At 47.3% G+C, this 103,014-nt stretch overlaps 7 protein-coding genes across 13 annotated transcripts; 1 reads left to right on the forward strand and 6 right to left on the reverse strand.

The window, feature by feature from the left end:
* Window positions 1-4,574: 4,574 nt before the first annotated feature.
* On the reverse strand, window positions 4,575-5,900 carry LOC136771393 (radiation-inducible immediate-early gene IEX-1). Its single transcript, XM_066723681.1, has 2 exons — window positions 5,639-5,900; window positions 4,575-5,407 (listed from the first exon to the last, which is right to left on the reverse strand). Exons 1-2 carry the CDS (start codon window positions 5,843-5,845, stop codon window positions 5,087-5,089), a joined length of 528 nt encoding a protein of 175 aa, XP_066579778.1. The 5' UTR covers window positions 5,846-5,900; the 3' UTR covers window positions 4,575-5,086.
* A 5,852-nt stretch (window positions 5,901-11,752) lies between these two features.
* Window positions 11,753-54,007, reverse strand: ddr1 (discoidin domain receptor tyrosine kinase 1). 5 transcript variants are annotated; one of them, XM_066687182.1, is made up of 19 exons: window positions 53,914-54,007; window positions 24,823-24,948; window positions 24,207-24,309; window positions 23,589-23,817; window positions 23,097-23,244; window positions 22,871-22,973; window positions 22,207-22,393; window positions 21,709-21,958; window positions 21,454-21,582; window positions 21,259-21,312; window positions 20,340-20,506; window positions 19,950-20,178; window positions 18,562-18,651; window positions 16,755-17,026; window positions 16,421-16,548; window positions 15,891-16,088; window positions 15,421-15,655; window positions 15,091-15,240; window positions 11,753-14,902 (listed from the first exon to the last, which is right to left on the reverse strand). In XM_066687182.1, the coding sequence occupies exons 2-19, from the start codon at window positions 24,896-24,898 to the stop codon at window positions 14,762-14,764; spliced, it is 2,889 nt and encodes a 962-aa protein (XP_066543279.1). In that variant the 5' UTR covers window positions 24,899-24,948; window positions 53,914-54,007; the 3' UTR covers window positions 11,753-14,761. The 5 variants fall into 5 exon arrangements, with proteins under 5 accessions (XP_066543279.1, XP_066543280.1, XP_066543278.1 ...); XM_066687183.1 differs by lacking the exon at window positions 53,914-54,007 and adding an exon at window positions 53,556-53,575; XM_066687181.1 differs by lacking the exon at window positions 53,914-54,007 and adding an exon at window positions 42,797-43,035.
* Window positions 54,008-55,720: 1,713 nt separating this feature from the next.
* gnl1 (guanine nucleotide binding protein-like 1) lies at window positions 55,721-66,245 on the reverse strand. The gene is made up of 12 exons (XM_066723620.1): window positions 66,044-66,245; window positions 63,994-64,153; window positions 62,716-62,852; window positions 61,646-61,797; window positions 61,001-61,072; window positions 60,529-60,736; window positions 60,336-60,434; window positions 60,029-60,232; window positions 59,570-59,748; window positions 59,294-59,462; window positions 59,013-59,153; window positions 55,721-58,894 (listed from the first exon to the last, which is right to left on the reverse strand). The coding sequence occupies exons 1-12, from the start codon at window positions 66,114-66,116 to the stop codon at window positions 58,629-58,631; spliced, it is 1,860 nt and encodes a 619-aa protein (XP_066579717.1). The 5' UTR covers window positions 66,117-66,245; the 3' UTR covers window positions 55,721-58,628.
* Window positions 66,246-68,569: 2,324 nt separating this feature from the next.
* LOC136711059 (nuclear factor 7, ovary) lies at window positions 68,570-71,535 on the reverse strand. Its single transcript, XM_066687031.1, has 6 exons — window positions 71,434-71,535; window positions 71,025-71,111; window positions 70,417-70,638; window positions 69,619-69,641; window positions 69,353-69,468; window positions 68,570-69,111 (listed from the first exon to the last, which is right to left on the reverse strand). Exons 1-6 carry the CDS (start codon window positions 71,533-71,535, stop codon window positions 68,570-68,572), a joined length of 1,092 nt encoding a protein of 363 aa, XP_066543128.1.
* Window positions 71,536-74,463: 2,928 nt separating this feature from the next.
* On the reverse strand, window positions 74,464-78,133 carry LOC136771578 (nuclease-like). The gene is made up of 3 exons (XM_066723974.1): window positions 78,052-78,133; window positions 76,070-76,920; window positions 74,464-75,324 (listed from the first exon to the last, which is right to left on the reverse strand). The coding sequence occupies exons 2-3, from the start codon at window positions 76,259-76,261 to the stop codon at window positions 74,701-74,703; spliced, it is 816 nt and encodes a 271-aa protein (XP_066580071.1). The 5' UTR covers window positions 76,262-76,920; window positions 78,052-78,133; the 3' UTR covers window positions 74,464-74,700.
* On the forward strand, window positions 78,122-86,028 carry sypl1 (synaptophysin-like 1). Of its 3 annotated transcripts, none has more exons than XM_066723976.1 (6): window positions 78,122-78,285; window positions 78,678-78,749; window positions 81,495-81,613; window positions 83,420-83,624; window positions 84,151-84,339; window positions 84,912-86,028. In XM_066723976.1, the coding sequence occupies exons 2-6, from the start codon at window positions 78,681-78,683 to the stop codon at window positions 85,047-85,049; spliced, it is 720 nt and encodes a 239-aa protein (XP_066580073.1). In that variant the 5' UTR covers window positions 78,122-78,285; window positions 78,678-78,680; the 3' UTR covers window positions 85,050-86,028. The 3 variants fall into 3 exon arrangements, with proteins under 3 accessions (XP_066580073.1, XP_066580075.1, XP_066580074.1); XM_066723978.1 differs by lacking the exon at window positions 78,122-78,285 and adding an exon at window positions 78,434-78,583; XM_066723977.1 differs by lacking the exon at window positions 78,122-78,285 and adding an exon at window positions 78,450-78,587.
* A 3,178-nt stretch (window positions 86,029-89,206) lies between these two features.
* On the reverse strand, window positions 89,207-91,327 carry LOC136711060 (cadherin-related family member 3-like). The gene is made up of 4 exons (XM_066687032.1): window positions 91,310-91,327; window positions 90,848-91,019; window positions 90,492-90,739; window positions 89,207-89,479 (listed from the first exon to the last, which is right to left on the reverse strand). Exons 1-4 carry the CDS (start codon window positions 91,325-91,327, stop codon window positions 89,207-89,209), a joined length of 711 nt encoding a protein of 236 aa, XP_066543129.1.
* Window positions 91,328-103,014: the final 11,687 nt, after the last annotated feature.

Here is a 103,014-nt window from a genome sequence, read left to right on the forward strand (position 1 = left end):
TTCTACCCAGTTCAGTCAACAGGAATCAGTTTTTCTACCAGGCTGGACCATTATTTTACAATCCTGATATGTCCAGTTTAATCACCAACATTCGACTATAGCAAGTCTGTAACTGACGTTGTTTTTATGCAGTGTGAGGAGCTTTGATAATCAGAAAGAACCATTTTAAACTTGAAATAAGCTAATGCGGATAGCTGCTGTGGTTTCCTCTAATATTTCAGGAATTATATCATTTTTAACAAAGTAAAGCCGCCTGAAACCGGCTTCATCACAAGGCAAATAGGGTAACTCAAGCCAAGCTGTTAGCTGTTAGTCACTACAAAACAAGTAGGAAATCAATGCAATAGAGAGAAATTGACTGCGAAAGAATTAGCCAAAGGCTCTGGGGTTTCTCCCTTCTGCTATTCAAAACCTCAGAGATACCCAGCCTTTGAACTGAAAAGCAGCAATGTCTCCCTAGGTGCTGGAAAGGAGGCAGAAGGTGCTGTGCAACTTCTAACGTTGGAGGGGAAACATGGAAAGAAAGCAAAGAAACAGAAAAAAAGGTAGTGGGGGAATAAAAGAGAGGAATATTAGAGGAAAGACAGGAGGAAAGCTTTGGGAAGGCAGGGGGTGGAAGGTTGAAGAGCAGGAAAAAAGAAAAGGTAGATAAAATAAATGAAAGGAAAAATGCAGGAACAAAATAAATTCCCCTTCTACCTCCCTGCCTCCACTCTTTCCCTTCATCCCTCTGTATCTCTATCTCTCTCTGCTTCCACACTTCCTCCTGCCAGCTTGTATGCAAACCCCTGCAGGCCGCAAACAGGACCCCCTGTCAGTGGGTCCGTGACACCTGAACCACTGAGCTGGTTTTGGCGCTGGAAAACGCTTCTCCTGTTGGGAATGCAAATATCCCTCGGTGAACGTGTTCCCTGTTTTGCCTGCCAGTGTTTCCCTGCTCGGCTGCATCTGTGTAGCTGGGAGGATTATTTCTGCTGTTGTTTGTTTGTTGTTTTTGCTGCTTTGCAACTGAACACTTTCGCCCTGATTATTTTTTGATCATGTTTCAATAAAGAGATTCATAATTTATGTATATGGTTACATCATATTCAGTGGCTATTTATTCCATGAACATATATATAAAGCACTACCAATTAAACAATACACTTAAAATGTTCAATTGAGATCAAGGAAAATTTCAATCACTAAGGACTATTGCTGCTATAATGATAACAGACGCAGAGGAACATGTTTAGAACTTGATCTCAGTAAGGATGTTACTAGTTAAATATTTAAACGTTTAAACTTAAAAACATTAACAAAGTGATACACATTTTGTTCTTAGAGTAGAAATAAAGAAAAATGTCAAGTAACGTTATTAGGGGGATGGTTGTATGACAGTTTAAATACTTTAGCTCTTATTTTAAATGTTTTACTGAACCAAATGCGTTTATTACATTTAACTTCCCTCGAGCAATACTAACCATTTGGTTTTGTTTTTACGCCTCTTCGTTCATAGCTGGGTGGATTCCTACCAGGGGGGAAGATTACCTCAGCTTCCCTAGAAACCCAGCCCATGTCAGTCGTTTTGTCACGACAGGGAGAGAGAGAGAGAGAGAGGGAGAGAGAGAGAGAGGGAGAGGGAGGGAGAGAGAGAGAGGGAGGGAGAGAGAGAGGGAGAGGGAGGGAGAGAGGCATGTGTGTATGAGGTCCAGTGGCAGTGTGTGCTGATGTTAAAAGCTGTTTTACAGTAAAATGTGAGCACTGTTTTTGAAAAAAAAAGTAATTCAAAAACAAACAAAGACTATTTTTTTTCCTTAGAGTTTCCTCTGGATCAGGGTGGCAAACCACTGCTGTACCCAGTTATAGGTTAAATCTACACGCAATATTCATAATGAGGTCTCATATTTATCAATTTAAGAATACATACATACATACATACATACATATGTGTTTCGTAGTAGCTATAGTCTTGTCCTAGGAGAAAATACTGAATACACAATCCGCTGTTTTATAGTATCATAGTAAATGCAGCACTGTCAGAGTAGCTGCGATTTCAAACACTATGGTCAATATACTTTTTATTTAGTGTAGCACTGTCAAGACAAATACTGAATATGCAAGGTAACAGGTAGGGAAAATACACACTTGCCCTAATTGTACTTATTGGACACAAATGGTAGCCTACATAATAGTATTTGTATGTAGTATTATATAGTGTTTTGATACATTTATTATTTTCACGATGACGTTTTTTTTTTTAAATACTGTTAACCAGGTATAAAGAAATGGTAAATCAAGTGCCTCTTTGTTAAGAAAAATAAAACATTATCTTTTCAAAGGCCAGGCGGCTTTGGCATGACTTTCCTGAACACATGGACGTGATCAGACGCTGACCAATCGCATCGGAATCCACACAGACGAGCAGAGACACTGTCCAATCAGCCCCGAGGAGAGGCGGGCTCTTACTGTGAGGATGGTTCAAGCAAGGTGTCCGTTGTGCTTGACTTGACAAGAGCCAGCAACAGTAACAATAATATCAATAAGAGCATCTTGAAAACATTGTATAATATTCTACAGTCTATTTAAAAATGTATATATAATTATTATATTTGTATTATTAGTGATTATGTCAATTCAAGGACTACATATACCTTGAAGGCCTGTTTAGTTTACATAAAAAGAAGTCTGCCGAGAATCCATGCAATCCAGACATTAGGACTTAGCCTGAGCAATAAACACATTACATTGCTTTGTTCTGTTCAACACGCTAATCTACAGCGTCGATCATCCGGGTTTAGCACCTTGCAATATGACTGTGCATAGCGGTGTAAGCAAGCAACTAGCAAAACACTGACAGTAAACCCAACTTAGAAACACACAACCCACGTAATTACCCAAGGAACCCATGAAATGCACCTTCAAAATGAGCTCGAACAAAAACCAAATGACAAGCATCCTGCAGTTTGAAAGTGGGGCTGTTGATTTTTATGTCTTCTGGCCAGGTTATTGGAACTGTAGAGACACCATTCCTTTTCTTCATTTTTTTCTTTCTTTACTGTTTTTTTAATGTACTACCTTTATGGTTATATTGCTTCATCCCTCCTTCCCTTTCTTTTTCTTCGCACACTCCAAAAAATAACATTTTTGTGATTCTGCTGCTGTGCAGGGGACTCTCCTAATCTTTCCAACACCGCGCCAAAAACACAAAACCTGCTTTCTATAATTGCAACATGTAAAAGAAGGACTCATGATGAGGCTGTATTTAATACCCTTGTTTTAAGAAAGTACTTAGTCTTTCCTTCAGCACCCCCACGTCTCTCTCTCACGCGTCATGACCGTATCATTTATCTGCTGCATCTCCACCGTCAGTGCACTGCGCTGTGGGGCCGATCAGATAGCGGGGATTCACCTCAGGCAGCGAGTCACTGAGACTCGGTATTTAACTGTCCGTATTTCTGTTCCTTTACAGTCAGTGCTGTGACACAGATTCCCAGTGCGATAAGCAATGAGCCCTGGCAGCAGTGAACTCCAGCCTGGGTCCCGGAGAGCTTTCCAGTCCAGTTGGTTTTCCTCACCCCTCAGTGCCCGAGATGGGACAGACCCGTTAGCTGCTGATCTGACAGACACCTCTTCAGCTGGGAGGAACTCTGCTCCTCGCTGAGGGGGTTTTCACACGTTGGTTTCGAATGATCTAGAAAAATGACTGACTGTACCGAAACACTTCACTGCTCGGAAAGACACGTTTCCTGGGGTTTTGGAATGAATGACTTGGAGGGATCAGCAATAAGAAGGGCTTTACTTTTCACACGAGCGAAGGACAGTTTAGAAATCCCAGAAATGCCACACAGGACCCCAGGCCCAGGGCTGGATTCTCCCACCCTAATGAACCTAAAGTCCCTGAACTCGTAATATGTTTAATTTGACTTGCTTAAAATGTCTGGCTTACAAAAAAGTTTGATAATTCAAGTGCCAGTTGAGTTGAACCAGTTAGATTCCCTCAACATAATTAGGCCCATCGTTTATATTTTTATATTTACTATTATAACCGATGGGCCCAATTAGCACTGTTGTTTAGGGTTCAGTGAAGAGCTTGAGAGTCGATCATCACCGCCATGTGCTCACAGAAATTAACTGAAGGCACACAGCGGTCCGAGACTTGCCGAGGGTTTGCTGGGCTTCCTCAGCCCATCACACACACAGGACAGCGCAGTCTCCCCAGCCCCAACACCCACGGCCTCCAGAGTCCAGAGCCTCCAAGCCTTGATGTAAAAATACCAACCCGTCCGCATTCCCATGGCAGCCCGCGATTACTTTTTGGCCGGTCAGAGTCGATGGTTTAAATGATTATTTTGCCTTGGGTTCCACAGCCCATGAAATAAAACACACACCCTTGGGAGAAGGATGAAATGGAAGGCAATTCGTGGTGCAGACCCATTCGGTGACTGGGTGCCCGAGTACAAGAAGTGTACAGCTGTCTGCCATTCGCATACCCGTCTCAACACTGTAAGGAGCTAAATAACTTCATTACATTTATGCAATGTACTTTCATTAAAACAAACTAGAGAAGGAAGCAATCCGCAAACATATTAAAATCAATTTTTAAAATGCTTTATTTGTTCACAGAACATACCAAACAGCCGTTTCACCTACAGGAAATATCATGCGCCCAGAAACCCAGGCGAGCTTTACTGTGGCCTACTTAGTAAGCGCAGTCTACTTATCACCACTGATAACTAAACAGGTACAATACAGGAACAGATTAAACACATACAGTCTGTTAAATGACGCCACTGATGCAACATTTAAAACATCTCCTAAAAATTAAAGAAATGCCCGCCAGCCTTCACAAAGACCGACAAGGACACTCAAACAAACAAACAGACCATCCAAGCACAACTCATTTAAATAAATAAATTAATTCAATAAATAAATACAGTTTGCACACGAATATAAATACAACAGTAGTTCATCAAAAGTGTCAGTTATTCGCGTGGAATAATGGTTTTCTTGATTAGGTTTCACTCCAGCACCACCAGCGCTCCTCGTTGCGGCGACTCCGGCTCTCTGTGCGGGCGAAGCCGCTCCAGTCCCGCCTGGCAGACGCTCACAGGTCGGCGTTGCTGTTCTTGATGTACTGAGAGACCCCGACCAGGAACAAGATCCCCCCTCTGCGCTCACTCTGCGCCGGGAAGGTCCCCACCACCTCCCCCGTCCGCGGGCTCTCGGGCAGAGGCTCCCCCGCCGCCTCGGCGACACCGACAGGGCGCTGCAGCTCGGCCGCCTCTGCGGGGAACCCGGCGCCCTGGCCCGGGTCGCGGCGCGGCTCCTCGGCGGCGTAGATCTGACAGCACAGCACGGCCAGCAGGAGCCAGAGGAGCTTCTCCGCCGGGCTGCGGGCCTCGGGCCCCGGGAGGCGCTTCTTCACCTGCACCGGGAGAGAAGGGAGAGACGCGTTAACACTCACGCTTCCCGGGAAAAGACGCTTTATTTCACAGGTTAAAGAACCATGACATCTAGTGACTTCTGTGACAAACTAAATAACCTGTTGATTTAATTCTGCATTCTGACAATTATATTATTGTTAATTATCAAGAATAATGATATTAATAATAAAAAGATCATCATCATCATCATAATAGCAGCAGCAGATCCTCACCATAGCGGGGTACATGACTCGCTTAGCGGGCTTGCGGGCTCTCCACGCCCGCAGGGACAGCGGCCGCTCGCCGGGCTCCGGGATGGGCTCGAAGGTGAAGACCTGCGGGGCTCGGGGGCTGTGCAGGCTCTTGTAGGGGCCGGCGGCGGCTCTGGAGGCGCAGTACACGGCTGTTGAGGGCATCCTTCTCTGGCAGCTGTGACACATTGCGCCGGTGTCGTGTGCGGGGCGCTGCTCTGAATGCGCTGCCGTCTGCGCTGCGCTTTATACGGCGCGCCGGGAGGAGGAGAGCTGACGGCCGCTAATAACTTTCCGAAACCCGCCCATTGGCGCAGCGCCTGGCGTGGGCTGATGCCGGAGAAAGTGTTTTCTGTGAACTGAGACTCTGTAACAGCAGTAATACCCCCCGCCGCTTTGCGCCAGGCTGTGCAGCGCAACACACGCACAAGTGTCTCCTTGTCTCACCATTGCGAAAGACTGGAAAAGCTGCGGAAGACGAGGCTCTTCGGGCCGCATGAATCGTCCCTGTGCGGGGGGGAATGACGGGCACATCTCTGAACACAAAAGTGCGAATCCTGCGTTGTGTCAAATGCCCTTTCCCCTATTCTGTCTCGATAATGACACGACAATGTCTCTCTTTAACAAGTCTCTGTGGGGAACACACATTATTGTGTTATAAAATATACATGATTGTGTTAAAAATACACATTGTAGTGTTACAAATATACATTATTGTGTTGTAATTTGGTAAATGTTAACACCAAGTTGTGTATATATGTAACAGGGTTATAATTAAGAGTTGTTGTGTTTTATGTGTCACTGGCTGAATTCCCCTCCCAACCTGCTCTAACTAGCAAACCTTTTATTTGATTGTTAATTGGATAATTGGAATCAGCTTTTTGCTCTGGTATAAAAGTCCTGTTTTTGTTTGTTGCGGGATGGCCATCCTGGAGCGACTGTGTGAGTGAGTGAGTGAGAAACTAAAATGAAGAAACTAGGACTAGGGAGATATTTAAATAGAAAAATAATATATTTCACTGGTAGTGTTATGGAGAAATGGGGTATTTTAAAGAAACGCACAAAAGAAAGCCTTTTACTCTAGAGTTGCTAGTAATGTATTGTCCTGCTCTGTCCTGCACTCCACTTGTGTGTGACTGTGAGTATAAAACTGTTTTAATTGTCAGGCTCTTCTCTGTATTTTATTGATTGTATCTACACGAATGTGATAATTGTTGCCCCTTTTAAATCTATTGTTTTATTTAAAAATAAAGGCTTAAATATTACATTTCTGTGCCTGCTTAACTGGTTAAAAGATCCCATGGAAGGTGTTACAGAAGTGAATTTAGGGGACCCTGACCCCTGAAGCAAATCAACAGGGTGGCGTAGTCGGACAGCGCCCTCGTCGTGTTACATTTAACACATTAGTTCTAAGAGTGTGGGCCGACGCATTGCAAGAATAAAAGATCAAAGATGGACAAAGGAAGTTATTTAATGGAGCCCTTGTGATAAGTAAAGAGCTTCATGAATTCAGCAATTTTTTTACTCTCAGCGCAGATGAGATGAAAAATATCAGGATCATTGCCAACCTTGGATGACTACCAGGTTTCTGAAGGAGCTAGGTGGGTCAAGGAGTCATGGACAAATATGTTGCCCTCTCGCACGAACAGTAGGGAATATTTCCTGCTAAAGCTGTACAGAAATAACTGCTGCGGAGATGATGTCACCCCCCTGCTTGTTGTCTTTCTTCCCTCTCACCCGCAGCGGAACTGTGTGGCGCTGAGCTCGCGATCATGGGCAGGAGCACGTACCGCACTCTGGCGGTTCATGAACTGTGCGCAACCGGCTGTGTTTGATTTGTGTGAGCTGGGCAGCTGTTTCATTCAGCAGAGAATGACAGATGTAAAACCGTGTTAACCGCACTGTTGTGTTTCCTTAGTAGAGAAAACAGATTTTCTGGACCAAATATAATCAAATACATGAATCTCCCTATATCAAACACACCCGTCTTTTCTGTCAGGACATGAACAGTCAGGTTAGGAATCCGGGTCTGGGATTCCTGTGCATTGACAGGGCTTTACAGGATGCCATGCTATAATGGTAAATTGACACTAGTCCTTTAAACTCAGAGGCAGGATCCAAAGCCACAGTTCCAAGGTGTGCAATCGAAGCGCATCCTGTCCGAATTTTTCACCGTTCACTTGAGGATGTTAGGAGTCCTCGGCCGCGGTCCTAGAGAGCTGCCAGGTCCGTTTACTTTACTATATAAGTATGTTAAGTATGTGGAGGTGTGATTCTGCCGCCTGCCTGGTGCCCCCTCTCTGTTTTTAACCCCACACTGGGCATCGCATGTTAAACACAGCCAGGTCAATTCTGAAAACCTGCCGAAATGCTGCTTGCTGCATCCATCATAGAAATGCTGGAGAAATAGACAATCGGGCACAGAACGGCCCTTCGCAGCTGAAGGATAGTAGGGGATCGACGAAGACCTCGGCTGTCCCGGTACTGGTATTGCGATGGTGCCCTCAGGTGGGAATTAGCCACACCAAGTCACACCTACAGTGGATTTGCAGGGAGAGAATACAATACGATGCTCGAAGGGTTAAACCAGGCAGAGGGAACAAGAGCTGAGCAAGTGAGCAGCAGCGAAGCACAGAGTGCAGAAATGGAAAGAAAACAGAGCTGATATAAACTGAGTTATTTTATTCTGCACAAAAACAAGAACATGCTCGCTCGCTCTCTCTCTCTCTCTCTCTCTCTCTCTCTCTCTCTCTCTCTCTCTCTCTCTCCTCCAGCTGGGTTGGCAGTCTTTCACATTCCTGAATGTTTTCTTGGTGTTTCGGCTTTCCCCGAGTTAGTATCCTATTATTCATCTGTTAATGATACGAGATGGGGGAGGTTGAGTGTATGCTTGCGTGCGCGTTTGTGAGTCTGTGAGTGAGGATGTTATGTGGTCTTTGTTGATATTTGCGCAATAAGGAAATTGCTTAGATTGAAAATCTGCCTCCCTGCATGATGTCTGCAGCTGTTGCACTGAGCTGCGCTGCCATAAGCCGGGTGGAGAGCCATGCAGGCCATGTAGGGGGCAGTCTGGCTCTTTCTGGGAACTGATCTGGCTGCAGATTTACCCCGATCCATCAAATAAAGGAGGACATGGCGATGACAGCCGAACATAAACCCTGGGCCCCGGACTATAGGAGACAGACCGGTGAGGCTCCAATCCGGGCCCTACAGTGCAGAGTGTTTGTGCGTTTTAGCTTCAGAGAGGCCCCTCTCTGTGTGTTTAAACTGCAGGACAACTCCAGTCTGAAACCCTGTTCCCGTAACCCGTATCCCATAGAGAGACTGTTTGTGTTGGTTTTCCAGTTTCGAGAGCCAGCTGGCCTTGTTTATATATATATATGATTTAATCCAGCAGGAAAGAGTGATTGGGTCTGTGAAGGGGCAGTGAGTTAGCGCTGACTGCATGTTTGACGTCAGCGTTGGAGAGGCCCATAGCTCCAGTCAGCTCCAGACAGAGAAACCCTGGAATGGGCTTTCGGCAAACGTAAACTCCACTTAGTCATTAGAGGAGACCTGACACAATAATACTTTTCCTTGTGTTTATATAATGTGCCGATGATGACACTGATTATTTGGGTTTGATTTTATTTGCAGGGCCCAGACTGGAGCAGCGCTGTGTGGACTATAGGGCCAAGACTGGAGCAGCGCTGTGTGGACTATAGGACCCAGACTGGAGCAGCGCTGTGTGGACTATAGGACCCAGACTGGAGCAGTGCTGTGTGGACTATAGGATAGGGCCCAGACTGGAGCAGTGCTGTGTGGACTATAGGGCCCAGACTGGAGCAGCGCTGTGTGGACTATAGGATAGGACCCAGACTGGAGCAGTGCTGTGTGGACTATAGGACCCAGACTGGAGCAGCGCTGTGTGGACTATAGGACCCAGACTGGAGCAGCGCTGTGTGGACTATAGGACCCAGACTGGAGCAGCGCTGTGTGGACTATAGGACCCAGACTGGAGCAGCGCTGTGTGGACTATAGGATAGGGCCCAGACTGGAGCAGCGCTGTGTGGACTATAGGGCCCAGACTGGAGCAGCGCTGTGTGGACTATAGGGCCCAGACTGGAGCAGCGCTGTGTGGACTATAGGATAGGACCCAGACTGGAGCAGTGCTGTGTGGACTATAGGACCCAGACTGGAGCAGCGCTGTGTGGACTATAGGGCCAAGACTGGAGCAGTGCTGTGTGGACTATAGGGCCCAGACTGGAGCGGCGCTGTGTGGACTATAGGACCCAGACTGGAGCAGCGCTGTGTGGACTATAGGACCCAGACTGGAGCAGCGCTGTGTGGACTATAGGATTCTTTCCAACAGAAACGTCCGGCAGCTCTCTCCCACCCTGCAAACAGCGGCAGTATAAAACCAGCTCTCAAAAGTATTTTTAGCATTGTTGTATTAAATATTATACTAAGTATGCAATTATGCATCACAAGGACTTCTGTTTTTATTGCCGACAGCAGTCCGAGCCTGAACTCGCCAAGAGACGTGCTGCCGAACCCAGAGACAGTGAGATCAGTTGAAAGATTGTGATGAAACTGGTAGCAAATATTATGGTTTGGCACCGCGCTCTAGAGAATGGCAGATAGAGAAAGCGTGCGTGCATGGTTACTGTGGCTCGCTGTACAGTGTCGAGTGTGTGTGCCTGTTATAAAGCTGCCACTTGTCTGTATTACACACATTACACACTTGTTTTAATGTCGTGAAGATGTGTTCCTATTCAACACACCACACTACACGGTTTCAGCATCTTTTCCCAACGCCGTCTCTGCTACTGCCGCCCGAAGCGCCACAGACACCATCTGAAACGGGCTGACAGGCAGTGAAAAGAGAGGAGAGGGGAAGGGGGATTGGCAATGATGAACATAAGAATAAAGGAGGAAGAACGAAACCCCCACAATAATTGATGAAGAAAAATATATCGCTTAGGCCAGAACGTTCAGATCCAAGAGGAATCAAAGAAATGGATCACTGCAAAATCAATTGAACAAAACAATGGAAAGGCAGCCTTTGAAAGCCATGTCAAAATCACCAGAGTTCATACTCTTGCCGCTGCTCTTTGCGGTTGAATCAGCATCCAGCGAACTCTGGGGAAAAATAAACTCTCTGACAAATAAGTGCAGTATTAACGACGACACTTAACGGGTTTGTTGCGCTGCTGGCTGGCCAGTTCTCTCCACTACGACTGCAGTTGTGCGTTTCTTCCTCATTCTCGCTGAATCACTCCCCCCCTCCTGCCCCATTTCCTCTGTGATTCAGTGCAGTTTTATCTGACCTGAGCAGGAATGCAATCTCAGGCCACCCATCGGCTCAGGAAGGCGCTCCTCAGATCAGACAAGCAGAACCTCACTGCGCTGGGGCTGGATCAGAACCCACAGGGCCGCCATCGAGTGGCATTAATGAAACCATATTTATTGGGCAGTGGCGATGGGAGCCACTCGGCACAGACTCGGCCCTCAGAGAGAAAACTGGAGATACGTCAGGGGTGTGAACTGGATTTCCACTCCACAGAACTCAAAACAAAGGAAGACATCACTGACCCTCACCACTTGTTGCGTAAAGCGGCGTCTCCTGCTTTTCACTCGTGAAAGAACTTGCAAAACCCAAGGCCAGTGTAAATAAACACGAGCCCCCTCTCCTGGCAGACATGGACAGCGACTCCCGTTCAAATCTACAGGCAACAAGCCGATTGGCTGGCTGTCTAGGCTCGGTTTCTTGGCAATACCTCAATGAATCAGTCAGGATTTCATCAGCAGAGTGAGAGATTAAAAAGGGTCAGGCTTAGTTATTGTGACCTTTAACTGTACAGATTCTGCTTGTTTTATTATCCACAGAATCATTCAAAAACAAAGAGAAAAGGGTTGAGGGTGCCACCATTCTCTTTAGTTTTTTGGTATAGTTATAAACTCAACTACAATAAATACATACACAAATAAAACTCATTACTATTACACACCAGTCACGATCCTAACATTGTTGTGTTATTTTCCAAGAAGAAAGTACTGTTCAGCCTTAGAAAAAAATTAATGTCAGCTAAGCAATGACCACAATCGACACCTGTGTATTCGAAAATGTTACTTTATTAAAATATCTACAAAAAAAACGAAACAAGATAAACAACATGAGAACAAAGGAACTCCAGCTTCTGACAGATCAGGACAAAGAAGAGGGGAACAAGGGAGGAGACACAAGTAATGAAATCCCAGAAAAAAAAGACGGGAAACGAAACAAAAAGCGACAATTCCATATATTAGTGTAAAAATCTGTCCCTTGCAATATGTACACATCATTAGTTCAGGAAAATAAAAAACAAAAACGACGTTTAAGCAGGAGCACGTACAGTGTATCAAAAGAGACCAGACGAACAGCAGTACAGACGACAACACATCGCCCCTGTAGACCACTCTCTCATCTTGGCACTAATATTTACTCTCGTTTGATAGAAAAAACAAATACAACACATCGAGTTCTTTTGTGTGTGTGTGCGTGTGCGTGTGCTGCACCACTAAGCTATCAATCTGTACACAAGAAATCCTAGCTTACACCCAGCAGAAATCTCCAGTCTTCAATAAAAGGCAGAGAAAAAGCACACTTGTACTGTATTGGTTCCAGTCACAAACAGACATGACATTCAAAGTACAAACCCTGCAACCCAACGACTGCACAGACTTGAGCTCCCAAACGCGAAGCTTATAAACCCTGCCACACAACCACTCTGCGCTCCGGTTTCAGCTAATACAGTCACTACAGCCAAAAACCCATCAATCCATCAATAAGAACATAGCAGTAGATATACTGGGGTTTGACTGGCAAGATTTGCAAAGGAAAGCTTGTTTAATTAGTCTGTCTTTGGACAGCTGATGAAATTGAGTGTGGACCCGCAACGCAACGTAACAACAACCGCTACACAAGTCCGGCTGCACACGGGGGCGTCCGTTTCAAGATTAACTAAACGTGTAAATGTCCGGACCCAGACTGATAGTTTTCTGAGCAACAGCGATTGATTAATAAGAGATGTAGACCGAATGATCGTGATAGCTCTTTTCACTTTTTTCTATTCTTTAAACTCGTAGCCATCAACGCTCTCCCACACACTTCCTGCTCCTTATCTCCCACCGTGAGATCGAGGGCACTGGCTGGTCTCAGCAGCGTAGTTTAAACCGCTCTGAATAATGCAGCCGATTTCCCCAGCATGGGGTGTGATCCATCCTTCGCACATAGAGCGAAAAGATCAACAACGATGAAAACAAACGAACAAACAACACATTGCGTTAAAAAAAGGCTTAGCTTATTAATGATTGTTATTTTTCTTTTCTGATCAGCAGTAAGTAGTAAGTGAAGTCACGGATGGATCAGCGAGCTGTATCCCAGATGAGAAGGGGTGTGGATACTGATGTGGACCGAGCCACGTTGTGTGTGTGTGTGTGTGTGTGAGTGAGTGTGTGTACAGTCCAGTGGATTGCGACTCGCTATGCAGAGTCGAATGGGGCTCTAGAACTCTAGTTCCACCTCTCTGTGACACTGCCAGGGCCGGGCCACCACTGAGGCACTGTGACTGATCACAATCGGCACTTCTGCTTTCTCAATTCCTGTTATTCGATGGCCGGCACATCGCACTAAGCTGCGGTTAAGACCGGCTGCTTCCTACTGGCGACACGATCTTGTGACAGTCAATGCCACCACCCGACACCCGGTCACTTCCAACGAAGCGCCTCTGCTTGGGCCCACACCACTACGGATAACCCATTGCACAAGATGTATGGATTCTCTAGAAGGCGGCTTCCATAGACGGGCTTTATTTAGACATTTCTCAGAGCTCCTTCCAATGACATAATTTCTCTCCAGCAGTCAAGCTCAGTTTTGATTTGAAGCTGTAGAGTACGCAGTATCAGCATCATTAGCAAACGATTCAGATTCACAGGAATCAGAGGGGGCTGTTACAAACCCACTTATTTCTCCATCGTTAACAGGCCCGAAACATGTCTCTCAATAGACTATCTGATACAGAACGGCAGTATTGCTCTTTCCTGGCTGTTAAACATGTTGTTTGTAGGGGCCTTGTTTTATTTATAGCTTGAAACGTCTCCTGGCCTCTAACGGTGGTTCACCGCTCGTTCGGTTGACAGTGTGTTTACTCTTGCTGTGTTCCCGGGAAGATTTTTGCTTAAAGGAAAGTAAACAAATGCCTGACTGACTTGACCGATTCTCTGTGCTCTGAATAGATTGGCCTTTTCCTGCTCGGTGCCCTAGAAATGGCAAGCCTGGTTATCTCAATCTGGGCTGATGAAACGGAAAAAGAAAAAAAATCCCCAAAAGGTCAAAGCAAAATCCCTTCACCAGCAGCCCACGGCGCGCCCCTCTGCCCAGCCCTCTACCAGCACAGCGTTAAAGTGACTCCTGGGGAGGGATTCTGAGGAGGGGGTCAACTTAAAAAAACAAACAAAAGAATCTAAACCGAGCCAGCGGTCACTGGACCCCCCCGACCCCCCCTCCCCAACAACAACAAAAAATAATAATGAAAATGAAAATATAAAAGAACCCCCCCCTCGATACACATTTTGTCCTTCGATAACCCTCCCACCCCCCCGACACGTTCACCAAGTCTGTTCCCAGTCACAGCTTGGGGGCATATCTGATAATGGCAGAGAAACCAAATTCCTCCCTCCCTCCCTCTCTCTCTCGCCACTTAAGTGTCTTTGCTCCTCACCTCATTTGCCTTTGTGAAAACAATCACTTAGGTTTACATATAGTTGTTTTTTGGTGGCACGAAACTGGTTCTGTTTGATCTGACACATTAGATGCATCTGCTCATCGGTGCGTGATACTACACTACACTATTTAAACGGCGTTAAACAGCACTGAGACTCCTCCCACAAGACACCAGGCCTCTCGACGAACAGCCTGTCCGTCTGAGCCCGGGGTATCGGGAGCAAGAGAGCGAGGGAGACGGGTTTGGGAGATCGTGTGGCAGTTCAGTGTGTGTGTTTCAGTGAAAATGTGGGTGGGGGGGGGGGGGGAGCGGTCATCTAATTACACTGGCAGTTTACCCCACCCCACCACCCCCGCTCTCTCTACACCATGTTCATGGCGTCCTCCAGCAGGAAGCGGTGGATGTTGGGGAAGGAGGGCCGCTCCTTGAAGTCTCGCCCCCAGCAGCTCAGCATCAGCTCGTACAGACCCTGGGGGCACACGTCGGGCCGGGACAGGTACACCTGAGAGGGAGGGGGAGAGAGAGAGAGAGAGAGAGAGAGAGAGAGAGAGAGAGAGAGAGGTCAATACAACCACTACATACGCCTGTACATCCAGACCAAATCATATTTGATTTGAAACGGATGTCTCTTAGATCAACGACCACTCCTGTGCGGGGCGGCTTCCCTTCAGGCAGCGCGGTGCCCTGTACCTGCTTGCTCTGGTCTCTGAAGAACTCCCCGGCGTTCTCGATGACCAGCTCGTCCGTCAGCGTGGCGTAGGGCTGCTCCTTGCACAGCATCAGCATCTCCCACAGCGTCACCCCGAACGCCCACACGTCACTGGCAGTGGTGAACTTCCCCTGCAGGCCAGAGACGCACGGATCGGTAAGACACACAGACGCACGGCGGTACACACTGCGCGATTTTTTCTGCTTGCCCAGACTGGAGCGGTGCTGTGTGGACTATAGGGCCCAGATAATAATACAAATAATAATCATTATCATAATGAAGAGGAGGATGAGGAGGTGGAGGCTCTGTACCATGAGGATGCATTCCCAGGCCATCCAGCGGATGGGCAGCACGGCGCGGCCCTGGATGCGGTAGTAGTCCCCAGCGTACAGGTTGCGGCTCATGCCGAAGTCGGCGATCTTGATGTTGCCCCCCTCGCCCACCAGGCAGTTGCGCGTGGCCAGGTCCCGGTGCACGAAGTTCAGGGAGGCCAGGAAGGACATCCCCGAGGAGATCTGGGAGGCCATGGAGATCAGGGTGGCATAGCTACAGGGGGGGGGAGAAAAGGGCTGTTTTTTCTCTCAAGGTTTTCACCAAATTTGAATCCTGTATTGGTGAGATTGTTTAGCGAGAGACAGAGAGAGAGAGGGACAGAGAGAGAGAGAGAGAGAGAGAGAGAGAGGAGGAACAGAGAGGGACAGAGAGAGAGGGACAGAGAGAGAGAGAGAGAGAGAGAGAGAGAGAGAGAGAGAGAGAGAGAGAGAGAGGGAGAGCTCCGGACCTGATGGTGGGCAGGCTGTGGGCCGGGCTGGCCTTGTCCTCCAGCATTCGGTGGCACAGGAACTGGTTGAGGTCTCCGCTCTCCATGTACTCGGTGACCATGCACAATGGGTCATCCCGCACGCACACCCCCAGCAGGCGGATGATGTTGGGGTCCTTGAGCCGAGACAGAATCTTCACCTCCTTCAGAAAGTCATTCCTGTGCGAGAGAGAGAGAGAAAGAGAGACAGTTACCGTTACAGCACTGAGTTCCGAGTCTCTGCTGAATGTCCACAGGAATCCTACACTCAGTATTTACAATAGGCTGGAGGTTCTGTGAGAGGAACTCTCCGGGCTGGCGGGAGGCCTCCCCTTGCAGTGCAACTACAATACACGATCTTCACACAGAGACTGACAAGTCCCCGGGTATTCTGGATATATGAAGAACAGCAAAGCGGCCGAGTTACAGAAACAGAACCGCAGACACGGGCCGGGTACTGGCGCAGAACCCAGCGCTGCTGTGCAAGTGCGGTCGGGCGGGCGGGCGCTTGCCTGGCGTTCTTGGTGGCGTCGGAGCGCAGGATCTTGACGGCAACCAGCAGGGGGCGACCCTTGCGGATGTTGAAGGGGAACTCCAGGCTAAGCAGCTCCTGGGGGTTGTCGATCTCACACAGGTGAACCTGGACACACACACACACGTTAGTATCTACATGTATACAGCGGCTGGCCTATCGTCAGGTTGCACAGAACAACTGTGAGGTTTTCCCTCAAGCTTGACTTGCCTTTTATAAGCCTTTACTTCAGTCATGCAAAACTCAGGCCCCGAAATGTAACTAGATACCTCTACTGTGGTGTCCTCTAGCGTACCGCACTGCCCTGCACTCACCTCCCCAAACTGGCCCTCTCCCAGCTTCTCCTTGAAGATCAGGCAGTGTCGGGGCAGCTCCCCGGGTCCCCCCTCCTTGGCGGCCAGCGCGTCGGCGGTGAGGGCAGGGACGGCGTAGGTGTTGTTGCCGCTGACGCCCTGCAGGCTCACGATGTCGGCCTCCGCGTAGTGGGGCACACTGGGTGGGGGAGGGGCCCCAGGATACGGGGGTGGGGCTTCCTGCAGGGGTGGGGCCTTCCCCAGACCCGCTTCGCTGTAGCCATGACCACATGCTACCATGGCGAGAAGGAGCGGGAGCGAGAGAGAGAGAGAGAGGGGGGTAAGAAAGTGATTTTGTTAATGGATTTTCCAGATTCGGATCAGTTCCAGAACCTTTTACCCTCTGGTCTGTTGAGACAGAGGGAGGAGTCAGACGGTCCAGATGTTTAACCCTGTGAGGTCTGCTCTTTCGATTGACTGAATCTGCTACCTAGAGAGAGACCAGCAGCATGACTTCGTTACCACAGAGGCAGAGAGAGAGAGAGAGAAAGATAATTATTTTGTTTAAGATTGTCCAGTGCTCTCTGAAGGATTTAATCTGCAAATCTAAAAGTGCTAGAATGCCCTGAGGAACAGGGGGAGGGAGAGAGAAAGACAGATGAATCTACCACCTAATATTGTCTAGACTCTAGAGAGATGGACGAGAGCGAGAGAGAGAGAGAGAGAGACTTTAACTATAGTTATAAAAAATCTAAATGTAAAATAACTGAGCAAGAGGATTAAAATACAGTAATCAGGTAATAATTCTGTTGACTAGTTTACTATAAACCAGTTGATACACTCTGACCATAAGATACTCAGCACCGATAAACCCGATTATAAAGCCACACTCTCTGCTTCACAGTACGGGGTTGGTGCCAGCGTCCTTTCCCAACCCTCAATTGTTTATCGACAAGAACCCGAGCCTGCCAGATTATAGGAACCACTGCCTATTTCCAGCTGAGATAGAAGTGTATGAATCGTTTATCGCCCAGAGAGTATCGGTATCAAAATGCCGTGTCAATGCAGATGTAAGGGAGGTGGCCAACATGTTTGGTAAGCTGTCCGAACACCGTGCTGGTGGACTCCTCTATACCATCCCGCCATCTTCGGGCTTTGTGCTTGAGCATCCCGTGAGACACAAAGCAGGCACAGGAAGAAGAATGTTTACAAAGCCCTTATTTTAATTATTTTTTTAACTAGTGCTCAACAGAACACATGCAAACGGTTTCTGTATCCACCCTGATGAACAGACTGAGCTGGATGTCCGAGTGTGCTCAACACCTGGACAGCAACACACCTAAAAGGCAATCGTAAATCCAAGGATTGGGGATACAACTATTAAATACATAAACCAATAAATAAATGGCAAAACTGCTCCACCGACAGGCTCAGAGTTAGAGTTTTATTGCACTGAGAACCTGAAGACATCCATGGGACCACCACTGGGAAAGACATCAGCTATACTCTGTGCGCCCTCTAGTGGCGGCTACACACCACATTCCTTCATGGGTCTGGTGTGAGACGGTGCTTCAGTTTGGGCTTCTGGAGACGGCTGAGTACGACTCCTGAGATCGGTGACATAAACTGGAATGACCGACCGTGGTCTGAGGCCTCAGGCAGGTCAAATCACACTGTATGCCAGAGATGAGCCTCTACATTCTGGTCCAGTCTGACCCAGTGTGTGTATTTGACTGAGAGATAGAAATACAGTGTGTGTGTGTGTGTATGTGTGTGAGAGAGAGAGAGAGAGAGAGAGAGACACAGCATACAGCATGTCCAGTCTTACCCTGTGTGTTGAGAGGCTTGCCCTGGTCTCCAGGCTTAGGGCAGTGGGCCGAGAGCATGAGATGGTAGGCTGGGTTGCTTAGTGGGAGGGCTGTGGGACAGCAGAGCACACAGACACAGACACAGTGAGAACACACGGGCACAGACAGACACAGTGAGAACACACGGGCACACGGACACACAGGCACAGTGAGAACACATAGGAATACGGACACACACGCACACACACAGGGAGAACACACATGTAAACACACATTCCCAGAGATCGTAATGGAAATCAGGTAGACAGTATACCAGAGGGAGACTGAAGGGAGTCATGGCATGCTAGCAAAGGCACAGGGCAAGGGTAGGAGACAGAGGCAACCCAGCAGACATGTCTGGACTAGAGCCCTTACATTCGAGCCTCTACTATAGGGCTGACCATTGTAAATCTCCTTCAATACAGGCCTGTGCCAAATGAAGTCATAATTATTAAAAATGGTCCAGTCAATTCTGCTTCTCTCTTCAGACATGCTGGCTCTCGTTTAATAGAGAAATGTGAGTGACAGACAGCAGGGACACACACAGTGGGGGGCGGAGGGGGTTACTGCTGCAGGACACACACACAGACAATGGGACATCCACAGCCCTGATCCCACAACACTAAACCACTTGCCGTAGGATATAGCCTGTACACCACTTTTTTACTGCCACGGGCAAAAGGAACAGCCGGACAGTGTTTCTTAAAAATGAATCAATGACAATGCTGTGCTGTGCTGTGAAAAGAAAGCAAGAGCTCAGCATGCAGGGAGAGAAAGAGGGGTGAAGGTGGCAGTGTGGCGAGAGATGGTGAATAAGCAACAGATGTCGGGAGAATGAAGGAAATCCAAAGTGGACATTGTACGGATTCTTTGAATGCATCCTGAAAGGGGAAATAGCATCGCGTCACGTCACCGGTGAGAGGATCTCGTCTCCAGAACTCTATATGTCCCACAATTCCCCACACAACCGAAGAGGGAGGAAATCCCCGAACACTGTCTGTGCGTCAGCTTTTGTGAACCCTCAATTCAGTAACAAACTGTTACATTGGTGGCAGCAGTGGGATAACATGGTAGACCTGAAGAAATCTGCAAAGCGGCACCGAGAAGATGACGCATAACAGGGTTTCCCACAGGGCTATTCAGGCCACGCCCCACTCGACAATCCAGGATGGTGTGCAGACAATTTCCCCCCCCCTCTCTCTCTCTCTCTCTCTCTCTCTCTCTCTCTCTCTCTCTCTCTCTCTCTCTCTCCTCTCTCCTCTCTCCTCTCTCTCTCTCTCTCTCTCTCTCTCTCTCTCTCTCTCTCTCTCTCTCTCTAACCCTCCCTCCCCCTCCCCATATAGCTCTTCTAACACACACTCTCGCTCACCAGAGCCATCAGCATCGTCCCTGGGCCTCAGCAGGGCGCTGGGCTCCTGGTACTCGCCCTGGCAGTGCCCATCCCTGTCCCCCTCACCGCCCGAGCAGGACTGGATGCGCTGGTAGCGGCTGGCGTAGCGGGAGGAGGTCAGGGGGTTGTGGGTGTTGTTGATGACCACTGTGTCGCTGGGCACTGAGAGATGCACGCGCAGATCGTCGTCAGAAATGCGTCCCTGGGCCTACGAGAATAAGGGCTATCGTTATTGCCTACTTTAAAGTAATTGGGAGCAATCGGTCAGCTGTCTCGTTTTCTAGTTTCTGACTGAACGAAACTGGGTATGGCACTCGAGTCTGAGAGTGTGCTTCCCTGAGATTGTCTTATCCCCTCTGCCCCTCTTACCTTCCCCAGCAGTTTCTTCCAGTACTGCCGCCACAGTATGATGGCGATCACGACCAGCAGCAGCAGGATGATGGCCACCAGGCAGCCAACCAGGATGGAGGTGTTGCTGCTGTCATCCTTAGCCACGGGAAGTCCTGCCTTGGGGGTCAGCATGGCCCATTCTGCTCCTAAACAGGCACACAGATGTCAGCCAAGTCTCTGGCTACCCCTGGGTAACCCCCATAATGACAGGAGGAGAGGAGTTTATAACACCTGGACTGAGTGTTCAAATCCCTTGCGAAAACTGAAGTCTTTGGATAATTACTATAGACAGAAAAAGTCTAGCATGGATAAATATCAGCCAAGACTTCTGCCCAATTAACGCAGATGCCTGATTGCACTCGGGAAAGACACAATCAAGCAACTAATGTGACCAGAAGCCGGAAGAGGCAGTGCCCTGCTGTAAAGCACCACCAGGGGGCGCTCCAGCTACACAGATAGGGCTGCTGAAGAGAGTTAGCTGGCCTACTCTAAGGTGCGTTATGAACAGGCTTCTTCCCCGACTCCCCTGAGCTGCCCTTTGTGTAACAGACACACAACATGCATTCCTGTTAGTTCCTCTACCGGGTCCGGGTTAGTAACGCCATTCCAGATCGACCCCTCTGCTCGAATGCTGGACCTTTTCACCCTCCTGGTTAGCCGGCTTGGGTTCGAATGCATGGGCCTGGGGGTTCCCAATTTGGCTACGTTCCCAAGCGGGGGCTGAAAAGCGTTTGCCAATGCATCCTATAGAACCCAAGTCCGGCGGTCAGGTCCCACTGTTAGGCTGCTCATGCTGGGGTTTAGTTCGGAAGGCTTTTTAGACCACAGGAAGGCATGCGATTCGGAGGGGGCGGGGGGCGGGGGGCGTGTGGGGTCGGACCAGACTCCCACTTCTCACCTGACTCTGTGTCGTTGGCGGTGCCGTTGGAGGTTGGGTAGAAAGTACTGGGGTCTGGGGAGGGAAGGGGCGGGGATTCGGGGAGAGACAGTGATCAGAACATCCACAGGACTTGACCCGTCACACACTGGGGCCAAACTGCGACCGTGTCAACACTGCTACGGGTCAGAGATCTCTCTCGTCCCCTCGGCTCACCTTGCAGTACAGTGGTGTTGGGCACAGTGCCCTCTGGAGTTGTAGCGGTGGGAGTGAATACAGGGGTGGAGGGGGCGATGGAGGTGCTGGGGATGGGCTCCTCGGGCAGCGGGGGCTCCTCAGTCTCCTCTGGGGGAGAGACAGGCAGAGAGACAGACCGAGTAAAGATCAATGAGATTTTAACCTTGTCCTCCTTCCTCCCCCCAATCTCCCCTACTCTTCCCTCTCTCCCTCCCTCCTTCCCCAACCCCGTACCAGAGGAGAAGGAGATCTCGCTGATGAGCAGCCAGGTGTCGGCGAAGGTGAACTGGCAGCGGATGATGGCGGCGGGGCGCCCCCCCAGGGGCACGGTGACGGGCCTGGCGCTGGGGTCGCGCAGGTCGCCCAGGGGCACCGCCAGGCTCAGGGGTCCCTCCGCCCACGGCTGCAGCAGCCCCGGCTTAAACAGGCACTCCACCCGACTGAACACCCGCACGCCCTGGGCATAGCGGTGATTACAGTGCACCTGAGAGGAGGAGGGAGGGAGCGAGCGAGAGAGAGAGAGAGAGAGAGAGGGAAGGAGGGAGAAATAAAAGAGTGGGATGGTTAAGACTACATTATAGCGGTAATTACAGTGTAATTATGGGGGAGAGGAGAGAGAAAGAGAGGGATGGAGATTGTAGCAGCCGTATAACGTCTGTCTGTGTGTGTGTGTGTGTGTGTGTGTCCCTGTGTCTCTGTCTGCCCGTGTCTCTGTCTGTCCATGTGTCAGACCTGCATGCTGTGGAAGATCCTGGTCCTCTGGAAGTGGAATTCGATCTCCACATAGCTCTTCTCGCTGGCCTCCCGCTTCCAGCCCAGGTAGTCGTACCCGGGCGACACCCTGAGCTCCTGGCTCTCCATGAAGTCATCCTTCCCCAGGACGCCGTCGCACAGCTGCCCCAAGCCGCCGTACTGCATCCTGGGAGAGAGGGGGAGCGGGGACAGAGAGGGTGAGATCACACTGGCTCCACATCAAGTGTGAGCTCATCTTCCCTCCCTGCCAACCCAGTCAAACCCCCCTCAAAGTTTAGGAACTGAAATGGGCAATAACAGGCTGATAATGGATCCAAATTTCACTTTTTATATATAAATAACATCTGAATAAATAGTAATCTTTTAATGTGGCCATTTTTGTGGGTGGGAGGGGTGTTAATGCTTGGCACCAACTGCAGCAACTGCAGTTTAAGAGAGTGCCGTGTGTGATAAAATCTGCTTGATCGAGCTGGTTAAAATACCTATCCTGCCATGGCTTTAACACGCTATCCTCCACACATCTGGAAGGATCTACCTCTTGGCACGGTGTTCGCTTCCCGGGCCCCTGAAGTCACAGCCCCTTTATATACCTCCTGACTCGAATTAGCATCAATGCTGCTCATGAAACAACGCAAGAACTGACCCCATTTCCGTCTTGCCATCGTAGGTGGAGTCGTTGAAGTAGATCGGAGCCCCGGAGAAGCGCATCACGTTCCCCACGGGTGCGGTGTAGGCGACCAGGCCATCTGAGAGAGAGAGATGCACATTTCAGCAGGAGAAATGTAAGCGATGCATCAGCTGATACCACTGACCAAACCCTGGCCTGAATCACGTTGCTCAGAGCCAGGTCTCGAACCAGGCCGGCTCACCGTTCCAGAGGCAGCCATACAGCTCAACCCGCAGGCACACGCTCATGACCCGGTCGGCCATGGGGTAGAAGCGGACCAGCCGGGCGATGATTGGTGGGCCCAGGTCCTTCAGAACCACGTCGTAGGTGTTCTGGTTCCCCGACACCACCTGCAGGGGAGCCAGAGAGAGAGGAGCCTGTCAGCAGGGGCAGCATCAGAGTCACGAGGGCCACAGAGGACAGCGCGGCAATAATGCCACAAAAAATATTGGAGTGTAGTACAGAGCAGTGCAGTATACTACAGTAAAGAACAAAACTCTCTTGTTTCGTGAAAACCAGAATACAGCTCACATAAGGGTTCAGGTCATCCAGAAAACAAAGAGAAGCACAGTGTGTTTTTAGTATTTTGTTTAGGCCCACTATTTCAACAGAGAATGAGAACTAGCGCTCTTTTGGCACTGAATTTGTGTGTGAGAAAGAGAGAGAGAGAGAGAGAACCACGGGGAAACCTGACCTCCTGACCCCAGCGGTCCTTCCAGGTCAGCCAGTTGCGGCCGTCGCGGCTGTAGCGCAGGCGGTAGGAGCGGGCAAACTCCTTGCCGTGGCCGCCGGCGTGTCGCCCCTGCGTGCCCACCAGCGTGACGAAGTGCAGCCGCCGCAGGTCCACCTGCAGAAACTCGGCGCTGTGCGGGAATACTGTACTCGCCGGGCACCACGCCCCGTCGCCCTCCCCCGAGGACAGCCTGGGGACCGAGAGAGAGAGAGGGGGTCAGAGTCGGGGAACATCGTGGTTCACCCGAGAGAGGGAGAAGGAGACGTATTGGCTGGACACTGCAGTGCAATGCCATAAAAAGGGGGGAGAGAGAGAGAACCTGAGGGAGGATAGGAGAATAGGTTAACACAGACGGGGCGAAAACATTAACACCGCACTGTGGGGTTTACACCCGGCCGTGCTGACAGCTGACACTGCGGTGACACAGGTTAGAGCAGAGACAGGCTGACTCCCTGGACAACACAGTTAATTAACACTCCCCCGAGAAACAGAGAGAGACTGAAACACTGCAGAGTGCACTGCAGAGGGATAGACGGAAATCCAGAAGATCAGGATGTTGAGAGAGAGGGAGAGACTGACCTGCCGTGTTTGGCCTCGGTGGACTCGGACCAGGCGCTGGATGCCGAGATGTCACGGTCAGGAATGGTACCGTCCTGCATTCCCAGAGCATAACGGCACATAGCTGAGAGAGAGGGAGAGGGGGAGAGAGGGAAGAGAAGAGAGAAGGAGGGAGAGAAACTGAGATTACTACACTGTTCAGCCTGTGAAAATAATACTAATTCATTGTGACTGTGCCAAGGAAAAGTCCCCACAAAGTGGAAGAAGGTCTGGGCCAAATCAAAACTGCAGCCCTCCCCACGAACCGCAAATTACAAACTCGAGCCCGATCGCATTTTCACTCGTTAGGAGTAGCAAGAGGCTTCTGCCAATCAGCTAAACCATGTAATGCAGCACACAATTCGTGGGAAGGTCAAGGTTTGTTTTGGTCTCTGCCAAGGTACTGCCATTTGTCTGAACATCAATATTAGTAAACAAGCTTCTAACAAGTCCCTCCGGTTACTGGATAACTTTTATAGTCGTCTCTGTCCCACAGAAGGGCCTGTAAAAGGGGCAGGGACGTCTCAGATCAGCTCAAGCCGCCCTTTCGGAGGAGAAGCCGGGACCCGACAGTCATGTGACCGGGCAGCGCTCTCACCCGGGTTGAACTGCCAGTCGGGCTCCACCGCGGTCGTCACGGCGACCAGTACAGAGATGGCCAGCAGGGTTGCCATGGCAGCAGTTGGTTACCTCCTGAGGCCCGGCCAGGCGGCACTCACCATATCTGTTTTTGGGAGAGAGAGAGAGAGAGAGAGAACCAGGGGGTTAAAGGCCATAGGTGGGAAAGTGGAGGTTTAAATCAAACAGCAAGTCAGGCGAAGACAACAAAAATCTCTCACGCGAAAGGTCGATTGAGTAATATTCCTTGGAAGAATAATTAACAGAGCCGTCTACTTCCTTATTAGTTTTAAGATGATGTCACGTTTGTTTGCCTTATTGCATTCTGGAGCTCCGCTGTTAATGATTAATACAAACATATAAATATTGGTGGTGAGAATTGGCCAAGACAAGGACTGGCTGGACTCTATTTGTGTTGTTATTGCCAAAAAGGAGATTGTGCTTTTTGTGTAGATCATTCTGTTAAAGCAATGCTATTCAGTAGTCCAGCAACGTTCTTGAGTTATTGAGCTGATGTTTTTCATCCTCTGTGACATCCAAATGATAACATCTAACACCACAGCGAGGGTGACATCACGGGCAATACAAAAACCAACAAGAGTCAATCCACGCTTATAGCGAGTCACATCTGGGCAGAACAGCGGATGGGAGATGGATTCTAAACCGAAGAGACGGAACACTATAATAAACCCTAGACCGGAGCCATGCCGACTCCCAGACAAGAGCAGGGTTTGAGTGGGGGGGGTGTGGCTCAGCCGGGGGGGAGGGCTGGGAGCAGCTGCAGCAGTGGGGCGTAGCTTGGGCACCCCGCACTGTAACTGTGCCACCGCAGTGAGGAGACCGGGCAGCTGGACTCCCACTCGTAAAGAAGAAGGAAAAAAACACAAGAAAGAAAACAAGGAAGCGCTAGCAGACATCGCTGGGAATGATTAACGATCAGTAACTCCCGACACATACAGTTGTGGTTCAAAGCCTTGCCCACCCCCCACCGCTGTCAAGAATCTGCTTTGGGGCGACTCTTTCACTCTCTCTCTCTCGCTCTCTGAGGTCCCAGTGACATATCTTCCTGTGCTTTCTGATCAACATTGATTCAGCCCTGGGGTAAAATAAACTGTCATTGATCCTGGGCGATTGAACTTGAGTTAAGACCGAGGTCAGGGCAGAGACAGAGACAGGGTGTAGACTTTTGACTGCCACTGCATTCATTTCTATGTCCCTGTGTTAAATCAATCAACTGGGATCCGGAGTCAGGGCTCTGTATTCAACTTTGATAAGACACCGGCGATTAAAACGTTGAGTTTCACACACTTTATTAAATAAAATAAAAATCGAAGACAGGGAAAACTTTCAACCGTAATGATGTCACTCCAACACCTCTAATTTTCTTTTCAGATTCTTCTTGAGTCCCCCTGGGCAAAGATGACCACAATCAATTCATCAAGCGTCGGCAAATCAATGAGCAACACAGGCAGTATAGTGTGAACAGAACTTCTTACAGGGCCGAAGCCAGGGGGCTCTGCTGCTGTAGGGGAGGGGCAGTGTCTTTGGGGGGGCACAGGGGAATGCGTGTCTGTTCAGCTCTGTAGTGCGGCAGAGCAGCAGCCAGGCCGGACAGCTGTCACACTCACCGAGACACATGCTTTTGCTTCCAACACACACACACACACACACACACAGAGAAGGACTGGGCAACTGTAGTGTGTTGAAACTGTCAGAGTGAAGGAAGGAGGGAGAGAGAGAGAGAGAGAGAGTATATACGTGTGTGTGTTTGAAAATTGTACATGGATTAGGAGCTCCTAGGATTCCATTTGATCGGACTGTGTGTGTGTGTCAGCTTTGCACTGCCCCCCCACCCTCGTTCTTCACTAGGAATTGCTATTTCTATTTGAAAAACACGGCCGGACTGAAACGCCATTATGCAGGGCTGAGTGGCTGAGCTGTTCGAGTGGTCGAGAGCAAGCCAGACTCAGACAGCCACTTAAGGTGCGGTTGCTAAAAGCTCCCTAGGGTGTGGAGCCTGTGTCTCACAATAAAAGATAGGCTTGTGTGTGAGAGAGAGAGAGGGGAGAGAAAGAGAGCGAGAGAGTGTCTCTGTGCTGTAAACACAGTCCTATGTGCCAGTGGATAGGGTTACACTGGCTGCCATTCAAAAGCTTACATGTATGGATATCTGCCTGCGTGAGTGTGAGTGTGTGTGTGTGCATGTGTGTCTATCTCTAAATGTGAGTGGATCTGTAACCATGGCCAAGAACGGACCCTGATCTGGTTGTCAGTCCCAAACCAATAAACCTGTGTAAACACAATTTCCCTCAGTAATGCGGAACTGTAATCCTGAAATGTAAAGAAGATGATAACATGTCAACTAATCAATATCGGGCGGGAGGATCGTGAGACAAATCCCAAAAAGACAGCTGCTGAGCTTGTGTATTGTCTTCATCATAGCATCTTCAGGTCCACTTCACTGGAACTGCTTAGTCAAACTGGAAACCTTGATCGCTGGGTCAAGACACATTTTCAGGACATTATTGGAGATGTAATCGAAATTTCTAGAGAGGGTTCGGACCCTAATGTGTGTGTGTGTGCGTGTGTGTGTGTTAGTGTGTGTGTGTGTGATGGAAACACTGAAGCCTTGCTACAAAGGCTGGCTATTGAGGTGGAGCTGCAGCCCTCCTCCCTGCCTGCTCTGTAATCCCTTGGTTTCTCTAGAGCCAGAAAGCAATGGAGATAAACCCTTACCGGGGAAAATACACAGGAGCGTCCAGGCAAGAAGGAACAGAGCTGGGATTTAAGCTCATTAAACCAAGGGAGACAGATTCCTTTGGGATCGCAGAAGACAGACAATCACACGGTGAGTCATATTGTCAGGTGCGAAGGGATGGGATTGCTCACTTTGTTCTCTTTGTTTCGCAGCCAGCAGGTGATCAGAGAAAAGAGAAGGTGAATAGGAGCTGAAGAGCAGTAACAGTCCAGTCCAGCCTCCTCAACAGCTCTCGGTTTCCCCAGAATAACAGCACGTCACGTCGCAGTTAGCCCGGACACACAGACACTCCTGCTCAGAGGTACAGACCAGTCAAGAGCTGTTTACACTTCAGACACATTATCAGTCACTGTGTAATTTTAGCTTTGGTGGAGACCAGGCATATTGTGAATCCTGGACAATGGGGACGGAGACAGAGGGCATTTTCAGCCTCAGCGCTGGGGACCAGTGAGTAACTGAACACAACAACACTCTGCAAGAGGGTTTCCTTGTGGTGCTCTAAAGTCAATTCAAATTCAAGCTCTATGATTGAGTTCAGAATTACTTTTGGGCTCCCATAGTGCCTGACTGACTGTCTCACAAACAGCCCCCCACACACACCCTGTCGGACTGCCTTGCGGTGGAGACTCACACCGAGTGGGCAGACGTCAGTGCGGAACACAGATTGATTTGTGCGCGCTGGTGTTTACCCAGCCCGGCTCGGGCACTACTTTCCAAGTGCAGATACAGAGCTGATAGCGCAGCCAGAGTGTTTACTGAACTAAATATAGCCGAGTGACAGCACAGAGCAACCCTTTTCTATTCACTGTAAACACTGGGCATGAGAGAGAGAGAGAGAGAGCGGTGCATTACTGGAACCAAGGTGATACTAAATCAAGGGCCCTTGTCAGCATTGTGGCCGCCAGCCAATCCGAGAGGGCCAAGAGGGACGCCAGCGGGCACTGAGTGACGGGGAAGAAACCGGAGCTGAAAAACGGGCACTTCTTACATTGCAGAGGACTGTGGTTTCTCCCCTAAAGACCAATTGACAAAGGTGCAGTACACATAACACATGATTTTTCTGCCACAATCATGTTAAGAATTCAGAAAAAACAAAAACAAAAATACCACCTGAACCACATCAACAACAAAACCGACATTTAGGCAACCTGACGCTTATGTTGTCCAATGACAGCATAGGGCAGGAGCAGCGTAGTGTCATCGTGGAGAGACGTACGTGTGGGAAGCCAGGACACAAACTATGGAAGCGCAACAGCACCACTACAGTAAACAGAGCGCTGGGGCCAACTGCCACGCTCTCGAGGCCGGGTGCAGCGCAGGGCTCTCAGGTAGGTGGGCAGGGGCCCCGACAGTCCGGTGCGGAGCCAGGCCCTATGCAGTTGAGCGAGAGGGGGCCGGCCACCGCAGGCTATTTCCGACAGCGCCGGGCCTGTGATCAGGGCAGGCGACGTCAGGCTCTTCCCCGAGGTCTGTCACCTCTGTGCTGGGATGGCAGGCAGCCCAAACACCCCTTCCCCGACTCAAATTAGGCCCCCCTCCCCTTAGTGTGGAGCTCCTCATTTTTTCACGCAGGGCTGGCTGTTGAGAGGGAGCCAGGACAAAACCAGAGGAGCGTTTTTAGACAACTACATCATCCACTCAACAGAGGGGGACATGGACTCTCCAGGAACACAGACTTCTCTCTCCTTTGCTTTTCCCCCAGGTGTCAGCTCTCGGTCAAGCCGTACTGTTTCAATAACAGATTTGTTTTAAAAGGACAATGAAGAATAAAAGAATAAAAGCACTTGAACTTGGCCAGAGAGCCTCTAGTCACGCAACCTTGTGTCCTGTGGAAAAACCCAGTGGGCAACTTACTCATCACAGGGAACGGGATTATTTCTAGGAATTGCAATGTAAAAAATAAAATAAAAAATGCTGATTCACTTCCTCAATCATGGTGTGTTGATGATTTTCTTTGGCTTTTTTTATTCTTGGTTTCCCCAGCTGGGTTTGAGGTGCTTTGTTAGCTTTGCTGATGGGCCAGAAGCTCGAAGGGGAAGGACGAGCTCAACACGACAGTGAACTCCTCAGAAAGAAAGCACTACTTACAGTTTACCCCCCACCACCCTCCCTCCTGCCCATGATCTCATGGCCTGTAACCTTATCCTTCTAGGTTATCAAGTGCAGTACGAGTTGAAAGGGGCTATTGTAAGAGGCCAGAGGCAAACTGCAGAGAATACGGCTCAATTCAGAGACAAGCACTTACCCAAACTCTGATCAAGGTTATCACGGCGATTCCTTCTTTCTGGACACCAGCTACGAGAATTGATAAGGACTGTTTGGCAAGGACACCTGCAGCGAGCAAATCAATCCTGAGCCCCCACCCCTTCTCTCTGTCTCTCTCAGGAACTGGGAACCGAGCCATAAGCCCAGGGGCAATAGCAACCACAGCTCACCTCCACTTTCTCACACTGGCACACCCACAGTCGTCATCGTAAAACAACCCCCATTTCCAAGCACATCGCATGAAGCCCTGGGGTTACCCAGGCCTTGTCATCTTCGCCTACGCACACTGGGTCTCACCCCCACTCCCGGAGTCACACCTGCAAGGTTTCTGACATTGGCTCCCTCTGGAGGGTGACCTCAAGAACTGATGCACTGGAGGGGAATTCTGGCTACTTCCTCTAGAAGAAAACTGCAGGGGCCGACAACGGTGGCCAAGACACTAGGTCAAGTCGTGTCCGAGTGAGAGAGAGGCTGCTTTCAGGGTCGGCTCAGTATAGGACAGCACAGGTTCAAACAAGACTGGGCAAACCATTACAGGAGAGGAGCACAGGGTCACGAGCCCCATGCAGGGCAGGTCTTCAGTTCAATGCATGTCCCTTTTTACCGAGCGTTTCACAGGAAAGTAGCAACAGGATCAAGTTGCAATTCCTGCACAATATATATTTGATTTTGAAACACCTAGGGAGTAGAAACAGCCTGCCCTGCTTAATACTGGAGTCCAGTGCACAGAGGATCTTTTAGACCAATCACACACACTAAGATACTGTTTTCACTCATTTAACTGTAACCAATCTGCAAAAAGGTAGCTTTTAAAGGAGGAACAAAAAAACAAATTGAATCAGCTGGGCAGTATAGCTCAGAATGTGCAAATATACTTTCCATAACTTGCCACTGAATCGGTGTTCGTGGCCCAGATAAGCAAAGACCTGTGGAAAGGTCACTTTTCACACTAGTAAATGCAAATAAATATGCCTCCCGTCAAAACCATACCTGTGATTAAATCCTGCAGTTTGAATTTGAATTGTATAAATCTGCTCCTTTCGTTAACAATGTTAATAGTTTATAATTCAAGTCCATTTGTGTTGCGCAGTGAACAAGTACAAGGGTGATTTCTCCCCCTTAACTCTAGTCTTGTTAATAAACAAAGCTCTGTTAAATTCCCAGTCTGCTGAGCTAGGGCTATAGTGAGCTCATTAGCGTGGTTTGCGGGCAGTGAATTGGAGACCATGGCCGAGTGGATGCCTGTGATTAATAATGCAACAGCCTTAATGCAGTAAGACTATGTGTGAATGGGTTAATGGTTCTAATGCATCTCCAATTGTAAGTTAAGTGACGCAATCCCCCCCAGGACAGCCCGATAATAATAATAATAATCTAAAAAAACACACGCAATGACTGAGGCAGCACATTGCAGTGACTCAGGAGCAGCGACTCCGGCTCACCGCCGCCAGGCGCTCACATTAACCCCGGGCCTGCAGGTCAACTCGTTTCCGGCTGACTGACTATCAGTCAAATAAACACACACACGTTGCTTACAGTTATAGTATACTGTGACGGAATAAAGCTGTGGTCAGCGCCATTGGTTCAATTCCCATTTCAGCTGAATTCAGTCTGGTCAATGCCAATCAAATGTGTGCAACGCTGATATTTTTCAATCCCAAATTCAGCTGCAATTCCTGAATCCATAACAGATCCTGAATAGAACAATTCTCACGAAAATACACACACACAGTATCACAGATACGGAGACATACTACTACTAATTTTCTGCGTTTATATCCTGTTGGTCTCCTGTGGCAGAAACACATTGCAAATATACTCCCAGTTGCAAGCTGCAGGAAATGGATATTTGATTATGTGGATTGTGCTTTCCAGGAGTGGGATCAAATGACATCAGCTGCAGTGAAGACCACTGAAACTGGACGCGCAGCAGCAGAGAAGGTGTGTATTGATCGGGCGGTACTAATCAGGTTTTCAGGTTTTATTTACTGATCCCAATCCTTCCCCCAACTATTTCATTAATATACTAACTCTGACTATTGTTTTTCTCAAGCGTGGATCTCAACAGCAAACTAAAACTAAGTCTGAATCAGATCTCCTGATGTGAACAGCACTACACCTGGCTCCAGTATCTGTTCTTACTTCCATCTTTCTATATATATATATATATATATATATATAATATGTATGATTATTATTATGGCATGCAGGCCAGAGCCAAATGGGGAGCGGAGTGTGAGAGCACAAGAACGGGCCCAGAGGCAGCGGCTCAGCCCGGCAGAATACCTGACAGCCCGGTGTGATCATACTTCGGTGAAGAGGCCACAGACATGTCTGAGCAGCACAAGCCTGGGAACTGGGGGAGGCACTGAGGGGAAATGGAGATCTGATTTTTCACAGGACCCCCCCACGCTGTATCTCAACCGTCATAAATTCCATTACAGTGAGAGAGATAGAGGGTGGGGAGAGAGAGAGTGCTGAAGGGGATGGAAATGTATCTATATCGTTGCCAGAGAGATTAAAGCAGCTCAGAGCTAAAAGGAATCCAAAGAGATGTTAGAGATCAATGACTGCATACCTTCGAGTCCCTGTCTCTGACAAGAAGTGGGGTGAAACCTGTTACACTGCTATATTGAAACTGCCATCTGGAGCTATGTGTGTGGACTATAGGATAGGACCCAGACTGGAGCGGTGCTGTGTGGACTATAGGGCCCAGACTGGAGCAGCGCTGTGTGGACTATAGGACCCAGACTGGAGCAGCGCTGTGTGGACTATAGGATAAGGCCCAGACTGGAGCAGCGCTGTGTGGACTATAGGGCCCAGACTGGAGCAGCGCTGTGTGGACTATAGGGCCCAGACTGGAGCAGTGCTGTGTGGACTATAGGGCCCAGACTGGAGCAGCGCTGTGTGGACTATAGGATAGGGCCCAGACTGGAGCAGCGCTGTGTGGACTATAGGGCCCAGACTGGAGCAGCGCTGTGTGGACTATAGGATAGGGCCCAGCCTGGAGCAGTGCTGTGTGGACTATAGGATAGGGCCCAGACTGGAGCAGCGCTGTGTGGACTATAGGGCCCAGACTGGAGCTGCGCTGTGTGGACTATAGGGCCCAGACTGGAGCTGCGCTGTGTGGACTATAGGACCCAGACTGGACTGCAGGCCTCAGGCTGAAGCTTGAGTCTCTTTTAGCAGTTTAGGTGCTCAGGAGTCCCAGCGTCAGGCTTTCTACCTGAAACTGCCTTCAAAAAGATAACAAGGCTGGTGATGCATCTTTGCACGTCAAGAGGGCTAAAGCATTTAAAAAGCAAACAGAAAATAGGAACAGCAGGATTTCTCGGGGGGTTTGAGTTTATGAAGCATGTGAAAGTGCTTCTCGACATTATCCTCAGATGAAGGGTCTGCAGGGTCTCCCTCCTGTTAAACACCGTTATTAATGTTATTGTTATTAAGCCAGGCAGTCTGCAGGGGATATTAAACTGCAATCCAGCCCGAGACGTGGTGTACTGCAGCATACCTGTCAAAACACCCGCAGTGCCTTTCAACCCGAGTTCCCTGTCAGCCTCCCTGATCCCCCGAAAATGCCCCCGTTTATTAAAAGGCGTTTTACAGTTCGGCAGGAGGATGGCACGCCTCCCTAGGCCCCGCCCCCTGCAGCAGCTCCTTGGCCCCGCCCACTATGTATGAGGATCCTATTGGCCAGACCGCCATTCCCTCAGACAAACAGGTTAAGGCCAAATAAACTCCAAGACTCCAAACCACCGCTATAGTCCACCTACTTGTATTGGGGGTTGTTGTCGCATCGCCAGAAGCATTTTTCAGGGGAACATCTTCGTTTAGGGTTCGAAGGGGGGGTGTTTTGCTCTGTGGAATGCAGAGCTGGATTTGCGAAGCCAGCAAAACACACAAAAAAAACAACCCTATAAGAGTCTAGACCCCTGGGAGATGTTGTGTTAACTGGAACAGCAGACGCTTCAAATTCTAAAAACGTTCTCTCTCTCTCTCTCTCTGCACTATTTATTCTCCCCCCCGCACACACACATGCACAAAACCCTGAAACAACAACAATAACACGAAAACCATTCTGGTCAGAACTGTTTGTGCACGCTGCATTTACAATCCCTCAGTTTCGCAAAAAGCCATCTGAAGCGAAGACTCAGCCCAGTAATTAATACTTACTATACTCGTTAATCCTTTGAAGATTTCTTTAAATTACAGGGAGACATAAAGAGAAGGGAACTGGTTTTGATTCTAAAGAACGCCTTTCTTTGTTTCTCCGTGGAAGAATAAAACATTAAAAAAAATGTTTGTGCCGATTGAGAAGGCAGCCCCCCCAAACAATACCAGCCAATACGAGAGGCCTGAACTCTTGCAGAAGAGCCGTTAGTGTACAGGGAGGAAACGTGTTGTGCCAGGAGTGTGGGCTGGTCAACAACAGACACAAAACCACAGGCTGCTCCACGAAAAACAAAGATCTTTTTTTGTTTTGTTTTATTTCATTTTCTAAACACAATACACACAGATCACCCACAAGGAGGCTCTTGGAGATTACTTGCGAAAGGGGAATTTCAGGGTCTGGCAAACAGGCAGATTTGTCCCAGCTTTAATCTGCCAAATAAAGGCACAGCTGCAGCCTAAAAGTGTTCACATCCTCCATTGGGACAGAATTATCCAGTGATTGGTTTAGCGGAATAAAAAAACTAAAAGCACATAAGACACATACTGTTCATTAAATTACTTATTTACCAACGCTATATTTGTGCGAGTCTGCTGGACACAGATTCGGTGCAGAGAAGAATGTCATGACTCCAGCTGAGTGAACTGGACACACAATCCAGGCCAAACAAAGCGAAACACAGTGCTTATCTTCAGGGTCCGAGCGTCAGTGTCCTTGAAGCTTTTGTCAGCGAGATAGAAGCAATCTAGGCCCCGGCCAGCGTGTTTCAATTGAGACGCAGTGTTAACAAACCGCCAGCAGCCAACAAGGACACGATGGCAGCTGTGTGTGATAGTTGGAGGGGCGGTGTGAGCAGCGAAAGTAAAGAGCCGGACCTAGCAAACAAACCAATGCTGAGCTGAAATGCTCTGCAGACGTCAGCTAGACTGTGCATCCGTGATTCATAAAAACGACACGTAAAATGGGCTGATTAGCAATTTAAGTCATGCAAATGGGGGGGGGCTTTGCCACAATAGTGCGACCTCTATAATCACTCAGGTGTAAACTCAGGCTTTGGGAATTCCTCAGCAGTGTGTTAAGGCCCTAATTTGGTGCCTGAGAGAGTGATGTCAGAGAGGGCTACTTTAGTTCTACTGTCTATTTATATATTGACTTAATTTTACATAGGTGAGCACAATAGCTCCCCTTCATATTAGTTTCCAGCGCTGAGATTCACCGTCGTATCCTCCATGACTCACTCACAAATATTTGAGCCTCTCTCAGAGCCGCCCGCAGGGCTTCAGCGTGTGAATCCTGCAGGGTTTGGAAGCTGCAGAAAATGTGCTGGTTATTAATGTGCGATAGAGCACATCAATCACACGGGCAACAGAGAGAGAGAGAGGGCTGAGAGAGCTCCACGTCTCCCTGAGGAGCAGAGAGGGAGAGAGAGGAAGTGTGGGAGAGAAGGAGAGGATGTGAGGAAAAGAGGGATATAGGAGAGTGGAAGAGAAGGAGTGGAGAGAAAGAGGAAAAGGATAGAAGGAGTGAGAAAGAGAGAGGGAAATGAGAGTGAAGGAGAAAGGAAGAGAGTGAGGGGGAGGGGAGACTGAGATAGAGAGAGGGTGGGGTGTTATACCTGGCCAGTACTGTCCTTAATTACATCACTAATAGCAGTACTGGGGGGAGGGAGTCGGTCTGACAGACTAGCTGAGCTCAGCAGCGGAGACGCTGTGGGAAAACAAACCTCCCTGTAGGAACTTGCCAGAGCAACTGACAAGACAGCACTGTGCGCATCAGACATAATGACACCCATCACTAACCGCACGCTTAGCAGACACTTTCATCCACGGTGACCCACTGACAACCAAAACACTGTCGTATCCATTAAAACAATAATCACAATAATTACAACAGCGATGATGATAGTACTCTGTCATTAAGCCCTTTCCCAAAGTTATTCACTGGCAACACTAGTAAATTCATAAGAGATTATGACACAACCACCCCTCGAGACCACAGTCAATGACCGGATGAAAAAAGTCACTTGGCCGACACTTCAATCCAAAGTGATTTGCTGACAACTAAACAATACTGAATCCATCAGAAATGTGATTAATAACAATATAATGACAACAACAACATTGAGATTAACAGTGACTTTCAGTGAGTGTGTGTGTCGGGGGGCTATGCATCATCAGTTGCTGCACAGTCACTGGCATCAGGAGCTCTGTGTGACACCTCTCCTGCAGGACACAGTGTGTGTGTGGGGGGTGCAGTGACTCGCTCAGGGTGACACACAGTGAGTCAAGAGGGAAGGGGGTGAGCCAGGGCTGGACCGGACCCTGCCGGTGATCACATGACAGTATTCAATTAGGCTAACTAAGATAGCAGTGCCAGTGAAAACACTGCAGCACTGACAAGACTGACAGCCCAGCCCTGCTGTGGACTCATTGCAAAAAATATATATATCTATAAAAGATCTGTGGGAACACACCCTGTTTCCAGAGACAGGTAACACAGGGCAAATTCTCCTGACAGAATCCACAGTCACATAGCTTTAACTTTCCCACGTTTGTTTGTAGTTTGTCAAAGTAAAGAAAGAAAAAAAAATCTTGTACAGGAAAAACTGCTTATTATGGTCGAAGTGTCTAGGTTTCTAATAAACAGAAAAACTGCAAGAAACAAAACTAGAAATAGACAGAAACCCAAACATTTTGCGAGTCTTAAAACTGGGCACGTATGTATTCATTTTAATTGCAAATGTGTGGTTTCAGTAATAAAAAAATATAATTATTATTAAGTCAAAGTCTGGAAAACAAGCCTGGAGGCAGAGGGAAACCCATCCAACCACACTGCAATTAAAGCAAGCATCACGACAAATTTGTACGGCACAGATTTACGGCTCCTCACCACCGAATCCAACTTCACGCCAAAATGAGGCCTTTCTGGCACTTCCCCCCCCCACATCAACAGGATACTGCACACACCACTGAACACCATCACCGGGTCGCCTTAACATCTTGCTATGAAATTAAAAACCTGCACATATTCCACTGGCTGCTTCAACAGAAAATGTAAGTGTTTTAAGTCGGTTACTCCCCTAAAAAAAGGCGCATCCCTCAGAAGTGTGGGCCCTGTGTCTAAAAGACCAGTTGGACAAACAGGACGTTGTGCAGTGTATCTCCAGCAACTGCAATCAACAGGGACTACCAAACAGCTCTCTGCCATCTGTGGGATGTATTTTAACTATATAGTATATATGTACATAAGCCAATTTTGGTATAGAAAAAATAAACAGCTCCCACATCATATATTAAATCTATTTGTTCTGTATTGGTTGAGCGCTAGGTTTGACAACTGCTCAGCCAGGCAGGGCGCCCCCAGCGAGCAGCAGTGAGAGGATGACCTCACCAGCCCGGGAGAGGAGTCACAGGGGGACGCGGGGGTGAGGGGGGCTCACAGGGCCGCCCTGTCGAACTCAATCGGCATTCTCCTGCAGTCTAGACTGGGGGGAAATTGGTTTAGGCTGCAGATTAATCGCATTATAGCCCATAGCCCTACCCCTCTTGCGCTGCTTCTGGCTTCACTGCTGGGAGCCGAACGCACGCCTGAACTCTCAGTTCTAGTCGGCCAGGAGAGGGGTGGAGGTAGAGAGGTAGGCCGATTCTTCCCTGCTCCATCCGTTGAATACATTCCAGGGTGCTCTGTTATTTTATTTTGATTAAAAAATGCAACAGGTCTGCATATCTGCCTTGTAAATGTCAGGCAACAGAAAAGGATATTACTAATCATAGATATTACTGAACTCTAAGCATCGTGGGAGGCTTTCGGCATGTCGCTCAACTGGGAGATAGGTAAAGGATCGGAGTGGGAGGGCTTTTCGTTGAGGCCTGATACTCTAGTTTGATTAATCAGAATGGACTCTCTGTTTGGCTTCTCTCACATTAGTGGAAGAGAGCATTAACTCAAAACGCATTTGATTTCCTGTGCCACCAGAACACAGAGAGCTTGCAACAAATAGGATCTGTTATGTGTAATGCTAGGGTCTCCCCCAGTGGTGCTTGCGAAGTACAAACAGTTCAGGAATGCAACCATTTCACTGCAACAGATATTCAGGCGCACGTTTACTCAAATGAAGGTGGCAGCCTTCGAAATACGCAGCACCTGGATTTGGTTTGAGTAGACCGAGGTGGAGGGTGTGGGGTTTGCCTAAGTGGCTCGCAAGGTATGCAAGGTGCAAATGGGTGCCACCTGGAGAGATCCGCGCGCGTCTGAGCACCAACACTTGCCAAGCCGCCGAGGGGAGCACACCTGGGGTAACTGAAAACGATTATCTGCCAGAACGGAATAAAACCTCCAGAGACACACACACCCATGATTTAACGTGTAACAAGAAACAGCTGAGTCACGGACATTTTACTTTTTTGGGGGTTAAATTCTGAAGGCGAGCGAGACGGACAGGTTGAAGAGAGAGAGAGAGAGAGAGAGAGAGAGAGAGAGAGAGAGGGGAGGCAGGGAGGGGAGGGTGGTGCTTCTAGATTGAAATGTAACAAGATGGAAGCATACCACGTACATTTCTGCAGGTGCACGTGCAGGCCTTATCTTAGTTATTGATTGATTTCTTAGCAGATGCCCTTATCCAGGGCGTGTATCAGGAACACACATCATGGCTTTCCAAAGGCAGAAGAATTTGGTCACACAGCACGGCACATTTATGTTTATATATTCTTTTAAAGGTGCAGAAAGTGGATCCATTATCCTTCTACATATACTGCTCAAACAAATTTACATTGATTTCTGAACTTGGAGTGTTCCCTTAATTTTTTTGAGCAGTGTATAAACACATCCCCTGGAAGGAGTGTAAGAAGTTGTTCGAATTAAGTTTTATTCATTACTTTGCAACCACGTTCAACCTCAAAAATCACACTGCCGTTCGACAGAAAGCTGGAATGTATCAAGGTGCGACCGGGGACTGCCGGGCGTCCCAACCAGAATCTGGGGACGCTCCCTAACAATCGCTAAGAGAAGTCTCTCATTGACCTCCTTCCAGAGAGGGGTTTGTCTGTTTCGCTCTTCCTGTGTGAACGGCAGATGGATTAATCAGGCCATTGAGTTTTATGAGGTGTGTGTGTCTGAGTCGAATATCAAATGCACAAACACTGAAGAGCCGCACACAAGGGAGCACTGTCTCTGTGCTGCCGTCTTTGGCCAGTTCTTCCCTCATCTGTGCAGACAAGGCCTGCAATGTTTGTGGATTGCGGACGTTTCTACACGATGCCGTGAAGCCTGAAACTCGGCGAGACAATGGGAAGGCACAAAACTGAGGAACAATCGGCTGCCCACAAGTGTGATTCTTTAGGAAAGCCCTCCACCTTGAGAATGCACTGCGATTCTTGCGCTTGGGGGTTTCATTCTCACGGCCCCAGTCAAGTGCAAACAGCCATTTTACATTGTTGCAGATCCTGACAATGAATACAAAGAAGGAAAATATAAGCCTACACCTTTTTCATTCCCAAGCCAAACATTAAAATAGTAGCTTTATTATCAATACGTATTTTTGAACTTCATGTACTTTGTAATGTTATGAAAAATGTTTCTTGTGAAAACTAAGTCGCCCTGGGTAAGTGTGTCTGCTACGAAATCAATACTGCAATAATAATAAAACCAGGTGGCTTTGTGTATACAGTTTTGTAGCCGTTGCAGGAGTGTGGGCGCAGTAACACCGCAAAAAGCAAGTACACAAACAAAACATCAAAAAGAAGTCAAATGCAAAAACGCAACAACAAACCTGCCCTCAAAGAAAGAGCTGGAGGTGTATTCCAGCCCTGCCTGTTAGGAAGTGCTCTGACCTGAACCGCTGCTCCTTCTTTTCCAACCACAAAAGAAAGACAAAAAGAGACTTCCTCTGGGTTGAAATCTGAAGCATTTGAATATGCGCATGCCACGGGCTCTGTACAGAAGCCAATGCCAGGTGCAGGATCGGGTTTCAAGCTTGCTACCTGACTAGGTGAACAGGCACAGACAGACACAGGTAAAATACACAGTTGAACAGCCCTTGTTTTTCTCCCTCATCAATACAATTTTCAGCAGCAAAAACAGGTCCATTCTCTGCCCTGCAGTGGCAGCCAGACTATCTGCCCTGAAATACAGTGTGCTTTCGGTTAAAGCAAACACTGTCTCAGACTCCCTGGGAATGCTATACCTACAGTGAATTGTCTGATAACAGCAACGCAGCTACCCACATAACAGCAACAGTCACGGATCTGTGTAGACTAGAGTCAGTCCCTGCATATTGGCATTGGTGCCAGTACAGTCAATATTTGGGCAGTAACAACAGACAATGCCAAGATGTCTCTCCTCGCTCTAAGAACAATGCAGGACTGTAGACCTCATGCTAAGCTACAGAAGCCAATCAAAATCCAAGCTGCAGTCAAGCGAGGTCATCTGTAGGCCCAACCTGACTGTTCATCCATCTGAACACTGAAAATGAAACTCAGTCCCACAACATAAACTGAACACCCCAGGCAAACAATGCTTTGTAAAAATGCAGCACAGAGTGTGAAATGTAGTGTGATAATGTGACGACAATTGCAAAGATGCACTGCGCCGTGGGTCAGAGCACACATTACTCGGACAGCGGCAGCAACACAGGAACAAAACACCAACAAACAATGCGAGAAGCAGCTACAAACGAGCAGCTCCTTCAGCGACCTCCAACCCCTGGCCCAGTCTTGCTTAGTTTAACTGCCCACCTCCTGAACCACACGTTTCTAAAAGACTGCACACACACACACACACACACATTAGTCAATGATCAATGAAGCAAGACACTGGTACCACTTAAGGAATGACCTCCATTAAACCGTTCAGCTGTGGTCCTTGAGGGCCACAGGGTATTACAGGTGTCTGTTCCAAAAGGAATTCACAATAACGGCCTGGACGAAAAACACCTGCTCACAACGAAAGCTTCCAAGACTTCACAACATTTGCGATGGAAGGGGTGAAAGTAACGAGTGCAGATCTCCCGGCACCGGAGTCGAATAACAAAGAGGCGTCTCCTGATCCGCTCTCGTCTCCTCCTCACCTCACGTGGCCCCAGGGTGGCAGTGAGTCGGTGTGAGAGGGCACTGTGGCTTTGAGAGGGCATGCTCTGGGTCTCTGGGATTGGTTTAGTGTGTGTGGGGTTTTTTTGTTTGTTTTGGGCAAAAAGGAAAAACAAACAAAAGAAAGAAAGACATGAAAATGTGTGCTGTAATGTTATATAAAAGGTCCTGCAATAGCATTCAGATCCGTCTAGACCAGACTGTGCATCTGAAGACATATTTCTGGTGCCCTTCAAGCCTGCCAATTGTTTCTTACATGTCTAGTGTCTTCGCTGGTATTGTCTGTGTGTACAAACCAGCTTGGATTACTTTTCCTTCCACCTGACTGATCCCCACCACCCCCACTTCTTCCTTGAAGCCACACATTGAGATCCACTGACAAAACCAAGGCTGCGACACACATCTAGCCAAGGCAGACTACATGAACACTGGTTTTAATGGACAGAAATCCAAAAAACAGAAAAGAAAAGGGAAATTATCCAGTAAGGTTTCCATGGCACTATTCAGCCGAGTTGTGCAGGCCTCAGTTTACAATCATTGCACTGTAACAACCTACACTTCACAGATAGGCGCTTTTATTGCCCTTCCACACTGAAGTATACACAGACTAAGTAGGTCAGTATTGGTTTATCAGTCACCCACAGCACACATTTGCCAGGTTTTGAAAAGCAGCTTGTGAACAACAGTGGATTTGAAAGCGTGTATTGTTTCATTGGAAAACCCCACCTTTCGCTGGCCTCTTCGCACTAAGAAATGTAATATATGTGCTTTCAATAACACACTCCTAGACACACTTCACCCCACACCCGTGTCATTGTTATTACAGTCTTAAAGTTCAAATCGATATTTAACAAGCCGGGGCAAAGACTTCCATTTAACCCGAAGGGGCAGTACTTTGTTAACGCTAAGAAAGCAAGTGCTGGCAAGCTGCACCATCACATGAAAAGACTTTGCAAAGGAGCGAGAAAATATATACCTTTCTAGCTAGCATTGACAGCTGAATTCCCTGACCATTTGACCCAGTACAGCCAACACGGATCCAACAAGGCATTAAGCGTTCATTTGTGCGCCTGGATCGCTTCCCGTCCAAAGAAGGCTTTGCAAACACACTGGCGGATACAAAACCGCTACAGGTTTCGCAGTTTCTCCTGGTTATATAATAGCAAACTGAAGGCGCATTAACCACCTGATTTATAGCGGCGTCAAAAGCACATTGCGGTGGCTTAGGAAGAACATGCCTCCACTTCATTAAAAACACCCTGTCAATAGGCAGGAAAACAGTTCACCCCCCAGCACCCAACACACAGCACAACAAGCCATGAAAACTCCCTCCCTGCCTCTCAGCTGTCAACTTCAAGATTTGTCAAAGCGGGTTTCTGGGATAACCAACTGCAAAATCAAGTGCTTCATGCCAAAGAAAAGATGACATGCACATGCATATGGCCACAGAGGATGCGTTATCAAGCAGCAATCCTATTATTACACAATGCACGTTTGACAATGTTACAGATCCGAACAACTGCTACAGTAATAACCAATCTACTACCGCTGCAAAGTGCGGAGGAATGCGAGCCCCCAGCCCTGCGAAACGCTACACCGCGCTCGGCCGGGGCCGGGCGGGGAGGCTGGCCAGCACTTTCCCTTTTAAAGACAGACAAGCGGACGCCACACGGCTCACCTTACGGGACGGGCAGCCGGGACGGGCGGCGTCACACGGACCCGCTCCTGCTGGCCGTCTGAAAAGTTGCTCGTCGTCAAAAATAAAAAGGATTTAAAAATAAAGCCAGTTTTCTCTTGCCCCTCCTCAGTGCGGAAGCGCAGCAGATATCCCAAAGCGCTCGAGCAGCCCCGCACCGCACCGCACCGCACCGCACCCGGCTCGCGCAGAGACCCGCTCAGCAGCGCGCGCGAGTCCCGCTCTGCCCCGCGCCGCGCGAGGCAGCGCGCCACCAGGTGCTCATTTGCATATGGAACGGGGCCGCGGCCAATCAGGGCAGCGCGGGGCCGCCAGGGCCAGGTACTCATTTGCATATGTGCCCTGCGCCCACCAATCGGGCGCCTGCGGGCCCCCCAGTCAATAAAGCCGGGTTTGCAGGGCGCTTGGAGGTGGGACAGATTTAAAGAACACACCATGAACTAGAAAAACGGGATTCAGCAAGTGACTCATGTTTTCAACTAGAGACATTAATCTATTCTATTAGTCCCTGCCAAGACAAATGTATATATACAGAGAGAGAGACACACACACATATATGTATGCATGTATATACAGCCCTGGAAAAAAATAAGACACCACTTAACATTGATTTCTGAACTTGGAGTGGTCTCTTAATTTTTTTCCAGAGCTGTATATTTAATTACATGGACTTCTAATGACTTCTAATGAGTACATTATGTATAGCCCCCCACAACTTGACATGATTGATAACTGAGTAACAAAAATAAACTTGTGGGGTTAGCAAAAATGAAACTCATGACACCCACTAGAAATGGTGCTGTTCTATTGTGTAAGTATCTATATGCAATACTACATGTTTTTTGTTGTTTTAGCTGTTTAACCCTCGTATTATATTTTGGGTCTCTTGGACACCACATGGAAGACCACTACAATGACTTGTGCATTCCTGAGGTCCAAAACTTCATGAACAGATTGTTTTGTCCCAAACTTCATGAACAGATTATTTTCGAACACCACCTCCTCCCTGCAGTGAAGGTTTGGAAATAAGTTTCCAAATACTGACGGTTACCCTGCACCATTATTATTATTATTATTATTATTATTATTATTATTATTATTATGACTATTATTATTTATTTAGGGCGACTTACAAAATATAAGACCCATGAAACCTGACCTACAAGAGTGAGACTGCATTTCTGTTTCAGGGCATCGTTTTTGGTGATGGTGATGTCTTCTTGTATTCATAAAGGAGGCAACTGAAGGAGTGAGGGAGACACAGATCAAAGGGATGTTCTAATCCGGCTGCGATAGCCTCTTCGGCAGCGAACAGTGTGGAAGAGCACAAACCTACTTCAGTGAAGATTCACCTTAGTGCCCCCTAGAGTGGGTTGTCACACAACGAACACAGTCAATACTGTACAGTAGTGCACAAATGTACAATTGTTCAAGGCTTAATTTAAGGTATTTTCATGTACCGAGAACCTGACAGCACTCTCAGTGTGTGTGTGTGTGTGCGTGTCAACTCTGTGCAAGTGTGTGTGTGTGTGTGTACAGTTGTCATCAAGAATTCAGTGCATTACGAAGCCCTGATCCCTGGCAAATTGCTGAGGAGGCTGGATTCAGGGCATGTCTTAAAGCGGCCAGACAGCTCAGACCAGAGAGCACGGTGTCTTATGCTTTATTGTTTTTCTCATTCCAACTAAGCTCATAATTGATTAAACTAAGACTTTCATACAACTATTCTCTTAATTAGCTCTTATGGTCTGGCCTTTTCAAGAATCCCCTTCCTCTCGCTTCAGAGCCCTGAGGACTAAACGGGTACTCCCTTAAACCGGTCTAAATTACTTTTACCCATTCAAAGGCGGCCAATGAACGATGCACAGACACGGGTGGCGATTATACACGCATGTAACCATCATGGGCACAGAGCTCTACAGAGATAGGTGAAGTAGCCTACAGACGTGTGTTAAAACCACTGACTACAACTGCAGAGCTGTGCAAACACACACACACACTCTCTCTCTCTCTCTCACACACACACACACACACACACACACACACACACACTCCCTCTCTCTCACACACACACACACACACTCCCTCTCTCTCTCACACACACACACACACACACACACACTCCCTCTCTCTCACACACACACACACACACTCCCTCTCTCTCACACACACTCCCTCTCTCTCTCACACACACACACACACACACACACTCCCTCTCTCTCACACACACTCCCTCTCTCTCTCTCTCTCACACACACACACACACACACACACACTCCCTCTCTCTCACACACACTCCCTCTCTCACACACACACACTCCCTCTCTCTCACACACACTCCCTCTCTCACACACACACACTCCCTCTCTCTCACACACACACACACACACACACACACACTCCCTCTCTCTCACACACACACACACACACTCCCTCTCTCTCTCTCACACACACACTCCCTCTCTCTCTCACACACACACACATTCTCACAGACACACACAAAAGGACCCAGATGCACTTATCCTAGCAGACTCTGAAAGTGCTGAAAGTTTAGCTGCTGCAGTAAGAACAGATTATCCTCAATTTCACCTGCGCTCCCTGACTCTGACACCATTATGCACCATGTGATTCCTGTAAGCAGGCCCAAACTCCCCAGGCCGGCCACTCCTCCCCGGCATCTTGACTGGGACTGTGCAACTTTGTGTTTCTCCCCCTCTATTATCCCCCTTAATCCAGGAGAGATCTCTGCATCATTTCATTATGGCGAGGAAATTATAGCTGGAGCCGTGAAATGACTGTAATTCAAAAGCTTCCATTTCTGCGTTTTCTTTTTTAACAGTCGGGTGAGCTGGCACTAATGGGCAGGTGAGAGCCCAAAATAAGGAAACGTGTTAATGCTTGCCTGATGCGAACCGAGAAACACCAACCCGGGCACCGCAGTGAACACAATCCAAATGGTGGGAGGTACAAAGCTAAAGTGTGTGCGTTTGTGTGGTGTTGTAGAGACACTGAACTCAACTGCTGGCTGACAATGTTGTGTCGGTGGGTGTGTCATCATGCTATGTTGGCATCCTCTTCTGACAGTAGAAAGTCACTGCAGAGGGCCCAAGCCCGGTCTTTGTTGTCGTCATCACGAGTAAGGCGCCGTGTTTTATCTGACTTGGCTTTTTAAACTACTTCAGTCATGCAGAATGTAAGGCGTTCGCCACAAGGCACTGGCAGATTCGCTCTCTACCATCCATAAAAACATGATCAGAAATGTTTTGGTTATACAGGAGGCACACAAAGAAACTGTTTTAAACAGTTTAAGTGGTTTAAGGAAAAGGATCAGCCAAAAACCCTTCCCTGGTTTAAAAAAACACACCAAATACACTGCCAGCACACGCTTCTTTCTTATCAGCATACCTGTAAACTGTTTAAACCTCCCACACCATATGAATAACAAACTTATATGGCACTTTGCCAAATTTCCAAATAGACCTCCCTTTAAAGGTCCCGAGCAGTGCTTAAAAAACAAACAAAAAATGTTCAAACAAACAAAACAATATTGTCACTTACTGCTCTACTGCCTTATCTCTATCAAGATCATATGCAGGTTGTTTGCTATATAGCGCCCTGGAGCCCAACACTTGAAAATGCCAGGTTTATTGTGCAGTTCCTTCTGTGGGTCTCCGCCCCTTTAACTGCACTGTGAACGGTCCGATGTCACTCAGCACCTGCGACAGACAGGCCTCAGTCCAGGAACCCCGGCCGCTGGACTGCGAATCCTCGCCCCCTCTCAGCCCTGCACAGGAAGAAGACAGAAGCTCTGTCCGCCTTTTATTCGGCTGAATAAAAGACACGGCCGGCCGTTACAGGAATTCAGGCCACAGAGCAGTCAGTCATGGTGTCCTTTTTTTCCCCCGATGTTTTCTCTTCTTATCTGCGGTCCCAGACGCCTGTTAGGGAAGAGTTCAGTCACAGCTCTCCCAGACTGACTGGTTGGAATCGCCAGTTATTCAATTCCACACAAATGTGGTCCTTTTCTTGTCTTTTCTTCTTTTTGTCTGCTTCTCTCCTTTCTCCCCCCCTCTCCCTCTCTCTCTCTGGGATTGTCATGGCAACCCCATTGCTCACTCTCTCTTGTCTGAACTCACTCTCTCCAGGGCAGCCATGTCCCTCTTCAAGCGCGGGGACCAGAACGGCACCATTATATATCCATTAGAGACCAGGGCATCGAATCATTTTAACTTTATTAAAAAGTTGCCGAATCACAAACAACAGGACTTTCGTTTAAAATCCCCACAACCACAACAGAACCAGACCTTTGCTTACTTACTTGAGTACTGTTGCCTAATGGCCCCACACAGCATTAATATCTCAATAATAGGCTTCTAATTGTATTCTGGAGTTTTCAATTAGTGTATCTTACTTTCCCTTTCGCGATGTTTGGCATTATTTCTGCACTGAAGTCTTGTTGTAATGAATAGTAAATGGATTACGCGCACAAGCACTAACACGACCGATCTAATCTGTGACATTCATCGTTTGCCAGATCTTATTGGTGGCGGGGTTAGAACAGCGACTGGGGATATTGGTGGTGTGATAGTGAGCTGCTTTCTGATGATAGATGACAGAGGGGGGGGGTGATCCAGCTACAGAAGATGGAGTCAGTCAGTGTCAGAGTGACTTTAAACTCGCCTCCTGTCTCAACGCGTCCCAGTGACTATCCAACTATATGTGACTTCTGCTACTTCAGTCCAACTCCAATGTGTTTACAGCTCCTCTGCTCTCTATCAACAGGAATGCTGTCTGAATGGCTATTGATCGAGGGAGGGAGAGGGGGTTGGGTGGTCAGGGATCAGCTGTGAGTTTGTTCAATCAACACCTCCTGAATTATTGATAGATTAGGAGGGGGGAGGGAGAAAAAGCAAGAGAGAGAACGGAGAGAACAGAGAAAGGAAGGAGGAAGTCAAACGGCTGGCAAGACAGCCACTCAGGGGAAGGAATATAAAGCTATGATGGTTCACTGTATCTGGGCACAAACTCTAGCTTTCTATTGAGGGTCGGCTAATTTTAGTGTCACAGTTTCTAAAGCTGTGATCAAGTCAAATTCCAAACAGGTGGCCAAGAGTTGAGATCATAAATCTGTGACTCAGATGGCATTTACGGTAAAATTAAAACAAAAATGCAACGATTGACTGGCTGGAGTTTAAACTGCTGATTTTCTGCGGTATACAAAAATGTGGAGAAGAGTGTTTTTATTTAAAGTCTAGGATGGTTCAATGGACAAACAAAAGCCTCACACAACAAAGCCTCACAGAAAACTTGTATTCTTTCCTCTCTCTCTCTTGCCAGGTTTTTTTTTTTTTTTTGGCGCCTGGTCGATCAATACAAACCCTTTTTTCCTTCAGTTGTAAGTGTTAATGACCTCAAACGGGGTCACGCCAAGCCCCTTCCAAGGAACACAATGCACATAATCAAATATCTATTTCCTACGGCTTGAACTGGAGGAACAGCTTACAGTTCTTGCCCAAAAGTGTTCAAACCCTTTACTGGAAACAATTACTCCTCTGGTTTCAACCTGACTTATTAAATAAACACATCTTCTCAGGGTTTATTGCCCGCTGAGAAAACCATCCCGACATTCCCACTGACTAAACCGAGGAGGTGTGAAAAGGGCATTGAATTGCGTCGAAACTCAAAACCTCGGAGGAGACGCAGAGAGAGGGGTCTGTCTGTGGTTGAGTAAAGCAACAGCAGGTTCACAGAGATCTAAGAAATATATCTCACCGACAACAGTCGTTCTGTCCCCCTTTTGCCCCCACTGTATTCTCCAAACCCCTCTTGGACCCGTAGGTGTCATCCTCCTGAATATGAATACAGCGCCATCACAACACTCCACGTCTCTGGGTTTGAGTATTCGTTCATGAATATTAGTCTCTTCTCATGATCTAGTTTGTAACTGTTTGTTCCCTTGTTTCAGTTGTAAGTAACGCAAAATCCAACCACCTCAAATGGACACATAAGAGATGGTGATATTTGCCTGCCGTGTCAGTGCAGCGCTCCAGTACAGCGGGGGTTAAGTCCGCCCGTCCCATGTCTTTGAGGAGCAGTGAGGCGCGAGGCATGTGGCTGGGTTGGCAGGTTTGATCCTGTCAGGAATTCTCCACAGGGGGAGCCCGGGGAAGCTGGCTGCCGTCCACAGACTGGGCTCCCTCCCTCAGCACGGCCGCACCACCGAGAGACGCTCATTTTCCACAGACCCCAGTGTGGGCGATCCGTGGACCCCCAGTAGCCGGAGGAGGAGGAGGGTCCACAGGCTACCCGTGCTCCAGTCACACAAAGACAGCAGCTCTGTGCCTGGGGATTTGGGCGCGGCTGCAAAGCAGTGTGGATTCCCTCGGTAGCTGCTTTGGCTCTTCTGTAACATGCAGTTTAGGGCGAATGCAACAATGAGGTCCAGCAGGGCAGAGATACCAGCAGGGCAGAGATATGGACTGAAGAGGCGTGGCGTGTTTTGGAATGAAAAGTGAAAAAAGGAAATGTATCTAATGTCCCTCAAGAACAGAGGTTCTCAACCCTGGTCCTGGGGACCCCCTACCCTGCTGGTTTTTATTCCAACTGAGCTCTCAATTACTTAATTGAACCATTAATTGAACTAGTAATTCCCTAAATCAGAGCCTTTGAACTGTTTTTAATAGTAGGGGGTTTAAGTTTAAGTATAGATTTGTATAAAGAACTTATTAAAGAACCAATTATTGTATTACACAATTCAAATCAAATCTAAGCAGATTGTTACTTCAGTTAAGGTTCAATTAAGTAATTGACAGCACAGTTGGAACACAAACCAGAAGGGTAGGGGCTCCTCCAGGACCAGGATGGGGAACTTCTGTTCAAGAATATAAATAATAAAAACATAGGCGTCTCTCGTACGATTTGCGGTGTCATCTACAGACAGGCCCTGGGGAGACTGTGATGATATGCACAGCAGTGACCTTTACTGGAGATCACAATCAGTTGTATTTGAGATACAACAGATCTATTTAAGTTTAATTCAATTGATTGATCGGTTATAGCCAGATTTAATTCAGGGAAGCATCCATCTGTGTGAACTACATGCGTATCTCCCAGGTCACACAACCCGCCATCCCCAATGTCAACTCGATCGAAGGGCAGCGTCTGCCATCAGGGACCAAGCATTTGAAAAGACAATCCCATCTCTGTTCATGGTGGTCTGCAACATCTCCAACACTTGTGAGAGTCCAGTTGCCTTAACTGGTGATCACATGTCCGAGTGTTTCCATTAGAAGGTGCCACACTGGGGGGATGAGAAGGTTAGCACACACAATGGCCACCTCTGGTAACATCTGTATGCAGATGTGCTGTATTTATATACAGATGGGAGCTGTTAAATTAGATTATCTCTGGGGTCTCGCTGCCTTTGAGATCGAAAGGGTTTACCAATAAAGACCAAAGGAATTATTATACAATTATACAGGCTTGTGTTAAGTTAATTGCGGGGGGGGGGGGGGGGGAAAGGAGTGGCCGGTTAACCACAGTGCACCAGATGTGGATGTGTTGCAGCGAGTGATTTATACCGATGTTTACAGATCTTGGATAAATAAATACGTCATTGTGTGCAAAGGCACAAACCCTCACCATCGCCCCTCAGGGCTGCTAGCGAGGACTGGACTGGCGCTTCCGCAGGCCTGTCTCACAAGCATGCGCTGCCGGAGAATATCCCTGCCCTACTGGTGTGAGAGGAGAGCAGGGGAGCCGCATAGAGGAACAGTGAGGGCTCTGGACGTGGAACGAGGGTATCATAGTTCACATTCGGCCTGACGAGCTGCTGCCAAGCCCTTGAGCAAGATACTTTACCCAGAGTGCCTCAGTAAAAACAGATTTAGGACTACAGGATAGGGCCCAGACTGGAGCCTCACACATTGCAGTCTGACACTCCCGGCCCATAGCATGCACGGCACTGGTGTGTTGTACTGCGGTACAATGTGTCTGAGGAATGTCTTAGTGTGTCTCCCTCTCTCTTTCCCTCTTTGTCTGCAGGACCAGCCCTCTCCCCAACAGCTGTCCGAGAGAGACAGCTGACCACACTGCGACTGGCCACTGGGGAGACACTGGGGAGAGAGAGACAGACGGGCAACACAGGCTCTCACGGACACACACACTGCCCAGACGCCCTGCAACCAGAGACCGAGAGCAGAGAATCCACGCTGAAAAACATGAGACACTTGGCGTAAACTGCTACACACACACAATTTGTTCAATCCCTCAAAATCTGAAATATTGTTTCAAATTAAGGGTATGATTTTTTCTTTTATTACAACTGTATATAGTACACACTCTCTCAACTTTGCTTTTACCCTAACACAAGGGTGGCGGAGATCGCTTTGTGAAGATGAATATGGGTCGTTGAGGTATGAGGGCACTTGTGTATGTGTATGTGAGTGTGAGTGTGTGTGTTTATAGTGAGGAGCCTGGCAAGATAAGCAAATAAATCGCACCCTGAGAAAGCTGGCCCCGGGACACCAGTGCTGAAGGGCCACGGGTCTGTGCCCTGACTGGATCCAAGCAGACAGCTGTGTTCTGTGCCTGGGAGTGGGAAAAGCACACTGACAGCGTGGATCCCACGAGGAATGCCCGGCCTGCGGAATGCCCGGAACGTCGGAATAGCATTCCGGGCATTCTGCCCCTCTCTCGCTCACTCAGTCCCCCTCCCTCTCTCTCTCTCGATTGCAACAGGGATCATCTGATTTACCCGTATCACTACAGCCTGTGTGTGTGTGTGTGTGTGTGTGTGTGTGTGTGTTTGTGCGTGTCCTGGTTTTCCATGACAGACCCAGACACAGGGATCTGGGTTGGAGTCGGAGGGCCGCGTGAGGCAGGAGGGAACGGGCAAAGCTTGAGGAGGTTTGGCCAGCGTTCGCCAGTCAAGTGTCATTGCGATGCGATGACTGTCCCTGTTATTAATAGGCTCCCAACACGCCAGCACAGTCACACACACACAGTCACATGCATAAAGTACACACGCGAACCCAGCTCATAGACCCACACCAACACCAGTCGCCTGTCACAGAGCCGACAGGCCCATGCTCACGTAACCAACAGAGCTGCCAGCCGGGTTCCTTACTAAATAAACATGGCACAGCCCCCCTACGTGATCAGCTCTAAGCAGTCACTTGCTCTGCTTAATATCTTACAACTGATTTGAAAATATTACTGCTACATAAACAGATCTTGGTTTGGCACCAAGAGCCTGGCTGAGGTTTGTCTGTTCGTACAGTGTTCAGGAGACACCGGGCTAATTCCTGAAACCCAGACAACGTCAAGCGGGAGATAGAGCCTCGAGACCCCAGAGCGTCTGCTGGAATCTGCTTCCACCCAACCCAGTTCTCCGCTCCTTCACTGGTCTAATTACATGATCAACTGGGTGAATATTTAACATTTCTCTCCAGAGCTCCACAGTGTTCTGTGGTATTGTGTCTTGAGTTCAGCAACGTATCCAAGTATGAAAACAAGTATTTACAATCTTTACATGAATTTCAACATGACGTTTATATCGATGGCACTAAGTGCTGAGAACCAGGACTGTGCATCATAGGTACAACAGAATCTAGTGCACCAGGCTGACTCTATGGGCGCTGTACCTCTGTGTGTCTGCCCAAGTAGCTGTTGGTGGAGGAGGAGGAGAAGGAGAAGTGGTGAAGCACTACAGACATCACAATCCATCATGTTGGGGCTGGGGAGGGTTTGTGTACATACAGTATTAGATAACAGTCCCCAGAATACATCTGACAGCACAGGAGGAAACAGAGAAACATAATCCCCGCTGGACACTCCAGTTACTAAATTAACTCTTTTAGAATAGGTCAACGTGATCTGTTGTAGGGTAGAGTCTAAATATCATTTGAAGCAACTGCCTTCGGTGACTTGTTTAGTTGAATGAATACTACTCATAGACAGCGCTTATTGATCACTGGAACACTGACTGAGCCCTAGAGAGAACTGTGAAGATCTCAGCTCAGCGTCTACTTTGGACTGACATAGAAACCAATGGAGTTGCAGTCAAGGCTGTCCACACACCCTTTACAAAAAAACCTGAACATATACATATGACAGCTATAAACAAAAAAACGTGTATTTTGAAAATAAAGGAAAACAAGGCAATTTGGAAGACTTAGCACAAAGATCTGGATTTAATTATTGCCGGGTAATTTATGAACGCCGTTAAAGAGCATATTTCTGGCATCCTGTTTAAACAGATCCGTCTCCAGCTCTACTACTGACTGCGTGCTTATGGCGAGGAGGAAAGCGCTCATCTGTATTCTGCGCCACGCTGCAGGCGAGTGTAATAGGAAATCAATAGGCTGCGTCCCAGTGCACTATGCCATGTTATACCGATCTGATAGGAGACTTGAATGCAATGCCTGTTAAATGCAAATGACAATCGTGTTTGGATTGAAAGCAGCCTCTATACATCTGATCTGGAAAGCCATACAATTTAATGAGGATGTGAGCTTCTCTTTCTGTTGTTTTTGCAGCAGCACTGTGCGCAATGTGTACACCACACCGAGCCCAGTCAATCAGTATGAATCAGTGTGTGTATGCATCTAGCCACACATCTCTGGAACTGTGTTTTTTCTGCAGCTCTGTGGTAGCCTCAGACTAACCCGGTATACAAAATCATGAAATATGATGGATGGATGTCTTACAAATCAATCAAATGTAATATCTATCTACCTACCTTTCCAACCAATCAGTCTATGTCTATGGAGTGTAAACGGTTGCACGTATATCTATAGGCTATACCCATGCATCCTAGCATAGTCCTCGGTGTCCTCGGTGTATGCAAAGTCTGTCGAAAGCACAGCAGGACATTTCTGCTCAGGCACAGAGGTATTATTCAGCGCTGGCCGTTAGCATTCCCACGCGTGATTTGCATAGCAATTAGCAAGCCTCTACACGCCAACGAGAGGGCAGCGCACCCACTCGCATCCACCGCTTTCACACACAAGCAGACTTTCACCGGAGGCATGTGAGGAAATCGACACTCCCCCCTGCCCCCGTCCACACAGCCACGGCAGGGCTCGGGCCACACTCACCTGTCCACACTGCGCACGCGTGATGGCGGGGCGCTCTGGCGCTATATTAATTGCTCTCAGTGCACTCGTGTCTTCGGGCACCTGCACTGGTGTCCTTGTGTGTTAAACTCCCTCTTTCTCCGCGCTTTCTCTTCTGCTTAGTCCTCCACCCCTCCTTCTATGACTACTTCGCCCCCCACCCTCTCCCCCTCTCTCTTTTGTTCACTCTCTCCCCGACAGAGGCAGCAGCTGTCCGGGCTGGATGGATGGATGGATGGAGCAAGTTTCGGGCATTGTTTGTCGCCAAGGCAACCGTGGAGATTTCTCGGGGGGGGGGGGGCAGGATTGGCCTATTAACACTATGCTGGTGAAAGAAGGGGGAACATAAATCCCACCTCGTTGACTGAATTATCCCCCACAGCACTGGAGCTCCACACGGATCGCAGATCTTTCTGCTGGATTACACGCACATGCTCGTTAGGAAACCCACGCTTGTCACGCATAATCCATTCGTCCCTCTGAAACACAGCGGATGCGTCGCAGCGGGGCTCGCACTAATGCCCTGAGCTCATGAGAAAGCATGGCCTGTGTTGGTCACAGCTCCTCGCACTGTTACATACGTGTTATGAACTATACAAGATGCATGATGTCACATTCCGAACATATTACCGCTTTCACTTTCATGAAGGTCAACTAATTGCCAATTTGCAGTCAATAGGAGGGTTGTCGTTTGAAGTATGGCCATTTGAATTGGTAATACAAAATAAAAACTGGCAGTCTTGTTTTACGTGTATTTTATTGTATGCCCAAGGTGCAGATTAGCATGACGTATACTTATTGGCTCAGATTTGTATTAGAAGGTCCAAATTACTCATAGTAACAAAAGCCGGGGAATGAAATCGGACTCTGGATATTTTCTCTCTCTCTCTCTCACAGACACTTTGATGACAGGTCGGAAACGCGCTAGTGTGCACTGGCCGCTCAGTTGCGTGTGAAGGACGCAGCCCAGTGAGTAATGAAACAGTAATTCTAAATATTATTTTTCATCTGAAAAGGAAATAAAACGCATATCTGAGGCCCTACAATGGGAGGAAGCCCGAGTCAGGGAGAGCAGCGTTATCACAGACCCATCTCCACGATCCTCCTCCGAGCCCTCTGTGCACCGCTGGACACACGGGGGAAAGGCGCTATACTCTGGGCAAGGCCGGCCCCGGAGCAGGACACTCACTCTTCCTGCTCCCCCGCTGACTCAGCCTCGGAGATCCGGGAAACACGTGCGTTGTGATGTTCCCCCCCAACATGACACCCAGTTAGTCATCTGGGTTGTGTCTAAGACAGGCAACAATACAGGAGCCGCGTCTTTTGGCAGCACACCGGCAGCCTGATACTCTGAGAGTAACGCACAAGGGGAAAAGGCCAGTCTGTCTATTTCCAGTGGTTTGCAGTGCTGGTCCCGGGGGAGCCGTGTCTGCTAGTTCTCTAGTCCACGTGTTTTATGGATCTGGCTTTATACAGGCGAGCAGCTGTGTGGAGTTTGTGTATTGGGATGTTCCTTAAATACTTTGTATCGCTATTGTAGCCAATGTGTATCAACAGAGTGATAGCGTAGAAACAATGTCAGACAGCTTTGGAGTGGGGAAGTTACTTTTCTCTTGAATATAATGTCGCTATTCCATTGCGGATGTTGTTTTAAACATTGCAGATTATTATGTATTGCCTTTTTTGGCCACCATGAAATCACAGCCTGTTCATTCAACAGGAAAACCAAGGTTTCCTAAATGTAACTTTGCTGACATCTAGTGGACATAATAAGGAAAGGAGGCAGTAGAGCTCTTAACAAAAGTCAAGTCTTTATTGAAATGTACAATACAGGAGCTTTGCTGGAATACAGGTCAGGAATGGTCATGTGACAGCCCCCCCCCACAGCCCCGCTGGGATCAGATGGCAGCCTCGTTCAGTCCAGGCCGGTGCCATGGCACACAGGAGGGGAAACGAGCCCCCCAACTCAGGGAGCGGACTTACTATTGGCACCGTGGGAACTGCATCACAGTCACACTGGAAAGGCTTTGGGGCAGAAGGGAGAGACCGCTCCTCCAGGTCCACTGGGCGGCACTATTAGTGTTAAGATGATGGCGCGACAACACAAGGCCTCTGGGCCTCAAGCCCCAGAAGCAGCTGCACAAGAGAGCAGTTCACAGCCTCCCCGGTGGTCTCACAGACCCAGATCCAAGACCCCGGCTCTCCTGGGCCTGTGAGACCGGCCCTGTAACTCTTAAACATTAAGAGTGGAGCTCCAGATGGCAAGAAAGCAAACAAGATATAATCCTCATATCAGTGCTGAAGAATAGAACGCTTGGCAATAGGGAACACAGTGACACAAGCGTATCCATCGGATGTCGCTTCTCTTATTTGGAATGGGAATATCTGACGTTTTTTTGGGGGGGGGGGGGGGGGGTGTTTAAATGTGCCCAAACTCCACAACGAGCTTTAAGCCTTGCATAATTACACTGTCTGAGGTATTCAGCATTTCCAAATTGAAGCACCGAGAGAAAATACAGAATGATCGAGGAATGACCCAAAAAAATACAAATTATGAAAAAGCAATAAAGCCAACAAACTATATATAATCAGTTCATAAGTCGTTATTGTTACTTAAATGGTAAATAAAATAATAAAAGGTTGACTTTAGCCCAAAACAGCTTTCATTCATTCATTTTTTGTATAAATCTCTCACCCAGGTGAATGTTTCAGTAAATGGCAAGGAATGATCGTTTTAAATGGACCGAGCCTATTTAGGAAAGGGAACTTGCTAATTGTGGGGACAATAACTACCTTAATTGATTAGAAAGAAATTGTTCTAGGGCTTTACTAGTTATTTTATTTGAAAAGTGCTTTAGATTATTGCTTGTTTAACATCGGCCGGAAGAGTCACCATCTTCCCTGACAAATGGGACTAAATACACAACAGTATGGAGCGAAGAACACGAACACACACACACGCACGCACGCACGCACACACACACGAAAGTGCCTTCAATTAAACCATTTTACTCAAAGTGCAGATGCAACGTCGTAAACATCTGTTCGACTGCGGTCATTTAGAGACTGAGCCCAGGTTCTACACGTTCGGTTCTTTGGTTCCGTTTAATGTGGGTCAGAGAATCAGAGCAGGAGGTTATAAACAAACAAAAAAATCCAAACATGGATTGTTCCAGTAGATGAAAAGAAAGGCAGCAAGTAAAACAAAACAAAAAAAATATATAGTTAGCCTTAGAAGGGGAGGAGGGTGGATTTTTAAAGTTTGACTCTTGAAACAAAAAAAGTACCATCACTTTTTCATGTGGTCACCTTTGATAATGAAAGGAAAGCACTCCACAGCAAAATTCACACACTTCCAGCCATTGGTTAGATACTCAAAGCCCCTTCGAGCACTTCGGGCTTCAGATACCTTCTACATGTCAGTCCAAAGTGTTCCCACCTCCATTCGATAGGCTACCCTGTGCCGCGTTCACTTGAATACATATGACACTGGCCAATCGCATCGCTTCATACTGCACTGGCCAATCGCATCGCTTCAATTTGCTCAACCCCTGCTGAATTGTCCTAGTTTTGTCGACTGCAATAGTGATCAACAAACTCCGATCAATCTCTCCTTCAACGAGGAGGATGTGTTAAACTAGACTGAATTGCTGGAATCGCATCTTCCTTCAATGGGGGGACCACCCCCAACACCTCTCACAGGCAACTCATAGCCCTGGAGGGAATGATTTACGCATTGCCAGAGGGCTTCGAGCATTAAAAAAATAAAAATAAAACTCAGGTCTTCCAAAAACAAAACAGCATTGGGGTAGAGGAAGGAGGGAGGGAATATGAATTGCCATCTCTGGACCCTAAAATGCCCCTGCAGAAGCCGCAGTCTGCCCCCCAATACTGCGAGGATGCGGTGAGAGTCAGGACTGGGTGGGCCGTGCATAGATACCCTAGGAGAAGAGGGGAGGCCCAGTGGAAAACAAGAAACCTGGACCTAGAGTGAGGGGGGGCACTCACTGTCTTCTGTGTTTTGTTCCACCCGAGCTGTGTGTCACTCAAGGCAGCTCAGAGCTTCTCCGCAACCATTTACTCAAGATCTCGTTTTTTTTTTTTTCGCTTTAAAAGATATTTTGGCATTAGCAAAGAAAGAACACCAGCAATCGCACGCACCCTGGAAACAAGTGCTGGGATTCAGGAATCCAGCGAGCCCCAGTATCTGGGCACGGTTACAGGAGTAACAAAAACACAAGACAGCAGGACCAGACACCCACCTGCTCCAAGACTGGGCTCCCACACTCAGGTATTGGGAGGCCACAAAGTCTTCCCGATTTTTATTCAAATTACCAGGATGAACTGGATGAGTGGAATTCTGTTGCCAGGCTGTGCGTGACATTACTGGCCCTTGGGGGCCCCAGAACCTCTCAATCCCCCAAACTGAGAGAGGCCTTTCAAACAAGCGTTAAATAAGCGGACTTGACTGAAGAGAGCAGAGTGACCGCAAGCATGCCAGCCGGGACACAGCGGCCCTCGCTCAGGGGCCGAGCTCGAGACGTCTGCTCGAAAAGCAAGAATGAGGGAACAGACAGAAGACACGCAGGCGTCCCCATCAGAGGGTCGGGGCCAGGAGGATGCCGTGGCACACACAGGTCCTCCTTAATGGACACCGGCACAGAACCTCCCGCTCCCCTTCTCTCTCCCTCGCTCGCTCACAGGCACTCGTGCTGCCCCAGCACGCTGAACATATTCCCTCGCGGAGGTGGGGGCCTCTTGGCCTTGGCTTTATGCGTTGCAGGATCTCTGTCCTCGTCCTCGTCCTCCTCTGCCTCCACATCGGCGTCCCGGTCCCCCTCGTCCTCGGGCTCGGAGCTAGACACCTCCTCACCCTCCCCCGAGCTGCCGGTCGGGGCGTCGAGCTGCTGGGCGGCCTGCAGGGCGGTGATCTCGGCTGTCTCCTCGTGGCTCTCCCAGAACGCTGCGGGTGAGAGAGAGAGAGGGGCGCTGTGGAATAGTTTCAGCTTCTATATAAATGCGTCTTTCTCTGGCATGAACATAGTACAGTAGAGGGGTTTGTGAACGTGTCCGTCTCCTACCTCTCTGCTGGCTGTAGCCCGGGGGTCGGACACACAGACAGAGCCGCCCGTCCGCGGCCAGCCTCAGGATGCTGTTGGCTGCTCTGTACACATCGTTGCGAGCCGCCATGGCCGTCTTATAACCCCGCTTCTCTGCCCAGGCTGCGGAAAGAGAGAGATTCCAGTCAGTGCCGGTTCTAAAGTGTGTAGGTATCATCAACGTGACATGGGAGGCTGTGATGGCCGTTGCATCATCACCCTGGGTACGGAGGGGAAGGGGCTGGACGCTGGCTGAACCCTACCTTCACAGATGTCCCAGGCCGTCCAGCACGCCTCCTGCTGCTGGCCTGGCTCCCCGGCGCTGGGGTGCTTCAGCTTGAGCAGCGTCTGCACGGGGACGCGCACTGCCAGGTAGCCCACGGGGGTGTAGGGCTCCTGGATCTGGGAGATGGGGTAGATTCCGGCCAGGATCTGCGAGGGAGAGAGAGAGAGAGGAGGATGTGAGTACAGACAGTGAGTGTGTGACAGTGCCTGCGTGTGTGTGTGTCAGTGTGTGTGTTTCGTGGGGGACAGCTGACCTGGTGCTGCCGCTCCACCAGCGAGGGGAAGATGAGGCCTGGGCAGTCACACATCTTCACAGTGGGCGTCAGGAAGTACGTCTGGAAGTACTTGGTGTGCCCGGGGGTGCGCGACACGCTGACCACCTTCCTGCCCACCAGCCCGTTGATCAGGGAGGACTTGCCCACGTTGGGGAACCCTGCGCACAGAGAGAGTCACAGCATGTTTCCACGAGCTCAAGAATTCAGATTGTTTGTTTTGACCACATTAAAAATGGCTCCACGTCTTGTTTTACTCCAAAACACAGGCCAAAATGAAGGTCGAATGTTTGTGTCTGCCAAACTAATAACAATATTAACAAAATGCTGAAAAAAGCAGGTCATTCTTCCATCAAGGCAACTACCCACAATGCACAGCTTCCACCGGCCCACATCACTGGGCGAACGGCCTCGGCACGGCCAGCACCGGGGGACCCTTACCCACACAGCCCAGCGTGAGGACCCCGTCCTTGTACAGCTCCTGGACGGACCCGCCCATCTCCATGGCCACATCGCTGTGGTGCTCCATCAGCACGGCCTCCTCCTCCGCCTCCTCGCCCTCCTCGTCCGAGTACTGCCCCCTCTGCGGGCTGCAGGCCGCCACTGCGATCCTCTCGATCTTCTGTCGCCAGCTGCTGAGATCCACTGCAGGAGACAACACACTGAGCTATGGGAGCAGGTATTCACAACAACACACTGAGCACTGGGAGCAGCACCAGCGGCGGGTGTCGAGGGGTTCTCTCCCTACCTTTGCCAGCAGTGATCTCCTCGCAGGCCCTCAGGAGCTGCATGGGCCCCATGGCGGCCCCCCAGCCTCCCTTTCTCCTGCGCCGGCGCTTCTTAAACACTGCAGGAAACGCAGAGACGGACAAACGCCGAGACGTCAGGAGACAGCGGACGAGTAAAAACATCAATAATGTCGTCATCACGTGGACCCCTACCTGCTTCCGGGTCTCTCCCCTCGCCAGGTCTCTGAGGGTAGGAGGTGAAGCAAACAATGTGGACCTGGGGGAACAGGGACTGGAAGTAGTGCCGCCAGGCCACCACCAGGCTGGGCGGGGCCAGGTCAATCTTGTTCAGCACCAGGATGAGGGTCTTCTTCATCTCCTTGGTGATGTAGTCGTAGAGGGCCGGGGGGAAGTGGAGGACCTGGGGACGAGGAGGCCAGGCGTGATCGAGACACACAGAGACACGCGGGATGGCTGGAGTGGAATCGAAGGGCGGAATAATTGAAAACCCAGAAAGGCAGATCTAAAGCACAAACACACCACCTCCAAACTACTACTATTACCCACAACCCCCCCACTTTTCCTATGTAGAGCTGGTCAGGCACCGTCTCACAGCCTGGGGGAGACTGGAAACATCCCAGGTGACCTGAACCGAGGGCAGAGAGGGGCTAGTCAAGTTGCGTACCGGGTGTCTGATGTCTGTGATGAGCAGCACGACGTCTGACATCTCCAGCACCCTCCACAGCTGCCGCCATGTCTGAGCAGGAGAGAGAGTGAGTGTCAGACACGCAGAGGTGGACAGAAGAGTCTGAGAGAACGTGACGTACGTTACCTCGTGGAAGTGACGGTACTGAGGCTCATTGTGTGTGTGAGCGAGCAATCGGGGCCTAACTGTGAGCGACAGTGCAGTTGCTGATGAGTTACGCACCCCCTACACTTACTAAGCTGTAGATCAAAGCCAATGGGAACATCTTGGGGAGGCCTCCATGCAGCAGGGGATCGATACGGGCCGATTATATATCTGAAACATGTCGGGACGTTGTGTGGACTACAGGACCCAGACTGCATTCATTCACTGTTGTGTCAACTCATTGACCCGACTTGACTTGACACTGGCGGTGATCAGGGGATGTTTCCAATGAATGCCTGAACCGCTTACATAAAGCATCGATCCGCCTGCCCTTGTGGATCGACTATTTGGGGATTCTATTTAAAGGAGCCGATATGGCATTATGGACGTGTCGTGATACAGGAGAGCATCTCTCTGCCAGAGGATCCCCAGGATAAATCTCCCTCCCTCCCTCCCTGCCTGCCTGCCTGCCTGCCTCACCTCAAGGTTGTGTTCAAAGTAGCTGAGCGCAGAGGGCTTGAACTGACTGTACACGCTGTCCAGATACTCCCGGAATGCTCTTTCCTCACGGGCCAGCAGCTGCTCTTTCGACATCCCATAATCCCAGGCCGGTCTCTTGGGAAAATCCAGCACTGAGGGACAGAGGGAGAGTTAACAGAGACGCACTGATCGATTCCCGGACTGAACGCTACAGCACAGTGACAGGACAGCTTGGAGACTTTGCATACTATTAGATCATTGACCCAAGGACCTCATCTAAACACTCATCACTGTAACATCATCTCGTGAACCCTGTGCGTACATGCCGTGTCTTTCCCACGCACCGGACGATCACTGGTGTCCACGTGGTGCTGGATCGAACGCCCTGGTCGAAAGTTATTTAAATCAGCGGTTTTGCCTCGAGCTGCGATTGGGGAGCCGCCGCACGGAGCCCAACGAGCTCCAGAGAGGAGAGGGGGAGCTCCATCAGTCAAGGAGTCTCAGGCCGACTCTGCAGTCCGTCGTGTCCAAACAATCGTGTGCAAAAGAGCTTTCAGAAGGCCGTTCTACCAATCGGGGTCACTTAATGACCCGAGGATCAAATCCGGTCTGTTCTTAATCTCAGACAGACCACTTCAACATGGCAGCCACAGAATTAGTTTGTCCTCTCCAGTTCACAAAGGAGTATTTTGTATTTGAATGAACTTATAATAACGTATTTATTTGTGGGAGCACACCATCTCTACCAGTATTCACTTTGGAGTAGCAATTTCAAAGTCGTTAAGCTATTCGTTATGTATCCATCGATGCTGCAGGTAGCTCAGGGTAGGCATGCAGCACAAGCTTTTAAACAACAGAAAGAGATAAACTACACATTACCTATAAAGTTGATTCTGACCTACCAGCCTCCCCCCAACACAGCTTTAACAATGCTAGTGTCCAGCTCAATTGAATCCAAACTGGCCTGGTGTTACCCAAAGCGCCTGACTTCAAGCCTTTGACACATGAAGTGTGTCATCTCACCATCCCACCCACTCCTCCTCCCCTCCCCCCGCTCCCGAGCTCCTGACCTGAGCCGGGCCTGTAGATGGTCTCGATGTTGATCTCCAGCTCTTCCTCGGGAACCGGCTCAAGCCTCTTCTCCCTGGCCGCCTTCTTCCTCTTCTCCACGTCCTCGCGGCTCTCCTTCTCGAAGTGCAGCCGGAACCTAGACAGCGTGGACGAGAGCAGAGCCGTGAGGCGAGACTGATCCCAGGTAACACACAAAACCCGAACCATGACGAACGGGCATCTCATAAAGGCCTAACCCCCCTGACCCCCGAAGAGAAGCTTGTTCTCCCACACAAATAGATTCAGAACAAGGTCATGTGATCAGCAGCTTCACTGATTTGACAGGTTTCTGTAAACTCAAAGGATTCAATTAATAAAAATAAAAACAATCGGTTATTTAATTATTTCAGCCAGGTACTGGCATGGAAAAATACAACCATCTGATTTTTCCAATCCTGTAGGGCCACGGTACAGTACAGTGTCTTCTGGTTCACAGTTCAGCCCAGCTATCAATTACATAACTAAACGAGTTAGTATCTTAATGAGTCGAGAGAGCTTCACCAATGGCTGTATCTGCCTATTCAATCTGATGGATCGGGCCCCGGCAGGACCAGCGCTGTCGCTCACTTCGACACAGCAGCAGAAAGACAGACAAGAACTTCTTACTCATGGGGTCAGTCAATTAGTTTCCTCCTCCTAAGCTTGGTACGATCGCAGCGAGACGTCACAGCGGATCAGCATCCCTCCGTGACTCTCCTCACTGCGACGCCACGGACACTGCATTACCGGGATTCTGCGAGCACATCTCTCCCGGCCTCAGTGCCGTGCCACTCCGGCCACATCTATTAAGCCCCTCTGTCCGCCTCCATCGTTCACTCGGTGGCCTCCTCCCCAGCGCGGCGCTCTTCAGCGAGCCGTGCAGTCATTGTGCCCGAAGCAGAAACCTCTCCCCTCTCTGGCTCAAGTGTGCGCTGTGGGAGGCGATGCTCATCCACTCTCTGGACCCCTATACTCTGTCCTCAGGCTCAGGCTGCTTAATGAAAATCCTGCCCTGAACCGTCTCCAGTGATTTAGCCGCAGACTAACTCAAATCAAAGGTCCCATTATAACAATTATAGTTTAATTAGGTCTATTATCGTTATTGGATTTACAGCACAGCTGGAAAGAAGGAGCAGGACAGGAGGTCAAGATAAGAGAGAAGAAAAGGGGAGGACAGGAAGAGCGGCGCAGGAGGAGGACAGACAGGACGGACAACTGGAATAGGACCGGAGGAGCCAACCCTACGCCTTCCAGCTCACCGGTTGGGGTCGTAGCCCCTCTCCCGGGCCTGGCGCTGCAGGGGCTGCTGGTTGATCCGGCGCACATCCAGGGAGAGGGACTCGCTGTCAGAGGTGTCCGAGTGCCCCTCCCGCCGGTCCACGCTGCCGCTGCGGCTGTTGGTGGCCGAGCCCACATCCCCTAGACAGAGAGAGACAAAAACGTGGGGCTTCCTTTAAATACCCTGCATAGAAGCTAGAATGCTGAGAGAAGAAAAATATATATAAAAAATAGTACCACACAAAACTCAGCTCAGCACAGCAGAAAGCAATTGCTGACGAAAGTCTCCAGCCCCCCCAACCTTAACTCATTACACTGGATCCCTCGCCTGCTTCTGTCGGCTGAATCTGCAGTATTTTAGTTTAAAAATCGCCATTTCAAAAAACTTCAATATACCGCAATGTAGCAGATCCGCCAAATTTAATACCGTTCAATATTTCCCGTACGGCGTCGGTCTATTTTGCTGCCCCAGTGGTATACCCTGAATGCATCCCAGGGAGATCCCGTGTGTGAGTGTGAGAGAGACACTGAGGAATCAATTGTTAATTCAAATTAACCAAAAGCCAATACTTGTAAACAAAGCAATCAAACAGAACTATTTAGAGCACCTAAACCTGGCCAAAGCAATCAGGCATTTGTCAATCGTAGCCTGGGTGTGCACAAGTTTGTGGAATCGCCGTACAGCTGTTTGACCTCAGTCACGCCGCTGACCGAGCTCCCACCACACCTCACCAACAACTCCCTTCAAGGCAGGAAACGGTTAATATATCGACACAGGCCGACCGCATTGTGGTACAATGACTCCGCACTGAGCCGGACAGGGGGAGAACAGGAGTATTGCACAGTACAGCACTGCCAGCCCGACTGCAGCACAGAAACACTGCGCCTCGCCTGAGGGTAATAGGAGAGAGAGAGAGAGAGAGAGAGAGAGAGAGAGATGAATGCATACACAGCAACTTCAGAGACGGCCCTTACAGTAGCACTGACTAAAAGGAGACCCACAGAAAGTACTGCCCTGTGTCTTTTCAAGATAAGGAAAATCTCCACAAGAAAATTGGATTCCACCATTTTCTCATTACTTCATTAGTATTAGCAAGAATGCTCCTCTGTGCTTGCAAACTACTATCTAAGCAATAGACAAAGTGCTTTTAAGTAGACCGGGCATACAAAAATACTCCAAAATGTTAATTGCATTGCACTTAAGGCAAAGCTTGTTGTTCTACTTTTGTTTTACTGTTTTTTAGCAGTTTGTGTCTTGTTACAACTACTTTCTCAGGCTACTGCGTTTATAAACTGTAGGTTTTAGGTGTAGGTATTGTAGTAACCCCTAAAACAGTGGTTTTCAAACCGGTCCTGAGTACCCCCTGCCCTGCTGGGTTTTGTTCCAACTGAGATCTTAACTGCTTAATCGAATCCTTAATTGACTTAAAGCAATATACCAATTAAGTAATTAAGACCTAGGCTGGAACAAAAACCAGCAGGGCAGGGAGTACTCCAGGACCAGTTTGAAAACCCATGCCTTGTCCCTAATTCTCCCCCAAATCAACATGCACTCTTTTAAAACACTGCAAACTCAGCCAGTCGGACTGTAATGCACACAGCAAAACGAAAATAATGTGCAATCGCTTTCTGTGGAGGGAAAACAAAGTCTCTGTGAACAAAACCCAACAGCAGCTATTGTGTGTGACTTTTCCATTCGGGGCCCCGAGTGGAAATTTCCAGAGACAGACGCACATTGCACACGCAGCAGCACCGGCCGTGTGTGTTGTGTGCTGTGCGTTGTGTGCCGTGTGTTGTGTACTCCGTCACAGTGCAGACACACAAACCTGCTACACAACACACACTGCACCAGTATGTCGGGATTTGGAAATAACAGTAGATAACGGGAGAGGGTGTGAAATATAGCGTGTAGGAAGGATAGCCCTTAACTAGACAGAAGTTCAACACAGACCTTTCAGCCACTGACGCAGGAAAACACACAACCGCGACGGACACTAATTGCAATTCAGTGAAGCCCGCAGCCGCACTCGCCTCTCTTCTTCTCCCGCTTGTCCTGCAGCTGCTTCTTCTTCTGCTTGGCGCTGAAGGGCTTCTTCCTCGGCATGGTCGCTGGCTCGGTCGCTCCAGGTGTGTCCCGGGGCCGTCTGGGTCGCCGCTGGCCGGGTCTAATCCGAGGCGCACCGGAGTGGCATCCTCCGCAGCCGCCGACTCCACGACTCCATAGCCGCTCCTGGCGCTGGCGGCGGGGCGGGCGCAACCATCGTCATCGCAGGGGGACCGGCTGGGGGGCGGCTTCTTAAAACGTCGCACACAAACGTCGTCACGCTCGTATTTCCTTCACATTTAGTAAACGCAATTACACCAGAACACGGAGAGTTTGTTAAAGTGTTTCTTTTTGGAAATCGATTCATTATTTTGCAGGACTGTAAAACATAACCTCCTATAGCTCTGTAATGGCACCGGCCTCAGTGGAGGGGGACAACCATAACTAGTTTGGGCACCCGGGGTTTATTCTGCATCACAGAGACCCAGCCGAGCGCTGAGCTGTACTGAGTCAACGAAAGAGTGCGGCTATTATTATGCCCCTCCAAATAACATGAAGACATATTTTAAATGCAGTAGCTGCAAATGCACACCCAGTTTACCACGGTTTGTATATGCACGGTCAGTAGTAGCTGTAATACCACTAAAGTCGAATTGATAACTAACAAAAAATCAGAAACTGTTAGTAGATTCTGATTCGATGTTAGTTATAAAAAAACACACCAAAGAAAACACAAAATGAGATGGCGACAGTAAAGAGCAGCTGAAAGGCAAATGCATTAAGGAACTACAGTGATATTAGTTTCGATGATTTGTGTGCACTTTTGGGATCTGCGCACATATCGCCCTCTGGTGTTTGATTGCATTATCTTCACTTACAAATACATACACAATTCCGTTAGAGAGTCATGTTGGTTTCAGTTTAGGTATTACAGAAAGATCGGTGTACAACGTCTTTATATATACAAGAAACGTCCTCTCACTTTCAACTGCTTTTATTTTCAGTAAATATTTGTATGAACATAAAGATTCAACAACTAAGGCATAAACTGAACAAGTTTCACAGACCTGTGACTAACACAAATGGCATAATGTGTCCCTGAACAAAGGGGGATCAAAATCAAAAGTAACAGTCAGTATCTGCTGTGGCCACCAGCTGCATTAAGTCCTGCAGCGCATCTCCTCCTCATGGACTGACCCAGATTTGCCAGTTCTTGCTGTGAGATGTTACCTCACTCTTCCACCAAGGCACTTCCTGGACATTTCTGGGGGAAATGGCCCTACCAGAACTCACCCTCCGATCCAACAGGTCCCAGACGTGCTCAATGGGATCGAGATCCGGGCTCTTCGCTGGCCATGGCAGACACTGACATTCCTGTCTTGCAGGAAATCACGTGCAGCGCAGGTGGGTTTGTGCCCATAGGCGACGTTGTTGCCGGTGATGTCTGGTGAAGACCTGCCTTACAACAGGCCTACAAGCCCTCAGTCCAGCCTCTCTCAGCCGATTGCGGACAGTCTGAGCACTGATGGAGGGATTGTGCGTTCCTGGTGTGACTCGGGCAGTTGTTGTTGCCATCCTGTACCTGTCCCGCAGGTGTGATATTGGGATGTACCGATGCTGTGCAGGTGTTGTTACACGTGGTCAGCCACTGCGAGGACGATCAGCTATCCTTCCTGTCTCCCTGTAGTGCTGTCTTAGGCGTCTCACAGTACGGACATTGCAATGTATTGCCCTGGCCACATCTGCAGTCCTCATGCCTCCTTGCAGCATGCCTCAGTCTGTCAGTAGAAATGTCTCTTTAGTGTCCTAAGTTTTTATACTGTGACCTCAATTGCCTACCGTCTGTAAACTGTTAGTGTCTTAACGACCGTTCCACAGGTGCATGTTCATTCATTGTTTATAGTTCATTGAACAAGCATGGAAAACTTTGTTTAAACCCTTTACAATAAAGATCTGTAATTTCGATTTTTACAAAATTATCTTTAAAATGTAGTGTCCTGAACAAGAGACATTTCTTTTTTTTTCCTGAGTATATAAAAATAAACATGATCTGCACAAATATAGTTGTAATGCAGGCTGTCCCCCCCTGCCATACATCCTGCTGTATATAACCAGACCTGAGACAATGAAAAATTGGCTTGTGCCCCTTTTATCAGTCATTCTAAGGTAAACATAAAATAAAAAGGATTGATAACAGCCCACAAAAAGAAGCACAGTAAGTGAAAAAACAAAAGCAATTAGCAATCTCCTTCTTATCTCTCTCAAATTAAAATGCAAAAGTTCTTTATTGTGGTATAAGCATGGTTTACGCAGAAGTATTCCCAAAGCAAGTACATAACGTTTTTAGTGGAAAATGAGTTTGTTGCCCCAAGAACTATGAAGTTGACCTTTATCTACAGCAGATGCCTATCGGTGCTGGAGTCCAACAGTCCTGCAGGTGTTGCAGACATCTCTCAATCATCAATTACTAAACACCTGGAACACATGGGAATTCTGACTAATTCGGCCAAAGACTAAAGACAGGGGGCCACACTCAGAGGGTCCCAGTTGCGGCCCTCAAAGCAAATGCAGGGACTGAGGTAGGGGTACAGTGTCTCCTTGAAGCAATCCGAGAAGGTAAAGAGATGGGTCATGTCTTCGGAGTCGTAGAAGGACACCTGGCCCCCCTGGTGGTCCAGGTACACCCCCACCCGCTTGGGCTTCTGCTGCAAGGGGAGGACAGTCGGCAAGGGCCCCAAAGCCCAGATTTGGCCCCCGTTGATCAAGGCGAAGACCCAGAGGGCTTGCTTAGGAGACGGGACGAACCTCCCTTTCCTGTCCAGGGACTTGCCGGCTACTCCCAGGTCCCAGTCCGTCTTCTCGCCCACCTCTACCTCCCAGTAGTGTCTCCCAGAGGTGAAGCCCTGCGCGCCAACCACGGCCAAGTACCGGCTGAACCTGTCCTGGTTATCGGGGATAGTTTGCGGGCTGTCCCCTACCTGTACGCTGGTCAAACAGGAAGACAGGGTGAGATCAGGGTGAGCGGTGTTGGGGTCCAATTTAAGTGACGCCAGGCCTGAAAGCAAAAAGGAAGAAATCAGAATGGCCCATCCCGTCCTGTTCTTTTGTTTTTTAAGGTTCCTGTTAAGGGGGTGCTGGAGTATCTAGCTGGGGCGAGTTTCTGGCTCCGTGGTCACCCAGATGTTTGGAGGCGGGACGGGATTCTGAGATTGCGGTGGAGAGCGTGGGAAGAAAACGTGGAAACACATGAAACCAAATGATAAGAACAATGGAAAAAGTAACCAGAAAATGTAAACCTGGTTGTAGGACAGTCTTCATCTTCTTCCACACCTTGTATTGCAAGGGCCCCAGGCACTCCCCAGACAGCTGCTCCACCTGGATGGCTTTCGCACTGCTTATGAAGGACTCTGTGCTGAGGTCAACACAAGGAGGCAACGAGTCAAGTGGTAAACTCAATTGGGAAACTCCCCAGTAACAGCTTGCAAATGCAGTGTTGTGAGAATGGAGTGTGGGTGAATTCGATCTGGTTGTAAAGCTCTGCAAGTGTGGTGGCATTTCTTACCTCTCCAGAACATCTCGGACACTCTGTAGAGACAAGGAAAAGAAAGAACACAGCACTTGGGTTTGGGATTCTTTGCAGGAACAGCGAGAAACAGGTGGACAAGTTAGAGCTCTCCTGACATTGTGCCACGACTTATAAACGTCAAACCAAGTCAAGTGAAGAAATCCCATATGGAGAATTCATACATGTACAATATATATGTACATGTACAAAACTATATGGTATATTCAACATACAATATATGGATTATTTAAAATACATTTTAAATCAATCCCATGTATTTTAAATATATAATTTTGGCATATGAATAATATAAGGTTAACGCATCTTCTACCATCTATTTATATATGTCTGCTTATTGCCTTCTCACCCAGGGCTGCCAGGGGGAGTCTCTGCCTCGGGGCCCAGGGGCCACTGAAGGGCCCATGCCTGAACTACTCTACTTTATAAATCCCCTTTTTAACAGCAAAGCAGAAATCCTCCATTCTCATTTCCTCCTTTTACATGGTGCATTAAAGCACACTCCCCTCAGCTGCCCTGCCTGCACTTCCGCTGCTCTTTTATAGCTGTCATAGATATTTGTTGATACTTAATTTCCTTTTTTGTTACATTTCTCCTGTGAGCAAAGAAAAAGAGCATGGCTGCTGTGCTTTGTGTATGAGCTCGTTACCACCCTAATTTAGGGTTTCCTGTTCAGATCGGTCTGATAACAAGTTTAAAAGGAGAGAGGAATGTGGCGAGGGGGCGAACACAAAGCTCGTTTGCCCTAGGGCTGGCTCCCGGTGCCCCTGCTCTCACCTGCAGCGTTTCTGCAGTGTCTTGCACCTCTAACCCCCTGGCTGCCCGCTCCAGCTCTGCTCTTTCACGGGCGATCTGGGCCTGGCTCTCTCTCAGTCTCTTCAGCAGATCGTCCCCCCGATCCTTCAGTCTCGACAGGACACTGTCTTCCTCTTGGTGGACAAACCTGACCATCTGCTCCAGCTGCTCTTGGACCCAGTCCTGCGCCCGCTCCTCCAGCTCCTGAGACCCGGGGAAGCAAGGGGGAAACTGGCAAGACCCCCATACAAGTGTGCTCCCTTTTTTTGAATGTACAGTATATGAACACACACACGTTATATTAGAGGTCTGCCAGATGCCATTTTGCATCTAAAAGCTCAGTTTTGAATGACTAAGAATTACATTTTCTGACCAAAAACTTTTGTTTGGATGATTTCTCTCCCAAATAAATAAATACATAAATAAGGGGGAAAGACAATTGGTATCCTTTTATCTTTCTCAGAAAAAACAGCTAATCAGGAATTCTCTTTCAGTGACACAGATCAGCTAACAATTCTGGATGTCATTGCTTATCCTGACTACACTTCCTCAACAATATTTAACTGCAGTTTAAAGTATCTGGCCCTCACCTCTAATGCACGGATCTTCTGCGCAATGTCCGTCAGTTGCTCGTCTGCTTTGTCCATTTGCAGCTTGGCACTTTCTGACAGCTGTTCCTGCAGTGGGAAGGAATCAGTAAGACACTAAAATCAGTCCCCTCTCATTTTACTGTATATACACACTCTCTCACTCACACACACACACATACAGGATGATTACAAGGTTAGTTGGGGGATTGCAGTAACTGTATAGTTTAGAAACTACAGTGGGGAGCAGTGATATTCAGTCCACTGCATGAGAAATAATCGAGGCATGAGCAATAGTAGTAGAGTAGTAGCAGCAAAATGCAGAAATTGCAGTAACAGCGGTCAGTGGTAGTACTGTAGTAGCTGCAGCTATTGTAGTAGCAGAACAATAATAAAGGTCCCATGTCTTTACCCTGGGGCTTAACATCACTCGGTCTTTGGTGTCCTCTTCCCTGTCGCCCGTCAGTCTCAGGCCGACTCGGACCTCTTCGAGCTTCTTCAAGAGTTCGTCCATCTGTGTGTGTGTGTGTGTGCACAAGAATAGAGACCGGATTTGACTTAATATGTCGCTTCATATTCAAATATCTGCCTGAGCATTTCGTTATTTAGACAAAGGATGCCCACACATTCATGAATATTAGTTATGTGTGTATGCAGTCGTCTACAAAGGAACAGGTAATTAATCAAGGGACCAGTCTGGGCCCTATCCTATAGTCCACACAGCACCGCTCCAGTCTGGGTCCTATCCTATAGTCCACACAGCGCTGCTCCAGTCTGGGCCCTATAGTCCACACAGCGCTGCTCCAGTCTGGGCCCTATAGTCCACACAGCGCTGCTCCAGTCTGGGTCCTATCCTATAGTCCACACAGTGCTGCTCCAGTCTGGGTCCTATAGTCCACACAGCACCGCTCCAGTCTGGGTCCTATCCTATAGTCCACACAGTGCTGCTCCAGTCTGGGCCCTATCCTATAGTCCACACAGCGCTGCTCCAGTCTGGGCCCTATAGTCCACACAGCGCTGGGTGGCTAGGGTTTCTGTGTGGGGTAGAAAAAGTTGAGAAATAATTGGGGATAACAAATGAAGAAAATCCAAAAACAATGCTTGTAAAATCTTTTTCATTTCACTTTGAAATGTTAATGGTACTTGTTCTAATGTTTACAGATTGTGCCAGAAGTTCACTCTTTATCTTGTGATCGCAGCCAGGGGAGCTGTCGGTGCTTTACATACACAGGGAGAGCACAGAGTCCAATTTAATAGCCCCCTGTCCTCAGAGAGTTGCACTTGTACTCTCTTGTGTAACCAGTTGGCTTCTGTGGTAACAGGGTGTGAGTTTGAGAGCGGACTCTCTATCAGAACCTCCCTGGTAGTGTAGACTAGCTATGTGAGGAACTGGGAAAGTGTGTGAAGACGAAGATTAACAGCCAGTGTCTCGGTCCGTGTTCTCGCACAGATAGTCAAATTCTGACCTGCAGGAGGTTTAACTTTAGCTCAGTCAGTTTCTGTGCCTGGTGTACCAGTGAGTGTGACGCTACAGGGACACGCGGACCCGGGACACGAATGGAAATTGGGCTTCAAGACATTCAAGACAGAAAACAGGAGACACTTCTTCACACAGAGAGGCGTCACAATCTGAACAAACTCCCCAGCGATGTGGCTGAAGACACAATTTGGGAACATTCAAATATAGACTGGATAGGATCCTTGATCATTTAGTTATTAATGGACACCAAACGAGCACGATGGGGCGAATGGCCTCCTCTCCATTGGACACTTTCTTATGTTCTTATGTTTCTTATGTAAACACCACAATGCCAATGAAGGTGCTTTTAGACATTCTTTAATATATTAACACACCATTGGATGCACACGCTATCACTACACTATTCATAAAAAACAAAACAATAAAACAGTTCCAATATGAATCAGGAGTTTATTCCGACTCTTCTATTATTAGCTGTATTTCAGTAATTATGTGCATATGGACTTACACTGTTACCTTCTGAACATGCAGGTAGCTCAGTGAGAATATACACTCACCTAAAGGATTATTAGGAACCAACCTTGAGGCGGATGGGCTACAACAGCAGAAGACCCCACCGGGTACCACTCATCTCCACTACAAATAGGAAAAAGAGGCTACAATTTGCACAAGCTCACTAAAATTGGACAGTTGAAGACTGGAAAAATGTTGCCTGGTCTGATGAGTCTCGATTTCTGTTGAGACATTCAGATGGTAGAGTCAGAATTTGGCGTAAACAGAATGAGAACATGGATCCATCATGCCTTGTTACCACTGTGCAGGCTGGTGGTGGTGGTGTAATGATGTGGGGGATGTTTTCTTGGCACACTTTAGGCCCCTTAGTGCCAATTGGGCATCGTTTAAATGCCACGGCCTACCTGAGCATTGTTTCTGACCATGTCCATCCCTTTATGACCACCATGTACCCATCCTCTGATGGCTACTTCCAGCAGGATAATGCACCATGTCACAAAGGTCGAATCATTTCAAATTGGTTTCTTGAACATGACAATGAGTTCACTGTACTAAACTGGCCCCCACAGTCACCAGATCTCAACCCAATAGAGCATCTTTGGGATGTGGTGGAACGGGAGCTTCGTGCCCTGGATGTGCATCCCACGAATCTCCATCAACTGCAAGATGCTATCCTATCAATATGGGCCAACATTTCTAAAGAATGCTTTCAGCACCTTGTTGAATCAATGCCACGTAGAATTAAGGCAGTTCTGAAGGCGAAAGGGGGTCAAACACAGTATTAGTATGGTGTTCCTAATAATCCTTTAGGTGAGTGTATATGAATTTAAGATTAAACAGCCATACGGATTAGCTTGTAAACGTAAAGACGTGTCATTGCATCCCTCTACTATTACTTGGATGCTAGATTGTTTGCTATATACTGTATATAGACCCTGTTTTGTTAGGTTGCCTAATCAGGTCTCGGGGTTCTTCCACTGGGGCCCCACAGGGGACCGTGCTGTTTATCCTTAGGGAGTCGAGGTCTTTTCATGTCTGCAATAAAATGTTGTGCATTGTACAGTGTCATGGCTAGTGTCTTGCTGTATGTGCTGTGAGGAGATGTTAATAAGATGCTAACAGGCTTAATACATTAATTGGGGGGGTATGTGTTTGTGTTTTATGTTTATGAGTTATATGTACTTGTTTACATGTGTATGTTTTAGTGATCTTATGCTATGATTGACACATTAATTTGCCAGTGGGGTTAATACATTTCAATTTATCTATCAATCTATCTATGATAATGTTGATAATCTATAGCCTATGTACTTCTGTGCCAGGCCTCTGTATACAACCTATATAACATCCAGGGTTAAAACAGTCACAATATCACAGCACTGTTTTTTGGGGGACACAATTTCACACAAAAAGGACACAATTTGAATGAATCTTATGTTTATTTATTGAAGCACATCAGCCAAACCCTTCGAACAGACGTAACAAATCAGCAGCAGTTCTCAACAGGGGATGTATTTTTTGCACTTTCAGAAGAATAGCCTTTTTTTATGGTTTGAACCACTTGTCCAATAACCCCAGTAACCCTACACTCTAGCTCGATCTCTGCAAAAGCTCCTAACACTGTCAGCACATTCAAACCCAGCACACATTAAAATGAAAAGCATGCATTCAGCCGCACACTCCCTATCAGCCTGGCTGGCAGTCACGGTGAAATATCTGCACCTCGCTGTTAAACCTTTGACTCAGCTGGGTTTGAAGCTCTTGCAGAGATATCAGATTGACGGCGTAATGCCTGTTCAGTTCAGATGATTGGGGATTGACGGGGACCAGGTCGCCCGCAGCCTCGTTCCGCCCCAGTGCTGCAAAAGCCGGGAAGGGGAAGCTGCCTTTGAGTGCGACATTGTTGTCCTTGTGTTTGGTACAGCAGTAGGCCGACCACATGTACTCAGGGATGGCCACTCGGTTGTTGTTGTTGTTGTCCTTGATCCACTTCTCCTGCTGGTACGGAAGGACCCCGGTCACGATGAAGGCATCTCCCGTGCAGAAGCGGCTCAGGGTGTGGTTGACCAGGTGTTCGTAGACATTCCAGGACTCCCTGTTGGAGTGCTCAGTCTGGGGCACGATGTTGGTGAGCGTGAAGGTGGCTGTCTTGTCTTCCAGAGTAGACTGGTGCATCACGGGGTTCAGGTGACCCTTGGTGTAGTCCGAGTTGCTGTAGTCTCGTTTGATGGATTGGTTCACCTTGATCTCCTCCAAGTTGTCACAGGACGTGAAGGGCGTCATCTCCGGGTCATTATTCTGGTCCACCAGCTGGGAAAGGAGACCGACAGGAGAGTCAGTGGTGACTGAGGGGGCCACACAGAGCAATGAGCGGGGAACTGAGAGCAGAAAGGGCCTGGGAATGGGGTCTCTGTCTCATTTTTCTTAGTAGTGAAATTAACTCAAAACACTATATATATTAACAATATCAAATATACTAAATTAATCAACTAATAACATTTATTTAAATGAAGGGTGTGAATACTTTGTTACAACTACAGTATGTGTGTGTATCAATTACTTAATATTGTTTGTTTATATTGACACATATCTTTATCCAAAACATCTTCCAATGTTAGAGTAACCTAAATAACACTGAATACAAAAAGTAAATACAAGAGAAGCAAATCTGACAAGACGTGTTTATATATATATATATATAACATAAGAAAAGCAAAAAGACTATAAAATACCTTTATCACGAATGGACACAACACCTTAATAACAGCAACAAACCATATTCGCCTACTAACCCAGCTCGATATCAGCATCACTGTTAACAATTCCCACTCTGGTGAACTGGGGTAAATTGTCCTCAGAAGCTCTACTGAATTATATGAGATGGGAATCAAGCGTTTACACTTTCATGTAAACTCAATTCATGTAACTTGAATCTGAGGGTTATAAACTCTGAACAATATTTATAAAGCTAAATAAATCGACGAATAACATTGTTGCAAATGAAGGGCTGTGAATACTCCTCCACTGCAGATGTTTGATGCACAATAACACTGACCTGCGGTTCATACATCCAGGGCACCTTGGGGCTCTTGATGGGCCCGGATTGAAGATGTATGCGGAGAACAGCGGGGCGCGTCGGCTCCGGTCGTACAGGGAGGCGAACCGGTAGCGGTTCCTGTAGCTCTGGCAGATCGGGGTGCCGGACAGTCCCGCCGGAGGGACACCGGCGTAGAAAAACTTCTTGCATTTTTCAAAATCGCCCACCTCGGCTCTGATGAGCAGCGCGGCGCCCAGCAGCAGCAGCAGACAGCGGGGCCCCATGGTGTGCGCAGCCGGGGGCCAGGAGCCCGTCTTTATCAGCGGCGGCGGGGGTTTCACTTCCCCTGGGGGCCCTTCAGAGAATGAAACTGCCTGAAGACTGTAGCGTGATGATAAGAGTGTGTGTGTGTTTTCAGTTTTGACTCTATAGGAATTGTTAGGTACCACTCTTGTAGGTATCCGGCACTGTTGTATGCTGTTAAGAGTGTGTCTGTCCATGTCGGTCAGCTGTGCATTGAGGTAACCTTGAAGACTGAAAGGCGCTCTATAAATACGACATTTATTTGTTTGTGCAGTTTGCTTGCTTTGTCACCTTCTGGAGCTCCGCTTTTAATGATTGAAATTGAACTCCTCAAGCTGCACTTTTTTAAGGAAAACAAATCCCTGCACTGATGTTTCAGAACACGTGACTGCATGTCATGTTTTACTGCATTAACTACTACCTCGCCCTGGATTCATCAGACTGTGCTGTAAACCCGTCCTTGTGTAACATCTCGTCCGAGCGTCGCTGCAGCTGTCCTGGGGAATCCGCGCCTGCAGTTCTCAATGCGCCCAGCAGGTGGACACAGACGCCACGCATTCAGATTACTGGCAATTTAAAAAATACATTTATCAAACATTGACTTGACTGAAGTGGGTGGATAGTCACACTGTGCTGACAATACGCACAGTGAAATGGTTTCAGTGGACAAAACGCAAAACAAAATACAAAAGTAAGTACAATATATCAATACAAATGATTGACGCTGCAGTTTTCAGATGCCCTGCTTGTTGCAGCCTGTTGACATGAACTAAATTATATTAAAACAGGTGTCATGAGGTACAATATTGTTTAGAACTTCTAATTAAATTTCATTACAATTAAATCACAGTACATGCAGTACAGTATAATGATGTCTATAGAAATACTGAGGCCACCTGCTGGATTAAGAGCCCTGGGGACAGAGACAGGGAACTGGGTCTGTCTCCTGTCCAGAGAAGAGACAGGGAACTGGGTCTGTCTCCTGTCCAGAAAGCAGAGCAGGGAACTGGGTCTGTCTCCTGTCCATATAAGAGACAGGGAACTGGGTCTGTCTCCAGTCCAGAGAAGAGACAGGTAACTGGGTCTGTCTCCTGTCCAGAGAAGAGACAGGGAACTGGGTCTGTCTCCTATCCAGAAAGCAGAGCAGGGAACTGGGTCTGTCTCCTGTCCATATAAGAGACAGGTAACTGGGTCTGTCTCCTGTCCAGAGAAGAGACAGGGAACTGGGTCTGTCTCCTATCCAGAAAGCAGAGCAGGGAACTGGGTCTGTCTCCTGTCCATATAAGAGACAGGGAACTGGGTCTGTCTCCAGTCCAGAGAAGAGACAGGGAACTGGGTCTGTCTCCTGTCCAGCGCCTGTCTAGGGGTTAGATGGCACTCTCAACACTGTAGCAGCCCAGCCAAGTGATAAAAACAGGCTTCATGTCTGAATTCTGATTGAGGAACTTACAGGAATGCACTATTACAGATATAATACTGCCTAAAGAAATGATAAACTAGCAATCACAATGGCAGAAATGGTCAGTCACTGTTTTATAATAAGAAAAATTAATAAATAAGTATGGCTGTTGCTCTTCTTATTATTATTATACAATAATGCAATTATATGATTACTAATATTATGATGCAGTATAACAATAGGGTGAGCACAGCCTGGTTATTGTGCTGCTCATGAGACATGCAGTAAAGCCTCTTACAAGTGTGGCAGCAGCAGGAAGGGTCTGCAGCTCAAATCCCCGGGAACTCGCGCGTTGTGAAGTCAGATGATCCAAGTTACTCTTTGATGAAGGAAAAAGCGCAGAGGATCTTGGAGAGCAAGGAGGAGGACCGAGCACCGAAAAAGGACCGAAAAAAGGGTCTGCACGCCCGTGTGAAGAGCAGACCCCGCTGTGTTTGTATTGCAGGACCGGGCAGGACTCGCCGCTGCGGAGGTATTGCGTTTCCACAGTGCAGTTACGATGTCGGATTAACGCAAGAGTCGTGGTTTTCGATGCATTTAATCCAGTCGTGGCGTGGGGTGGTGCGGGAGCGCAGGTCTGACAGGGATTAGTCGGTTAACGTCCTGCTGAGTCGTACGGGACACAGTGCGGGTTTGGGGGGTTTCGCGTCCAGATCCAGGCGACGTCCCGGCTGTCCGGGGGCATCTGTGACCCCAGTGCCGCGCAGGGGCCGGGCAGGGCGGCTCAGGTATTTGGAGAAGAAAAACAGGAGGGGCAGCGACTTCAGCGAGTGTGTGGGTTTGATCTATTCACCCGACTAGTGTGTTTTTGCGTGTCGTCTTTAAATTCAATTATTATTTATGCTTTGAACTTTCATTTTGCAGAAGATGACGGCGCTGCGCTTAAACCTCAGTCCCCTCAAAGAGCCGCTGGGCTTCATCCGGCTCCTGGAGTGGGTGAGTCTCTGTTTCCGAGCCCCGAGCTCCGAGTCTGCTGGCCCGCTGACGACACCGGTGGGCCGCGAAATCCAGCCCGGGGATGCCAGGCCCGGCCCGGTGGCGCGCCGGTACCGTGACTCGGTGGCAGGGCTGCCAGATTGGGTGGCTCGCCCTCACATTTGGGGGGATTGTTAAGTGCACACGGGGAAACTGGTGGCAAAAATGGTGTATATTGGGGGGATAGGTTTTTGTGTCTCTGTGGGTGGGTGGGTGTGCCAGATTGAAATGGGGGATTTCATGTTCTGGTTATAGATATTATACAGGCGATTCAGTACCGCTCGACAGACCAGCAGCCTCCTCCCCCCGTATTGTAACAATATAAAACCAGGCTTCACTACAAACAAATGTTTTTATAAAGGTGTGTGTGAGGGGGATGTGTGATATGGGGGGTTTAGGGGCAGTTTGGGGGTCATTAAGCAGAGGAGCTGCGGTGTCTGAGTGATGGGTCCAGTCTGACAGCAGGGAGAGAGGCACCGTGATTCATCCTGACCACTCTCCCTCCCTCTCTCCCTCCATCCCTCCCCCTCCATCCCTCTCTCTCTCTCCCTCCATCCCTCTCTCTCTCCCTCCCTCTCCCTCCCCCTCCATCTCCCTCTCTCCCTCTCTCTCTCTCTCTCTCTCTCTCTCCCTCTCCCTCTCTCTCTCTCTCTCCCTCCCTCCCCCTCCATCCCTCTCTCTCTCTCTCCCTCCCTCCCTCTCTCTCTCTCCCTCCCTCTCTCTCTCTCTCTCCCTCTCTCTCTGGCGCAGATGTCTTCGAGTTGTTGTAAAACGCATCACGAGTTGGGGCGGTTATTATGTTGCTGATGAAGTCGTGTTGCAACACAGCTGACTCATTTTTCCTCTTATTTGTATCCAGTGGCTTCTGCAGCCTGGCAGTCAACTCTTTCACTTGCACTATTTCATTTGTATCCAGGGTGGTACCTAAGTAACATGAATCTAGCATTGCATTTTCGGATGTTGTCTGTGCAATTTATATATCCAGGCCGTAACGTTTATTCCCTCACTGAGCTCTCTCTTATGCACAACTGCATGCATATTGGGAAAGTTTGTGGCTTGCTCAGTATTTGCTAATACATTTTCCGCCTACATCGTTAACAACAAACGTTTTTTATGAGGATCAACACGTTGGACAAAACCAATACCAACTAATGTAATGAACATAACATAATTAGCCTAAATTTGTACCTTAGAAATGCTAACATGATTCGTAACCTAATTAGTTACTGCTAGCCTATTCTATATAAACTCATTTCCTTGGGATACCAAAGCTGCAAACTTGCTCAACTTGATGTTTTAAAAAGTAAATATAATATTTAAAACATTACCTTTTAGTAACCAGCCCACTATAATACAGAGGCAAAGTGCATTTGTAATCCAGCTATGAAAAACAACTGCCGTTCAATCTTAAATGCATATCTAGTTTGTATGTGTGTAAGATCTCAGCAGTAGATGAAAGGCTTAGTTAGTAAGTTAGGGGTTTTAATAGCCAGTGACAATCTGATTTCACAGTTACATTAATTGTGTTTCCCCCGTCATTTCTATCCATGGGGTCTTTTTAGGCATGTTTGTATTCTTTTTTGTCCGTAATGCGAATTTAAGACGAGAGGGGGGAATCAATTCCACCCAGTGATTATTCATTTTATATAAATAGTTTGCATATCAGGCTAATTACTATTGCCATATAATACTGCAGCTGTGATGTGTTCAGATTGATCTAAAAGGTGGAACTTTTCTGGAACAAAAAAACGAATTTAGTTATTTGTATTCCTATTTTGAATTGCATGCTCTTGTGCCTCTGTTTATAATGCATAACTAAAGAAAACACATCTAGAAAGGGACCATACATGGTCTGTAACCATACTACAGACTGGATGTGTGTCTTGTTGTCCTGGTATTCCCAGAGGCTCGCACACTAGTTGCTCCAGTGTGGTTTCGCTTCATATCTGGTGCGTCTGCTTTTAACTCTCAAGATGAGCTCGAGCGCCCATGACAAGGTGTGGCTTTACACCACCAGGCACGTCACAAGATTGCTATGAATGTGTGTCTCTACTTACTGTATTTTATTGGATTTTTCTACATGTGAGTGTTATTTTGTATTGTACGATAAACCAAAAATTTGGGTTTGCAAACCCTGATTAATTTGTGTATTTGTTTTCGTTTTTTTGGACTGCCTGTTGGGCTCATGACTCATAGATCAGAGGCCGGAGATGGTGGCCAGAGCCATGTTTGCTTATTGAGATTGTCCCATTTATGCACTCCCAAAAAAGGGATAAATAATAATAATACATTCAGCGTTTGCACACTGATTTCTAAAATTGTGATGATGCCACATTCTCTGCCCTTTTTTAGTTAAAGTTAAGCCTAGACCAGAATTAAACCCACCCGGAAATCATAAATTACAAACTTGTCCCCGAACGCGGTTTAATTTCCTGTCAGAAGTCACTTTCTACTGTTTATAAATAAAAACACCACAGGATACAAGTTTTGTAATTTACGGTCTGCGGTGAGTGGGAAATTGTGCTTTGCTCTGGGCCTGAGTGTCTGTTTATGTATCTGAAAATAAATAAATAATAATGTAATATACAGATTTATACTGGCCGTTAACTAATTTTATAGTGATCTTTAGCCTTTTGCTCTGCCGTGCACATTACATACATATTCCTTTCACTGTTTCTGATAATACTTGATCTTCCTGTTTTGCAGATCTTCTCCATTTTTGCCTTTGCTACCTGCGGAGGCTACAGTGGGAAAAACATAGTGTCTCTCTTCTGCAAGGATGGCGGAAATGAAACCTTGAACTTCAGTTTTTCCTACCCCTTCAAGTAAGTGACAGCAGTGTCTGAGAGCTATTCAGTGTGTATGTAAAGAGAAATATGTTAATTGAACCTGGGCCTTGATAGAAAAATCAGATAAGGCTAAATCAAGGTGGCACTGAGAACCCAAGTGGACCCAAGTTGAGGTGGCACCCCAGCCCTAGTTGTCATTGTTAGGAGTCATGTAAACAGCTCAGTCGTGTATATATAGATCTATGTACAGTGAAGGAAAAAAGTATTTGATCTCCTGCTGATTTTGTACGTTTGCCCACTGACAAAGAAATGATCGGTCTATAATTTTAATGGTAGGTGTATTTTAACAGTGAGAGACAGAATAACAACAATAAAATCCAGAAAAACGCATTTCAGAAAAGTTATAAATTGATTTGCATGTTAATGAGGGAAATAAGTATTTGACCCCTTCGACTTAGTACTTGGTGGCAAAACCCTTGTTGGCAATCACAGAGGTCAGACGTTTCTTGTAGTTGGCCACCAGGTTTGCACACATCTCAGGAGGGATTTTGTCCCACTGCTCTTTGCAGATCCTCTCCAAGTCATTAATGTTTCGAGGCTGACGTTTGGCAACTCGAACCTTCAGCTCCCTCCACAGATTTTCTATGGGATTAAGGTCTGGAGACTGGCTAGGCCACGCCAGGACATTAATGTGCTTCTTCTTGAGCCACTCCTTTGTTGCCTTGGCTGTGTGTTTTGGGTCATTGTCATGCTGGAATACCCATCCATGACCCATTTTCAATGCCCTGGCTGAGGGAAGGAGGTTCTCACCCAAGATTTGACGGTACATGGCCCCGTCCATCGTCCCTTTGATGCGGTGCAGTTGTCCTGTCCCCTTAGCAGAAAAACACCCCCAAAGCATAATGTTTCCACCTCCATGTTTGACAGTGGGGATGGTGTTCTTGGGGTCATTCCTCCTCCTCCAAACACGGTGAGTTGAGATGATACCAAAATCAAGCTCTTTGGTATCATCTGACCACAAAACTTTCACCCAGTTCTCCTCTGAATCATTCAGATGTTCATTGGCAAACTTCAGACGGGCCTGTACATGTGCTTTCTTGAGCAGGGGGACCTTGCAGGTGCTGCAGGATTTCAGTCCTTCACGGCATAGTGTGTTACCAATTGTTTTCTTGGTGACTATGGTCCCAGCTGCCTTGAGATCATTAACAAGATCCTCCTGTGTAGTTCTGGGCTGATTCCTCAACGTTCTCATGATCATTGAAACTCCACGAGGTGAGATCTTGCATGGAGCCCCAGACCGAGGGAGACTGACAGTTATTTTGTGTTTCTTCCATTTGCGAATAATCGCACCAACTGTTGTCACCTTCTCACCAAGCTGCTTGGCGATGGTCTTGTAGCCCATTCCAGCCTTGTGTAGGTCTACAATCTTGTCCCTGACATCCTTGGACAGCTCTTTGGTCTTGGCCATGGTGGAGAGTTTGGAATCTGATTGATTGATTGCTTCTGTGGACAGGTGTCTTTTATACAGGTAACGATCTGAGATTAGGAGCACTCCGTTTAAGAGAGTCTCAGCTCGTTACCTGTATAAAAGACACCTGGGAGCCAGAAATCTTGCTGATTGATAGGGGATCAAATACTTATTTCCCTCATTAACATGCAAATCAATTTATAACTTTTTTGAAATGCGTTTTTCTGGATTTTTTGTTGTTATTCTGTCTCTCACTGTTAAAATACACCTACCATTAAAATTATAGACTGATAATTTCTTTGTCAGTGGACAAACGTACAAAATCAGCAGGGGATCAAATACTTTTTTTCCTCACTGTACTTCTGTCTTTGCAGGCTGAGCCAGGTGTTGCTGGTGGCGAACAACTCTGCGTACTGTAACCACACTGTCCCGGAGACGCACCTGGTGGGCGACGCCTCCTCCTCGGCCGAGTTCTTTGTTGCCATCTCGGTTCTCGCGTTCCTCTACTCCATGGCTACCTTGGTCATATATCTGGGGTACATGCACATCTACAGGGACTCCAACTTTGGGCCGGTGGCTGTAAGTAGCAGGATGACTGCGTTTTTTATCTTTTTTTACGAAAACCTCCGGTTGGGTTCTGCGATGATACTGCTCTTGTCTCTGTTTCTCAGGGTATGATATTTTGTTCACAAACATCGATAAATCTCGGTTCTGTCCTAGTTTGACACTTTTAAGACGTTTTCCCACCTTATAATTAGTCTATTGTGCTTCTTTCCGGTTTGAATCCCACGATTCTGTCCACCCACTGTACAGTCTGTATGTAACCCTGAACCACAAACGCATCCTGAATGTAAACTAACATGCTAACTGTGCTTTTGGTGCTTCTCTCCCTGCTGCAAGAGCTAAGGAGCGGTAAGTTCAAATTGATATTGTAGAGACTATATATTTTGGTATTTATGCATGTATATGACAAGCATCTATCGTGCTTGAGTTACCAGCTTGTCTGGGATGAAATAGTATTTTTATTGATCCCGTAAAGTAGAAACCGCAGCAGTCTGAGGTGTTAAACATGCTAAGGTGTCTTGTACTCCCTGTCTCACCGCAGGACTTCCTGCTCACGTCCACCTTTGCCGTCCTCTGGCTCGTGTGCTCCTCGGCCTGGGCCCGCGGCCTGCACAACGTCAAGTACGCCACCAACTCCGAGGGCATCGCGGCCACCCTCTCGCTGTGCGGGGGGGACGCCTCCTGCCTCGTCACGGACCACGCTAGTATGCGGAGCCTGAATGTGTCTGTGGTGAGTAGCGGAGGGGAATTGTCTGTTTTTGGGGGCGTGGGGAAGGGTTTAAATGTGCTCTGTCACTTCACATTAATCTGTGTGAAGTTCCAGGCTTAGTGACCTAATACTGTACTGCCTACTGACACGGTGTGGCCTGTGAAACATCAGGTTAGGTCCCCACTGTGCTGGCCAGTTTAGGAAAGTCTCCGGCCCCTTCCAGTCACTAGGGGGCAGCACCCTCTGAGTCAGTCGGCAGAAATGCATGTGAAATTCACCTTAGAAGGAGGAAACCATGTCTTCATCAAATGACAAACTAGTTGTCCAAACCTCTTTACTTCAACATAATTGAAGTGAAAATGATTAAGTACTTTCCTGGATTAATTTTTTTGAGAGAGAGAGACGGAGATGGAGACGGAGAGAGACAGACAGAGACAGAGAGAGACGGAGACGGGGAGAGACAGAGAGAGAGAGACAGACAGATGTAGAGAGAGAGAGAGACGTAGATGGAGATGGAGAGTCCAGCTTTATTTTTGTGAGACCTCTGTCCCTGTGTGTGTTGCGCGGCGGTGATCAGTAATTCTGCTCTGCAGGTGTTCGGCTTCCTCAACATGATCCTGTGGGCCGGCAATGCCTGGTTCCTGTACAAGGAGACGAGCTGGCACAAGCCCCCCGGGCCCAACGCTGCACAGCCCAGCGCGGTCCGGACGCCCCCCGGGGCCGGGATATAACCCCGAGGACACGGCACAGGCTCAGTGCGGCGCTGCAGCCTCCTCGGCCCAGAGCAGCCTGCGGAGCGGCTCTCGGCCACGCGGGCGGTGCGGACTGAGCCCGGCCGGTACCACTGCGCGGGCCCTGGAGGAAGGCTTTGCTGTTAATTCCTAGTACCCTGCCTGCCTGCGTCCCTTAACCATGGCAAACGAAAGGAAGCCCACGCTTCCAGTTGCAGAAGTCGCGTTTTGATGATGTGATGCGTTCGTTCCTGCGCTTTGCAGGAGCCCTTCTGTTCTTTAAGATATGAATCACTCTCTAGTTCACCTTCTCACTTTTCCCCTGATGAAGACAGTGTTATTATTGTTGTTATTATTTTAATTTTGTTGAAGGCTTTTAAAAAAACACCAACACAAGCATTGTCTTTCACGAGAATCGAAGTTGACTATTATTATTATTATTATTACTACAGTATGCATCCTTGTGTTTGTTTCCAATGGCACCATACCTATACTTGACTTTTTATTTTTCGAATTCGTATCTTTAAAAGTGCATGTTTTAAATTGACTTAAACTGTCGTATTTTGTACATTTTGTTAGCGGTTTTGAGCTTGAAGAGACCTGAACACAATGACTAAAGCATAACAATCAGTCCTGCAGAGTGAAAGCCAACATCGTACACCATCGAATATAAGTAGGATTCATCGGTTGCTAATTTAAAGACTCGGAGGTATAAAAACATGTAATGGAGACCCACCAAAATGATTCATTTCTGTTTTTATGATTTGGTTCTGCCGTGTTTGTGTGGCTGGTGGCAGTAGCAGGTATGATTTTTGTATTTAGTTGTTTGAAGTCGCCAGCCTGTTTTTTACATTCCTGCTTTGTTTGCTGTTTTTACACTTGAAATGTTTGGATCATTAATCCACTTCTTTATATTGATTACGCTATCTTGTTTCTGAACTATTTCAAAATAATAAAAATAATTCGAATTTGGCATTCACCTTGTTCAGTTTGTGTGTGTGTGTAACTCCACAGGATGCTGGAGGGAGGCGTCTGAGGGTGCCGCGTTGTTTATGAGATTTCAAAGTCCCAATCTAAGCCCGGTTAAAAAAGTGCATTGTTCTCTCTCTCTGGCTCTACGTCACACGCTCTCCCCGTGTCTCGCAATCTACAAAGACCCGGAGCGCTAAGAGATGGATATGGGAACTCATGTTTTAATGGTGATGCTTTCGTGTAGATGTGAGTGCGTTTTGTTTCGCTTGCGGCGCTTGGCTCTCTCGTCCTGGGTCTCGAGAGTCCGATCAGGAAGCCGCTTGTGTACACGGCGGGCGGACTGTTTACATCTGCAGCTGCAGGAATGCGCTCACCCTGACACTTGCCAAGTTTCCAAAACACGGATTGAGAATTGAGTGGGGATCGGCTAGGTTACTTTAGAATCGGTGTGGCTAAGGAAATATTAAATAGATGGAATAGTGTTGAGACTTCAGGGTGCCGAGACACCGGATGCTCGCAGGCAGAGTTTCCCACCTCAGTGGGGCAGGAAGCGAGGCTGGAAAGTCGGGACACCTGAGGGAGAGTGCGATGGACCGGTCAGGGCAGGGGGAAGTGGGGAGAGAAGGGGTGGAGCTTCATCCTGGGGCTTCTTCCCCTTTCGCTACCGTCAGGATGGCAGAAGAGTTGGGGAAATGGATTGCAGCTTTCCTCGCAGGAGCATCACCGCGGTGCACACACCCGAAGAGGCCAAAATCAGCCGTCCGACACTGACTGTGCGAATCCACTTCCTGTCGGGCTTTGTCCTCTGAATGGTCTCTTTGTTTTCGGCAGCTAAACTTGGATTTGCCATAGACGTTTCCCCCCCCCATCCCATGTTCTTTTCCTATCGAGAAAGCCCTTGCAAAATGCCTGGAGAGGTTTCATCTCCCAGAGACAGCGCCAGATAGAGCCTTTAGGAATGCGAATCTCACTGATATAATGTAGCTTTTGTTTCTATATTGATCTTGTGACCTGCCCTGGTTGTTTGTCTTTCTCGCCACGCTGGGAAACAAGCAGTACATTCTCTCGGGAGGGGGTGATTGTCGGTTTTCCTGCAACCTACAGCTTCCTAAGAGTGATATAATCTAAATTACAGGCTACCTAAAAAAACAACAATATAATACCCATAATTAGTCGTTACATTACTTGCTTTACACCTCCCCTGCGTAACACTGAAGCTTTAAATCACAGCGCACACGCATGACAAGCCATGTTCATATCTTGAAAAAAGTATTGCAAGAGGCCGAGTTCACCATCGCAGCGTTGTCCTCAAAAGCACTGCTCTGTCATCGCAGGAATGTTAGCAGGGAAGCGCAGCTCAGCTTTGTGTTGACTGCTGTGTGACTCTCGACCCTGGAGACTGTGCCTTGACTGGGGGGCAGGAATCTTCTAGACTCTGGCTACTGACTCGTCCGGGTTGCAGGTCGTGTTTCGGACTGATATCTCCACAGTGTTGTTTGAAGGCCTCGGTCTGTAGGCGTTCTTTACTGTTCCATCGCAGGATCTATCGGCTTCATCTGCATTAATAGTTTGTGTGATCAGTTTTCTCGGCCAATGAACTCTGTCTCTCTGCTTTTTCAGGCATGGACCACTTGTCAAGGGCTCAGCGTCCTGTGGGTTACACCATGCGCCTCTCAATTAGCCACTGATTAACACCTGGAAATGACAAGGGAGCGACTTTACCTCACGATCTGGAATCAGAGGACACTGCATCATTTCCCAGGCCTAGAGAAGGCCGCTTAGGCTTTCTGGCTCTGGGGACAACCTTTTCTAGTGACACAAGTCTGTCTTCTCATTGATTACGGTGCTACCGCCAGCTGCCATTAAAAAAAACAGGCTTCCACCGCATCCAAAAGGCGGCAGTGCCAACCAGCTGTATCGTTGCATTATGTCCGCGGCTGATATTCCCAGGCCTGTCTCTGGCCTCCACATGGTACACTTGCATCCCCTCAGGACAAAACACATTCCCTCCCTCACTTAATAAACCTTAACAAGCGGCATACGTCTGTTTGCAGCCTTGGCACGGGCTCAGAAAGTGATTTTTTGGCACCATTTAGGGAAAGCAGATCCAGCAGTCAATGGCAGGGAGGCATTATCAGTGATCTGATTCTGGCAGCCATCAGCATTGAGAAGATAAACACCTTAATGCTCAAATGTCATCTCTAGAAAGAACAGTGATTCTGTATAAACACCACTCAGTGCGTCCCACTTGCCATAGACACATTGATGTCCTCAATTACTCAACAGTGAGGGGGTAATATGAGGAGGTTGTGAGAAAGTCTGGCTAAGACAGAAAACAAACCCGGCAGAAACTGCTTAGCTGTGCCAATCTCTCCAGCGCCTTTTACATTTCCATCCACAGGGGGCATCAATGTGAAGACAAGCTTTCCCTCAAAAAAGTTGTAGTCAAAGAAAATGTTGTTGTGGTTTAAATTCTGATATTATTTTTATCTATCTATCTATCTATCTATCTATCTATATATATATATATATATATATATACACACATGACTGCTGTCAAACAAATGACAAGCCGAGCGGCCGGATACTGCTGCTATCTTGGTCACACCTGAATCTGCAGCCAGTCAGACTAATATCTGGGTCACATGGCTCATATGGTTGCTGGGTTTATATAAACACTTTCTGCAGCAAGGTATTGAACACACATTCAAACTTCAGTGTGTGCTGAGATATATTTAAAGGACACGCAGTCGGGCCCAGGTGTCTCTGTGACCTGTGAGTGAGAAAGGGTCAATTGAAATCAATTTGTGCTTAATTTCCCTTCACTTCCATGTAGAAATTCAATACAAAGCAATGTGAAGGACACAGCTACCACTGAAAAAACTGACATAGAAACGTTTATTTAGCAGGATTCCTCCAAAAAAATATTCCCTTAGCTATATCAGAACTCTAACTATACCAGAACTCAATACTAACGATAATAATAATACCATTGTTCATTCTGCCGGAACATCTGTGCATTAGGATGTTTTATTATTGACATGATTTGTGGGCGGTCTTTGGTTTACAGCTGGGCTCAAGCAACACGTGTGGGGTAGCATTTCAGTGAAATATGTGGGTTATAAGGTTATAAGGTTATAAGACCCCAATAGACATATACAGCAGAGGATAAATCAGAGCTGATTTCAGCCCAGGCTCACTTCACCAAGGGAACGAGGAACCGGCCCAGTGGACGAGGAAAAGTGGTAAGTGGTCTGAAGAGGGATGCTCCTCGGCCGGCCGTGCAGAGCGTCTCCGGGCTCTGGTCTAGGCTTCAGCTGGGAGGAGCAGCACCGCAGTTTGACAACCCAGATCAGGAGACCCAGTGAAATCAACGTGCCCACAACTGGCACAAAGAATATATACCAGGCCTTGGAGGAGTAAGTGTCCACCTTTTGTGTCACATAGACGACCTTCTCCTGAAAATAAAGGAAAGCTTTTTAAGAGAGAGAAAAAAGAGACCATATATCTTTGCATAGAATGCAAGACAGTTGTGGAAAATAAGATCGGGGGTTGATTTATATGCGGTTTCACAAAAATGTACATTTTCCAGATGGCCGGATTACAAACAATAATCGCTCATTATACATAATAGCCATTAGTTACTTCGGTATTCATTCAAATTCAATTGTTTTGTAAACTAAAATATGAAAACACTGAAACATGAAACCATGCGCTGTACAAAAAGCCACAGCTCCTACAGGGTTTTGATTTATCCAGATAATTAACTGCTTAACTGAGCCAATTGTGGGTCTGTATTAGTCACAATGTCTCTGTGTGGTAGGTATCCAGTGACTGGTGATGGAGACAGAGCGGGGAACTCTGCAGGATTATCATCTCCGGGAACAGAGTTGTCACACGGAAACCAGAACCACTGGGATCAGATACAATCCGACTCGTATTGTAATCTGAGGCTTCGGATAGGGTGCCAAACCCAGGTGCGGAGATAAGGCAACGCCGGACAAACAAAGGGGCTAGGGCTGGCAAGAAGAACAAAGAAGGTCAGGCTAAATGTGTGGTCAGAAAGCAGGCAGGGGTCAGGCGATCTAATAAACAGACTGTAATGGGAAATCCAAGAAGAAAGGGTCATAGGAACAAGCTCAGGTCAGTAAACAAAGATCAGTATAAATAACAGGCTTGGGATTGCTACAGGGGTGTAAACAAAACTTTGCAAAGACTTGTGGGAGCAGAGCAGAATATATAGGGACATGAAGCGCAGGTGAGACTAGAAACAGGTGTGTGGAGCAAATTAGATAATAGGGCCGAAGAGGGGGACTGGTAATCTGGTGGTGACGGTAGGGAAATCATGGGGGAAATGTTACAGATACACCTGTGAAGCAGGTCCAGTATCTGCTTCTTAGTATTTCTTTATGAAAAGACATCATTATGAATGAAGTTGTGTCGGGTTGTGTACAGTACTGCTGGACTGACCTGTGTGGTGGTATGAATGGTCAGGCCTGGCTGGTAGACTCGCACATAGACGGTGACCGTGCCCGTCTGGACGAGCCCCTTGGGTCCTCTCCGGGCCTCGAGCAGGTTGTCGTCTATGATGTGCATGACGAGTTTGTACTCCCAGACCCGGTCCAGGCCGGAGGAGTAATCGAAGGGCATGCCGAGGATCAGCGCTGTGGTATCTGAGCCCTCGAGGGGCAAGAGCGTGAAGTGGTTGTTGACATTCCCTGTGATTGAAGATGGAAACACAGCTTTTTAGCAAATCACGCAGAACCTTCTAGAGAAACGCATGATGCTTAAATGTTTTACGTGTACCCGTCCCCCGGTGAACAAACCTGAGGAGATGACATAACGCAGGGCCGCGGGGGGCGAGTCCCTGTCTTGGCAGGTGAGTGTGAAGCCCTGCACAGCCGTCTGGATGGGCTGGCTCAGTGGGACCGCCAGGTGCTGGACGATGGGCGTGCAGTTGGGTTTCCCTACATTGGCCGGGAGGATGTTGACGGTCACCTGAAACAGCAATCGGGTCCAAGGGGATGTTTTGGGGAACTCATATTGACATATAACTCACACTTCTTAAAAGCAGGGGTGACTGGGCAACACAGCTTTGTGGAAATCAAGAGCAGTGGCTTCACATTGAGTGTGGGGGTCCACAGATTTGCTATTTAAGCCCTGCTATGTAATAAAAACGTAAAACATAGATTTTACATACTAAATTAATAGATCATGTAAATGTCAATTTATTTATCTCTCTATTGGCCAGTTCCATAGGATTTTCATGCATGATCATGTACATGTACATCATGTAGTGCCAACATTATTATTAACACATTTATTTTTAATCATCCACTACATGAATACTTCACATACACATATACACTTATGTAAAATAAATCTCTATTAAATGACTCATGTGAGAGGTGGTAGACATGACCCCTGCTCTCTCTGGGTCGTCCCAAACGCTCACCCTAACTGCTTTGATACTCACAGTTGTGTGGCACGAGAGCAGGGTCCCAATTGGCGTAATTTCCCTGGCGGTCACCGTGAAAACACACTGCTGGCTGACTTCATAGTCCGGCTGAGTGGTGACCTGTAGGTTTCCACTGCCCGGGTTCAACCAAAAGATGCTTGTGCATTTCGTGGGCGTGTCCAAGGAGTACAATACATTCGCCAACGGGAAGTTTCTGTCCACAACTGATACTTGTCCAATCTTTGACCCACCTGAAATAGATATATTTTTTTAAATTTAAACAGCAAACTATTATTATACTTCTATTACCATACATAACCCTAGTGATTTGTATTTATTTAATTAAATCTTCAGTAGGGCATCCACATTTAAACTATTTCTGTAAAAAGGACGATAAAGCGGATTATTTTATCAATGTGAATTAAAAAGTGACCACAATAAGTAGAGTGAAATTATGGTTAATTTCCTTACAGCCAGACATCTCCGAGACATTGAAGTGGTAGGAGCTCTGACTGAACACCAGGGACCCAGGCGCCGGCTGAACCGTGACATAAACACTGGCTGTGCCTGAAGAGATGAGCAGAACAGCCAGAAGAAAGACAATTCATTCTCACTACAGTAAGGACCCAATTTCATGAATACATTTCACAGACAGTAATCCAGGGATCCTCAGACCGGTGACCACTGTCAACTTCTCTAACCCACAAGACACAGTTCAAACAAGTTTTTTTCTCCAGAACGAGAGGGATACTTGCCTTCAAAAAATGGGAATGCCGTATCACAAGCAACAACCAGCAACGAATACTGGTTTCCAACAGCTAAATTGTTAATGGCTTCATATTGTAAATTCCCTTTAACCTACAAGAGAAGAACAATTTGATCCAGGCCTAATGATCTTAAACATATCAATTATTTACTGTGCTTACAATTTAGTGACAATATTTATTTATTGAATATTTTTAAAATATATAAGATAATGTATATTCAACAAGTTACCTGACATAATCCAATAAGAATAAATAATTAAAACGGTGAGTGTTTATCTCTAAAACTACAGGATGCCACGCACGTTGCTTACCACAATCTCGGGAGACACGGGCGACAGCATGGCAAACCTGTCATTGCTGCCCAAACCAGATAACAGGCAAAATGTAAAATTCCTGTTAATGGGGTAAACGTCATCGTCGGTGCAGTTCACTTTCGCAACAATGGAACCGTTTGCCATTGTTTCGGGGATGATGACACTACAGAAAAGAAATCGTAACAATAAACCAAGATCTATACAACACAAATGTAAGAAAAGAAAGTCTTCATACTCCAAATCTATAGATAACAAACATTAAATACATTTAAACATGCATAAGTAAACAAACACACAGCAAATGCTTTGGTTCTTCATCATGGTAGTAATATGTATAAACGTAGCGAAAGATAATCCCTAATTTTAAACTGTGTGTGTCATTTGCACAGTGTGAACCCACGGTGTCTCGGGAGTGGGAAGCAGGCGGGCGGGAGCACCTGTAGGCGCCGGGAGAGCAGACCGGGGGCTTGTCATTGATGTCTGTGACATTGAACACGATCACTGTGCTGTTGGACTTGGAGGAAATGTTGGGGGAGAAGTCCTGAACGGAGACTTTGATGTAAATGAGCGGCTCGTCCCGCAGCGGCGCCTTGTCTCTGTCCATCTGCACAGTCACCACGATGACCCCCGAATCTGGGAGGACAGCAGTTCGGGTGTCAAGCCATTGTCAGCAGACGGGGACCCCTTTAAATCCCCCTTGGATGGAGATAAGTGTGGATCTGTGACGAGGGACCCCACATCTCCTCACAGTGAAACACAACAGGACAGAAAAGCCCGTATGATGCTTACATGGATCAATGGCAAAGTACTTAGTGTCGTTGATGCTGTATCGGAGGAAGCCCACATAGTTGAAGTCGTCGGGGTCTTGGGCCCTCACGGTGGCCACCACGGTGCCAGGCAGCTGTTCTTCTGGGATCTGGATTATCCCAAAGGTCCTGCAAACCGAGATACAGCATCGCAGTAATGCAAATTGGATACACACTCATACATGCATTCAAATTTTACACATTTGGTTAAAATGGATTATGGAATCGGTGTTGGAATGGTTTGGAATTCTTTAATGAGGTCATGCAGTGAAATCAATTAAATACTGGATATTCAAAGTGTGCTGTGAAATTAGTTTGTATACAGATTTGTTTACACATTGTGACATCCATGGAGCAAAGTACAGCTCCTATATTCCCTAGCATCTAAAAATAATTGAAAAATAAGGCTCACTGGAAGGGCAAATGGTGAATGAAACAACAACGCCTGGATATTGCTGTTACAACAGGCATCTGTTACAGCTGGGGTTTGTCGTGTTGTGTATGGAACAAACTCCCAGCCATGTTGTTGAAGCCGACTCCTCGATATCCCTCAAGAAGAAACCGGGTGGGCTTCTTGGATCGCACAATTAATAACGGCGGAGCAAGGGAGCGGTTTGGGACACAGCTCAGCTTCACTGATTTGGTCTTTAAATAAGATACACACACCCCTGCAGAAATATTGAGCTTACGTGATGAAATGTGGGGCTTTGTCATCGGTATTTACAATGTACACGACAATCCGCCCAGTTATATTCTGACCACCAGCCGATACTGTAACATTGAGAAGATAGCTATAAGAAATCAAAGGAACACATTTAATTCACTCAGTCTCCAGGATGTGTATGCAAAATAACTATATTTTATATATATATATAAAAAGTCAAATATTTAAAATCATGGGTTTTCATTGTGATATATATACAGCTCTGGAAATTAATGGAAATTAAGAGAACACTTAACATTGATTTCTGAACTTGGAGTGGTCTCTTAATTTGTTCCAGAGCTGTATATATATATATATATATATATATATATCACAATGAAAACCCATGATTTTAAATATTTGACTTTTTATTGGTGCAGAGCATCCAGTTTGCCACTCAATTCTGCATCCTTGACTGAATTAAGGTATCTTAATTACTTGAGAGTGGAAGGTTATTCAGGTTTTTGTTCCAAACATTCTCTAAATTAAATGACAGATTAGGGTTTCAGAATAAGCCTCCTGTGTGTAATAGTGCGTGTGTTTAAGTGTGTGTGTATTACCTGTGTGGATCAGTCTCAAAATCAAACATCTTCAATGACTGAATCACGCCAGCGCTGTTGATCTTAAACACTGTACTCGGCATGAGATAATACTACAACACACAAGGAGAGACACATAAGCTAAACGTTTCATCTGCCATGAATACAAGTTAAACTGTAGAACATTCCTGGGTATATGCATCAGTTGGAAGCTGCTGAAATGATAACATATCTGTGTTTGCTCAACACGCCTGCTGTTATTCAGGTATCAGTCTGGTCATGTGGTATCGAAGATTTACTCACCTGGATACTGCCCGGTTCAGAGGAATAAACGCTGACCTGATATGACAGGGACTCGTGCTCTTTGAGATAAATGACTTCATCTGGCGAGAAAAAGGCAGGTGACACTTAACGAGCCCTGCAGCAGGTTATGCAAATGAAAATCAGATACTGCTCTATTCATTTGATTACCTTGATTCCCCAGACATAGTAGTGCGTTGCTTGGACTTGTGAAACCCACAGTGAGAGTCCTGAGGTCGGTGTTTCCCGCTGTGTCTTCAGCAAATATCTGCAGCTGTGCAGTTTCTGGGGGGTTCAGCCAATCCAGCACAGGGTTCCCAAGCCAAACCACCTGGAACACATGTGGTGATTTCAACAGACCTTCAAAGACAAGGGCATCTTAATGAAATGGCTGAACTAAACTGAAAATAGTAAAGGCAGTACTCTCCGTGTTTATTGTTATCGGACACATGTACAGATTATCTACTGATACAAAACGGCAGCAAGAAACATGTAAATTAACAGCACAATGTTAGAAACTCTCACAAATGAGTAAATTATTGATCAACTTTGGAGAGTCCACCCCAAAATGTCTCATTAAATGATTACCCCCAAGTAAGCTGATGACTATGTTGCAGTATTACACAGGGTCTGTGCTTTGTCACCTGTGCAGTTATTTAAAGACAATGTATAATACACGTGACCTAAATAAATAAATACATATTATTGGCTTTCTGAAATAACAAAAGCCCAATAAAGTCTTCACCCGAAATGTGGAGGAGAATTACAGCAGCCTTGATCTTAAACCCTCTAAAAACATATCTTTGTATTCAAATGCAGTACTTCCCAGTCCTTCAGCACAGCTTGGGAAACACAAATTACATCACAATGTTACTATTTTTTACTAAGTTATGTTTTGAAGCATTCAGTTCAATGGATGGAAATGGAAACCAGCTAAGCTAGTAGAGTAGCAAGTCTCTGATCTACATTTGTTTTCTCCAAGCGCTGGTCAGATAACACACCTGGAAGAGGTTGGAGGAGAGTGCGGACACACTGAAGGCCCGAGATACCGGCTGGGTGGTCACTATGCTGGGAAATCCCGGGGCGAGTGGTGAATCTGGGTCTGTGTCCACCGTGAACCTCCGCACGACTGTCCCAGCTGGGCTGTCCAGTGGAAGAGTGGCAGTAGACTCTAGGCCCATCATCTGGACATCTCCATCCACAACTGCGCCTCACAGCAGACACAATTCAATATCCAAGGCAATGACAAGCAGACACAAACATGGTTCATATCTATGACGTCCCCTTATGAAACAAGCATATATTTGTCAAACACCATAAGAGATGTATGATCCAGAATTGGCCCTGTTTAAGTAATTTATGAGCAATAAAATGCACAAACTCACCACATTCCTGGAGTAACTCTGTCAAGAGAAACACACACACCCGAACTGCTGTGAATGGCTTCATTTCACGCTAGCTGCGCAACAGACCCAGGCAGGAGCTCTCTTGTCGTGCGCAGAGTTGTTGTGCTGACAGTGAGGGTGCTTTTGCCATTCTGTCACTTGGAGATGTTTGATAGGAGTCAAGGAGAGTAAAAGTCAACCTGCAATAACTTTATTTGTTTATAGGAGAAGGTGTTTGCTTTGGCCGAGGACATAAAGCGCGGGTGTTTTTGCTGTTTTAACAAACGCTAATCTCATATAAAAGCCAGATTACACACAATGACAAAATCGTTGATGATGTAAGTAAACAGATGTGCGACATTCAAGAATTGTTAGTTAATCTGCCAGTAAATTTCAACCAATTGCCAACATATAAACGCAACATGTAAAGTGTTGGTCCTGTGTTTCATGAGCTGAAATGAAAGATCCCAGACATTCTCCATACGCAGTTTGGAGGGAGTTTGTTCCAGTTCCCACCAATATCCAGCAACTTCGCACAGCCAATGAAGAGGAGCAGGACACGATCCACAGCCTGACGTGTTGCGCAGCATGAGGCAAATGGTGTCTGATCCACACTTTTAGGGTTAGGGTTGTGGTTGAGGTTCAGGCTGGAGTTCAGAAAGAGATTTTGGGGTTGTTGGGTAAATCAAGATTTGATCCCTCCAACTTCCCCAAGTGCACTGGCACTTCCAGGTCATGAGGGTATCCCAGTGTCCCTTGAAGTGTCCCTATGTAAAAGTATATTTTTTATAAAGAAACATATATATATATATATATATATATTGAAAAATAAAGGAGTAAAATATGATATTGATCTTTGTTTATTGATTAGAGTTGGAGGTTGTGGTTGTCAATGAAGCTTTTAGGCCTGATTTTACTAAAATAAAACTGTAATTCATTAAATATTCACAAGAACAGTATTTTCTAAGACTCTTTTCTGCCCCTCTTGTTCGTCAGGGTCTTTCTGTCCCATAAATTATGCCTATGGAGGCCTGTATTTCTCATATGTACTGGTACTTCTGGCTAATAAACAATGAGGCTTGTACTGATTGTTTACGAGTAACTGAAATGGTTAAAAAAATTATAATGTATGAAATGCATATGCATACATGTCCATCTGGGTGATGGAGGGATGAACCGAACCATCTGCAAACCTTCAACCGTGACTCAGCCATGAACCGTGTTCAGCTCCTTCCCCCTCGTGATGAAAGCAAATAACGGAAGCAAATACCTGAAATCACTCCTTCTTGACAGCTCTGCCAACTGTAAACACCATAACCAAGCAACGGTCCACTGGGCACACTGACCACACAAAGGGATCTGAGCTTTACACACATGGGCTCAAATGATGAAATTATATCTTCTGAATTCAGCTTCCAAGAGCGAACCTATACTCCCAACTCGACTGAAAGAAAGAATGAGTATCGCTTTTCGTAACTTGAACTCAGCAGTAATGGAAGGCGGTGTCCAGTAAGGAAGTGAAGTGAATGACTACAGATGAAACCTTTTGTCCCCAAGAAAGCAATGCTCACTTCAAACCCCATGCACTTGGTAAAGAATGCCACTGTACACCGAATAGGAGATGTGAAAAAGCACAAAGAATAATCTTGCACCTCTTGTACCTCCTGGAATCAGTACATGTACCACAATCAGAGGCGATATCTCTACTGTGTCTGTTTGCTATAGAGATTGTTTACCAACATATCAATAAGGTTCTGTACAGTTTGCTTTAGCATTAGTTATCTGTAACACATTGACAGACACATCAGTGTTATAAGTCAGGTCTGTTTGAGCAGCATTTTTATTTCTTCATACACAAGGTTTATGTTAGTCCTGCTAAACCACTTGTCCAAAGCCAGTTTATCGCCAGGTTAGATCCTGAAAATCAAATCATGTTGTAAGTCAACCTGACCAACATACACTCACCTAAAGGATTATTAGGAACACCTGTTCAATTTCTCATTAATGCAATTATCTAACCAACCAATCACATGGCAGTTGCTTCAATGCATTTAGGGGTGTGGTCCTGGTCAAGACAATCTCCTGAACTCCAAACTGAATGTCTGAATGGGAAAGAAAGGTGATTTAAGCAATTTTGAGCGTGGCATGGTTGTTGGTGCCAGACGGGCCGGTCTGAGTATTTCACAATCTGCTCAGTTACTGGGATTTTCATGCACAACCATTTCTAGGGTTTACAAAGAATGGTGTGAAAAGGGAAAAACATCCAGTATGCGGCAGTCCTGTGGGTGAAAATGCCTTGTTGATGCTAGAGGTCAGAGGAGAATGGGCCGACTGATTCAAGCTGATAGAAGAGCAACTTTGACTGAAATAACCACTCGTTATAACCGAGGTATGCAGCAAAGCATTTGTGAAGCCACAACACGTACAACCTTGAGGCGGATGGGCTACAACAGCAGAAGACCCCACCGGGTACCACTCATCCCCACTACAAATAGGAAAAAGAGGCTACAATTTGCACAAGCTCACCAAAATTGGACAGTTGAAGACTGGAAAAATGTTGCCTGGTCTGATGAGTCTCGATTTCTGTTGAGACATTCAGATGGTAGAGTCAGAATTTGGCGTAAACAGAATGAGAACATGGATCCATCATGCCTTGTTACCACTGTGCAGGCTGGTGGTGGTGGTGTAATGGTGTGGGGGATGTTTTCTTGGCACACTTTAGGCCCCTTAGTGCCAATTGGGCATCGTTTAAATGCCACGGCCTACCTGAGCATTGTTTCTGACCATGTCCATCCCTTTATGACCACCATGTACCCATCCTCTGATGGCTACTTCCAGCAGGATAATGCACCATGTCACAAAGGTCGAATCATTTCAAATTGGTTTCTTGAACATGACAATGAGTTCACTGTACTAAACTGGCCCCCACAGTCACCAGATCTCAACCCAATAGAGCATCTTTGGGATGTGGTGGAACGGGAGCTTCGTGCCCTGGATGTGCATCCCACAAATCTCCATCAACTGCAAGATGCTATCCTATCAATATGGGCCAACATTTCTAAAGAATGCTTTCAGCACCTTGTTGAATCAATGCCACGTAGAATTAAGGCGAAAGGGGGTCAAACACAGTATTAGTATGGTGTTCCTAATAATCCTTTAGGTGAGTGTATATATGAGCTGGGTTATTGTTACTTTGTATTTCAATTATTACTGACATACAGACATGCTGAAATTTGTTGGTACCCTTACAGCTCATTGAAATTATACTCATTCCTCCTGAAAAGTGATGAAATTAAAAGCTATTGCATCATGTATACTTGCATGCCTTTGGTATGTCATAGAATAAAGCAAAGACGTAAAAAGGGATGAATTAGTGCTCATTCTACAAAGATATTCTAAAATGGCCTGGACACATTTGTTGGTACCCCTTAGAAAAGATAATAAATAATTGGATTATAGTGATATTCCAAACTAATTTGTTTCTTTAATTAGTATCACACATGTCTTGAATCTTGTAATCAGTCATTCAGCCTCTTTAAATGGAGGAAAGTAGTTACTGTGCCATTTGGTATAATTGTGTGCACCACACTGAACATGGACCAGAGAAAGCACAGGAGAGAGTTGTCTGAGGAGATCAGAAAGAAAATAAGACAAGCATGGTAAAGGTAAACGCTACAAGACCATCTCCAAGCAAATATTATGAAGAAGTTCAAGGTCCATGGAACTGTAGCCTTCTCCCTGGGCGGCCGCAAGAGGAAAACCGACCCCAGATTGAACAGAAGGATAGTGGGAATGACAAGAAAAGTACCAATGATAACTGCCAAAGAGATACAAGCTGAACTCCAAGATGAAGGTACGTCAGTTTCTGATCGCACCATCCGTTGCTTTTTGACTGAAAGTGGCCTCCATGGAAGAAGACCCAGGAGGACTCCACTCCAAAGAAAAACCTAAAAGCCAGACTGGAATTTGCTAAAATGCATATTGACAAGCCACAATCCTTCTGGGAGAATGTCCTTTGGACAGATTAGTCAAAACGGGAGCTTTGTGGCAAGTCACATCAGCTCTATGTTCGCAGACGAGAAAATGAAGCTTTCAAAGAAAAGAACAGCATACCTACAGTGAACCATGGAGGAGGCTCGGTTATGTTTTGGGGCTGCTTTGCTGCACCTGGCACAGGGTGCCTTGAATCTGTGCAGGGCACAATGAAATCTCAAGAGTATACGAGTCCTGATCTGAATCCTGAATCTATGGAAAGAGATGAAACTCGCAGTCTGGAGAAGACACCCATCAAACCTGAGACAGCTGGAGCAGATTGCTCAGGAAGAGTGGGCCAAACTACCTGTTAACACTGAGAGCTACAGAAAGCAGAGTGCAGTGATTGTTCAACAAAATATTAGGTTGAGGGTCCCATCATTTTTATCATGCCATTTTCATTTGTTTTGTTATTTACAATATTATGTTGAAAATCAAAAGCAAAGTCTGATTTCTATTAAATATGGAATAAACAATGGTGGATGCCAATTACTTTTGTCAGTTTCAAGTTATTTCAGAGGAAATTCTGCATTCTTCGTTTTTTGTGGAGGGGTACCAACACATTTGTGCACTTCTGTATAAATACAACAAAAACAGAATTAATTACTCATGTGCACCTTTATCTATACTTTTATAATTATTCCAAAGCTATTTTTAAAATAGTTTTAAATGGACATTTAAATTTGGCAGGTCTGTGGGTTTTATTCTCTTGCTAAGCAGCTTGCACTTTGCTTCCACCGTTGCATTAATTCCTGGAGGCTGGACGAGGCCTTGTCAATCGGAGCTCACATGCGGCATTTCAGTGCTTCTGAGAAATACCAGAGAGAGGGGGAACTAACTGTGAAGGTGCTGGGCAGAGCTGGGAGCGAGCTGGGTGTTCAGCCAGCAATTAAGCTGAGTTACTTCAGTAAACAAATAATTGAGTGACATCTGTGTATATATATATACACACATATATATATATATATATATATATATATATATAGATTAAAGAAAACGAATTCATTTTGTATAAGGAAATTGGAATAGGAGAAAGAATAGCTGTTAGGATGCAGAGCAACCCCGCGGTGGCCTGGGCTTTCCCTGCTCGGCGCATACAGCACTCTCAGAGGAAATACAATAAAACAGTGTAAGGGACTGAGATTAGGTCGCTGCCTTATGAGTACATGCAAGTGTTCTACTACAAACGGTGCAACAGTGTCTATAAACTGTAATGTCCTGGGATATAAGGAATAGTTACATTACTAATTCTAATAATATTGATGCTGATACAGATGGATAGAAAACTAACTACTATTATCTGTCTTTACAGGAGCCAGCAACAATGAATATCTTATCTCTCACATTTCTCCCACAGGTTCCCTGTCCACATGCCATGACACAAAGTGCTTATTCTCCCCTCTCGCACAGGCATATGTCCTCATGGCCACTGATGCCAGTGTGTGTGTCACAGGCGGTGCGTGACGGGCAATTTAATCACTGATTAGTTAATTATTGTATTTGTTTCTTTCACTGTTATATTGGTGTGTGCACTTTAAATTGAATAATGGTTATTTTCACTTATGAAGTAAGTTCTTTTACTTCCTTATTTTGGTTGTATTATTTTCTGTGTTTAATTGGGTTATTGGGTTTTTAATTGTTTTATTGTTTGTCCGGCCCAGTACACGCCGCCAGATACATTCTCACCTGGACCTGCATAATCTCTCCTAATCACCTTCCTGTGCACCCTGGGTCTCTGCTTTTGGACATATAAGCTGATAGGGATCGTTCAGGTGACAGACACAGAGGTTCATAGACAGAACAGCTTGTGAGGTGGTGCTGGTGAAGGGAGCAGAGGAGACTTTTCCAGGGCTGATGAGCTCTTTATCTTCCAGTGGATTACAAATAGTACAATGGAGACTCTGAACCCTGAGACGCCAATGAGATACATCAAGGACTTGGCAGCGGAGCAATGATTGCGAGAGCTTCGAATAACTCAGTCCATGGGTTTTTGTTGACTGTATGTGTAACAGAGTGGTAATTAGTGAGAGCACGAGTGACTCGGCTTTGAACATGGAAATTAAGAGCCATACGCATTAGTACTGTTGAACTCGGCTTTATTTGAACCGGGTGCATCCCATCTCCCCCGGTATTCGCCACGTTCAGCTATATTTAGAGAAGAATATTATTGTGGATCGTATTGCAGAGTCGTGGCAAGGAATGAACTGTGAACATTGATTTTTCTTCTTACCTGAGGTCTTCCATTTCCAGTCTGCTGCTGTCCGTCTGGCCAGCAGGGTGCTGTCGGGCTGCGAGAGAGAATGAGAAGTTAGAACTGACCTACCTGTGTGATTGGAGTGTTGATCATATCTGCGAGAGGAAAAATCATTAGTGTCTTTTGTAAAGGAGATATAATTCTATACAAAATAGTTTTATAGGATTTTATGAGTTTTCTTATTTTCCTTTCTTATTTCTTTGGTTCTATTTTTGGGTAGGGTTTTTAGCATTTTATTGCCCTTCAAATTAAAGGCAGTTTTAGCTAGGTTTTACATGGTTACTTTTTATATAATTCTGTACATTTATCCAGGACAGTCTTCATGCCCTGTCTGGAGCATTGTTAAATATTGTTATATTTTACCTGCCTGTGTGAGTGTCTTGCGGTCCCGTCGAGCCTGCCGGGGAGAGTATTGGAGTGGGTAGACAAGCTCCT

The sequence above is a fragment of the Amia ocellicauda genome, chromosome 15, assembly GCF_036373705.1.
Source record: "Amia ocellicauda isolate fAmiCal2 chromosome 15, fAmiCal2.hap1, whole genome shotgun sequence".
NCBI lineage: Eukaryota > Metazoa > Chordata > Actinopteri > Amiiformes > Amiidae > Amia > Amia ocellicauda.

Bases quoted from the DNA above. Each gene is read 5' to 3' on its own strand.
- LOC136771393 (XM_066723681.1), bottom strand. From the start codon at position 5,845: ATGTGTCACAGCTGCCAGAGAAGGATGCCCTCAACAGCCGTGTACTGC. The intron at 5,408-5,638 runs GTGAGGATCTGC...CTCCCGGTGCAG, and splicing joins GAGTCATGTACCCCGCTATG to GTGAAGAAGCGCCTCCCGGG.
- ddr1 (XM_066687182.1), bottom strand. From the start codon at position 24,898: ATGGCAACCCTGCTGGCCATCTCTGTACTGGTCGCCGTGACGACCGCG. The intron at 23,818-24,206 runs GTCAGTCTCTCC...CTCGGTCCCCAG, and splicing joins ACCGAGGCCAAACACGGCAG to GCTGTCCTCGGGGGAGGGCG. The intron at 21,583-21,708 runs GTACGGGGTTGG...TCTCTCCCCCAG, and splicing joins CGAGATCTCCTTCTCCTCTG to AGGAGACTGAGGAGCCCCCG.
- gnl1 (XM_066723620.1), bottom strand. From the start codon at position 66,116: ATGCCGAGGAAGAAGCCCTTCAGCGCCAAGCAGAAGAAGAAGCAGCTG. The intron at 61,798-62,715 runs GTCAGGAGCTCG...TCTGTCCCTCAG, and splicing joins CATCTACAGGCCCGGCTCAG to TGCTGGATTTTCCCAAGAGA. The intron at 60,435-60,528 runs GTAGGGGTCCAC...CGTTTCCTGCAG, and splicing joins GGGGAGAGACCCGGAAGCAG to TGTTTAAGAAGCGCCGGCGC.
- LOC136711059 (XM_066687031.1), bottom strand. From the start codon at position 71,535: ATGGACGAACTCTTGAAGAAGCTCGAAGAGGTCCGAGTCGGCCTGAGA. The intron at 71,112-71,433 runs GTAAAGACATGG...TTCCCACTGCAG, and splicing joins GAGTGATGTTAAGCCCCAGG to GAACAGCTGTCAGAAAGTGC. The intron at 70,639-71,024 runs GTGAGGGCCAGA...CCCGGGTCTCAG, and splicing joins AGAAGATCCGTGCATTAGAG to GAGCTGGAGGAGCGGGCGCA.
- LOC136771578 (XM_066723974.1), bottom strand. From the start codon at position 76,261: ATGCAAGAAGTTTTTCTACGCCGGTGTCCCTCCGGCGGGACTGTCCGG. The intron at 75,325-76,069 runs GTCAGTGTTATT...CTCCTTTCCCAG, and splicing joins CCTGGATGTATGAACCGCAG to CTGGTGGACCAGAATAATGA.
- sypl1 (XM_066723976.1), top strand. From the start codon at position 78,681: ATGACGGCGCTGCGCTTAAACCTCAGTCCCCTCAAAGAGCCGCTGGGC. The intron at 81,614-83,419 runs GTAAGTGACAGC...CTGTCTTTGCAG, and splicing joins AGTTTTTCCTACCCCTTCAA to GCTGAGCCAGGTGTTGCTGG. The intron at 83,625-84,150 runs GTAAGTAGCAGG...GTCTCACCGCAG, and splicing joins CCAACTTTGGGCCGGTGGCT to GACTTCCTGCTCACGTCCAC.
- LOC136711060 (XM_066687032.1), bottom strand. The intron at 90,740-90,847 runs GTTTGTTCACCG...CTTCAATCACAG, and splicing joins GCGTTATGTCATCTCCTCAG to GGAATGTCAACAACCACTTC. The intron at 89,480-90,491 runs GTCAGTCCAGCA...CTTTATTTTCAG, and splicing joins CCATTCATACCACCACACAG to GAGAAGGTCGTCTATGTGAC.